This window comes from Canis lupus, chromosome 3 (genome assembly GCF_011100685.1).
Source record: "Canis lupus familiaris isolate Mischka breed German Shepherd chromosome 3, alternate assembly UU_Cfam_GSD_1.0, whole genome shotgun sequence".
NCBI classification, from domain to species: Eukaryota; Metazoa; Chordata; class Mammalia; order Carnivora; family Canidae; genus Canis; species Canis lupus.
In genome coordinates, this window is record NC_049224.1 from 59,227,333 (window position 1) to 59,368,708 (window position 141,376).

Below are 141,376 nucleotides of genomic sequence, written 5' to 3' on the forward strand. Positions count from 1 at the left end.
GGCCCCACACCCCATGGGGGCGGGGGAGCTACTCTTGTCAGAGGTGTGGAGGTGTGGGGGCAGTTTCCTGCCAGCTACAGCTGAAAGCCTTTCCAGCAGCTGGTCTGCGGCCCAAGACCAGAGCTGCAAGCCTCCACCAACGAGGCAGCATTTCTGGGGCCGCTCTGCAGCATCTGTCAGTAGGGAGAACCTGCAGCCCCACGGGAAGAATTTGATCTTCTGGGAAAGACAAAGTCCTCTGGAGCTGAGCTGGTGGAGAAAGTTGGGAGCAGACAGGGATCCTTCCTTTTTGGTTGGAAATAGGGTCTGAATTGCCGCCACCCCCCCCCCCCACCGGCAGTTTCAAAGCCCTTTGGAAGACGATGAGTGCCTCCTTCAGGCCTCACATACCTGGGAGGCTGGGGTGAAGTGGGGGGCTGGGGGAAGAGCCACACCCCAGTGGAGAAGCCATTGCAGACCTGAGAGTGACTTTCACATGGGCAAGGATGGTGTCTCTGTGAAGGCATGGCCCTCTGTCCCCTACCTGCCCCAGACAGACACTTGACCAGACAGAGCAAGCTCTGCACAAACCTGCTGCTGTTTCCATGGGTTGGACATTTGCTAAGGAAGAAATGTGCCCTTTTCTGTGCTAAGATTCTGCAGGGTTCTTCTGTCCACGTTAAGTGGAGCTGCAAGACTCAGCAAGTTAGGTACCATTCAGGACGATAGGCAAACCCACCTCATCAGACAAAAGGAGGAAGCTGACCTCTGCAAATCTCTTCTAGAACAAGTGTTTCACTAAACGCCACCTCCTTGGGCTTAGTCGAGCCTCAAGTTCAACAATCCTTGGGAATATCGCATATCTGTCCCCACACAAAGGAAGCTGTCTGTCTTAGTCGACAGACCTGCAGAGGGAAACCTGACTTTATGTAAGACACAGAGTAGAGTGCGGGTCTGCCTTCCACCGTGAGGTGCTGGCTGCATAACCACCGCCTAAGCTTCCCTGCAGTGGTTTAGCTCAGCATCACAGCACCTCTGGACTTTGCCTAGCCTTCGCTGGCACCCTGAGCCACACTCCCTCTAGGATCTGGGTTCACAGTGGTGTCTTTTCGACCCAGGGATGAAGTACAGGTGACAGGAATGATGCTTTTGTGTTTCCCAGGCACAGACATCATCCTTCCTTTGTTCACTGTTGGCCCTATCCTTTCATGCACATGGATAATATATCACATATGTAACAGTATATAACACACAGATCTCCCTCTCTGTCTATACAAAACCTACATGCACATAAAAGTAATGTAATTAATTTCTGTGCATTCACCCCACCCCCAGGTTGAGATAGAATATTCTAGGACACTTGAAGCCCCCTATGGCCCTCCCCTTGAAGCAGGAGTTCACTGGGATCTCATCCACTTCACCTTCTAAGGTAACCACCATATGGAACATTCCATCAACAAGTCCATAGCTTTCTTTATTGTCAGTGTTTCTAAAGGATGCATCATTCAGCTTTGCCTGGTTTTGCAATCTAAATGAAAGAGCAGGTCTTGCTTTTGGCCACCGGACAGTTTTTGAACACTTTGTGTTTTGAAAACTCTGTGATGCTATGTACCCCTAAAGGTCACTCATTTTCCCTGGCCCATGGCATTTCATCTCATAAAAAACCACACTTCCCTTATCTAGTTTACTGTTGATGCATATCTGGGAAGCTCCCCATTTTTGGTGTTACCGGGTTTGGCCCTATCTCCTGGTGCACATGCCAAGAATTTCATATGCTCAGGAGCAGATCCACTGACCCATAGAGCATGAGTGAATTCAGTTTTTCCAGGTAGCTGCAAACTGTTTTTGCAAAGTGACCACCAGCTCTGGAAAGCAAGAAACTGCAGCCATTCAATCCAGGTGCCACACAGGGGGATGGGGCAGAGAGGAGCTGTCTGCAGTCCTTCCATGGGGATTGGGACAAGTGGCCATGGAGCTGGTCTCTGCCTCCCCCAGGAGAACAGTAGACCCTGGTAGTCAGGACTGAGAGTTGTCCTCCTGCTGCAGGACCTTGAGATGATCTGAGTCCCTGTGGCCACTTGTCAACTTGCAAGTTGTGGAGGTGAGGTGGGAACAAGCACAGCATGCTGAGTGCAGTGCCTGACCCATTGGATGCTCAAAAAAACCCAGCTCTAATTATTTCATTTCCCTGTGTATGCCTCATTTCTCAGCTCCTCTCCCTTTCTCCTTCTCTCTCAGTACCTCTATCTCCATGTGTGTGTTGGGGCACCTTCCCACACATACAAGTGGGGTCCCCGCTTGTCACTGAGGAGCATAGTTCTTCACAGCCCTCCACTAAAGCATCCCACACACAGACCATCATTTAGGAAGCCCACTTCCTACTGTTGGACATCCAGGCTATTTTCACTTTTCTTAATTATAAATATGTGCAACCATTTCACCTTTGAAATGTATTGAGACACAAACAACATGGTTAGAGAATCTTAAAAATCTCCTAGGTGGCTCAGCAGTTGAGCGTTTGCCTTCGGCTCAGCGTGTGATCCCAGGGTCCTGGGATTGAGTCCCACATCGGGCTCCCTGCAGGGAGCCTGTTCTCTCTCTGCCTGTGTCTCTGCCTCTCTCTGTGTGTCTCTCATGAATAAATAAATAAAATATTTTTTATAAAATCTTCCATCCTGCATTTGGATACCATCATCAATCATGGACCGTAGGCCTCAGGGCCATTCAGCCTTAGGTACCATTAACATTACAGTTAACTCCCCATCCCCATTACCCTAGTCCCCAGGACCGCTCTGGACAGGGCCCCAGGGCAGCTAGTGGAGGCGCCATGAGCACCAGGCCCCAGCACCTCAGGAGGCCATGACTTTGTGAGGATGACAGCCAAGCTGACTCCCTTCCCACATTTTCTGTGTCACTCTATTGGCTTTTTCATAGGAGGTTGGCAGGCTCCACAATCTAGGACCACGTTCAAAGATTATATACCCCAAGCTGAGCAGATTTGGCAGTGGCCAACACCACTGTTTATTCTTTATCTGATCATGCTCTTCTAGGCCATGGGAGTGTGTTCATATGACTTCTCCATTTATACCCAAGGATGCTTCTGAATTCTAGAGCATCACATGCCTTTCAAGCACAAGTGAGGTCATTCCAAAATTTACTTTTGCAAGCCTGGATGAATTCTGTGTCATCAACCCTTGATCAGGAGATGTCTTCTCATTCTCCTGCTGGAGGTGGGCTAGTCCGCCTTGTGGGCTGGGCTGAGGGTCTGAGGAGTGTAGCTGCTCCACATGTTATGTAAAGTGTAAAGCATGATATGGGGGGAGACAGCATGGAGGGCAGGGGGAAGCCAGTGGATAGGACAGCCAGTCAGGATGGGGTGCCACCCAGGGGGCCTTTGTACCTGACCCAGGTAAGGCCCCCACATCCATTTCTTTGCTGGTTCCACTGGGAATCCCAGCTGCCTCTGTCTGCTCCCTTCATCTCACACCAGGTTGGTGGGTACCCTCATGTGCCCCAGAGTGGCATCCGATATGTGAGCCTCAGTACCCACATGCTGGCCTCCTGCACAGCAGACAGGCAGTGGTGGATTCAGGCAGCCACATCATTTGCTCTCCACTCCCCCCTGGACACCACCCAGCTGGCGTCTGGGCCATGCTCCGGGCTTGTGCATCAGCTTCCAGCTAATGGCCTTTAGCAGCATTGGCTCATTTCCTAATCTGGAAAATGGGAATCATTCCTGCCTCCCAGGATTGCTTCAAGGATTCTATGAGGCCAGGGAATAACAAGCACCATCTGGTATCAGCATTTAACAAAGTCTCCTTGCAGCTTCATGGTGCCAGCCCTGCCTCTTCTGAGGCATCATGCTTCTTTGCCTCCTACAAGCACAGAAGATAGTTGTTACTTTTTTTAGGTTCCCAGCAGCTAAACCCTCTTAGTCTGGAAATCCTCTGCCTTATGAATCTGAGCTCACCTCCCACTAGAGGAATGGAGTAGAAGATGCCCCCCTTGCAGCTAGGGCACATGTATGTGACTTGGGCCCTACCCACCCAATGCACCTGCCTAGGACTTTGGCTGGGAAGCCAGTGAGGTGACAAAACAGGGACAGGGCTGGAGGCACCATATGGGGGCCAGGGGAGGGTCCCCAGTAGCGGAGGCAGCCATGGAAAACACTGTGGACTTAGTGGTCCCTTCCCTTTGCAGCCTCAGAGATGTAAAAGTCTTGGAGCACAGTTCTGGAGGGTAAATGTATTTTCAAAGAACCAGCAAATGTGGCAGCAGCCCCTCAGGGACCCATAACGTGGTTCGCCTGCGGGTCAGAATTTCAGGACCAGGGACAGCGGCCGCCTTAGGCCCATGGCGCCCTCTCGTGGCCGTCATGAGAAAGAGCGGGGCAAGACAGGAGCTTTCCCAGCTCCTCAGCCCCATCCCTGAAAAGTTGCAGAAACCAGGAGGGAAGGGGGAAGAAATGGGAGGACAGGAATGGCAAAGGTCCTAAACATGGAAGGGCACGGTCACTCCCAATGTGTCCAATGGATCACTTCACCTGAAAACCTTGGCGGGGGAGGAGAGGGCTCAGATTTAGGTTTATGGAAACTATTACTCACACTCAACATTGGAATCACTCAGATTCAACAATTACCACAATTCTGCTGCCCTGGCTTCATTCCTCCCTCTTCCCTCAGGCTCATTTTCTTTTTCTGGAGAATTTAAATTACAACCACCCCCTTCTCTTCAGCAGGCTTATTTCTTACACAATCACAGAGCCATCATCGTGCCAGGAACACAATCATTCCTTGGATCATCCAATAGAGCCCCTGATCTAATCTTTCTGGCACTCTGCAGCCCCTCCCCATTTTACCTCAGCCATGCCTGCGCCCCTGATGCAACCTTGTATGTGTACCCATCCTTTCCTGCAAGGTTCTCAGTGGTCTTGGAATGAATAAATATTTGCAGCTCCTCCTGGTGGCAGTGGCAAGGCTCAGCTGGGCACCGCAGTAGCCTCCAAAGTCCTCTCCTGCTTTCCACCTTGACCCCCAAAGGCACGCTCCGCAGAGCATGAAGGGAGATCTTGTATCACCGCTGACCCCTCTCCAGCTAAATCCCTGCCCTCACCCCTCGCTCTCTGCTCCAGCCACACTGACCTCCTCACTGCTCCAGAATACGCCAAGCTCATTTCACTCCCAGGCTTATACCTGTTGTGACCTCTGCCTGGGACTCCCTTCCTTGCATCCTTCTTATTATTGAGATCCTAGCTAAAAGGTCACCTCCTCCAAGAGGCCTTGGATGACCACCCTCCATCTGGAGCTGCCTGTCTCTGGATCCTCCTCCTCATTTTATACTGTTCTTATATTTGACACCATTGGAAACCATCTGATTTATATAAAGAACTTATCAAACTCAACACCCAAACAACAAACAATCCAGTCAAGAAATGGGCAGAAAACATGAACATACATTTCTCTAGTGAAGACCTACACATAGCCAATAAGCACATGAAAAAATGTTCCATATCACTGGGCATCAGGGAAAAGAAAATCAAAACCACCATGAGATACCACCTCACACCAATGAGAATGGCTAAAATGAGCAAGACAGGAAACAACAAATGTTGGCAACAATGTGGAAAAGGGGAAACCTTCTTACATTGTTGGTGGGAACACAAGCTGGTGCGACCACTCTGAAAAACAGTGTGGAAGTTCCTCAAGAAGTGAATGATAGAGCTATCCTATGACCCAGCAATTGCACTACTGGGTATTTACCCCAAAGATACAAAAGTAGTGAAACAATGGGACACCTGCACCCCAATGTTCACAGCAGCAATCTCGCCTCTGCTTGCTGGACAGTCTCTTATGACAGCAAACATGGGCCAAGGAGACCCGACCCTAAGAAAAGCAGGGACTTGGGAGCTCTGCCCCTGCGGGCCAGGTGGCCTTGGGCAAGCTGCTTCCCCTCCCTGGGCCTCTGTTCCTGCTCCGTGCAATGGGAGCCAGAGCGCAGGGGCAGCAGGCCGTGGTGAGGACTCAGTGGGATGGTGTTTGAAAGCCCTTGGACACGCAGGGCGCCATGGCGCGGCTGTCACATCAGGTGATATAGGCCACCCCTCTGCACAGGCTGTGTCCATTGTGTCCTCCGTACTTCGGGTCGCCTGCCTTGGAGGCCACCCAGGAGAAAGGAAGATAGGAGAGTGCAGAAGCTCCCATCATGGCCACTCCCCACCTGCAGCAACGCTGCCCTGCTGTGCAGAGGAAAGGTGAGGTCCTGAGGCGGTGAGTGATTCGCCTCAGGACACAGGCTAGGCAGGGGAGGGGTCTGGGTGGGCCAGTCCAGCCCACTTGCCACCCCTGCTCCTCCCATACAGAGCCCCATCGGAGGCTCAACAGCAGAGAGGCCGAGGCCCCCTAGTCAGCAGCTCAGGAGCCAGCCCTCCTCGAGAGGCCTGTTAGGGGAGGGGGACATGGCCCCCTCAACCAGGCCCTCAGGTGCAGCGCTGTTCATGGGGCTGTCACCGGCGGGGACCTGACTCAGAGGGATGGGCAGAGGCCGGGATGGAGCCACCTGCGTGGATCGCCACCAGCTCTGGCCCCACAGAGAGGTGGGCTCTCCATGTCTGTCCCCTGAGGCTCAGAGAGGTCGGCACAGACCACAGCACAGCACATCCCCACTCAGCGTGAGGGCTCCCTTGTGACCCCCCCCCCCCAAGACCATGGGCTTCAGAACAACCGTTTCTAAGCCCAGCAGAGGCCACACTGCGGGGTGATGGCACCAACACCTGGCTGGGCTCTCTCCATCCTACTTCTAGCCCGCAAAGTAGGTCTAGGTGGACAACCAGCCAACTCCTCAGCACCCGGGCCTCTTGGCCACCCCACCCAGCTCCCTGGATCACTCTGTTTTTCTGCCCCGTAGCCCGTGACCCTTCCATCTTCCTTCCTGTACTTGGAGGCACAGTTCCTTCACCCCCTTGTCTAGGTAAGCCTCTGCAATTTCCAGGAGCCCTCAAATAACTGGAGCAGTCCCCCGTGGGCAGCACCCACCAAGGCCAAGGCCTGACTTCCACCGCAAGGGCATCCTGAAGCAGCACATCTCCTGTTCAATGGCCTCCCAACCCAGAGCCTGGCACAGAAGCAGGAAAAGGGTTTATTAAGGGATAAAAATCTAAAAATACGTCCAAGGAGCAGCCAGCCCTAGAGCCCAGAGAGGGAAGACCTGCTGTTTGTTACTGAGTACACGTGTTGACTCAGACACAGACGGTCACTTTACTTTCCAGATGACTTAACAAAACCTCCAATAGACCAAAACATCTCCATTTCACAGGTCAGAACCCTGAGGCTGTTAGGCAGCAGGGGTTGTGCCCATGCCCTGATCAAGGTGGAGTGAATTGATTCTATGAGGTGACAGGTGGGGTTGGGAGGTGTACTGGACTGAACTTCATACCTTGCACACTGGAGACCACCCAGGTCCTCCAGGGAACAGGGGTCACGACCATGTCATACAATCACCTTCAGGGAGAAAGGCAGAGCTCCTCCTCATTCAGGTTTGAATCCTGCAGCAGCCCTACAAAGCCTCATGGCGGGCCAAGCTGTGGGTGAGGACGATGTGAACCACACACACATAATAGGGTCTAACAGAGTGAATGCTATGACGCAAGGGTGGGAGGCCATGAAGGGGTCTCTGAGAGCCTTTCAGCAAGACAGAGAGGGAAAGAGGTGCTTCCCAGGCAGGGAACAGCATGGACAAAGGGCCTGGGGCGGGAAAGGCTGGAGGTGCTTGGAGAATGTGGCCAGGCAGCGCTGGTGGAGGGAGGAAGCTGGCTCACTGCAGCTGGATGAGCCACAGCAGCCAGAACATGGCAGAGGGAACGAACGGGTCATGAGGATGGGGAGCAGTGGGGCCCAACAGCAGCTGCCGGAAGGAATGGAGTCCAGGGGGTGGGGGCTGAGGCCTCAGATTTGTCCAGGATACTGGGCTGGTGACTTGATATTTTCACCCAGGCCGCCTCCAGCTCCTTTGTGGGAAGAGGCAGGAAACCCAGTAGAGAACAAACAGTCTCTGGGATTAGGGATTCGGTAACTTTCTGAGGTCGTTGCTAAGTGGGCAGCTGGACTCATCAGGAGAGAGAGGCAGCAGCAGGATGTGACTCTGGGCAGTGGGGAAGTCTGGTCCTGGACTCACTGGGCAGCCTCTGGGGGACACTTGTCTGCCTGTGGAGATGGCTTAAGGGGGGAACGAGCTTGCACCCCTCAGTTACAGAGGAGGAAACTGAGGCCCAGAGAGGGTTGGTGACTTGCCTGAGGGCACCAGGAATGACCCCCACCGCCCACTCCTGAAGCCCCTCAGCCCAGGCTCATTCACTCCTTTCAAGGAGCAGGTCTGGGCACTGCCGTGTGCCAGCCTGGAGACAGCTATGAGAAACAGGTGCGGCTGCATCCTGGGAGCCCCCAGCCAGGGGCGGGAGGTGGGCAGGCAGGTGCCCAGGACCAGCCAGGGGGCCGGGGGCAGCTCCTTTCGGCTTCTGGTCTCAACATCAGCTCCCCTCATCTCAGCCCAGGCAGGCCCCGAGGGCGCACCGTGGATCCCCTCCCCTGTCACCCCATGGCTGCACTGAGCTGCCTCCCTCAACACCCTGAGGGCCTGCACCGTGCCCCCTCGGGAAGCCGTCCCTGATCCCTGGTTCAGGCTGGCACGTCCTCCCACCCACGTCGTGTGTCATGGTCTGGAACGTCATTTCTGTCCCGAGAACAGCAGGATCTCAGCAGAGGTGGGAGGGTCATGAGGCCCTCTCAGGCCCAGCCAGCACTGGGTGTCCAGCACCTACAGGGCACCCGGGGTCCTCCATGTGAGCAGCAGAGGGAGAAGCAGAGGAAGAGCCCTGGGCGCATGCCTGCAGGGGGTGGTGGGGCCCAGGGACACGATGTCACTCTGCAGTTTGCTCCTGGAGCCTTGGGGCCAAGAGTCCGGGAGCCTCCCCAAGGGCTGGTGTGACGGCGGCCCCCTCCCCAGGAGAGCCTGCGGGCCTATGCTGCCAACGTCTATACCACGGTGGTGGAGCAGCTGATGCTCCAGAAGCAGCGCAGGTTCATCGCGGTGGAGCAGGAGTACTTCCGGCTGTGGTGGGATGGCATCGCCTCCTACAGGCAGAAACGCCAGGTACCCCCACCTACAGGGGCCTCCAGGGGGAGGGTGGGGTGCCAGGGGCTGTGTGGCTTGAAGCTCAGGCCCAGACACACTGGGCGGTTCTCAGGCTTGTTACCTCAGGTTTGGGCTCAGACCCTGCCCCCAGGACAGGTTGGGGGTTTTTTTGTTTGTTTTCTTTTGTTTTGTTTTTTATAAATGTATTTTTTATTGGTGTTCAATTTGCCAACATATAGAATAACACCCAGTGCTCATCCCATCAAGTGCCCCCCTCAGTGCCCGTCACCCAGTCACCCCACCCCCCGCCCACCTCCCCTTCTCCCACCCCTAGTTCGTTTCCCAGAGTTAGGAGTCTTTATGTTCTGTCTCCCTTTCTGATATTTCCCACACATTTTTTCTCCATTCCCCTTTATTCCCTGTCACTATTTTTTATATTCCCCAAGTGAATGAGACCATATAATGTTTGTCCTTCTCTGATTGACTTATTTCACTCAGCATAATACCCTCCAGCTCCATCCACGTCGAAGCAAATGGGGGGTATTTGTCGTTTCTAATGGCTGAGGAAGATTCCATTGTATACATAGACCACATCTTCTTTACCCGTTCATCTTTCGATGGACACCGAGGCTCCTTCCACAGTCTGGCTATTGTGGACACCTGCACCCCGATGTTTATAGCAGCAATGTCCACAATAGACAGGTTGGGTTTTAATCAGCCTCGTGGCGATTGGTGTAAAGTGTCAGCCTGGCAAGCCAACTGAGCACTCAGCTGGTGCTGAATGGGGTCACTTCTGACCTCAGCACTCCGGAGGGGCCCTAACCCCACCTCCTGCGTCACCGACCCCACCGACCCCTGGCCCCACGGGCACGCAGCTGGCTGCCCTCCCAGGTGCCACAGTCCCTGAGTTAGTGGGCTGCAGGAGGCATCACAGGCTGCAGGAGGCATCACAGGCTGCAGGGTCACAGAGGCCTCACCCCATAGGGAGGCAGCCTGGGACCCGGCTCCGCCTGAGGCAGGGGTGCACGCTGTGAGCTGGGGGGCCCGCCTGCGCAAATGGGAGTGACCTCCCCCTCCTCGGAGTGGACAGGCCAGATGATGCAGGACGGGAACACCTGGGAGGACGCTGTGGACCTGGTCCCCTCCCTGCCATTCACCTTCCTTCAGAGCAGTCACCGATCGTGAACGTCAGGGAGGCTAGAGACGTGCCCAGGGTAGTAAAGCTGAGAAGGCAAAGCAGAGAGTCAGTCCCCACAATCAAACTGGGGGCTCTTCACCCTGCAGCCTGTGGAATCCCGAGGAGGAGCCTCGCAATCATGGGCGCCGGCTCTGCTTCTCACACTGGATTAGCTACACTGTTGCATCCGTGTCAAATGTCCTATGTGGAGCCTTACACTATGTTACACTATGGTTATAAGCACCCTCTCCTGACAAGCACAGTGAAGGACCTGGGCGCAAGGCTGCTATGTCTAACTGGTAATTTCAAATGGTGTAGAGAAAACCCTCCCAGGTTACAAGGAGATGGGGGAGCGCTACGGCAAACAGGTGAAGAAGGTTCACAGTGAACGAATCCGCGGAAGGGCTCAGATTCCCCGGGAGCCACTTGCATACTCCTTGCAAGTCTTTCAGAAATTTCAAATTATTTCCACAGCGAAAAGGTAACAGATGTGGATACAGACATGAAGACACAGAAAAAGATAGACAAGGAGGTAGAAACAGAGGTAGAGAAAAAGGTAGACATGGATGTAGAGACAGAAGTAGAGACAGAGGTGGACACAACAGAGATCAAGTACAGCCAAGGGCCAGGTGCTGGCGCGGGGGGTGGGAGGCAGTGCTGACCTGCTGCTCTTGCAGAATGAAGGCACGGCAGGACTTTGATGGAGGACACCATGAGACGCCGGAGGCATGTCCCCACAGATCCAGCCCTACTGTGGGGTTCTATCCTGGCTTCGTTCTCTCTGCTTGTCACCAAGGTCCGCCATCTCCTGGCCACGAGACGCCTGGAGTTTGTCATCGGGGGCCAGGTCATGCATGATGAGACCGTGGCCCACTTTGATGACCAGATCCTACAGCTCACAGGTGAGGTCCCCCTTCCCCATCCCCCGGGTCTCCTGGGGCCTCCAATCAGACTGGGACTGGGTTTCTGAGCCCAGGTCTGAGCCCCGTCTTCCCCTCTGAGCAGGACCCTGAGGCCAGTAGAAACAGGCATTGGCGAGTGGCGTCCTCCTGCCAGTGCCGCTGAGTGCAGGGCTGTGGACGTGGACTGGAGACCACATGGCCTGGCGCTGTCCTGCCTCTGCCCATTCCCAACCCTGTGACCCAGGCAAGGGACGTCACCTCCCTGGGCCTCTGTTTCCTCATGACTTAAATGAGTGTGAGTGTGATGGCACTGCCTACCTCCCAGGGTAGTTGTGAGGATCAAATTCGGACAATTCATTAGAGCACTGGGAGTGGAGCCTGTGGTTCCCAGAAAATGAGTAGTGAGGTTAGATGCCATTGCTGCCTTCCCCACCCGTACGTACAGGGCCACAGCTCCAGCACGGCCACCTTCAAGCCTTCTCTACAAGCACTGCCACCACACCCTGAGTACCTCCATCACATCACCAGCTCCACTGCCACTACCTGCATCACCACGCCAGCACCGTTCACACCGACAGCGACAACCCCCTGATCCCACGTGTTCCCCTGACGATATCACCATCATCACTTCACCACCAGCTCTGTGACCGCACAGCCCCATCCACACTCCGGGAAACCACGCCACCGCCCCTGCTATGACCATCCCCCCTCTGGGACTTTGACGGCTACAATCATTGCCCCTGCCCCTTGCTTTGAGGCACCTCTTGGCCACCACAGGCCCCCTCTCGTGCCCGTGCCCGCAGGGCCTGAGCGTCACCCGCCCGCCCTCCCGACCTCCTGCCTCCGGCTGCCTCCCACACCACCTTACTCTGGACCTGACATCTCTCTGCGGGGAGTGGCACCTGCCCGCAGCACCCGGGCGACCAGGAAATGCTGAGTGTGGCCGCAGCCCCGGGGATGGCAGCCGTCACCCGCCTCGCTGAGCCGCCAGCTCCGCAGCGGGATCCTCACCGGGCGGGTCCCCCAGGCAGTCCCTGGTGCGAGAGAGCCCGGCCAGGGCCTCCGGGCTGCGATGCCACCTGCAGCAGCACAAGGAGGCGAAGGCCCGACCGGAGCGAAAGACACATCTGAAACAACCCGGGTTTTCCCGCCTCAGCAGCCCCTCCTCGACCCCTACCGCGGCGGTCACCTCTCTGCTGCAGTGCATGCTGGGGGATGTAGTCCAAAGCTCCTGCTCCTCTCTCATTGGCCAGGATGTGATCATGTGACCAAGGCGGCCCTCCAGGGGTGCGGAGGAATTCAGTCCCTTGCTGGGGTCACAGCGCGCGGTCAGCGGGGAGGCAGGGGCCGTGGGCGGCGGGGCCGTGGGCGGCGGGGCCGAGCCGAGCGGCTCTACACCTGCCGAAGCTCGGGGGCGGCTGCACCTGATACCCCTAGAAACGGAAGACCGTTCCATGAACAGTTAGCACTTTTGTTCCCTAATCTGCTCTTCATTTGGAGTCAGGATGCTTGTGCCGGAGGGCCCGGGACCCTGAGCAGCAGCGACTTGACAGGTCTCCACCTAAGCACGTCCCATTTACTACACTGGCTGGGATCGGTTTGGAGTCTGGGCAGCTGCTTCATGTTTCCCTGAGTCTCCTGAGCCTCCCCTCCAGGTCCCAAAGGGGGGCCACAGCTCCAGGCATCACATTGCCATATATCCCCACTCAAGGCAAGAAAAGAGACGAAGGGTCTTCGTCCTGACTCCCTCTTTTTAATGCAGGTGGGAAATCTTTCCCAAAAGCAGACCAGGCTTAACACGCCCATCTTTTTGGCTCCACCCATGGTCCATGCCCCCCTCGAGATTCCAGACAGGCTGAGAATGCAAGTATCTGGCAGAAGGGAATAAGCTTGTATTGAGCAGCTGAGTCCATGACAATCCATCCCTTGGGGTGCAGTAGGCACCCCCTGAACAAAATAAGGATTCTGTGAGTGGACGGGAAGGGGCCACTGAACAGGCATCGTCAGGCGTGGCCTGCTCTGGCTCCCTGTCTGTGGAGAGGGCTGTTCCTCAAGCTGCCTGCCCTCAATGTGGTGATGCTATTGACCGTTCCCTCATAATCCCAGGCCCCACAATCCCCAGGTCTTCCCTCCCACTGCTGCTCCTTCCTGGTCTCCTCTGCTTCCTACACACCCACCCTCTGCCTCCTTCCCTGCTGACCCAGGCCACCAGTAGCTCCACACCAGGTCTATGCCCCCTGGCTAGTCCTCATACCCTCCTGCGTGAATCAACCCGGACTTCCTAGCCACCCACACCTGCCAGCAGGCACCCCTCCTGACTTGGCCTGGCCTCTGGTCTGATCATGACTCTTTCCCACAACCTGGGGTCCTGTGGGCCAGAGCCAGCATCCCCAAGCCTGGGAGTGAGTAGTGAGAGGCAGCGTGACATTCTCTTACTCCAGGAGACCTGGTTTCTCTCCTTCAAATGCAGACTGGAGCCCAGGCCCTGGGTTTGCTGACATAGCCCCATAGGTGGGAGGCCTGGGGAACAAAAATAAATGGCACTAGTCTGGAATTTCTTTCCCCTGCAGCACTCAACCTGACATCAGACTCATGGGGTGGCTCTACAGTCGTGAATGAGTACATGGAACATCGGGTGATCCTGCTGTGGCACCCTCTGTGTTAGGCCCTCTTGCAGCACACCCCAGGATGGCACTCCAGCCCCCTGGAAAGGCAGGGGCCCTGAGTGAGCAGGTGGGGAGGGACCACCCTCCTGTCACCAGCAAGGCAGGGCTCTCTTTGCAGAAGGACACGGCTTCCTGTACGAAACCTTTGGGATCCGGCCAAGGTTCTTCCCTCTGTGTGCAGGGCCCGTTACTAAGCCCCTGCTGTAGCGAGTATCGTGTCTTGGGTAATAACGCTCTGGGACAAATGCTGGCTGCGGCTCGCAGCGGTAGACAAGGGTACAGGTGGGCTCTAGCTGGGCAAGAGGAGAACATGGTCCTGAGCCCCACCTCATGCCACGCTGTGCGCAGAGTTCACTTCCCATGTCAGCTCATTTCTGCCGCTGCTGACTCTGTGAGCTGCGTGGGGCCCTCCCCATTCCTCCCATGCAGAAACCGAGTCCCGGGGGACTCAGGGAACATGTGCATCGTCCCAGAGCCAGTGCTTAATAGAACCAGGATTTCCCCCTGCTTTGTAACCCTGAGCAGGTCCCAGTCATGAGAGCAATGAAGAAACAGACCAGAGGATTAGTGAGAGGTGAGCAGCTCCTGTGCCAGGAGGTCGTCAAGCAGAGCCAGAATGAGCTTCGCTGGCAGGCCTTGGTAGAGAGGGTCCTTCCCCGGGGCAGGCGGCGGGGGTGGCGGGCAGTGAGCAAGCGGGCTGGCTCCCACTAGAGGGCAATTTCCACAAACATGGGTGGCCTTGGGGGGTCAGAGGGAATCTAGAGGAGGCAGCGGAGGGGATGGCCCCTGGAACCACTGAGGGAGACCCAAGTGGGGCTGGAGGAGGCAGAACCAGGGCCACCGTGTTGCCCCTGGGCCGTCACTCTGTTCCCTCTGGGTTTGCAGAGGCTGCAGTTTGTGTAGCGAGGGTCCCCATCCCTGTCAGCTCAGCAGGAAATATTCACGCTTGTCTTGGACCAGTACAACTACTGCTCGTGAGCACCTTCCTGGGGAGCCCTGTTCTTTAAAAAAAAAAAAAAAAGATTTTATGTATTTATTCATGAAAGACAGAGAGAGAGGCAGAGACAGGACAGAGGCAGGCTCCATGCAGGAAGCCAGATGTGGGCCTTGATCCCGGGACCGCAGGATCATGTCCTGAGCCAAAGGCAGATGCTCAACCGCTGAGCCACCCAGGTGTCCCCTGTTCTATGTACTCTCCCTGTATTACCTGAGAAATGACTCACCCTCCCATCTACCCTCTTGGGAGTTGATCTGGCTTACACAAAGAGAAACTGAGGCAGGGTCACTCAGCCAGGGTCCAAGGGTCAGGTTGGTTTGGACAGCCTGTTCCGAGGCCTCTACATCATGGATGCAGCCAGGCTGTGGGCTCTTGGGGGTGAGTGGCCCTGGGTCCAACCCACTCTGGCCCTTTACCTGGGAGGCTATGGGTAAGCCGACTCCCTGTCCTTGAACAGGGGAGATAGCGGGCAAGGTGAATGACTTCAGGACCTGGCATTTGCTTTTGTCAGGCCCACTCTGTGCCAGGCAAGGTCTCCAGGGTTTTCCACTGATGTTTGTTCTTCATTGATTCTTCATGACAACCATCAGGACATTTATGGATGAGGAGACAGAGGCTCTGAGGATCCAAGTGGCCACTCCTGGAGGCTGGCATGGGTTATCCCTATGTCACCCCATACTGCCCTGAGTGAGGCAGTGAGGACCTCCACAGTTGATCTTAGGGTCTGTGTCATGAGACCGAATTAGAGCCTGAGACAAAAGGGAAAATCCGAATACCGCCCTTGCGCTTGGGGGAATGTTGGTGTTCTATTCATCACCATTTGTTTTGGATTAATTCTGAGTTTTGAAATATGACACTGACTTATCTCTATGTCAGCTCCTGAGACTGGGTTCCCCCTTACAGTTCGTCCCCCCAGGGCACTGTGCCTCACTGCCTCACCTGCTCCAGCCCTGCTCCAGGCTTTGGACTCGGGTCTGAGGGCACCGCAGTGGCCCCAAGGTCCAGAGATCAAAGGACTCTTCGAGATTGCCAGTGGGAATGCAGTGGGAATGTAGACTGTGGGCTCCATGGGGCGGGGGAGGCAGTGTGGGCCCAGGAAGGGGCCGTGTTCCAGGCCCCACAGCTGGCAAACTGTGACATGTGGATTTGAGCCCCATCTGTCAGAGGAGCTCTTGTCCTGACCCTCCTGACCCTCCCATCACACAGGTGTGAGAAGGAGGCCTGAGCGCCGGTCTGTACACCCTGAGCTGCCCTGCGGCCTGGCTGCACCTGCCTGTCCTCCTGGACCCCGAGCTGCCTCCCCTCTCAGGGCGGGGCTCCGCTAACCCTTCTCTCCCCTGCAGGGAAGGCTTTAACTGGGACGGCACTGCTGTCTTCCCAGAGCCACCCCCAAATAGGATATACCCAAACATGATGGAGCCTGTCACTCAGAACGTCAGAGACTATATCGTGGCCCTAGTGAAAAATGTGAAGGAGCGAGCCACCTGGTTCCGGACACTGCACCTCCTCTGGCCCTGGGTAAGGTGGGATCCCAGGCCTCAGTGTCCTGACCACAGCCCTGGATTCCTGTCCAGTCTCACCCAACCACATTCTTTCCAAAAAAAGTGGGAGGGCCGTTGATGGGGGTTGAGAAGGGGCCACTCTGCCTGGGCTGGGCTCAGCCTATTTGGGGAGCCAGGAATTTCAGGAAAGCCATCAGAGCTGGCAGGGTGGTGCTATTGTGCGGGCCATAATTCGAGGCGCCCAGGTGACCCATGTGAACAGCTTCACCAGGCTCAGGCTTCGACTACTGTCAACAACTGCCGGCCTCACCTCCTCCCAGCCAGACCCCCATCACTCACATGTGTTCTACAAAACTTCATTTCCTATCTTACTCTCCATGGCAAACTTTCAACAAGGACAATTTAGAGTTACCGTGACTGTTTGTGGTGGGGGGGTGTCTTGTTTTAATGCTACAACTCTCTCTCTTTTTTATTGAGATAAAGTTCACATATCACTGTATATGAGTTTTAGGCATGCAACATAAGGATTCCATTTTTGTCTATGTTGCAAAATGATCCCCACGGTAAGTCTACTTAACATCCATCAACATACACAGTTACAAGGTATTTTTCTTGGAATGGGTGCTTTTAAGATCTATTCTTTTAGCAACTTTCAAGTACATGATACAGTATAATTAACTAGTCACCATGCTGTATGTTACATCCCCAGAACTTACTTATCTTCAAACTGGTAGTTTGTACCTTTGACTCCTTCACCCATTTCACCCACTCCCCATCCCTAATTCCACCTGTAAGTGAGATCACATGGCATTTGTCTGTCCTTGTCTGATTTATATCACAGAGCATACTGCTGTCAAGTTCCATCCGCCTTGTCCCAAAACTGAGATTTCCTCCTTTCTTTGCTGAGCATGATTGCCTTGCACATATGCACCACATCTTCCTTATCCACTCATCCACAGATGGACAATCAGGTTGTGTCCAGATCTTGGCTATTGTGAATAATGGGGTAAAAGAATAAAGAGGAGAGGCGCCAGGGTGGCTCAGTGGTTTAGGGTTTGCCTTTGGCTCTGGTCGTGATCTCAGAGTCCTGGGATCAAGTCCTGCATCAGGTCCCCACAGGGAGCCTGCTTCTCCCTCTGCTTGTGTCTCTGCCTCTGTGTGTGTGTCTCTCTCATGAATAAATAAATAAATAATATTTTTTAAGGGAACATAGAGGAGCATGGAAATGAGCATGGGGGTGCATACATCTTTTCAAATTAGAGTTCTCAGTTCCCTTGGGTAAATACTAAGACTTGGATTGCTGGGTCATAAAGTCATTCTATTTTTCAGTTTTTTTTTTTTAAAGATTTTATTTATTCATGAGAGAAACAGAGAGAGAGGCAGAGACATAGGCAGAGGGAGAGGGAGAAGCAGGCTCCACACAGGGAGCCTGATGTGGGATTTGATCCTGGGACTCCAGGATCATGCCCTGGGCTGAAGGTGGTGCTAAACCACTGAGCCACCCAGGCTGCCCTATTTTTCAGTTTTTGAGGGACCTCTGTACTGTTGTCTGTAGTGGCTACACCGATGCACAGTCCCACCCACACCTTTGCCAACACTTGTTCTTTTTAGTTGTTCTGACAGAAGCCATTCTGATGGCTGTCAGGTGATATCTCATTATGGATTTACTTTGCATTTCCCTGAATGGTGAGTGATGTGGATGGAGCATCTTGTCATGCAACTGTTGTCCATTTGTAGGTTTTCTTTGGAACAATGTCTATTCAGGTGTTCTGTTTTTAAATGGTTTTTTGGTTTTGGGTATTGAGTTGTATGCATTCTTAGATGTTATGGATATTAATTCTTTATCAGGTATTTGATTTTCAAATATTTTCTCTCATTCATTAGGTTGTCATTTCATCTCATCAGTGGTGTCCTTGCTACACAGAAGCTTTTTTTATTTTTATTTTTATTTTTTAAAAATATTTTATTTATTTATTCATGAGAGAAACACACACACAGAGCCTGACGTGGGACTCCATCCCGCGTCTCCAGGATCACACCCTGGGCTGGCGCTAAACCGCTCAGCCACTCGGGCTGCCCAGAAGCTTTTTTTTTAATGTTTAGTTTTGCTTTTGTTGGTTTTACTGTTGGTGTAAAATTGAAAAAAAAAATTATCACAAGACAGATGTCAAGGAATTTTCCCCTTCTGTTTTCCTCTAACAGTTTTATGGTTTTAGGTGTTATATTCAAACCTTCAATCCGGGGCAGCCTGGATGGCTCAGCAGTTTAGCCCTGCCTTCAGCCCAGGGCATGATCCTGGAGACCTAGGATCAAGTCCTGGGTCAGGCTTCCTGCATGGAGCCTGCTTCTCCCTCTACCTGTGTCTCTGCCTCTCTCTCTGTGCTTCTCATGAATAAATAAATAAATAATTTTTTAAAAAATCTTCAGTCCATTTTGAGTTAGTGTGTGTGGTGTATGATACATTTCATAATTTTGCATGTGGCTGTCCAGCTTTCCCAACACAATTTATTGGAGAGACTGTCCTTTCCCCTGTGTATACTCTTGGCTCCTCCATTTCAAATTAACTGACCATATATGTGTGGGTTTATTTCTGGGCTTTCTATTCTGTTTTGTTGATCTCTATGTATGGCTTTATGCAGATACCATTTGGTACTGATTACCATGATTTTACAATGTAGTTTGCGATCAGAGAGTGTGATGCCTCCAGCTTTGTTCTTCATTCTCAAAATTGCTTTGGCTCTTCAGGATCTTTTGTGGTTCCATGCAAATTTGAAGATTGTTCTATTTCTGTGAAATATGCCATTTAAATTTTAACAGGGATTTAACTGAATATGTAGATTGCTTTGGGTGGTATGGACATTTTAACAATATTAATGCTTCCCATCCATGAGCACAAGATATCTTTCTATCATCTGTGGGGCTTCTTCAGGTTCTTTCATCAATGTCTTACAGTTTTCAGCATACAGGTCTTTCACCTCCTTGTTAAACTTCTCCCTAGGTATTTTATTCTTGGTATGCAATTATACATGGAATTGTTTTCTTAATTTCTCTATCCAATAGTTGATTATTAGCATACAGAAATGCAACTGATTTTTGCATGTTGATTTTTTATCCTGCCACTTGTCTGAATTTGTTCATTAGTTCTAAGCATGTCTCGGTGGAGTCTTTCAGGTTTTTTATATACCATGCCATCTTCAAATAGTGACATTTATTTCTTCCTTTCCCATATGGATGCCCTTTGCTTCTTTTCCTTGCCTACTTGCTCTGGCAAGGCCTTCCAATGCAATGCTGAGTAAATGTGGACAACATGGGTATCCTTGTCTAGTTCCTAATCTCAGAGGAAAACCTTGCAGCTCCCCACCATGGAGTATGGTGCCAGATTTGGGGTTGTCATAAGCAGCCTTTCTTATATTGAGGCATGTTCCCTCTATACTCACTTTTTGAGAGTTTTTATCATAAATGGCTGTTGAATATTGTCAGTTGCTCTTTCTGCGTCTGGAAGAGCGTCATAAAAGTTTTATCCTTCATTTTATTAATGTGATGCATCCTGTTGGTCCATTTGTGGATGTCAAACCATCCTTGATTCCCTGAAATAAGTCCTACTCTATCATGGCATATGATCTTTCTGACAGGTTGTTGACTTCAGTTTGCTAATAACTGTTGAGGATTGTTGCATCTGTGTCCATCAGGGACATCAGCCTCTAATTTTCCTTTATGTGGTTTTAGTAACAGTATAATGTTATTTCTGGGATATGAGTTTGGAAATGTTCCCTATTTTTCTGTAACTTTGGAAGAGTGTGAGAAGGATAGGTATTAATTTTTCTATAAATGGTAGAATTCACATAATAATTGGTCTGTTGAGATTTCTATTTTTTCTTGATTCAGTCTTGGTAGATAGATTATTAGGAATTTATCCATGGTGTTTGACTTTATCTCTTTTTTTTTTAAGATTCTACTTATTTATTCATAAGAGACACAGAGAGAGGCAGAGAAATAGGCAGAGAGAGAAGCAGGCTCCCTGTGGAGAGCCCAATGCAGGACTCAATCCCAGGACCCCGGGATCACAACCTGAGCCAAAGGCAGATGCTCAAGCACTGAGCCACCCAGGTGCCCTGACTTTATCTTTTTGAAAGTGAGTTCAAGGTCAGTAAATGTGAGTTGTGGCTGTCATCACTGTCATTCATAATTATCATATCATTAAAATTAATGATGTCGAAAATTAGTAATATAGGTATGTGTTAAGAAAAGTCCAGGAGTGAAATAAGTTAGACAGCAAATGCCCATCCATTGTAGTCTCACACATATGTGGGATCTAAGAAAACCAGACTGATGAAAATAGGGATTAGATTTATAGTTGCCAGACGTGTGCGGGTGGGGAGGTGGGGGAATTGGGTGATGGTGTTCAAACGGTACAAACATCCAGTTATAAGATAGACAAGTACTTGAGATGTAAAATGTGATGAAAGAAGGAAGGAAGGAAGGAAGGAAGGAAGGAAGGAAGGAAGGAAGGAAGGGAGGGAGGGAGGGAGGGAGGGAGGGAGGGAGGGAGGGAGGAAGGAGGGAGGGAGAGAGATGGACACAAGGATGTACTCGGGAGCTGGTGGGGCCTCTCCCAGGCAGAGTGGAGGGCCCTGGATGGCAGAGGGAGGCCACTCCGCCTGGACTGGGCTCAGCCCCGCAATCACGGGGGTCACGCTGTGGCCCAGCCTGCAGGGCTGTGACAAGCAGTTCTTCAACGCGTCGCTGCAGTTCTCCAACACGGACCCGCTGCTGGACTTCATCAACAGTAACTCGTCCAAGCTCGGCATCTCCGTGGAGTACGCCACGCTGGCCGACTACTTCGAGGCGGTGCAGGCTCACAACGTCACATGGTGTGTCCACACCCACGGGGACTTCCTGCCCTATTCCTGAGGTAGGAGCCTGGGCAGGTTGAGATGCAGATCTGGTGCCGAGGAGGGTGCCCACCTCCGTGTCTGCTCTGCCCTGCTGATGGAGCTGGTGAGGGTCCCTGGGGCTGAGATGATCCCTGCCCCGACCCCCGACTGTCCCACCTAGACATCCTAGCTGCCTCCACACTTGTGCCCATCAGGTTGAACCTCTTGCTATTGGCTGCACACAATAGTTTCCAGCTGAGAGTGCTCCACTCCCACTACCCCTATCCTTCCACCTAAATCCTACTTATCTTGCAATGTCACCTTCTCCTTTCCTGACATCAGACCTAGATCAGGTGGGTTCTTGGTGTCCCTATGGTTATCTTTCATAGTATTTTCAAAATTGTTGGGGAGCCCCACCTGCTTCATGCCTGTGTTATTGAGGCAGGGACTGTGCTGGCTCTAGACAGTACAGCCCAAGGGTGAAAGGGACCAGTCTTGGAGTGAGCCTACTCCCTGGCTGCATGCAAGTCCTGGAACCAAACTGTGTCAATAAAATGGAGAGGTTCATGGTGCTCAATCCATTGAGTTATAAAAATGAAATGAGGCAAGAAAAGCTCTTAGCCTAGGGTCTGCCACAGAAGAAGGGCAAGGAGATATAGCCATTCACAGTTGTGTCATCCCTAGTCCTGTTGGGACAGGTCCTGCCATGCAAATGATCGGTCCATCCCTGTGAGGAGGCTAACTGAGGGCCTGCAGGGTGCTGTGAAGGCAGCCTAGCAGCACTACTCCCAGGCCTGCCCCAACCCATCCCCCATGCTAAGCTCCCTGCACACCCCAGCTCTCTGTCCACAGTCCAAGCTAGAATTAGAATCTAGATCTAGAATTAGATCAAGAACAGAATGACACAGAGCTGAGGGAGCAGAGAACACCATCCTCACCCCACCCCTGTCCTGGCACATCACTGGGGAACAGTGTTGACCAAACCATTGACCTTCTAACATCTTTATTGCATAAAATGGGAGAGCCCTTGAAGGGTTTCTGTGGTCCTGCTCTGCTCCTGACAGAAGGAGAAGCCAAGGGGATGTGGGGATGCAGTGAGGTAGAGTGGTAAGGGGCCAGGACAGCTTAGGGAGCTGATGTAGCCTCTACTCCCAGCCAGCTACCCCCAGTAGGCCATGGGCTAGTTGGAAAGGTTGCTTAGGACAGGAGGGTTGAGATGTGGCCATACCAATCATACAGGTGGAAAACCAAGGCTTGGAGGGGCTCTTGCACGCTGAATGTTCACCAGAAAAATGTCTGGGGGGGGTCTGGTCTGCACCACTGACCAGCAGCCAGAGTGCCTGAGGAGGGCCAGCCAGGCAGTGGCTCAGACCCATACCTGGGTTCGGATCACAGTCCCTTTCCTCACAAACTGTGTGGTTTGAGGCAAGTGATGTTACCTTTATGAGCCCAGTTTTGTCATCAATGAAGCGGGTTCTCGAAGGTTTGGGGGGACAGCCATAGAAAGTAGCAGTGTCCACTGCCTCAACCTTGGTGTCCCACCCACACCCTAGGGTGTGGGCGGGACACTTGTAGAAGGGCTCCTCAGCTTCCATTTGCTTATCTTCCCAATTTCCTTCCCCTTCCAAAGAGATGCCATGGTGGGCCCTGATACAGGTGGATCTGGACAGGCACTGCCCTGGTTTGCCCATAAGTTGATTTGTTGTCTGTGTGGTGAGAATGTGGGGCTTCATTATTCTGAGAACAGGACAATTTAGATCTTGTGGACGGAGAGCTGGCCAGTGCTGGAGGTAAGAGGATATCCTTCAATGTGACTATGGTTACAGAGAAGATGGGAGGAGCTACTTTGATGGGTCACATGGAGAGCCCCTGCCTGGCCAGGACACTCAGCCTGCTGGAGGGGCTGTGGACAGCACGTCCACCTGACCCCATGGCCTGTGGCCTTTCTCCGGGCCCGTGGGGCTACCCTTCCTGGTGTCCTCAGGCCGTGTGGGGAAGGTCAGGGAATGGGGACACAGGCCAACCTGGGAGGAGGCAGGGGGCAAGAACAGTGGGAAGAGTCAAGCAACTTGTGAGACCCAGCCAGGGCCTGGGGAGGCACCCCGCACCCCCTCCTCTCACCAGAGCCCAGAACAGGCGTCATCCTCTGGGTGCAGGTCAGCACAGCAGCTAGGGAATCCCTCAGCAATCCCCCATCCCAGCTCCCTGGGCTGCCAGTGGAACCCCACTGATTGCAGGCTTCCCCTGAGTCACAGGCAAAGGCCTCTGCCAGCACTCAGAGCACGTGCCAGCTGGTGCTGCCTGCTGGGCTCCCACCTCCCCCTGCACTCCTCAGAGGTCTCCCAGGCCCTTGGCTCACAGGCTCTTCAAATTCCCAGGTCCTCCCTGGACTGTCTGGTCCCCCATCCCAGGCCTGGCCCAGCCCAGCCTGATCCTCCCACCTGCCCCAGCCCCCACAACAGGGATCCGCGGGCCATTCCTGGCCTGGCTGGACAGGAGTCTCTGGCTGCCTCTATAGGTGACCCAGGCAGAGCCAGACACCAGGCTCCAGTTTCCCCAGCTTTACTGGGCTTGGGGTCTGGAAGCCCCCACGCCAGGGAGACTCATGCCAACTGCCAGCTCTTCTCTCCAGATCCATTTCAGGCCTGGACGGGCTTCTACGCCTCCCGCAGTGGGCTCAAGGCGCTGGCGAGGCGAGCCAGTGCTCTGTTGTATGCCGGGGAGTCCATGTTCACACGCTACATGTGGCCTGCCCCCCACCAGCACCTGGACCTGGCCTGGGCCCTGAAGCAGCTCCAGAGGCTCCGCTGGGCAGTCTCCGAGGTAATGTCACACCTCTCAGCATGATGTCAGGTTGAAACCTCCTGTGTAGTGCACTTCCCCAGCCCCTGGTCGCTAGAGGTCACTTTCCAGAGGAGAACACTGAGGTGGTGGGTGTGTGTGGACACTGGACCAAGGCTAGAATCACGTCCTGACAACGCTCAGCTGGTGGGTTCAGTAGGCTTTAGAGCCAAAGGGCAGAGGGTAAAGGGCAGACAGGAGAGGCGTTAGTGTCCTGTGTGGATTCAGTCCTCCTCTGCCGGTGGCTTCAGGCTCAGGACTGCCCTCTCTGAGCATAATTCCCTCCCTGGACAATGAGAAATTCATGCCCACCCCAGGGTGGCGAGGCTACTGAATGTGATAATGTACATAAGGTGCTGGGCACGGTGGCTGCCCCATAACAAGTGGTTCCGATCTTCCGTCTCCACTTGTCCCCACTGTACAGATAGGAAAAGTGAGATCTGAGAAATCCTGTGACTTGTCATACCCAGCCAGAAAGGGTCACGCTGGACGTGACATTGGCATGCTCACCTGAGGGAGTCACTGGCAGATGTGTCACTGGGGTGAAATGGGTAGACCTTAGAGTCCTTCAGAGGGGGCTGGACAAGAGGCTTCACTGGTAGGTAGAGCCTCAGCTAATCCCAGTCCCACTCTGGTGCAGAGAACGGAGGGTGCCTGGAGCATCCCAGCAGCACTTCCCAGGACAGTGGATGTGAAGCAGGGGCGGGTCCCTGACAGAAGTATCCTCTGAGGAAAAAGAGAAAAATAATTAAAAGACCATGAGGAAAGGTTAAGGGAAATAAATGACAGCCTCAGAAGGAAAAATCTACATTTAATTGGGGTTCCAGAGGGCGCTGAGACAGAGGACCAGAAAGCATATTTGAACAAATCATAGCTGAGAACTTCCCTAATTTGGGGAGGGAAACAGGCATTCAGATCCAGGAGATAGAGAGGTCCCCCCCTAAAATCAATTAAAACTGTTCAACACCTCGACATTTAATAGTGAAACTTGCAAATTCCAAAGATAAGGAGAAAATCCTTAAGGCAGCAAGAGATAAGAGATCCCTAACTTATATGGGGAGAAATATGAGATTAACAGCAGATGTCTTCACAGAGACCTGGCAGGCCAGAAAGAGCTGGCAGGATATATTCAAGGTCCTAAATGAGAAGAATATCCAGCCAAGAATACTCTATCCAGCAAGGCTCTCATTCAGAATAGGAGAGATAAAGAGCTTCCAAGGTAGGTAGAAACTGAAAGAATATGTGATCACCAAACCGGCTCTGCAAGAAATATTAAGGGGGACTCTAAAAGAAAGAGGAAGTCCAAAGATATAATCCAGAAAAACAGGGACTGAAGAAGCATTATGATGACACTAAATTAATATCTTTCAATAGTAACTCTGAACGTGAATGGGCTTAATGATCCCATCAAAAGACGCAGGATATCTAGCCACCAACCACTAAACCATTCATCCATCCATCTCCTTACTTACCCATCTACCGATCCCTCACCCTCGATCTATCCATCCATCCAACCACCATCCATCCACTAATTTTGTTCATCCATCTATCCAACCACCCACAACCCATCCATCACTCACTAACCCATCCATCTGTCCATCCATCCAAGCATCCTCTATCTTTCTTGTTCATCCATTTATCCAGTGACCCAACCACCAATGCTGGCCACCTGATAAGCAGGCACCATTCCGTGGGACGATTCCTCTGGGGCAGCATGACTGCTTCTCGTTGACTCTCAGGGGCATGTTGTGAGGCCCCTGTCCCCCTCCTGTTTTGGGATCCCCACTGGCCCATGGAAAGATCTAAGGCAGCTTTGGCTCAGGGGAGGGGCGAGTCCCAGGGGCTTTATCTGAGGCAAGTGCACCAGTGTGACCGAATGGCCTCCTGACTGTCACTGAGGCTCTGCAGAGATCACTTTGCTTCTGGTGGAGGTTGGTGCATAGAGTGCTTGTTACGGGCTTCCAGATGAGAGGACGATGCTTGGGACATGTGTGCATGAAGATAATGCTGTGTCCCGTTTCTTGTCTTTGTAGAGGGAGTAACTGCACAGTGCGGGTGACCCAGGAGTTCATGGAATACCATGTCAACAATCATAGTTTGAAGGACAGCATTTCTAATAACTACATATTTACACCCACCCAGTCAGCACAGCGCCCATGGAACAGTGTGGGAAGGCAGATTGTGGCGGGAAAGCTCATGACTGAGATCCGGCAATATTTCTACAGGTGGGCTCGGGCTCCTTGGTGGTCGCCAGCAGGTGTGGGAGGAAATGAGGGTCCATGTTTATGCCGGATCCCTGCTCCTGGGCCCATGCTTGGCACATGGTCCTTCTGGTTGGGAGCTTGAGGAAGACGTGATTGCTCTGGCCTAGGGCATCCTGGCTCCATCGCACATGCTGGACCTCATATGGGGTGTCCAGGTTCAGAGCTGGGACAGGAACCCACAGGGACAATGAGGGGACTCTTGTGTTTTCATGAGAGCACACACCTAAGCCATCCGGGTGAGGCACCCCAGCTCCACGTTATCCCAGCTCCACATTATCGGGGGGCCAGGTTCTTCCTATTATGTTGATGAGTAATGCTCCCTACCCCCCTGCCCCCCTGCCCTGGATGAGGGAAGAAAGGAGGGAGGGAGGGAAGGAGTGAAGGAGGAGGGAGAGAGAGTGAGGGGAGGGAGGGGCATTCAAAAGGAACCCAGAAAACAAAACAAAAAAAAAAGGAACCCAGAGCCTGAGCCACCCATTCCCTATTTTGCACCAGCAAGGTGGGGGACAGGAATCACACATATGCCATCTACTCCCGGCTCGCCCACGTGCCCCTGGCCCAGGGAGCGGAGCTGCTGTGCCGGCGCATCGAGCAGGAGTACCGGGTGGGCCCCTTGGAGCTGAACCGTGAGGCCATCCTGAGGACCAGCACCAGTCTCCACAACCAGCAGGTCCTCCACTCAGACAACAACGGCTACCAGATGCAGCGGAGAGTCTTCCAGAAATACTCGAGCAATGGCATCGCCCTGGTATGCTCTAGGCTGCCTGTTTGCTCTGCGGTCCCGGAGCACGGAGGGGAGTGGGGGGTGATCCCCGATGGTGCTTTTCCAGAAGACAGGAGGAGGAGGCCCATTGCAGCTTCACCATGGAGCGGCAGAGGCCTCTGGACAAAACTCCAGCAGAGCCCCCTTGCCCACCTGTGCCGTTAGGAGCGAGGCCCAGGCTGGGCCACCTGCAGTGTCTGAAATCCGGGGCCACCACATGCACTAGACTGTCCCTGTCCCTGTCTGTGCCTCGGTTTCCTCTTGTGGAGAATGAACGCCCCGTGTGGGGTGTTCTGAGATTCAGGTTGAGTGTGCCTGACCCATCCCAGGTGCTGTGGCAGAGACTTTCCCTGGCAGCTTCTTCCAAGCACTGAGCATTGCCAGAAGCCAGATGGGCTCCCACGTCCTAGGCCTCTGGCCCTGTGATCCTGGGCGAGCTGGGCCGGCCTCCCTATGACTCCCTGCAGACCCGAGAAAGGGAACAAACCCAGGGCTGTGAGGGTCAGGGGGGACAATCCAGGTGAAGCCCCCACTGGGGGCCTCCTGTGCCCTCAGTAATCAGTTCTTTTTCCTCCTGAGGGGACCCAGAGGCATGTGTCCCCACCCTCCTCTGCTTCTGAGCTCAGGTCCCTTCGTCCCTACCTGCTAGCCCTCACCTGCTGTGCAGAGGCTGCTGACAGTTCCCATGGGTCCACCCGGGACATCTGGCTCCAGCAGAGCACTGACCTGGGGACAGGGGCCGCTCTCCCAGAACACACATGGCCCTTTCTCTCTGGAGCAACTCTCCACCCAGCTCCCCTATCAGGCTGGACCACACACACCCCCTCCTCACTCCTGCAGGACTGTGCACAGTGTGTCTTTGGGCCCTTTGTACTGGTGGGGAAACCGAGCTTGAGTGGGCTTAGTCCCCAGCTCATATGGTCAGAAGCAGTGGAGCTGGATTGGAGTGACAGTCTGTTGGTGTCCAACGTCAGAGCCTCTAACCTCTGTCTCCCTTCTCCACCCTGAGCTGGTGCTCTGTGCGTGGGGTGGAGGGTGTGGGGTGGCCGGAGGGGGACCCGGACCGAGAGGCCTTCCTGTCCTCTGCCCCAACCGCCAGCCTGGCAATGTTTGTGTCCACAGAATTACTACCCCATGGCTCAGTCCGCCTTCATTGAGGACGGCAGAAGCAGGCTGGTGCTGCTGTCCAAGCAGGCACACGGCGTGTCCAGCCAAGAGAACGGGCAGGTGGAGGTAGGAAGTGGGCCCTGCTGATCACCCAGGGGTGGGAGCAGGTGATCGGGGGGGGCTGGTCAGATAGCTCTTCCCTGCAGGTCATGCTCCATCGCCGGCTTTGGAACAATTTTGATTGGGCTCTGGATTATGATCTCACCCTGAATGACACCTCCACTGTCTACCCTGTGCTCTGGCTCCTGCTGGGACCCCAGTCTCTCACCACCCGCCTGCGTCAGAGGTGTGGGCTAGCGCTGCAGCGTGCACCCGTAGTGCTATTAAGAGAGCTGAATGGTAAGGGAGTGTTCACCCCAGAATGAGCCCCCCTGGCTGGGATGGACCTGGGGACCGTGTGGGCCACCATGATCTGGAAACTTTGATCAGAAACGAGCTCAGGGGTCTCTGATCCAAGCCCTCGTTTAATGTGTGGGCAAAGTGTGTGCAAATACTTTCAGGCTTCACCCAAGCTTATACATGGAGTAGCGAGCACTTCTGAGAATCACACAGATTCCGCTTTGTATCCTCTCCCTGAGTATCCCTCACTTTCTGCTCTGATGACTCTTTATCTTCCATAATATGACATGTATGGCTCGATGGCTTCACCCCTAGTAGATCAACATTAAAAGACTTGTTTTATTTGATTCTGGGTGTGCTGTCACCAGGCAAGGTTAGTTCAAGTTCATGGTCTGATGTGCAAAATTCATGCATTGCCTCCACTCAAAATTCGTTGGTTTTTTTTTTAAGACTTTATTTATTTATTCATGATAAACACATAGAGAGAGGCAGAGACAGGCAGAGGGAGAAGCAGGCTCCCTGCGGGGACCCTAATGTGGAACTTATACCCAGGACACTGGGATTCACGCCCTGATCCAAAGGCAGATGTTCAACCATTGAGCCACCCAGAGGTCCCTCGGTCAGACTTCTTCAGATTTAAAACCGCCTATGTCTTTACAGAAATAATTGAAGATGAGAAACAATAAGTAATGATCATGTGTAAATATGGTACTCTGCAGCAGCTTTTAAAGAATGAATCATTTAGATACAGTTCGTATCCTTCCCTTAATCCTTGAACTGTTCCTCTCTACTCACTTGAGAGGTTTGGAAGAGAATGTGGTTATGATTTATCCTTGTTTCAGTTTTAGAGCAGGACCCTCCCAGGGCTGTAGAAGCGGGCAGGCTGCTGCTCACACGTGCACAAAACACGGGCTGAGTGCCTGCTGTGTGCTGCACACTGAGGATGGGCAAGGGCCAGGCCTCTCCTGCAGGATTTCTCCTGAGCTATGGGCTGGGGGGCCATGCTCATACAGATCCAGGCTTCAGGGAGCAGAGGCAATGGGACTGAGCAGAGTGGGGGCTTGGTGCTTCGGGGACCAAAAGCCTGGAGAAGATTGGGGTCCACTTCGAGGGCAACAGTTGAGTTTCTCTTGTTTGTAAGTGACAGAAACTGAAGGGGCTGCTGGTTGGGCGGAGCTGGGCAAATCCTGGAATCAGAGCAGCAGCACAGGAGGCCTGGGATATGGGATGGGGGCAAGGCAGCTGGGGGTCTGTGGGGAGCAGGTGTTCACCGTCATCCCTCCAGGACTGCCTTTAGCTGCCTGCCTGGCCACCTCTGGGTCTCGGGCTCCTGAGAGGGGGATCTGATGCACCAGCAAGTCGGGCTGCTCCAGGCTCTGTCCGTGGTCCCTTCCAGGAGGCTGGGAGCCCCTTTCTCTGATGGGGATGTCATCCTGTCTGAGTGGGCCCCGAGACTAGGTCGGCATCTCACACTGCCCCCCTCCCCGGTCTCTCTTGATTGAAGGGGAGAGAAACTGAGCGTTCACTGGCTGAGCCACCAGGAGGCTCTGTTGCGAGGTGTGGGCACAGGCTGTGGGGAAGGGCAGGGGTGCCATGGTGCTCAGAGGCTGGAACCTTCATGATGCCACCCTCCCCCCCACACTCTCAGCTGTCCTGCTCCCTGCCTGCAGACCTTCTACTCCTCCTACAGGGATGAGGCTGTGAACCGCTGTGCCTTGCGTGTCCCCTCACCAAAAGGGACCCAGCCTCACCTTTCCAGGCTCAGGTGCTGGAGTCCCAGGGAAAGCTTCTGATTGGTGCTGAGAGGAGCACCTGGCCTGACCCCAGACCAATCACTGTGGCCGGAGGGCGGGGCGGGACCGTGTCCCAGCTGAGCCCAGGGCTGAAAGGGCATCTCCTGGAAGGAAGGCCTTGGGTGCTTCTGAGCAGGGGACCAGGAATGACAAAACAAGGGAGGAGCTGACATCCCAGAGGTTGAATTGAAACCGAGGCTCTGTGTGAACCTGCCCTGTGATCTAGAACAAACCACATCACCTCTCTGGGCGGTCGTCTCCCCATCTGTACTTGGAAACAGCTGGACTAGAGATTCAGGATCCTTCCAACTCTTAGACTCTGTGGTGTGGGCCCCTGGCCGTTTGGGAGGGAAGGCATTCAGGTGGAAGGATGTCCGTGAGCAAAGGCTAGACGGGGGTGCCCGAGGCGCTTGGACCAGCAGGGGCTTCAGGCTGTCCTCTCTCAGGGGCACGAGTTGGCAGGAGCCGGATTGCCCGGAATGGGGGCCAGAGTGTGCACAGCTCCCAGTGCCAGGAGGAGGCGCGGGGCCCAATCCTTGTCCTGGCTCTGTGTGTCTGCCCTGCAGAGTCTGCCCAGATTTTTCCAGGCCCCCAGCAGCAGCAAGAAGCCGTGACCCTGCCCCCAAGTCTTCACCTGCAGATCCTGAGCATCCCGGGCTGGAACTACAGCTCCAACCACACGGAGCACCTGCAGGATCTCCAGAAACGTGAGCCGGGTGTCCAGGGAACCAGAGTCACTCCTCCCTCCCCATGTCAACCTGGCCCCACGCCCATCACCGGACAAAGTGGGCTCCTCTCAGAGCTGTCCTGGCTCTGCATGGTCCCCTGTTCCCCTTATCTGCCCAATGGGGAGACCCAGGCCCACAGAGAGGCAGTGGGGGGACCGGTGTCCCTCAGTAGGCAGGACACCCAGTCGGCAGGGCCCCAGAGGAGGACCTGTCCACACCCAGTCTCTGAGGATCCCTTCTATCCCCACCACCAAACCCCAACCATCGTCCACCTTTGCCGGATGCTCAGCCTGCCGTGGAGTCTGCTTCCTCAGGGACTCCTCCTGGAGCTGGGAACAACTGAGTCCCACTCATCCTCTGAACTCAGGAAGCCTGACTATCCGGGGCTTCCATTCATTCACTGAACAACTGTCTCCTGTGCCAGGCAGTGGGTAATCAGCAGAGACGATGGTAGGCAAGGACCCTGGACTCACAGAGTTCTCAGACTAGACAGGGAAGCTGCCAAGTCACCAGCCAGTGACATTAATGTTCACAATAAGCCCCCAGCCCGGCCTGATGGAGATGACACCTGCCATGAACTGACTCATCCTGTTGCCAAAGCTCCAGCTGCACCTTATCTTCCCCTTGGCACTGTGAGCAGCTCACAGGCAGGGCTGGCTGCCCCGCAGGCACCCTCTTGTCCCCAGAGCCCCACCAGGGCCTGGCAGGCACCAAAGATGGCTCAGTAGGAATCCTCAAATTAAGAAGGAGGGAAGGAAGGAAGAGGCAACAGGCCAGATAACACCATCTGATCTAGTGGATCTCTGGGACCCTGGCACATGTCTGTAGCCAAGGAGCTTTCTAACACTGAACCCCATCATCAGGATCCCCCCTTGTCATAGAGGACCCTGGACCAGCAGCCTCTCCTACAAGGAGGAGCATTCCCTTCCCCCTTCTGTGTGTGGCCACACACAAGACAACTGGTCTCCTCTAGACAGCTGGCTCCCAATAGGAGGAGAGGGGTCTGGCCTGGGGGTGTCCCCAGACTCACTGAATGAAAGTCCCTCCTCCCTGGGTAACAGTGAGTAAGAGACAGAGGGATAGGAGCCTCAGGGATGCAGTGAGACACCCTCACTGCTGTCCCCGAGCTCAGGGCCACCTTATCAAGTAGGTATGTGGTCATGGACATCAACCCCACCCCCACCCCCACCCCCAACCCGACACAGACAACGTTCCTGACCCTGGGGCTTGAATCCACAACCACCGCCCTGGAACACATCCAAGAGATTTTACAAACCCCTTGTTCTACAGGACCCAGGAGCCCACATTCCCCCGACCCAACACAGCCTCGTTCCTCTCTCCTCTGTGCCACAGGTCCAGTCGGCTCAGCAAATGGCCCTTGTCACTGTGGCCACCAGGGTCCCCAGCTGATGGAGGCCATATTCAGCACCTGCTTCCTCCTTCCCGGGGATAAAGAAGTTTGTGCAAGGGCTACATCCCTCCTGCTCCCTGTGCCTTGACCTGGGAGGGTTGGGGCCACACTACAGCACTCAGGGTGCAGGGAAGAGCAGTCCAGCAGGCACTGGGAGGCTTAAGGATGAGCCTAGTGAGGAGCACAGCAGCAGACGAGGGCAGAGACTTGCAGGCACCCCTCAGCATTAGTCCCTGGGTGTGGGGGGAGGCCTTGGAGGCTGCCAGATCTGGGCTGTAATCCTCCGTCTGGTGCCCACCAGCTGTGTCTTTGGGCAAGTGACCAGACCTCTCTGAGCCTGGTTTCCTTGTCATCAAGGAGGGACCGGGTCAGCTGCCTCCCAGGGAGGTGGAGGGTAGGAAGTGCTGGGCCCGGACTAGAGGATTTGGGGCCAATGTGGGTCCTTCTGTCCCTGAAGGCCATCGAGGGAAGGCCAAGGCTGACCTTCGCCGTGTCCTGCTGCGGCTCCACCACCTGTATGAGGAAGGCAAGGACCCAGTCCTGTCTCAGCCAGTGAGGGTCAATCTGCAGATAAGTGCCCTCAGATCCCTGGGACAGGCCTCCTGGCTGTGGCCTGAAGGCCCAGCAGGGAGACAAGCCCAAGGTGAAAATCCCCTCTGGCAAAGATGTGGGCAAAGAGATGGCTGTGGGAGCTCTGGCTCAACCTGGAGTGGGTGCTGTTGGGGGCGCAGGGGCACCTCACCCCCTCTTCCTTCATTCTTGTTGTTTCTCCTTCCTCTGCTCCCTTGCTGAGTCACATTGTCCTGCTGCCGGCCTTCGTCAGCGTGCTGACTCTTTGCTTCTGCTTGTCCCTGTGGTCACCCACCTCATGGACCTCCCAAGCAGATATATTGGCAGAAGCTGGAAAGGTAGAGGCAAAAAGGGCCTTGCCCCTCTGTGCTTTCTTCTCCCGGAAGCTTCTCCAGAACCTTCCCACCTCCTGGACAACAGAGGCTCCCTTCTTTCAGGCCAGAATGGGCCACCTGCCTCCCTCCCTGCACAGGAGGAGGGATAAGGATGCTTACTTGGCACAGGGGAGGGATAAGGATGCCTGGCCTCATCCCTGGGACTGCCCGCTGAGCCATACCAGGTAGAAGGGGTCTGGATGCTGGAGGCAGCTCCTGTGTCCACCACCCCCAAGTGTGCTCCTCCATTGCAGTGACTGGGGAAGCATGCTGGTCCTGGCATCCAAGGAAGATGACCTAAGACATAGAAAAGCAGCATGGAGGGATGGGGGATGAACAACTGCCCACCTGATAGGCTAATATAGAAAATGGTCAGGTTGGGGGGTTTGTTGTGCTTTAAATAAAAAATGCATGTGTGTCCTCATCTCTAAAATGGGGACACAGTTCCTGTCTGGGGATCTGCAGTAAGAATTAAGGAGGAAGTGTGTTGTGCCCAGGGTGAGACTGCCCCCCCCCACTCCTGCTTTACCTGCTCTGATCTGGGGCTCGGGGTAGCTCACCCTCTCTGTGCTCCTATCTCTGCAGGGGCTGGGGTCCGTGGGGCAGTGGAGGAGCGTTCACTGACAGGACCTGGGATGTGAACACACTCCACTGCTGGAGCTGGAAGAGACAAGAGCCTCCCCACCACAGAGGTTTGGAAGCTCCTGGTTCAGGCCTTGCCTGGGAATCCCGGCAGCCCCCAGCCTGGCTCAGAGGTTGGGCCAACCTGTTAGATCCAGCCCTGCCCCTTATGGCCTATGGGACCTTGAGCAGGCTCCTTAGCTTCTCTGAATCTGTCCCCTCCTGAATCTACACAGGTCAGTGTGTGTGGGCATGCCTGCATGTGTGTCCGTAGACCACACCCCCTGCCTCTGTCCTGGCTGAGTCATGACCTGGCAAGCATATCCCAGGGGGTTCTGACATCTGCCATGCTGTGCCTCACACTGCACACACCATCAGCTTCTGGGGGACTACAGGCATTTTGTGCCTCTCGGTCTTTCCCATGCTGTTCCCTCTGCCTGCAAGGCCCTGTGCCTTTCCCTCTGGCCTGCTCCTACTCAAGCTTCTATGGAGTCCAAAGCTGGATCAGTTTCCTCCTCTGCTGTCCTCTCCCCCTCTTTCCTGTTTGTTGTGGATCTTCTCTGTGCACTGCACATAGCATAGTGCCAACTACATAGCTGGACATTTAGTCATGTGGATGGATGGATGGATGGATGGATGGATGGATGGATGGATGATGGATGGATGGAAGAATACATAGATGGATGGGTAGATGGATTGCTAGATGGTTGATGGATGATGGATAAGATGATGAATGGGTGGATTAATGGATGGATGGATGGATGGATGGATGGATGGATGGATGGACGGGTAGATGTGTAGATGGATGAGGATGATAGATGGATGAATAGATAATGGATGGATGGATGGATGGATGGATGGATGGATGGATGGATGGGTAGCTGGATGGTTGAGTGAATAGGTAGATGTGTAGATGGATGAGGATGATGGATGGATGAATAGATGATGGATGGATAGATGGATGAATGGATGGATGGTTGATGGATGGATAGGTCTATGAAAGTGTCAGTGTTTGAATGAGTGAAAAGGATGGATTCTTGGACAGACTGATGGATCTTGGATGGGTGGATGGTTGGACAGGTGGGTGGACGAATGGATGAAGAAGTTTCCCTCCCATGGTTGAATTTAGTGGAACCCGGTAATACAAAGAGCAGGCACCACCAGATGACCTGAGGGAGAAAGCTTTAGGCATTGAATGTTATACCCTATGGGGAATGAGGCCATGTATGGCCAGGACCACCTACCTATTACCCTCATGGGAAGGCAAGAATGCAAGGGAGCCCATGGCAGTGGGAGTCCCAGCAGGAGGAGGGCACCCAAGGGCCTTCATGAAGAAGCCACAACAGAGTGGAGGCAGGTGCGGTATATGAGGGGGCTGCTGGGTGGAAACGTCCTGGGGAAGCAGGTACCTCTAAGGACAGACCGCTTCTGCTCCCCCAGGCAGCCCCAGCTCTCACTCAACACCCCTGCAAGGCACCAAGGTCACCATCTACCCGAAGGAAATCCGGACATTCTTCGTTCACTTTCATAGCAGTAAGCCCAGGGCAGGCTCTGAGGCCCCAGGGACCCCAAGAAAAGGAAGATGACCTAAGACATAGAAAAGCAGCATGGAGGGATGGGGGATGAACAGCTGCCCACCTGATAGGCTAATATAGAAAATGGTCAGGTTGGGAGGTTTGTTGTGCTTTAAATAAAAATTGCATTATACAAACCCACACTGTCTCCTCAGGCGCTAGAGCTGGCCTCACCCAACCTGGGTGATATCTGTGCATACATCCACACTCCCCATGCATGTGCAGGAGTCTTCAGAAAGCTCCCATAAGGCAGTGAAATACCCAGCAAGAAAGCAAAGGCACCTGCCACACAGGCCCCATCCCCTCTCACCCAGGCCACCAGTGTTACTTGTGGGCCTAATTTGTGCCTCCTGATGGGGTGTAGGGAAGGGTACTTCAAGGTCAGGGGGCCTTCAGAGCCCCTGGGTGTTATGGGAGCCTGGTGTACATTCAGAATGGCTATGGAAAGGTTACCCCCAGGCCAGGGCAGGAGTCATAGAAAGAGCAGGCTGACCTGAGTCCTGAGCCCCAACAGGCTGGATGCTGAGAGCAGGTGGCAGGATCTGCTGAATATTTCTTTCTTTTCTCACTTCATGGCTGCTGGGCGGCCCTCCATGGACTGTGTCAGAAATGATGCAGGTATCTGATCTCATGTGACATTCTCCTAGGACAGGGACCTGGGGTGGGAGTTGGAGCCTGAAGGGGATTCCCAGCACCTTCAGCTGCATGAGCTCCTAGCCTCATGGGACCAACAGTCCAGGAGAGTGTCCCTTGCCATCAGAGGCAGCCTTAGGGGCCCTTCCTGTGTAACCTCATTGCCATTCCTGTGTGTGCCAGCCTCTGTCCTGGGTACCTGACATGACCTGGAAACCTCTAGCACATTATGTGGTCTGGGTTCCTGACTCTACTTAACTGATGAGAACCATGACTTGGATTGCTCAAGTCCCTCTCCCAGTGTCACTGGGGACTAACACCCTGGCCCTGGCTCCTTGTCCAGGTGGCTGCACTGATATATCAGGCTGGAGGGACCTAAGATGGGACCCAGTGGAGGCCATAGCCACACACAGGATGGTGTATCCACTATAGCCTTCTAAGGAGCTGCAGATCTTGAAGAACCTGAAGGAAAGCTGAAAAGAGACTCCTGGATGCTGTCCTCTGGAAGGTGAGGCATCTATGTGGCTGCTGACACCAATTCCAGGCCCATGAAGGGTGGAGGAGGTGATAGCAATGACCACTTATGGGCCTGAGTCCAAGGGGCCCCTCTGACCCTCAGCTGCCCTAGCCAGGAGCACGGGAGAGAATTAGGTATGGCCAGAGGATTCTGGACTCATTCCAAATAGAAAGCCACAAAGTCCTGCCCGGGCTGTGGGTGGAGGAGGACTCCAGGCATGGGAAATTTCAGGAGTGTCAGTGGCTCACAGAACATCCCTGACTAGGTCACTTTTCACAGGTTACCTCATCTGGACCCTAGAAGGAGCAGTCAGAGATGACCCACTTTATACCTTAGATGCTCTCAGGATCTGCGTGTAATAGAGATCCTTCTACAGAGTGAGTCTAGGGCCAGACAGGTGCCCTAGACCTCAGACTTCTTTAGATCTTAGAGATAAAGTGCACATGTCCTGTGTCAAGGAATACCCTGCATTGGATCTGGGGCAGTACCTGTGATTAAATACTGCCATGGGCTGAATTGTGTCTCCCAAAATTTGTGTGTTCAAGTCCTAACCACCTAACCGCTCAGAATATGGCTGTATTTGGAGATAGGGTATTTTAAAAGGTCATTAAGGTAAAATGAGGTCATATGAATGGCCTCTAATCCAATCCCTATTTTATGCTATTTTATTTTTAAAGATTTTATTTACTCACTTGAGAGAGAGAGAGCGCAATCGAGAGCAATAGAGAGCATGAACAGGGTGCAAAAGCAGAGGGAGTGAGAAACAAACTCTCCAGTAAGCAGGGAACCTGACACGGGCTGGATCCCAGGACCCTGGGATCATAATCTGAGCTAAAGACAGGCGCATAACCCACTGAGGCACCCAGGCGCCCCTCAATCCTTATTTTAAAGGGAAATTAGGGGGTGCCTGGGTGGCTCAGTAGGTGAAGCATCTGCCTTTGGCTCAGGTCATGCATGATCCCAGAGTTCCAGGATGGAGCCCCGAGTCAGGCTCCCTGCTCCCTAAGCAGGGAGCCTGCTTCTCCCTCTCCCTCTGCCCCTCCCCCTACTTGTTCTCTCTCTCTCTCTCTCTCTCTCTCTCTCTCTCTCTCTCTCTTTCTCAGTCTCAAATAAATAAATCTTAATGGGCGTCTGGGTGGCTCAGTGGTTGAGTGTCTGCCTTTGGTTCAGGTCGTGATCCCAGGGTCCTCGGATTGAGTACCACATCAGGCTCCCTGCAGGGAGCCTGCTTCTCCCTCTGCCTATGTCTCTGTCTCCCGTGTGTGTGCGTGTATCTCATGAAAAAATAAATAAATCTTTTTAAAAAAGAAAGAAAGAAATCTTAAAAAAAAAAAAAAGATTAGGATGCAAACAGAAGAATGACCATGTGAGGACACAGGGAGAAGACAGTCGTCCACACTGCCAGGAGAGAAGCTTCAGAAAGACACCAAACCTGCCCACATGCTGAGGACGTCAGCCTCCAGAACCCTGAGAAACAAACTTTTGTTGTTTAAGTCTTCAGCCTATGTGACTTTATTCTTGGGACCCTGGCCAACTGACACAAACACTGATATTTATGCAGTGAAAACATGATTTTCACAGTAAATGGAATAATGTAAGTGCTACAAATGTCCTCACATCATCTCAGCCAAGGTTTGCCATCAAAGGAAGTAAGAAGAGATGTTTCCTTTTCAGAGCTTTTTGAGTTTCAGAATTGCAACTGTGTAAGTGTGTAGCTGTAAGTAAACGCATCATTGACTTATAGGAAATGCTAAAACACGAAGTGTATTTAGTAGCCCCGCATCACTGTCCATCTTCCACTTGTATTGCTTTTAGAGTCTTGAGTAAACAAATCTCTCCAGGTACCACCAAGGAAGGGCAGATACCAGAGGGACCCAGGAGGCTGGTAACAAGGCCAGTGACAAGGTGAGACGGTATGGTGAGCATCAGGCCCTGATGGGCCCTGTGCAAAGGAACCCACTGATTGGCTTAGGAAAATGTACTTGACACATCTTTGAGGGAAAAACAAGTTTCAGACCACCCTCATATTTGTTTCCCAGGGATAACATTTCAAAGTACCACAAGCCGGTGCGCTTAAAACAACAGAAGTGACTTCTCTCATAGTTCTGGAAGCCAGAAGTCTAAAATCCAGGTGTCAGCAGGGCCAGGCTGGGCCCTGGAAGTTCACAGGAAGGATCCTTCCTTGCTCTTTAGCTTGTGGTAGGTCCAGCAATTCTTGACATTCCTTGACTTGTAGATGCATCCCTCCAGTTTCTCCAACACTGCCATGCTCACAGGACCATCTTGCCTATGTGTCTCTTCCTCTCTTCTTACAAGGACACTAATCATATTGGATGAACGTGATTAATCCACCCTACTCCAGCTTGACCTCAGTTGATTACTTCTGCAAAAATCCAATTTCCAGATAAGGCACTGTGGATCAGGACTTCAGTGTATCTTTGTAAGGAACACAATTCAACCCAGTACAACCCTGGATAGTACAGTTTGTGTCTCTGTGTGATGGATATGTATAGAGAGATCTCCAGGTACCAAAAGGTTTTGGGAGATCCCAGCAAAAATTTCTCAAAAATACCTAAGATCTTTGTTCTCAGGAACAGATGGGACTAACAGATTATAACCATTGCCCTTGAGCATTATTCATTGTTCATGATAGCCATAAATTGTAGGTAACCTGAAGATCCATCCCCAGCAGCATGGATAAATAGAGAGTGCAGTGGGTCTCAAAGTGTGATCCCAGGACCAGGAATATCATCATTACTTGGGAAGCTGTTAGAAATACAAATTATAAAAAAAAAAAAATTATCAAGGTGCCTGGGTGGCTCAGTCAGTTAGGCATCTGATTCTTGATCTCTGCTCAGGTCTTAATCTCAGGGTCATGAGTTCAAGCTCCGCATTGGGCTCCACATTGAGTGTGGAGCCTACTTTAAAAAAAAATTTTAATGAAGAAAAAGAAATATGAATTATCAGGGGCTCCTGACTGCCTCAGTCAGAAGAGCATGTGACTCTTGATCTCTGGGTCATGAATTGGAGCCCCACATTGAGTGCAGAGATTACTTAAATAAATAAAACTTTTAAAAAAAGAAAAGAGGGACGTCTGGGTGGCTCAGTGGTTGAGCGCCTCCCTTTGGCCCAGGATGTGATCCTAGAGTCCCGGGATGGAGTCCCACATCAGGCTCCATGAAGAGGAGCCTGCTTCTCCCTCTGCCTGTGTCTCTGCCTCTCTCTGTGTGTCTCTCATAAATAAATAAATAAAATATTTTTAAAAAGAAATACATATTTTAAAGATTTTATTTATGTATGAAGGACACAGAGAGGGAAAGGCAGAGACACAGGCAAAGGGAGAAGCAGGCTCCATGCAGGAAGCCTGATGTGGGACTCGATCTCAAGATCCCGGGATCACGCCCTGAGCCAAAGGCAGATGCTCAACCACTGAGCCACCCAGGCATCCCAAGAAATACACATTATCAGGTCCTCCTCTAGACCAAATAAATCAGAAACTCTATGGTGGGCCCAACAATGTGTTTTGACAAGTTTTCCAGGTTATTCTGATGCAGGCTCAAATTGAGAATTACTGACATAGAGCAATCAAAATGAATGAACTATATTTGCAGATGACGTGATACTATATACAGAAAACTCTAAAAACTCTCCCAAAAATCTACTAGAAATGATAAAGGAACTCAGTATGGTTTCAGGATACAAAATCAATGTACAGAAATCTGTTGTGTTTCTAATAAACACTAATAATGAAACAGCAGAAAGAGAAATGAAGAAAACAATCCCATTTACAATTGCACCAAGAATAATAAAATACTGGGTGCCTGCGTGCGTGGCTCAGTGGTTGAGCATCTGCCTTTGGCTCAGGTCATGACTCCAGGGTCCTGGGATCAAGTCCCACATTGGGCTTCCCGCAGGAAGCCTGTTTCTCCCTCTGCCTATGTCTCTGCCTCTCTCTGCGTCTCTCATGAATAAATAATCTTAAAAAATAAATAAAAATAAAATACCTAGGAATCAGCTTAACCAAAGAAGTGAAACACTTGTATTCTGAAAACTATAAAACACTAATAAAAGAAATTGAAGATAACACAAAGAAATGGAAAAACATTCCATGCTCATGGATTGGAAGAACAAATATTGTTAAAATATCTATGTTACCCAAAGCAGTCTACACATTCAATGCTATCCCTATCAAAATACCAACAGCATTTTTCACAGAGCTGGAAAAAACTACCTAAAATGTGTATTATGCCACAAAATACTCCAAATAGCCAAAGCAATCATGAAAAAGAAAAACAAAGCTGGAGGCATCACAATTCCAGACTTCAGGTTATATTACAAAGCTGTAATGATCAAAACCGTATGGTACTGACACAAAAATAAACACATACATCAATGGAACAGAAAAGAGAAATAAGCCCACAGTTATATGGCTAATTAATCTTCAACAAAGGAGGAAAGAATATGCAATGGGAAAAAGTCTGCTCAATAAGTGGTGTTGGGAAAACAGCACAGTAACATGCCAAAGAATGAAACTGGACTATATTCTTTTACCACTCACTAAAATAAATTCAAAATGGATTAAGGACCTAAATGTAACACCTGACACCATAAAATTCCTAGAGGAGAACACAGTAACTTCTCTGACATCTCCATAGCAACATTTTTCTAGGTATATCTCCTAAGGCAAAGGAAACAAAAACAAAAATAAGCTATTGGGACTTCATCAAGATAAAAAGTTTCTGCAAGTGAACTAAACAATCAACAAAACTAAAAGACAACCTACTGAATAGAATATATTTGCAAATGACATCTGATGATAAAGGTTTAGTATTCAAAATGTATAAGAAAAACTGATACAACTCAAGACCCAAAAAACCCCCAAATAATCCAATTTGAAAATGGGCAGAAAAATAATAATAAAATAAAAATAAAAATGGACAGAAGATGTGAACATACATTTCTCCAAGACAAACAGGCACATGAAAAGATACTCAATATCACTGACCATCAGGGAAATGCAAGTCAAAACTACAATATCACCTCACTCCAGTCAGAGTGGCTAAAAACAACAACACAAGAAACAACAGGATGTGGAGGAAAAGGAACACTCATGCACTATTGATGGGAATGCAAACTGGTACAACCACTCTGGAAGACAGTATAGAGGTTCCTCAAAAAGTTAAAAATATCCTACAGTCCATTAATTGCACTACTGGATATTTACCTTAAAAATACAAAAATACAAAAAAATTTTAAAAAATTAAAAATACTAATTCAAAGGTATATATGCATATATATAACATACATATATATAAATAAACACATCCTATGTTTATTGCTGCATTATTTACAATAGCCAAGACATGAAAGCAACCTGTCTATTGATTGATGAGTGGATAAAGAAGTAAGAAGAAGTGACATATAGATATATAGTTTATTCAGCCACAAAAAAGAATCAAAGTTTGCCATTTGCAACAATGTGGATAGAGCTAGATAGTATTATGCTAAGCCAAATAAGTCAGAGAAAGAAGAATATGATTTTACTCATATGTGGAATTTAAGAAACAAAACAAATGAACACAGGGGGGAAAAAGGAGGGAGAGATAAACCAAGAAACAGACTCAACTATGGAGAGCACACTGGTGTTAACAGAGGGAACATGAAGGGGGATGAAACAGGCGATGAGGATTAGGGAGTGGACTTGTGATGAGCACTAAGTATTGTATGGAAGTGTGGACTCACTATTTTGTATACCTGAAACTAATATTACACTGTATGCTAACTATGCTGAAATAAAAATTAAAAACTTAATTTAAAAAATGAGTGAGCTATACCTACCTGCATCAACATAGGTGAGTCTCCCATACATAAAATATTGAGTAAATGAAGCAAGAGACAAAGGAGAAACTATGATTCCATTTATACAAAGTTAAAAAATAGGGGGAACCACTTTATTATTTACTATTGCATTCAGAGCCAATGAAACAATAAAGAAGAGCAAAGATATAACTAACCAAAAGTCACAGGAAAGGTTACCTCTGGGAAGGTGGGTAGCAGGAGGACTGAATTCAGAAGAAACACACCAGAAGCTCTGGAAGTGTTGGCATGGTTTTATTGCCTGACCTGGTTGATGTTTATATGTGCATTTCCTTTAAAAGCATATATTAGGGCCCCCTGGGTGGCTCAGCGGTTTAGCGCCACCTTCAGTCCGGGGCCTGATCCTGGAGACCCCGGATCAAGTCCCATGTCGTGTCTCCCTGCATGGAGCCTGCTTCTCCCTCTGCCTGTGTCTCTGCCTCTTTCTTTCTCTCTGTTTCTCATTAATAAATAAATAAAATCTTTTAAAAATAAATAAAATAAAATAAAATAAAATAAAATAAAATAAAATAAAATAAAAGCATATATTATGGGTTTCCCTGGGTGGTTTGGTGCCTGCCTTCAGCCCAGGGCGTGATCCTGGAGACCCAGGATCAAGTCCGTGTCGGGCTCCCTGATTGAGCCTGCTTCTCTCTCTCTGCCTCTCTCTCTCTGCCTGTGTCTCTGTCTCTCTCTCTGTATCTTCCATTAATAAATAAATAAAATATTTTTAAGTATATATTATGATAATTATATATACTATACACAATACTGCATATATAAAATGTTACATATATTCTATATATATAGTGCATATATACATATATTGTTATGTTCACAGAAACTATTGAAAATGTTGAAAAGGGGCACATTGTTGGCTCAAGTGGAGGAGCATGTGACTCCATCTCAGAGTCATGAGTGTGAGCCCTACATTAAATGTAGAGATTACTTAAATAAAAATAAAACTTGGGGCACGTGGGTGGCTCAGTCTGTTAAGTGTCTACCTTTGGCTCAGGTCATGATCTTGGAGTCTTGGGATTGATCCTGCCGTCTAGCTCTGGGCTCAACACAGGGTCTCCTTGGGATTCTCTGTCTCTCCTCCTGCTGCCCCTCTCTCTCTCACCCTCTTAAGTAAATAAATAAATCTTCAAAACAAAACAGTGAGTGTTTTGTTTTGAAGTGCCACCTCTCAATGGCAGGTACACTTGTGCTAAGCCCACATCACCAAATGAAGACTTAACACCTAATTTAATTACAGTTTCAGCCTCTTCCAGCAGTTCTGTCTCAAGCCAGTCAATCTGGAATCACCTGGTCAGCAGTGACCAGTGAGGTCATCTGCTGGATGGGTCCATGCTGTCCCCTAAAGGAAGATGACCTTACCTCAGACAATCCACTCTGCTGGTAACTTCCTTGTCTGGCCCCTTTCTGCCTACACAAATCTTTCATTTTGCACAGCTCTTGAGAGTTCCTTTCTGTCTGCTAGATGGAATGCCGCGTGATTCATGAATCATCATAAAGCTTGTAAGAGCTTCAAAATGTACTCAGCTGAATTTTGGTTTTTAATGGATTGCTTGCTGATTGGACTTTATTTCTTCTCTCTTTCATTTACTGTATTGTTTTCTTTCTCATTTTTTCTTTTCTTCTTTTCTTTTTTTAAAGATTTTATTTATTTAATCATGAGAGACACAGAGAGAGAGGCAGAGACATAGGCAGAGGGAGAAGCAGGCTCCCTGCAGGGAGCCCAATGCAGAACTTGATCCCAGGATCCCGGGATCATGACTTGAGCCAAAGGCAGATGCTCAATCACTGAGCCACCTAGGTGCCCCATTTTTTTTCCTTTTCAATTGGTCAAGCTTTCGTTTTATTCTCTCTAGTCGTTTCAATTTAATCTCAGTTATTTCCTGAGATTTTTGCCCTGATAATCATGAATAAATCTGTATTTCTTTATTGGATATCAAAATAAAATAATCATTATACTTCGCTACCGCACAGAGGACTTTGTCACCTATGCTCCTTCCTCTTCCTCCCAGATAAGATAAAGCCTGTGGGCCATGTTAACATCCCCACTCTCTCTACCATTTCTGAAAACCTCAGGCTTCAGTTCAGGTCTCAGAGAAACAAGCAAAAGAGAGACCAGAAGAAGTACGGCAGTCTGTGCTCTTGTGGGCCAGCAAGTGCAAATAGCAAAAAGAGAGGAGTCCTATCCCTCTTGACATCCTTAGAGGCATACACCAGACTTCTGCCAACCCTGGGAATGGGGAGTGACTTAACCTCTGAGCATCAGTCTCTCCCAGGACCACAAGTGTTTGAGCAGCTGTAATGCCCACCATCCCACATCCCACCCTCCCCCGCTCACCCCAGTGGACTTCCGGGCATCCAGAGAGGACTCTAGGACTCATTAAAGATGGTCTGTGCTGCAGGCTCTCCCTCTGGGCCCACAGCATCACCTCTCCGACAAGAACATCAAGAAGGATAAAAGATCCCTCTTCCTGCCTTTCCTCAAGGTTCAGACCCAAGTCATATGACTGGGAGTTCCAACGTTTCCCCCCATGGCTTTGCCATGTGTCAATGGATCCACAGCAAATGGTTATTCAGTTTCCGACTTGGGGAAAGTCAAGACCCCACATCATCTATCTAGCTGAAACTGCCTGGCATTATGCTGCCAAGGCCCCTGGAGCTGCCACATGGGACATGAACCTATTTGCAGACCTGCATCTTTGAATTTGCTAATCTGAACAGATGGAAAAGAAAAATGTTATAGATTCTCTTGGGAGCACAAGGGGTGTGTGTGTGTAGAGTAGTAGAAGACCAAGGATGAGGCATTAGGAGGCAGGCAAAAAGAATGCAATGTCTATAGGGGATTTAAAAACAATAATAAGGACAGCCTGGGTGGCTCAGCGGTTTAGCGCCGCCTTCAGCCCAGGGCGTGATCCTGGAGTCCTGGGATCAGGATCGAGTCCCACGCTGGGCTCCCTGCATGGAGCCTGCTTCTCCCTCTGCCTGTCTCTCTCTCTCTCATGAATAAATAAATAAACAAAATATTTAAATAAATTAAAAAATAATAAAACCGACTAAATCTGTCTGCTTTCTGTTATCACTATGTATAGGCAATTCTAAACAATGTCAGTGATAAAATACCCCTCCCTCAAAACACAACCACTGCAGTTAGTGTTGAGAATATATATGAGGTGGGCTGAATAATGCCCCCAATGATGCCCAAATCATAATCCTGTAAACCTAAATACCATCTTAAGTGCCCAAAGAGATTTGCAGATAGGATTACACGACCGATCTAGAGATGGCCAGTTTATTCCAGATTATCTGGATGGACCCCATGAAACCATAAGGTCCTTATAAGAAGAAGGAGGATCAGAGTCCAAGAAGAAATCGAGGTGACCACAGAAGCTAGAGGCTGGGGACAGAGGAGGCGCTCCAAGCCAAAGAACTTGGGTGTCTCTAGAAGCTAAAATCTGGCCAGGAACCAGATTCTCCTCTGAAGAGGGAGAGGTTTGAGGCCATGATGACATCTTGATTTACACTTCTGATCCCAGGTTTGTAATATAACAAATGTGTATTGTTTCAAATCACTAAAGTTGTGATAATGTGTTACAGCAGCCACAGGAGATGAATACAATATGTGAGCCTCCAATTAGATCATCCTAATGATTTTTCCTTTTATAAACATTTATTCTACATAGAAGCTGATTCAGAGGCATCCCCACTTCCATGGGAACAGAAGCTCCCTGGATAGTGGGATATTGGAATTGTCTCTATTGGCTGTTCATTAATATCCTCTATTATGTCCCTTATCATAAACCAGTAAATATGAGTGTTTCCCTGAGCTCTCTCTGCTATTGTAGCAAACGTAAGGAGGGGGTCATGGGAACCCTGATTTATAGTTAATTTGTCAGAAGTACAAGTAACAACCTGGAATTTTTTATTGGTGTCTAAAGTGGGCACACTCTTACAGGATTGAGCCCCTAACTCGTGGGATCTGACGCTAAATCTAGGTAGATGGTATCAGAATTGAGCCAAATTATACGACACCCTGCTAGTGCTGCAGGAGAATTGCTTGCTGGAAACCCCGCATATAATGGTGTCAGAAGTGAAGCAAGGTATTGTAAGTGTGGATAGTAGTGTGAGAGTAATGGGGAAACACATTTTTCATTACAGATTAGTCTAGTAGGAAAATAATTTTTTTAAGATTTTTTTTATTTATTCATGAGAGACACAGAAAGAGAGAGGCAGAGACACAGGCAGAGGGAGAAGCAGGCTCCATGTAGGGAGCCCGACGTGGGACTCCATCCCCGGTCTCCAGGATCACGCCCTGGGCTAAAGGTGGCGCAAAACCGCTGAGCCACCTGGGCTGCCTTAGGAAATAATTTTATGTAACTAAGTGCCTAATGTTAGCAAGTAGATTTTAATAAAATATAAATAAAACCAAAAGGCACAATTTAGGAAACCAGTAAATTATACCACTGATGCAACATTTTATTTTCTTAATACTTTAATTTTGAAACAACAATTTTAAAAGGCAGAATATATATATGTATATGTCTTTTTTAAAAGATTTTAAGTAATCTCTACACCCAGTGTGGGGCTTGTACTCAAGAGTTTGAGATCAAGAGTCTATGCTCTACTGACTAAGCCAGCCAGATGCCCCTTACCCATATTTACTGGTTTATGATAAAGGATATAATAAAGAATATGAGTGAACAGCCAGATAGAAACAAGAGTTCCAAGTACAGGAGCTTCTGTCCTCATGGAGTGGGGATGTATCATCTTCCACATGTAGATGTGTTCACCAATCCAGAAGCTCTCTGAACCCATAAGATTGAGATTCTTATGGAGGCTTCATTGACTATCCAGAGTCACATCATTAGAAGGAAAGACATACCTATCACCCAGAAAATTCCAAGAGATGTAGGAGCTCTGTCAGGAACCAGAGTCAAAGACCAAATATTAGAACAGTAGTTTTTCCTAGGGCTCTTATCACTTAGGATTTTAGGAGCTCTGTGTCAGGAATCTGGGACAGTGACTAATATATAGATTTCCCATTATTTCACAAATCACAAGAGCAAAGATCAAACCACTAGGTAGCCATCAAAGCTATTGAGTAAAAAGTTCTGCTTGTTTTTCTTTTGGGAATTTGGAGGAACTTGAAACCTTTTGTGTTGTGAAACCAACAATTGGCCCATAATTATTCTTAATTTCATTAGGAAATGAGAAGCGGGCACCTTGAAAGGCACTGACCCCCATGGAGTTCAATGAAGAAAAATTTTAAGCAAAAGAGGAGACAATTGAAGCAATATCTGGATGTATTTTGGAATAAGAAATGCCCACAATATCCCAAATAGTTTAATTTCACATTTATTACTGCAAATAATTTGCCATAGAAAGTAGAGGATATTAAAAATTATCCCTCCTGAAGACTATCCACTGGAAAAAAGACAGTTTCTTCAATAAATGGTGCTGGGAAAATTGGACATCCACATGCAGAAGAATGAAACTAGACCATTCTCTTACCCCATACATAAAGATAAACTCAAAATGGATGAAAGATCTTAATGTGAGACAAGAGTCCATCAAAATCCTAGAGGAGAACACAGGCAACACTCTTTTTGAATTTGGCCACAGTAACTTCTTGCAAGCTACATCCATGAAGGCAAGAGAAACAAAAGCAAAAATGAACTATTGGGACTTCATCAAGATAAGAAGCTTTTGCACAGCAAAAGAAACAGTCAACAAAACTAAAAGACAACCTACAGAATGGGAGAAGATATTTGCAAATGACCTATCAGATAAAGGGCTAGTATCCAAGATCTATAAAGAACTTATTAAACTCAACAGCAAAGACACAAACAATCCAATCATGAAATGGGCAAAAGACATGAACAGAGATCTCACAGAGGAAGACATAGACATGGCCAACAAGCACATGAGAAAATGCTCCGCATCACTTGCCATCAGGGAAATACAAATCAAAACCACAATGAGATACCACCTCACACCAGTGAGAATGGGGAAAATTAACAAGGCAGGAAACCACTCATGTTGGAGAGGATGCGGAGAAAAGGGAACCCTCCTGCACTGTTGGTGGGAATGTGAACTGGTGCAGCCACTCTGGAAAACTGTGTGGAGGTTCCTCAAAGAGTTAAAAAAAATAGATCTGCCCTACGACCCAGCAATTGCACTGCTGGGGATTTACCCCAAAGATACAGATGCAGTGAAACACCGGGACACCTGCACCCCGATGTTTATAACAGCAATGTCCACAATAGCCAAATTGTGGAAGGAGCCTCGGTGGTGTCCATCAAAAGATGAATGGATAAAGAAGATGTGGTCTATGTATACAATGGAATATTCCTCAGCCATTAGAAACGACAAATACCCACCATTTGCTTCGACATGGTTGGAATTGGAGGGTATTATGCTGAGTGAAGTAAGTCAATCGGAGAAGGACAAACATTATATGGTCTCATTCATTTGGGGAATATAAAAAATAGTGACAGGGAATAAAGGGGAAAGGAGAAAAAAATGAGTGGGAAATATCAGAAAGGGAGACAGAACATGAAAGACTCCTAACTCTGGGAAACGAACAAGGGGTGGTAGAAAGGGAGGTGGGCGGGGGGTGGGGGTGACTACGTGACGGGCACTGAGGGGGGCACTTGATGGGATGAGCACTGGGTGTTATTCTATATGTTGGCAAATTGAACACCAATAAAAAATAAATTAAAAAAATATCCCTCCTGAAAAGGATAACAAGGGAAAGGAGGGGAACTGAGTGGGAAAAATTAGAGAGGAAGACAAACCATGAGAGTTTCCTCACTCTGGGAAACAAACAAATGGTTGCAGAAGGGGAGGTAGGTGGGGGGATGGGATAACTGGGTGATGGGCACTAAGGAGGGCACTTGATGGGATGAGCACTGGGTGTTACACTATATGTTGGCAAATTGAATTTAAATAAAAAATGTAAATTAAAAAAATTTATCTCTTCTGAGTGTCAAATATGCTAGGTACTCCACCAGGAGGGAGAAGAGAGGGGCCATAAGCCTCCATCCCATTAGTTTCATTACCCAATCCTGCCAGCTTCCACTTGGAAAGGGGATAAGGTGGGGCTGGCTGGTCTCCAGGTCCTCGAAGTGCAAACAGCTTAGGGTTCCTGGAATACCTTCTCCCTTAATGCCCTCAGGTGAGAACATCCTGTTCTAAAGCAAGGTACATACAGGATCAGATACTATAGAAAACAGATAACTGAGCAAGCAGCAAAATGATATTAAGATTTTGAAATGAGGGTAGGGGTGACTGGGTGATGGGCACTGAGGTGGGGCGCTTGATGGGATGAGCACTGGGTGTTATTCTATATGTTGGCATATTGAACACCAATAAAAATAAATTTATAAAAAAAGATTTTGAAATGATAAGGAATGATGTCAAATCTAAGAAGCCATCAATTTTTAAGATTTATCCTTCTTTTAGGTAATGCTAAAAATGTGAATACAATTAAAATGTGAATCAATTTTTTTAAAATCATAGCAAATGGGGGCACCCGGGTGCCTCAGTGGCTGAGCATCTGCCTTTGGCTCAAGTAATGGTCCTGGGGTCCTGGGATTAAGTCCCACATTAGGCTCCCTGCAGGGAGCCTGCTTCTCCCTCTGCCTCTGTCTCTGCCTCTCTCTCTGTGTGTTTCTCATGAATAAATAAATAAAATCTTTTTTAAAAATCGAAGCAAATGAAAGATGCAGCACAATTTCAGAAAATTTAAATGTGAAAACAAGTTGCAATGAGAATCTGTGAAAAATAGTACTTTAATAAAACAAAAGAGAAAGAAAAAAATAGCCAAGCAGACTTGGGGGCCGGGGGGGGGGGAACCTTCCTGAAACTTCTATTGATAAGAATTATATGAGGATTCTAACCTCTGTGCAAGTGAATAAAATATCTGCATGTGTATATGTGTGTGCAAAAAAGTGATAGAATTACAAGAAGTTAAATCCATCAACATAAAGACATCATTGGTAGGTCAAACGGACAACACATTAACAAGGTTATAGAAAATATGAAAAACACTATTAACTTCTCATTTCATTCATTTAGCAAATGGTCAAAGATCCTAAGGAAGTGAGAGCAGACACTCACGCTGATATCTGAAAAAAGAGCCTTGTTAACCTTGAAAATAACACTACCAGTTATTTTACCAGCAGAAAATGGGTTCACTCGGGACCAGCAGAGAATTACAACCCAGGACAAGAAACCTGTGGCAAAACCATAGGTGAGCACCCACAGTAAAAAAAAGAACACTTTTTTATAGAGGAAAGGGGGAGTTAGGAGGGCTGTTGTAAACAGGAAATCCACTGGAGTAAACGGGGAGTTTGAAGTGTAGTGGCTTCTTATTGGCTGGACTGTTGCTAGGGGAAGAAGTAAGCCCTTCTTCCTCCTGCCAAGGACAGTAGTAGTAGGTTAAGTAGATCCACCTGCAAGGTTTCTTGTGCCTCTTCCTGTTGGATTTGCTATTGACAAGGAGACAATGAGAGCTCACCCTGCAGAACCTCCTGATTCAGGTTTTAATGAGGTTTTCCCTTATTCAATTTTCACAAGGCCAAATAATGCTTTGCTGTCTGGATTACCACAGTTTATTTTTCCATTCACCTCTTAAAGGACACTTTAAGGGGCACTGGATGGCTTAGTCTGTTAAGTGGCTGCCTTTGGCTTGGGTCATGATCCTGGGGTCCTGAGATCTGGCCCCACCTGGGGCTCCCTGCTCAGCAGGGTGTCGGCTTCTTCCTCTCTCCTCTACTTGTACTCTCTCTCATGCTCTGTCACTGAAATAAATAAATAAAATCATTTTAAAAAACTAATAAAGGACACCTTAAATCCTCCTAGGTTTGGGCAAGTATGAATAGAGCTGCCATAAACATCTGTGTGCAAGTTTTTGTGCAGGTGTCAGGTTTCAAGTCGTTTGGAGAAATACTAAGGAGCACAATTGCTGGACCATATAGAAAGAGTATGCTTAGTTTTATAAGAAACTTCCAAACTGTCTTTCATGGTGACTGTGTACCATTTTGCATTTGTACTAGCAAGGAATGAGAGTTCCTGTTGCTTCACATCACATCCCCACTAGCATTTGGTGCTGTCAGTTTTCTGGATTGGGTTTTTTTTTTTTTTTAACAAGGGTGCAGTGGTATCCCTTGTTGTTGTTGGAGCTATATATTTTTATGCATACAAAAACACTTATGAGGGATGCTTGGGTGGCTCAGCGGTTGAGCATCTGCCTTCAGCTCAGGTGGTGATCCTGCGGTCCAGGGACGGAGTTCTACATCAGGCTCCCTGCATGGAGCCTGCTTCTCCCTCATGTCTTTGCCTATGCCTCTCTCTCTCTCTCTCTCTCTCTCTCTCTCGAATAAATAAATAAAATCTTTAAAAAAAAAAAACTGATGAGCTAGCTGCCTCTGATATACTGAGGAAGCCCAAAAGTTGGATTTCTAGTAAAGCAACAAAAGATAAGGAATCTGACAAATATCTAAAATATAAGGACCTTACATGTGTATATATTTGGTATTTACAAAGCATTTTCATGACTATTGTTTCTTTTCCCCCTTAACTCTTACCATAGTCACAACTAAGATTTGTGCAAAACAAAAGCCAAAGGCTCCGCACTTGTGCAAGCTGGATTCCTCAAGTTTTAACTCCTGTTTTATGACCCCATCCACAGGCTAGAAAATTATCATTTCTCAAAATTGTTTAGTATGGTTTTTAAAAAAAGATTTTGTTTATTTATTCATGAGAGACACGGAGAAAGAGGCAGAGACATAAGCAGAGGGAGAAGCAGGCTCCCTTGGACGAGCTCAATGCTGGACTTGACCCCATGACCCCCCCGACCACCACCCAGATGAGGGCAGATGCTCAACCACTGAGCCACCCAGGCGCCCCTTAAAGCGAGTTTACTAGCACGTGCCAAGCTGCGCCCAGGGCTTCAGGGACACAGACCCCCAGAGGACCCTGGACCGGTGGTGACACCTGCAAAGGCTAGCCAAGAAAACCCTCCTCACATCCCCCTGAGCTTTGGGTCTGGCGGAGCCTCGGGATGAAGGTACCAGTAGGGGCCTGGTACCCTGGAGCGAGGGGGGTCCCGCCTGGTGAAAACACACGCAGGCATTTCCGACTGTAAGCCGAAGATGACGGAAAAATGCACTTTCCTGACAGCTAAGAGGGGTTTGGCCGCCCTACTAAAACACAAGGGGCTATGGGAGTTAGTCTGGGGATGCCACAGCCTTTCTATCTTTGTTTATTGCAGGAAGGGCGCGGTTAAGCCTTAAAAAATATATAACTGAGTGCTCCAGAAGCCCTCCAAGAGGAGGGCGCGCCCAGAAGGGCTCACCCCAAAAGGAGGGCGGCGCAGGGGCGCGACCTAGGGGAAAGCGGCAAGCGCAAGTCAAGCACAGTGCGCGCCAGTACGTGCGCGCTCCCGGCCGCGGGGCGGGGTTGCCCCGCCCATCCTCCGTCGGCGTGCGCGCGCCCGCGCCTCGTTCCACGAGCGGCGTGACCGTAAAGAGGCACGGCCGTGTCGCGAAAGGGGCCGCAACGCGCAGGGCGCTGGTTGACGGCTGGGACTCCATTTTGTTCGCGGCTCCTCTCCTCGTAAGTCGTTCGTTTCCGCGGCTCCTGTGAAGCGAAAAAAGTTTAAAAAGGGTAAAAGTTTTAAAGGATTTTCTGGAACTCTGTCGGTAAGCCTAGCGAGTCTCCATTTTCTCTCCGCAGCAGACGTCGGTAAGCGCGGTTCCGGAGAGGCAGAGAGGATGCGGCCCTTGGACATCGTCGAGCTGGCGGAGCCGGAGGAGGTGGAAGTGCTGGAGCCCGAGGAGGATTTCGAGCAGTTCCTGCTGCCGGTCATCAACGAGATGCGGGAGGACATCGCCGCCCTCACCCGGGAGCACGGCCGAGCCTACATGCGCAACAGGAGCAAGCTGTGGGAGATGGACAATATGCTCATCCAGATAAAAACGCAGGTGGAGGCCTCGGAGGAGAGCGCCCTGAATCACCTGCAGAATCCCGGCGACGCGGTGGACGGCAGAGCGGCCAAGAGGGGCGAGAAGGCGGACGAGAAGGCCAAGGAGATCGCGAAGATGGCAGAGATGCTGGTGGAGCTGGTGCGGCGGATAGAGAGAAGCGAGTCGTCCTGAAGGAGGAGGGCGGTAAGGCGGAAGGGAGGCCGGCGCGGGGGGAGCAGAGGCCGCGGCGCGCTCCGGTTGTACCCTGCGTGTGAGCAGGGCGGCCGGAGTGTGTCCGCTTGCACCCGGGAGCCGCGGTGCCCTGCAGAGCCACCTGTGCAGGCCTTGAGGGAGGCAGAGTCACGCCGGGGCCGCCGAGCCACGGCGAGGAGAGAGAGGACCAGCCGAGGGGAGCGGTTATTGGGCCGTTTTGGGGTTTGCCGGAAGATCGGAGCGGGTCGGGGGGCGTCCTGCGTGTTTGAATTGGTGAGGGGTTTTGATTCGTTTGGTTTTCTTTTTCGGAATTAACCTCTTGAATGACGGCTTTCTCCCCTCTACTCCCGAACTGTACTTTAGGTTTACAGCCAACGGATTCTGGTCAACTGATGGGAGATTGGCTGACATCCTTGAGAAGCTGAAACCAGAGAGCCTTTTGTTTTCTCTCTCTCTTCCCCCACCCCCCCCCCCACCCCACCCCACACTCTGTCCTCACTTACACTACGTTTTTTGCTATGGTCTGTGGTTGGTGACCTCAAAATAAGTTTTGACTGTTAAATGTTTTTGTTTGGAAAAGTAACTTTTATTTGGAAGATGATCTCACATGAGAATTAGGGCCGAGATTGTAAGCTCTTGCAGCAGTGATGTTTGTTCTTGGGCTTTGGTGATTTCTAGGTTTTGAGGTGCTTTGTGCTTTCTTGTGTGACTTGATATAGCTCCCTGGATCTTTGAGTCTGTGTCACATGAGACTCAAGAGTTGGAGTCTTCCAGCTCTGGAGGTGCTGAAGGAGCTGCTTACTTCTGGAAGATTGCTTCGTGCAGCAACTGCTCAAGAAGCTGAAGAAGAAGGGACCAGACTTCAACTGGGAATGTGAATGGGGTTGACCTGGCTAGGACTGAGGAGTCGAAAGGAGGTGTGGAGGATGATAGTAGTGTCTGTATTTTCCGGACTTTAATTTCTGTGTGAGACCAAAGGAGAAAAGATGTATTTTGTTCAAAATTTAAATTTTATGTGGCGTACTATCTGATGTAACCTGTCTGGTCAGTTTATTTGGACAACCCAACTCAGTTTTATTTGATATGGAACCTAGAATAGACAAGATCTTGGTTTTTGTACAAGTTGATGTGATATTCTGATCATTTCAGGGGATTCACAATGGAAGAGATATTTGCAAAGGCTCTTGAGGGGCTGGCTGGGAAAAGAAAGGAGGACTGTCTGCATTGGACCCTAAACTGGACAGGGACTAGGTATTTTTGAGGTTGATAGGTCGTCCTGCTATAAGTTCATTTGAGTAGCAGACCTGACAAAGCATTTGAGGTCAAAACCCTACCATGTGTAATTAAAAAAAAAAAAAAGAAAAAAAAAAAGACCATGTTAATAAAAGTATTCATTTGCTTGAAAAGACAAAGGACCTAAAAAGTTATTGACTAAAATTTTATTTCTCTCAAAATCTTTCTCATTGATTGTCATCATTACCAAATGGAGGATGAATTTCTTCTAGTTTTTGACGCTCTCAGCCTCTGGTCACGGGGAAGATTTATTTCTGCATGCTAGTATCTACATGTTGATCGAAAAAGGGCAGACTCAGTTTTTAGTGTAGGAAGGAACCTCTTGAAATCCTGTGGTCTGGGCCATTGCCTTCAGACAGGCCATAGTACTTCCAGTCACCTAACCTAAAAAACTGGAACATTAGCCCTCACATTAGGGAATGCTATGGTAAGGGGGGGTGTGGACCACACCACTCCCAGCACCTTCAGATATGATGCGCTTACTCCCCAGCTGCTAGAAGTGTTGCTGACAGATGGTGTGTAGCTGGTCAGCCCTCCAGAAGCGCCTCTGCTTAAGAGTAGCCTTAGCTGAGGTCATGCCCCCTTTCCTGGGTGGCCCATATCCAAGGACTAATAGACTAGGGGTCTAAGGGCTCTTTGCCTCTTGCTACAAGCTGGGAAGACTTTGAAGGGCATCTCTGTGTGAGCTGCCTGTGGGGTCTGCTGAGGCTGTTTCTAGGGCTGCTTCTCTGCCTAGTCTAACAGGCCTCCCATGGCGCCTAAGCCCTAATAAACAACCTGCACTGACTGTTAAATGTTTTTAATGTAATTTTCATCTTGAAGTCTGCTTCCTAGGAAGCCCAATCAGTAAGTGTAAAACAGTAGGAAACCATGTGTCCCAAGCTACATGTCCTGTCTCTGGAAGAGTTAAGAAGCACTTCAGAGCAGATAACTGGGGAACTTGGCTTTGAAAGATGTACTGCTGAGAAACTGAAGAGAAGAACAGACATCCAGGCTCAAGGAACTGAGAAAATGCCAGAAGTTCCAAATTGTATGGGTCTTCATCATAAGTGGGTAGGATGAAATTAGGAACCAGGAAACAACAGCCACCAAAATTTAAACTTGTAATTTGCTAAGACTAGGAAAATAACATTGGTGCAATACTAGGTAAACTACAGACTTCTGATTTCACCAGTTTTCCAGTAATGCCTGTTTTTCTATTTTAGGATACCACATTGCGTTTGGCTAGTTAATTTTTAAAATGAGTAATATGGGGATACCTGGGTGGTTCAGCAGTCAAGCATGTGCCTTCGGCCCAGGGTGTAATCCTGGAGTCACAGGATCAAGTCCCACATCGGGTTCCCTGCATGGAGCCTGCTTCTCTCTATGTTTCTGCCTCTCTCTGTGTGTGTTTCTCGTGAATAAATAAATAAAATCTTAAAAAAATAAAAACTAAAATGAGTAATACGAATGGCACAAAATTCAAAAGCTAAAAAAGTGACCTGTTGCTGTCCCCATCTTCCCAGTTGTCTTCTAGGAAAACAACCATTTACCAGTACATTGTATACCCTTGCAAATATGCATGTTTGAGCATATACATATGTAACTCTCCAACCTTGGGTTGGAAATTTGAGTTCTTTTTTGTTTTTACATAGATGGTAGCAGACTGTATAACCTGTGAATGTCCTTTGTGTGTTTTCATCTATATGGTTTGACAGTCTTACCCTATATAAACTTCTAGGTCTGTGTTTTTTCTAGTAGCTGCATGGTGTTCACTGTTTATTGTCCTATAAATTGTGAAGTAGATAATCCTTAGAGGTTTGAGAACTTTCGTCCTAAATTAGTTCCTTATCCTTGTAAGCAACCAACTCCAAGGTTCCCAGCTCCTGGTCTATCCTGGATAGACTTCAATTGGAACAATCAAATCTGAGTTTTCTAAGCAGAGGATGTTTCTGAGAGGCAGTCTTACAGGATTGTACAGTCACATCATTGAGTATGACCAGGGTTGTCAGAGTTTTTTCTTCTATATCTGTATCTTTTATGAGCTCCAGGCTCTCTGTCCCTTTCTTGGCTGTCCTTCAGAGTTCTGGTCGCAGCTATACAGAAAGGCTTGCTGGGGTCCTTGGCCAGGTTCTCTCCCTTGCATAGCCTCCTTAAGCTGGATCCTATCTTTGTTCAGATGTTTCCAGTGTGCTATTAAAGAAACATGGGGCTTGTGGGAGCATAGAGGCCTGGAAAGGCCTCTGAGAGGAGATAGGCAAGATACTATGTAACAGAAGTTCTGATAAGAAATGGAGGCAAAGTATGCAGAATGTTCACAATCTGCTGGTCTCACGCCTTACCCTGGGTAAGAATCAGGCTGGGAAAACAGAGTAGTCAGTCCTACAGAGGCTTGTGCATCTAGATGTTTCATCAGCCAACATGACCCCGGGGAAGAAAGCAAGTTTAATTCCAGTAGATATGCCAGGACTGACAATAACCAAGGATACAATCAGCACTTGGGGACAAGCACTAACAAAGATGACTCCGGGGGCGCCTGGCTGGCTCAGTCGGTAGAGCGTGCTACTCTGGATCTCAGGATCATGAGTTTAAGCCCTACATTGGGTGTAGAGCTTATTTAAAAAATAAAGTGGAAAGTTACTTTAAAAAAAAAAATTACTTCAATGAAGGGAGGACACTCCAAGGAGTTCTTAACCTTACTGAAGATAAAACCTTAGAGTCCTGGCTGCCATGGAAGAGGGGAACTGGGAAACAGGAGATTTGGCTCCCAGCCATCCTGCTACTGCTTTCTGTGTGATCTTGGGCAGAGACTGGCCTGAGTTTATTTCCTGCATGGGTGTTCTGCGTGACTTCCAGAACTAAAGCTCATCTGGAGCAGAATGCTTAGGGGCCATTAGTAGGATTGAACTTCTAGACCCCTTGTGGTGAGTGGAGGGCAGGGGCAGGGGGCTGCAGAGAGGGAGAATGAGACTATTTCTAGCCAGTATCTTGTGAGGGAAAGTAGCACATGTTGTATCCAAGCCAGAATCTCCCAACAAGAGACCCTCCAGAGTTGTCTCCTCTGTGGCACAAGGACCAGCAGCATTCAAAATGGTGGTTGGGGGATCCCTGGGTGGCTCAGCAGTTTGGTGCCTGCCTTCAGCTCAGGGCATGATCCTGGAGTCCCGGGGTCGAGTCCCACATTGGGCTCCTTGCATGGAGCCTGCTTCTCCTTCTGCCTGGATATCTCTCTCTCTCTCTCTCTCTCTCTCTCTCTCTCTCTCTCTCTCATCTCTCTCTCTCTCTCTCTCTCATAAATGAATAAAATCTTTAAAAAAGTAGTGGTTAGTCATCAGCCTATGTTCCTTTGATACGTGTAGTTGCCCTGCCAACTTATGATGAACATATAGCATGAACAAGGAAGAACTTAGTTGTTTTAAGCCCCCGAGATTTGGGGATTGTAATGGTCATATGAGCCACACTAAGGTGACTGATGCTCGTACTTTGACCCTTTCTTCCTCTCCCTCGGTTTGATGCAAGGGTTGTCCTTCCTTCTCTCTAGTCCTAGAGGCTCACTTGTTTTCACATCCCTCCCACTTGCTCGGGGCTTTCATCTGCAAACAATTATCTTTCTCACTCATTCATTTGTAGCTGTTCACTTTCTTCTGCCCTCAAACAACTCCAAGGTGAAAGAGCCCAAATTCAAGTCCCTGGTCCTGAAATCTTCCCTCTTCCAGGCAAGAGATAAACATGGTTACCTGGTTAGCACTGTGACCAGATAAATAAATCCATCCAGGGCTTCCTTCAGTGCTGCCCAAGATAGGTGAGAGCTTCACCTAGTCAATTCTATTTTGATGCCCATAATGCTCTGCAGTTCCTTTGTCCAACCCTTTTCTGATGCCCATAATGCTCTGCAGTTCCTTTGTCATGTTTACATGCCCATTCCTCCTTCTTTCAAACTCCATGATTCACAAAAATCCTCCAATCTCTTATTCCCAAAACTCACCCATATTCTTTGCATCTTCAAAGAACATTTCTTTACCACCTGTAGCAGCTGCAACTAGACTCCCCCAAGCCCTGGGCTTTCCTGCACCCTTGTTGGTGGCGGTCCCTAGCAGCACGCAACTGATTAAGAGCTGTGTTTTTGACAGAGGGGTAAAGTGAGGGGAAAAGGAAAGAAGGCGGAAACAAGAGTTTTGAGGAGGATATCGTCACAGATATCCACAGATATCGGAAGGGATAGGTGGGGAAATGAAAAGGAGGAGAGCTACAAGAGAAACTAGCTGTTAAAGCACATTGAGGGGTCAGTGAGGTTAAAAAGCAAAGGTGCTGGTGACTATAGTGCAAATGTCACCTAGAAGGTTGGGGCATGGTCAGGAAGGAGGAGGGCTGAGCAAGTACTGAGCAATACAATACAATTATTGTATTGGGGCAATAACAAGCCCTAAGTCACCCTTGGGAACAAGCGGCCAAGGGACATCGAGGAGCTCATCAGCTGTGGGGAGGCCAGGGACCTGGGGCCCCCAGTACGGGATGGCCATGGAACTCATCCAAGATGATGGCAGGACATGGGGTGGAAAGGAAAGCCAGGAGCTGAGTGCCAAAGTGTACAAGGAATGAGGGTGATCCGATGTGGAAGGAGGGTTGGAAGATGACAATCTTCCAAGGGTGGTGGGAGGGGAACAGAGGGTGATGAGCAGCACGTACGCTAAAGGAATGCCGCTTTAGACAAGAATGAGGACGACAAGTGGTATAGCAATGGCCAGGGGAAAGGCCGGCCCCCACTCCTGACCGAGGCACGAGGAACATGAAGAAACCAGCAGCTTACCCTTCATGGACCTGAGGACCATTTGGCACAATTCTCTGGGGATAGCCCAGCAAGGAGCAAGGTTGGGCTGGAGGGCAGGGAGCAGGCAATGGCCCACCAGTTCCTACAGGACCAAAAGAGGATTTGGGGGTGGAGAACATTATGGGAAACTTGTCCTTAGAATCATGCCCTAGGCTGATTTCTACTTGGTTCATCAGTGGGACAGATGGGGTGATGAGCACGGTAAATTTAGTTCTGAATGTAGCCTGAGGGCAGATGGCCATGGCCTTGGCATGACCATTACAGCAGAGCCAAAGAAGTAGCAGCTGGAGGTTGTCAACTATGCTTTCTACAATAGCTTCTTTGAAGGAGATGTGAGAGGCCATCACTACTGGTCATTTGGGGTTGAAAATGGCAAGAGTTTCTGCAACCCAAACTGAAACTGTTGTGAGAAATGGCTATAGATGGCCATGGCTGGCTCAGTGGGTGGAGCATGTGACTCTTGATCTGAGAGTCCTGAGATAGATGTGTGTATATTAGGGAAAGAATTTATATATACAAATTAAATTTTAATTTTTTTAATTTTAAATTTTAAAAAAGAGAGATGGCTCGAGAAGAAGCCATCTTAGAGATGAGACAAGCCTGAGACCCCAAGGTCTCTCTCAAGCATGTTATTTTTTTAAGACTTTATTTATTAATGAGAGATACACAGAGAGAGGCAGAGACATAGACAGAGGGAGAAGCAGGCTCCCTGTGGGGAGCCTGATGCAGGACTCGATCCCAGGACCCAAGGACTATGACCTGAGCCAAAGGCAGACGCTCAACCGCTGAGCCACCCAGGTGTCCCTCAAGTATGCTCTTTAAAGGTTCTTCCCCAGATAGCAGGTGCCATTCAAGCAGCAAAGACCAGATTACTACTGTCACCCTCTTATCAAAGCCACTTGTTCCACATGGGCATCAGTGAGATAGTAGGGGAAGGACAGAGCATGGGGATCAGTTAACAAAAAACTAGTCTTGACAAGATTTCTGTAATGTGCTGTAATTACATGTACATTGGAACTGGCTGAAAATAAACAAAACATCTAGGGATTTTGAGGAAATTTTATTGGCAAAGAAATTCCAAGCAGGGTGTGCTAAATCCAGTGGTTGTTCAGCCTCCAGAGGACCTGATGAGCCCCACATCTGCAGCAGCAGGAAACAGGCTTCCAAAGTGGCCCTGCCCCTGGAAGGGTGCCCTTCCTAAAGCATATGTCATGTGTGGCCTGGGAAGATAATAGACAAGTAGGAGCCTCTCTGAGTAGCTCCTCCTGGAGACCAAGACCAGGAGGGACTAAATGGGCTCAGCTGGGCACTGTGTCCTCACTCTTGTCTGTGGCCTCCGATGGCACCTAGAGGCCAGATGTACTGTGTGCTCTAAGACAGAGAAGCAGAGATGAAAGCTGTGGTCCTTTTACAGCTCAAAGATGTTCACTGTTCAAGGTGCTACACCATCACTTCTACAGTATTCTGCTGGTTAGCAGCAAGTCTGTCCACACTCTGGGGAGGGTAATCAAGTTCTGTCACCAGCCTGCCCCCCAAACTCAGGAAACTTCTAGTAGAAGCTTCTGCCTAGCTGTCAATCTTACCCTTTAGAAACAAGCTAACAGACTGCTGGGACAGAAGAAGACACATTTGAGGAAGACAGCTGCTCAGATGAATCAGAAAGTTCCAGAAGTGCCCTACAGTTACCTCGACTTCGTTATAATATTAAAATCCCATCTGAATACTCATCCCAAGCAGTAATAGGGAGTCAGTGCTCTGGAGATTATTTCTCCTCATCTTCTTATTTGTACAAAGAAAGATGACCTTGTGAGGCAACTCCCCCAGTGTGGTCTCTGCCTATAACTCAGCGGGGAGCAGAACTATGACAAGAGAAGGAGCAAATGAATTGTGGACATGTTTCTTTTTTTTTAAGATTTTATTTATTTATTCATGAGAGACAGAGAGAGAGGCTGAGACACAGGCAGAGGGAGAAGCAGGCTCCCTGCAAGAAGCCCGATGTGGGACTCAATTCCAGGACCCCTGAGCCGAAGGCATGTGCATGATCAACGCTCAACCGCTGAGCCACCCAGGCTGGACATGTTTCTTAAATGATCACAACTATTACTGTTCTATTCCAGTGATATTTTTTTTAAGATTGTATTTATTTATTCATGAGAGACACAGAGAGAGAGAGAGAGAGAGAGAGGGACACAGACAGAGGGAGAAGTAGGCTCCACGCAGGGATCCTGACACAGGACTTGATCCGGGGTTCCCAGGATCAGGCCCAGGGCTAAAGGCAGCGCTAAATAGCTGAGCCACCCAGGCTGCCCCCAGTGATAGTTTTTTAAAACATCGTAGATTTGAAAGAATCTAAAGGTAAATCATCACTGTTAGTAGTAGAGTTTAGTACGGTTTCTAAAAACAAAATCAATACATGAAAGTCAGCAGCGTAGGGCACCTGGGTAGCTCAGTGGTTGAGCGTTTCCTTCTGGATCAAGTGATCCCCGGATCCTGGGATCAAATTCCGCATTGGGCTCCCCTCAGGGAGCCTGCTTCTCCCTCTGGCTATGTCTCTGCCTCTCTCTCTGTGTCTCTCATGAATAAATAAATAAAATTAAAAAAAAAAAAAAGGAAAGAAAGAAAGTCAGTGGTGTTTCTACTCAGCAAGAAGAGAAAATATATTTTCTAAAAGGTGTCATTGGGCAGCCCAGGTGGCTCAGAGGTTTAGTGCCGCCTTCAGCCCGGGGTGTGATCCTGGAGACACCGGATGGAGTCCCACATCGGGCTCCCTGCATGGAGCCTGCTTCTCCCTCTGCCTGTGTCTCTGACTCCCTCTCTGTGTGTCTCTCATGAATAAAATTTTTAAAAAGATAAACTATTTTTAAAATAAATACATACATACATAAATAATAAATAAATAAATAAATAAATAAATAAATAAATAAATAAATAAATAAAAGGTGTTATTGAGTCCATCCATAGGTGAATGGATAAAGAAGATGTGGTATATATATTCAATGGAATAGGACAGGGACATTAAAAAAAAAAAAAGAATGAAATCTTGTCATTTGCAACAAGATGGGTGAACCTAGAAGGTTTAATGTTAAATGAAATGTCAGTCAGAATAAGACAAATACCATAAGATTTCTCTCCTATGTGGAATTTAAGAAACAAAACAAATGAACAAAGGAAAAAGGAGATAAACAAACAAACAAAAATCCCTCAGCCTCTTAACTATAGACAACAAACTAATAGGTGCCAGAGGGGCCGTGGGTGGCAGGATGGGTGAATTACATGAAGGGGACTGAGAGTACACTAACTGTGATGAGTACAGCGAAATGTACAGAATTGTTGAATTGCTATATTGTACATCTGAAACTAATATAACACTGTATATTACTTACACTGGAATTTTATTTTATTTTATTTTATTTTTTACACTAGAATTTTAAAAATAAAAACTCAACCTAACTACCTCTCAAAAATAGTAATAATAAAATAAGGAGTGTCATTTATAATAGGACCAAAACAATTTTTAACGGTGTATTATTTTCTTAGGGAGACTGTAATTGCCACAAATTGAGTGGCTCAAAGCAATAGAAATTCATTCTCTATTTAAAAGGCTGGAAATCAGAAATCAAGGTATTAGAAGCCTCCCCGCCCCCCTTTTAACATATCAAAGACAGTCTCTTTCCTTGCCTCTTCCAGTTTCAGGCGACTTTTGGCAATCCTTGACAGTCCTTGAATCAGTTCAATCCCTGCCCCCGTGTTGTCACATGACCATGTTCCCTGCGTGTTTCTCTGTGTCTTCACATGGTCTTCAGGTAAGGATACCTGTCATTGGATTTAGGGCCCATCCTAATCCAGTATGGCCTCATATTAACTAATTATATCTACAAAGACCCTTTTTTTTTTAAGATTTTATTTATTTATTTGAGAGAGTGCAAGAACAGGGAGGAGGGGCAGAGGGAAAAGCACACTTCTCCCCCACCAGCAGGGAGCCCACTGAGGGCTCTATCCTAGGACCCTGAGATTACTACCTGAGCCAAAGGCAGACCCTTCACCAACTGAGCCACCCAGGGGCCCCATAAAGACCCTATTTTCAATAAGATCACATTCTAAGAGGCAGAATACAGATGAGTTTGAAGGGAGAGACATAATTCAACCCAATACAAATGGTGCCTGGGACAATTTTAACAAGACATATGGAAAATCTTTCTGCACAAAATTATAAAATTATAGTGAAATACATTACAGAACAACTAAATAGGCTGACAAAATTGGCATTCTAATTCTTTCCCAAATTGGCCCAATGAGATGAGTCAATCCAATCCCAAAGAAATCTCATCACGTGGGTTTGATTGTTTTGGTCAAACTTAAAAAAAATAATTGAAAGTCAGAACAAGGGATCCCTGGGTGGCGCAGCGGTTTGGCGCCTGCCTTTGGCCCAGGGCGTGATCCTGGAGACCCAGGATCGAATCCCACGTCGGGCTCCCGGTGCATGGAGCCAGCTTCTCCCTCTGCCTGTGTCTCTGCCTCTCTCTCTCTCTGTGTGACTATCATAAATAAATAAAAATTAAAAAAAAAAGAAAGTCAGAACAAGCAGAAAAGCCAGGACATTCCTGAAGAAGGAGAAGCAGGGGGGGGAGGGGGGAGGGGGGAGGCGGGGGGCCTTGTAATACTTAGCTAGATATCAATACTTACTATAAATCTAATTTAGTAATCAAGTCAATGCAGTGAAAGCCCAGAGATGGAGATCAATGGAACAGAAACAGACACAAGCAAGTATAGAGACTTGAGACCTGACAGGTGTTACACTGCAGACCAGAGGGGATGGATAAAATATTCAGTAAGCTGGGCTGGGATAACTAAGCACACATACAGGAAAAACTGCAATCAGGTCCCTGCCTCAAACTTCATTTCTAGCTGGATTACTCACACGTATAAAAGAACAAACACTAATCTTTTAGAAGATAATGTAAAAGAATAAATTTTTATGACCTCAGGGTAGCCAAGGATTTCTTAAAATAAAACCAGGGGGAAAAGGGCATTAAAGGAAAACTTGATATTTTGTCTTCATCAAAACTAAAATATTAACTTGTACAAGAACGTTTGGAACAGCATTATTCATAATAGCCAAAAGGTAGAGACAACCCAAATGGCCATCAGTGGATGAATGGATAAACAAATTGTGGTATACTCATGAGTTAATATTGAGCCATGACAAGGAATGAGTACTGATACATGCTACAACTTAGATAAAAACTCAAAAATATTATGCAAAATGAAAAAAGCCATATACAAAGGCCATATATTGTATGATTCCCTTCTTAAAAACCTTTTTTAAGTTTATTTATTTTTGGGCCACTCTTTCGGGACCCCTTTCACTTCTGAGAGCTTTCTCTGTATCTTCACTTAATAAACTTCTATCACTTTACTCACACACACACACACACACACGTTTATTTTTGTTAGCAATCTCTATACCCACCGTGGGGTTTGAGCTCACAACCCTTAGATCAAGCGTTGCATGCTCTATGGGGGCGCCTGGATGGCTCAGTGTGCTGTCAGACCCTTGATTTTGGCTCAGATTGTAATCTCATAGTTATGAGATGGAGCCCCACATCAGGTTCTGCACTCAGTACAGAGTCTGCTAGGGGTTCTCTCTTCCTCTCCTTTTGCCCCTCCCCCCACTCATGTGTGCATGTGCAGGCACATGCAAATAGTCATGCTCTCTCTCAAATAAATAAAATCTTTTTTTAAAAATGGGGGGGATACGCCTGGGTGGCTCAGCGGTGGAGCACCTGCTTTCGGCCCAGGACGTGATCCTGGAGTCCCGGGATTGAGTCCCATATCGGGCTCCCTGCATGGAGCCTGCTTCTTTCTCTCCCTATGTCTCTGCCTCTCTCTCTCCTTGTCTCATGAATAAATAGAATCTTAAAAAAAAAAAAAAAAAAGTTGCATGCTCTACTGACTGAGCCAGCCAGGTGCCTCTGTATGATTCCTTTCATACGATGTCATGGACTGAATTGTGTTCCCCAAATTCATATGTGGAAATCCTCACTCCCAACATGATTGTATTTGGAGACAGGACCTTTGTCTCAGTCCACTGTAGCTGTTGCAACAAAATACCACAAACTGGGTAGCTTACAAGCAACAGAAACTTATTTCTCACAGTTCATGGATTTGAAATAATCTAAAGATAAACCGTCAGGGCAGCCCAGGTGGCTCAGCGGTTTAGCACTGCCTTCAGTCCAGGGCGTGATCCTGGAGACCCGAGATCGAGTCCCATGTTGGGCTCCCTGCATGGAGCCTGCTTCTCCCTCTGCCTGTCTCTGCCTCTCTCCCTTCCTCCCTCCCTCTCTCCCTTCCTCTCTCTCCCTTCCTCCCTCCCTCTCTCTCTCTGTCTCATGAATAAATAAAATCTTAAAAAAAACAAAAAGATAAACCATTAGCATTACTAGTAGAGTTTAGTGAGGTTTCTAGAAACAAAATTGGCTGGAAGTCCAAGATCAAGGCACCAGCATGGCTGAATTCCAGTGAGGCTCTCTTCCTGGTTCATAGCTGGTGACTTCTTGATGAGCTCTCATGGAGTGCAAGGCAAAAGTGAAGGGGAACGCATTGGGAAGCTCTTTATAAGAGCATTAATCCCATTCAGCAAAATCCCATTATGTCACCCTCATGACATAAGCCCTTCCAACGGCCCATCTCCTAACACCATCACATTGGGAACCAGGATTTCAACATAGGGATTTGGTGGGGGGTGGGGGAGGACACGACATTCAGATCATAGTAGACTTTAAAGAAGTAATAAAGGTTAAATGAGGTCATAAGGGTGGAATTCTAATCCAATATGACCTGTGTCCTTATAAGAAGAGGAAGAGACACCAAGGATGCTGGTGAGCAAAGGCTATGTGAGGACATAATGGCAAGGTAACCACCTGCATGTGAGCCAGGGAGGGAGGCCCAGAAGAAACCAAATCTGCCAACACCTTGGTCTTGGGACTTCTAGCCTCTAGAACTGTGAGAAAAATACATCTCCGTTGTTTAAACCACCCATTCTGTGATACGTCGTTGTGACAACCCTAGTAGAGTGGTATATATGATAGATCCAGAATAGACAAATCCATGGACACAGGAAGGGGATTGGTATTACCAGGGGATGAGCAGAGGGGGAATGTGGAGTAATCACTGAACAGTAACGCGTGTTTTGGGGGAGTGATGGAAAAGTTTAAAAGTTTTAAAACTAGAGAGAGCTGGCAATGAATACACAAAATATCACTGAATTTTACACTTTAAAGTGATTGTTACATGCATTTTGCCTCATTTTTTAAAAACTAGAGCATTTAGGACACCTTGATGGCTCAGCAGTTGAGCATCTGCCTTTGGCTCAGGGCCTGATCCCGGATTCCCAGGATCGAGTCCCGCATCCGACTCCTTGCAGCTCTGGAGCCAGCTTCTCCTCCCTCTGCCTGTCTCTGCCTCTCTGTGTCTCTCATGAATAAATAAAATCTTTAGAAAACAAAACTAGAGCATTCAAATCCACAAAGACAGAAGTTAGAACGGTGGTTGCCAGGGGCTGAATAGAGAAGAGGGAGTTAGTGTCTAACAGTACAGAGTTTCAGTTTGGTAAGAGGAAAAGTTCTGGAGCCAGAACTGGTAGCGATGGTTGCACAAAAGCGTGAATGTGCTCAAAGGCACCAATCTGTCTACTTTTAAGTGGCAAAAATGGTAACTTTCACATTATGCATACTTCACCATAATTTAAAATATTTGTTAAGATTTTTATTTATTGGGATCCCTGGGTGGCGCAGCGGTTTAGCGCCTGCCTTTGGCCCAGGGCGCAATCCTGGAGACCCGGAATCGAATCCCACGTCGGGCTCCCGGTGCATGGAGCCTGCTTCTCCCTCTGCCTGGTCTCTGCCCCGCCCCCCTCTCTCTCTCTGTGTGACTATCATAAATGAAAATAAAAATTAAAAAAAAAAGATTTTTATTTATTTATTTGAGAGTGCACAAGGAAGAGCAGAGTGGGGAGGGAGGACAAGCTGATTCTGCACTGAGCTCAGAGCCTGACATGGGGATCGAAACCAGAACCTGGAGATCATAACCTGAGCCACCCAGGTGCCCCTAAATTATTTTCTTAAGATTTTATTTATTTATTCATGAGAATACACAGAGAGGAGAGAGAGGGAGAGGCAGAGACACAGGCAGAGGGAGAAGCAGGCTCCATGCAGGGAGCCCGACGTGGGATTCCGGGTCTCCAGGACCACGCCCTGGGCTGAAGGTGGCGCTAAACCACTGAGCCACCCGGGATGCCCTCTAAATTATTTTTTAAACTAAAATTTTACATTTAACAAGGGACCTTAATCAAGGTGGGAGGTTAAGCCTACACTTCTCAATTTTTCTGTAAACCTAAAACTTTAAATCATAAAGACTACTTTGAAAAAATTGTCAAGCATCAATTGAGAGAAGATATTTGCAGCACCTATCTTGGCCAGGGGTGGAGGAAGGGTGGAGGAGAAAGACTCCAAAATGTATGAAAAGAGAGCTCAGAGAATAAGGTTGTAGCAAGTCCATGAGTGTTTTTATCCACTTTCCCCCATGCTTAGGCTCAGGACAGACTTTTTTTTTTTAAGATTTTATTTATTTATTCATGAGAGACACACAATGAGAGGCAGAGACACAGGAGGAGGGATAAGCAGGCTCCATGCAGAGAACCCAATGTGGGACTTGATTCCAGGACCCCAGGACCATGACCTGGGCCAAAGGCAGGCGCCAAGCCGCTGAGCCACCCAGGGATCGCAGGACAGACTTTTTCCTAACTTCATCTAACCGTTCTGCAGACCAAGTTTCAAGCCCTACTTCCAAGCAGACCCTCCCTCTCCCTCAGCACTAGTTTTCTAAGGATGCTATAAGAAATTATCACAAATTTAGCAGCTCAAATCAACACAATATATTATTACAGTTCTGAATGTCAGAAGTCCAGGCTGGGTTAGCAGGTTTCTGTACTCTGGGTCTGACAAGAACAAAATCAAGCTTTTGGTAGCTGTCTGACGAGGAGGCTCTTTGAAGAAACCACTTCCAGGCTCATTCTGAGGTGTTGGCGGAATCCAGTTCTGTGTTGTAGAACTGAGGTCCCTGTTTCCTTGCTGGCTGCCAGCTGGGGGCCCCCCTTAGCTCCTAGATGCCTCCCCCTTGTCCTTGTAACATAGCCACTTGCATCCCAGAACCAGCAGTGGTACAGCAAATCATCTTCAGGCTTTAGATTTGCCCCAAATCTCCCAGCCAGCAAGTTGTGAAGCCAGGGTCCGAATCCCCTAACATCTTAGAGCCAGCGTCAGCCTGTCCGATCATCCCATTCTTGCAATTCTTACTCCTCCTTTCTTTTTCTACCACAGCTCTCTGAATCCAGCCCAAAACATTCTCTGCTTTTACCGGTAGCCATAGGGCCCACTTGATGATCCAGGCTCATCTCCTTATTTTAGGACCCTTTTTAAACTACATCAGCAAAGTCCTTTTTACCGTGTAATATATTTATAATTACAAAATAAGTTATATAACTCCGCACATAATCACAGGTTCCAGAGATTAGGATACGGACATTTTGGATGCCTGGGTGGCTCAGTGGTTAGCATCTGCCTTAGGCTCAGGTCATGATCCTAGGGTCCTGGGATCAAGTCCGGAGTCGGGCTCCCTGCAGGGGGAAGCCTGCTTCTCCCTCTGCCTATGTCTCTGCCTCTCTCTCTCTGTCTCCAATGAATGAATGAATGAATGATTAAAAGGATATGGGCATCTTTGGGGGCCCTGTGCCTATTATCTTACGCCTCCCTAGACGTCTTGGTGTCCGACCCCACTAAGTACAGGTGGGCACACCGACGCCCAGAGGGCCATCTCCGTCCGGGCTGCTCCCTGACTTGCCCCAGGTCTCCCAGCCAGCACGTTAGGAAGCCACAGGGCCCAAATCCCAGATCTAACTGCAGCACTTTCCCTCAACCACCAGGTAGATACACAGTCTAGTAACAATACCACTTGCAACTGTACTGCCTGGCGCTTCTTTCAATCCTCCAAGGGACCTTCACGCCCATTTTCCCAGTTAGTCGTTTCAATCACCCTGACAGGTATTCAGAAGTGGGACCGCCGGCTTCACCTGATCCACTGGAAAGCTCAGCCCAAACCTGTGGCACCTGTGCCGGCCGGACCACCCCACCCCCACCCCACCCCCGCCGCCAATCTTTCCTTTTAGTCTGTCTGGGGACCACAGGCCTAGAACAGAAGGTGATCCACTTATGCCCCCCCGCCCCCAAATAGCACGGTAAGGCAAAAAACAAAAAAACCCAAGTACTGAAGCCCCGCTGGGCGGCAGGCCCTGGGAGAAAGGCGGGGACACAGCGAGGGGAGGGGCGGATCGCAGCCCTGGGGGGCCCAGGGTCGAAAGACGGCTTCTGCAACGCTGGGCTCACACCTCCGCCTGACCACCTGACCCCCAGGTCTCGGCAGCGCAGAGCCACGGCCCGAGCGCAGGGCTCGCACCTGCGGGGACCCGCCCGCGACCGCAGGACACCCGGCCCCGGCGCCAGCGCATCCCTCGGGCTTCCCGCCGCGGGCGCGGCCGTAAAGGGGGCCCCTTCCGTCGCGAAAGGGGTCGCAAAGAAACAGGGCGCTGCGCTGCCGCACGGCGGGGAGGCCGTGCCGCACGTGACTTCCGCTCTTTGAAGGCGACAAGTGTGGGGCAGTTCGGTTAAAAAGTCCACCCGCGCCCGTTGTTGCTCAGCACGGCTGCGTTCCGGCGGAGCTCGGCCCTGCGCCGGGGCTCGCTGTCGGCCCAACGTGCACGCGCGGCTGGGGCCAGACCCTCCCGCCAGCCCCGCGCGCCCCCACCCCGTGGGGCGTCCCCGCCCTCGAGCGCGAGCACCTGCGGGCCCGCGGGCAGCTCCGGCGCGGGGTGGGCGCCCCGCCCGGCTGTGACGAGAGGCGGGCCGAGATGCAGGGTCGCGCGCTCTTAGGGAAAATGATTTGATTTTCTTAAAAGATGAGACTTGGGACAGCCCCGGTGGCGCAGCGGTTTAGCGCCGCCTGCAGCCCGGGGCGTGATCCTGGAGTCCCGTGTCGGGCTCCCTGCAGGGAGCCTGCTTCTCCCTCTGCCTGTGTCTCTGCCTCTCTCTGTGTGTGTCTCAATAAATAAATAAATAATCTTAAAAAAAAAAAAAAAGGTTGAGACCTAAAGGTCAGCAGTAGAACGGTAAGAGGTGCAGAGCTGCCAACTGGCTGGGGGATTGAACCAAAGAAAACCCTAGGCTATAATAAAGCAGAATTCGAGGGAGGAGAGCAAAATTGGAAAGTGTGAAACAGAAGTCCACCATTGAATGTCCCTACGTTTTGCCAGCAGTTTTGAGCGTTTCGCTTGACCAGAGGTGGCGTTCTGCACCATTGCTCCTCTATCCCCGCACAGTGGAGTCTCACGGGGGTCAAAGGTTAAAGCAGTCCAGCGTGATCTGAACGCAACTTCCCTGAAACAAAGGGCAGCAGACTTTAAAGGCTTGGGTGTGCTGGGGAGAGGCACTGAAGGGTTAAAGGCAGAGTTTGGTCCATGTGACTAGGCCATCTGGATTGGCTCGCTGGAGCACATCCAGAGAATCAAACGTCTGTCTTCATGGCAGGGGCCCTGGTGCCAGCTGGACTGGGCACCCACCCAAGTGAAGCCCTGACCTGCGCCAAGAGTGAGGCCAAAGAGATGGCTTTCAGGTGCTCAAGGAGACTGTTTCGGGTGGTAGTAGAAGATTGACACTTCAGAGAGGGGAAAGAGGATTTATAAGTGCAAGCTCTCTAAAGTAGCTGCTGTAACAGGGATCTCGGGTGCTTCTCTATCCGTAGGTTTTGGTTGGAACAAACAGCAGACGTTCCCAGCAACTTTGAGCTTTGCCCCTGTAGGCACTTTAGGGTGGGGTTGGGGCTGGGGTCTTGTTCATCCTGGGGACGCAGCCTTAAGATGCTGGAAGCCATGCTAGAGTTTGGCCAGGTGTCTGAATGCCAGGGTTTGGACAGAGTGGGTATGGGCCAAGAGTTCTACAATCCTCACAGGTAACATCTTGATAATAAATTTCTCCCAATTGCCCAGGAGGTTCAGCATCAGACTCTGGTTGACTGGTTGGCTGACATCCTGGAAAAGTTGAAACCTGAGAGCCTCTTGTTCCCTTCTACATATACCACTAAATCTGCATCTAATCTATGTGGTAACCACTGTAGGAATACAGATGGTCAAACATATTCTGTTCTGGAAAGAACTTTTACTTGGGAAGGGCTTGCAAGGCAGCTTGAGTTTAGACTATAAATCGATGAGATGGTTATGGTTTTTTCCTTGGAATTTCTCAATGTTTGTAAATTTGGCTGTTTCGGTACATGTTACTGCCTCGCATGTGACCTAATCGCTGCTGGAAAACTGGGCCAAGCCAGACCCTGTCAGTTGTCCAAGAGTGGAGTTGCTGATGGAGTCCTACCTGCTTCGTTGGAAGAAGGCTGGCAGACGTTCTGTATGCAGTTTAGAACTTGTCATTTCTCTGGGAGAGAAACAATTCCCTCTGAAGTTAAATCATATTATTGGCCATATAATGTCCAAACTCTTGGGAGAGTTTGGACAACCTGGTGAGGTCTGATTTGACCTGAAACCCAGAACATGGTTCTGTTCTTTTTTTTTTTCTTAAGATTTTATTTATTTATTCATGAGAGACACACAGAGAGAGGCAGAGACACAGGCAGAGGGAGAAGCAGGCTCCCTGTAGGGAGCCCGATGTGGGACTCGATCCCAGGGACCCGGGATCACACCCTGAGCCGAAGGCAGACGCTCAACCGCTCAACCGCTGAGCCACCCAGGCATCCCTGGTTCTGTTCTTCTATTTCCTTTGTAGTTTGGTTTAAGGGTCACCATCACTAACAGCTCCCCCTAGTGCATTTTTGGCACTCTGAGGCTTGAAAGGATAGGAATTTGCGCTGAGGGTCTGGAAAGAGTACCATGGACCTACACTGAACCAGCACCACTTCATCGGCTGTCACTTGTCTAGTTATATTCATTTGAATTACACACCCCACAGGGATTCAAGGTTAAAACACCACATGTAGGGGTGCCTGGGTGGCTCAGTGAGTTAAGCATCTGCCTTCAGCTCAGCTCACCATCCTGGGGTCCTGGGATCCAGCCCCACTTCAGACTCCCTGCTCAGTGGGGAGTCAGCTTCTTCCTCTCTCTCTCTGCTCTTCCCTGCTCATGCTCTCTCTCTCTCTCTCTAAAATAAATAAAATATTTTAAAAAGTGAGGGGGGAAAATAAATAAAAAATAAATAAAAAGTGAGCAAACTTTCTTTCTTTCTTCTTTCTTTCTTTCTCCCCGTGGGTAGCCTGATTCAGGACTCGATTCCAGGACCCGAGGATCATGCCCTGAGCCGAAGGCAGATGCTCAACTGCTGAGCCACCCAGGCATCCCGTAAACTTTCTGTAAAAGGCCAGATGGTAAATGTCTTAGGGGTTTAAGCCCTATGGTCTCTGTCTTAACTTCTCAGTTCTGCCATTGTAGCTCAAAAACAACCATAGATAATTCCTAAACTAATGGGCCTGGCTGTGTTTTCAGTAAAACTATTTAGAATGATAGGAGATGGGCTGGACTGGGCCATGGGGTGGGTGTCAGTCTGAGTTATGAAAAGACCACAGATTCCATCTTGGATGTCATCTCTTTCTCTTAGGATTGCTTATCCTGGGGGAAGCTAGCACCATGTCATGAGGCCCATGTAGTGAGGGAGTGATGCCAGGCGACAGCCATGAGTCTTCTTAGAAGCAGATCACACCCCCTTCCTTGGGTCAGGTGAGATTGAAGTAGCCCAGCCAACAGCTTGACTACAAACTACAAGCTCAGTTGAGAGCTCTCAGCCACAGAAGCTATAACATGACAAATGTTTGCTCTTTTAAGCTTCTAAGTGTTGTTACGTAGCAAAAGAAAGCTTTGACAGTTCTCTAGGGTTCTCAGGCAGTCGGGGTAGAGGACTAAGCTTTGTACCTCTTCACAGATCACTCACTGACACAGGCGCCCCAGGAGGAGCATCGTGAAGTTGAGTGAGGCAGCATCTTCCGTTTGGGCAGCGTCCGAAGATGAGTGCCAGTGTTGACTGTCTCCATGAAACTCTCATAGTAGGGGTGCCTGGCTGGCTCAGTGGTTAAGCGTCTGCCTGCCGGCCCAGGGGGTGATCCTGGGGTCCCGGGATCGAGTCCCATATTGGCCTCCCTGCGTGGAGCCTGCTTCTCCTTCTGTCTGTATCTCTGCCTCAATCTCTCTCTCTCTTTTCTCTCTCTGTGTGTCTCATAATGAATAAATAGGGTCAGAAAGAAAGAAAGAAAGAAAGAAAGAAAGAAAGAAAGAAAGAAAGAAAGAAAGAAAGAAAGAAAGAAAGAAAAAAAGAAAAGAAAAGAAAAGAAAGAAAGAAAGAAAGAAAAGAAAAGAAAAGAAAGAAAGAAAGAAAGAAACTCTCACAGCAGCTAGGATTACAAGATCTTCATTTCTGAAGGGGGATCTGAGCCACATTTCTAACGTCGGAGCTCCAGACTATCCTGGGCAAGTGCACCAAGATTTGCAGATGCCTCCAGCACAGAGTCTGGCTTTAATGTTCACATTCACTGAGTTAACTGCTGTTTCTGTTCCATTTGGGGCCTCTGAGGAGTCCACACTTTTTTCCAGCTCAACATTGCATTTAAACAGATCTTTATTTTAAACATTTATTTGGGCGGGGGGTGCCTGGGTAGCTCAGTTGGTTGGGCATCTGACTCTTGATTTTGGCTCAGGTCATGATCTCGGGTAGTAGGATCATTCTCTGTATCGAGCCTGCTTGAGATTCTCCCTCTCCCTCTGCACCTCCTCCTCCCTAAAGAAAAATTAGGGGTGCCCGGGTGGTTCAGTCAGTTAAGCATCAACTCTTGGTTTTGGCTCAGGTCATGAGATCAAGCCTCACATCGGGCTCCACACTCAGTGTGGAGTCCACTTGAGATTCCCCCTCTGCTCTCCCCTTCCTGCTAGTGCTCTCTCTCTAAAATACATAAATAAAAAAATAATAAAATAAAATACATAAATATTTTTTAAAATAATAAACGTATTTAGTATTATGGTTTTGTTTCAGGGGTGAAGGTTTTAGGAAACCTAGCAGTGAGTCCTACCAAAATGTAAACTTTGTGGGCATGGGAACTTTGGTTTGTTTTGTTCACTGTTTTAGGTCCAGAGCTTAGAATATTTGTTGAGTTAATAACCTGTTTTACTGCCCAGGGAGGAAATGAGCAAGCTTTTTGAAACAGGCTCTAAAAGATATGAGGTCTTGTGATTTATTATAAGCCCACATCCCATTCCTAGAAAAAGGACACTCTTGGCTCTTTCTCCCTTTCCATCTCCTGAGCCCCAGGAATCCGTCAAAACTAGCTAGGGAAACAGTGGTAAATAGACCAGAAAAGTGGGGTAGGTCTTGCCCTTACCCTCCTTCCAGTGGGTGAGATGGACCACAAACAAGTAAATCTATGCCATATTTTGTGCTGGCTACTCTGATGAAAGGTTGAACAGGGTCAGAAGTTTGAGTTGGTTTAGGTCAGGGAAGACAGGCTTCTCAGGGAGTCGGCCGGAGCTCAGGAGGGTTTTGCAGGGAGAGAACCCACCCCAACCCTGAGTACCCCGACTCCAGCCCCCAGCGGATTTGAGGGTCAGGGGAAGTGGAGCCAGGAGAGGGTGCTGTTGGGCTGCCTGCGGGCGGCAGCGAAAGCAATTAGTCAGCTGATTCTTCTAGCTGGGTGGCCGTGGTGCGGGTTCCTGAGAAGGGGAAATGCACAGAGGAGAGTCACTTCCTGCTCTTGACCTATCAAAGCCTTCCAGGGCCGCCCCTGCGCTGGCTGACCACCTCCCACCTCTGCTGGAGTTTGCACCGGCGCACTGGCCTTGTGCTGCCTGTTGAGGGCTTTTGTCCCTGTTCAAGCGGCTCCACTGCACCTGAGAAGTGCCATCAAGTCCAACCTGAAGGGGGTAAGAAGTGGAAACAGTGCATACCTACAACTCCTGAAAAACGCGAGTGGATAGGCACAGGTTCAAGGGAGGGCCTTCCCTTTCTAAGCTGGGGGACATGATGGCGTGCCCTGTGCTGGGGACCCCATGCAGGGGGGTGGTCAGGCCGTGGGAAGCATGGCCAGCCCCGAGTCTCTCCCTGGGCTGGCTGCTCCAGTGCCTGCCTCCATCCTTCACGGAACTGAGGGTCTTTGTGGCTTCTGGTAACCGCTCAGCCGCATGAGATGCCCCAAGAATTCTTACCTCCTAAGGCTTCTCAAGCCAATGAGCGGGAAGGTACAGCACGGCCATCGGCACTGCTGTAACCTTTCCCTGGGGAGCACATGCCATCGGCAGGCAGTCCAAATCCATCCCCAGCGCCTCTCCTACCTTCCCTCCCCAGCCAGAGTCCTGAGCTGGTTGTGCCAGGCCACCTCCAGACCAACTGAGGGGCTCCTGCTGTGGCCTTCGGATGCATACCCCCCCACCCCCCACCCTGCCTATGTCTTCTTGTCAGCTCTTCATGGGTGTCTCCTCTTCCCTTCTCCTGGATCAACCCAACTTCTCTGTGAGATGCAGGATGGAATGATACAGGTTTACGCACCACTCTTCTTACAAAGCCCTTCCCCAGTACTTCTTGGGATAATGACGTGAAACATAGGTGAGAAACAGACTCCCAACTTTTTGGATACATTAGCCATTTGCCATTCTCCTGCTTTCTGCTCCAGCGGCAGCTCCAGTGAGCCTGGTGCAGGGCCTGCTCCCCATCACGGTGCTTTACTCCCAGTTCGGAATTCCCAGTGCACTTGGGTTTCGCTTCCGGGGGGTTTCCCACCCCCAACCCTGAGCTTCACTGCTTGGTTACTCCTGTGGGTTAAGCCATGTGGGTAAGTGCAGTACATCTCCAGAGGGGCCACTCTGCTATCTGTTGACCATTCAGAGGTCCTGGGTTGGTGGCACATCTTGTCTTCACCAAGTCCGTTCCAGGTGGACGTATGGATCCTGTTCTCCATTGGTAGTCCTTGCTTGCTGCTGTGCCTTGTTGTCCCTTCTGCCCTCAGTTCTTCCTTCAGCGCCAGCCCTGCTCTCCTTGAACCCTAAAACTGAGCTCCTTCACAATGTCAACAAAGCTGCCCTCCTCCATCCAAAGTAGGGAGCGATGGGAAGCCAAGGGGTGAGAAAATCTCTTCTGTAACAACTTTTTACTATCGTGAATGAACATGAAGAGGAAAAGACAGTAAGACCTGTAGAATGGAGGCACTGTCACTCCAGATTGCTTTAAAAAAAAAAAAAAAAAGATCTTAGGTATTTATTTATTTACACAGGGGAAGGGGGGGTAGAAGGAGAAGAAGAGAAAAATCCCTAGCAAGCTGCATGCTGAGTACAGAGCCTGACACAGGACTTGATCTCACAACCCTGAGATCCTGTCCTGAGCCAAAATCAAGAGTCATGGACACCTAACCAAACTATGACAGTCAGGTGCCCCCCCCCAACCTTTTTATTTAATAATCTATATTTACTTTAAAAGAAGTCATGGGTGTTTAAAAGACCCCCTGTGAGAGGGCAGGTGGTACACAGGGGCTTACGTCCCAACGCTATGGAAAGAACTGGCTTTCTCAGTTATACCGTGCTCATGTTGCTCCTTCCTCTGTTCTAGGTCACACACCATGAGGTATGACTTTGGAGTGACATTGGTGGCAGGTCACCAAGTTAGGTGGAGAGAAACCAAGGCCTAATTGCCTGGGGTTCCTCAGGTTCAGCTTTCATCATCAGAGATTTTGTCAGAATTTTGGTTCCCATGATCGCCACACCTGGTGGTGTTATTTCCACAAACATGTGACATGACAAGGCAAAAGAGACTTTGCAGCTCTAATTATCCAGGTGGGCCCACTGTAATCTAATGGGCCTTCAATGCAGAGAGCTGGAGCTTGAGAGGAAAGCCAAGATATTCAAAGCACAGAAAGGATTCCATGCATGTTGCTGGCCTACAAACAGGGACCCAGTCCTACGAACCCAAGCAACTGTGGAGTCTGCCGACAACCCGAATGAGCTTGGGAATGGTGTCTTCCCCAGGGTCTCCAGAAAGTAAGGTAGCCCAGGTGACATGAGCAGAGACTTTAGCCACACTGGACTTCTGAATTTAAGAGTGTGAGATAATAAGTGGGTGTTTTTTCAAGCTGTCAAGTAAGTAATTTCAGCTTTGTGGCAGAAGGTACATCAAGCCCTCACCAAACTGCAGCTTCTGGCATGGCACTCTGTTCTGGTGGTCTCTTGCTACATAACAGATCACTCTAAAACTGAATGGGTCGGGGGATCCCTGGGTGGCTCAGCAGTTGAGCGCTTGCCTTTAGCCCGGGGAGTGATCCTAGAGTCCTGGGATCAAATCCCACATCAGGCTTCCCGCAGGGAGCCTGCCCATCCCTCTGTGTCCCTCATAAATAAATAAAATATTTTTTTAAATTTAAAAAATAAAACTTAATAGGTCCAGAATTTGGAGGACTCAGTCCAGCATTTTGGGCTCAGGGTTTTGTGGAATTGCTGTCAGGGTTGGCTGGGGCTAGCGTCATCTCGAATGCTCCGTCACTTCATGTGCCTAGTGCCTGGGCTTGGAAAACTGGAAAGCTGGGGCCTCTGGGGCATCTCCTTGGTTCTCTCCCAATCATTTGTCCAGTGTGGTGGCTCTGGGTAGTTGGAAAAAAAGCTGCAGTCACCTGGGCCATACTCTCTTAGGTGGCCACAAAGACCCATCCAGATTCCAGGAGAGGGAACATAAGATTCCTTCCTTTTTTTTTTTTTTTAAGAATAAGTTAAAAAATATATATACATATATATATATATTCATGGGAGGCACAGAGATAGAGAGGCAGAGACATAGGCAGAGGGGAAGCAGGTGCCCTGCCGGAAGCCCAATGGGGAACTTGATCCCAGGACCCCAGGATCCTGCAGTTTGCAAGAGATCTATCTTGAGATCCTCAGCAGGCCTTTTGTGTGTTTGAAAGGCCCTACGATGGGGATCTGTGGGTGGCTCAGTGGTTTAGCGCCTGCCTTCGGCCCAGGGCATGATCCTGGAGTGCCAGGATCGAGTCCCACATCAGGTTCCCTGTGTGGAACCTGCTTCTCCCTCTGCCTGCGTCTCTGCCTCTTTGTCTGTGTCTCTCATGAACAAATAAGTAAAATCTTAAAAAGAAAAAAAAAAAAAGCAAAAGGCTCTATGAAGCAACACCATAAATCTACCTGAGGTTTTAACACAGCATTTTTAGTCATGCCTTTAGGTTTCACCTTTAACCTTGTTTTCCCGACAGCAAGGATTTGATCTCTGTCCAGAGCCCCTCCTTAATGTTAGCACTGTCTGCTATGCAGAGAGGCTGGGAATGAGAAACCCAGCAAACCCGGCAAGTCCTGGCTTTTTTATATTCAACAGATGTTTCTCCCTCTTACATTCTACTATAAACAACTAGAAGAATCCAGGCAACTTTCAACACTGCCTTCACATCTCCTTAGCTTGATTATACAGTTCTTTAGGTACATGTTATCTTTTCCACTTTTCTTCAGGTTGCCAAGTTCTCTGCTGCTGTAACCAAGAAAGATCCCCTTTCTTCCAGAATCCTCAATGTGGTGTGATGTGGTCTGCAGCTGGCCATAGCAATGTGATCTTGATTGTAAAATGTAAAGTTTGGGGAACATCATTTGTGCATATGGCAGTGATATTTAAAAGTGGCTATAGTGACAAATGACTTATATATTTTTTAAGATTTTATTTATTTATTTATTCATGAGAGACACACAGAGAGAGAGGCAGAGACACAGGCAGAAGGAGAAGCAGGCTCCATGCAGGGAGCCCGACGTGGGACTCGATCCCGGGTCTCCAGGATCACGTCCTGGGCCAAAGGCAGGCGCTAAACCGCTGAGCCACCCAGGGATCCCTTGACTTATATTTTCTAAAATTTGTGTCTTCTAAAATGTGTGTCTGGTCGTGCTCGCTTCGGCAGCACATATAATAAAATTTGTGTCTGGTGCTGTGACATCCAGAAAAGCAGCACTACAGTGTCAGTGTGAAAAAGGGACATGGAAAAAGCTTTGGATGTGCCAAGGGAATGAATACCACCTCCTGAGGAAGACACTCCAGCCCCAAGTTTCTAAAGTTTGTTTTGTTTTTATTTTTTAAGTTGGCTCTATGCCTAGTGTGGGGCATGAACTCATGACCCCAAGATTGAGAGTTGATGCTCTACCAACTGAGCCAGCCAGGCACCTCCAGGCCCAAGTTTCTAAAGGAAAAAACCCAGGGGTGCCTGGGTGGCTCAGTCAGTTAAGCATCTGCCGTTGGCTCAGGTCATGATCTCAGGGTCCTGTGATGGAGCTCCATGTCAGGCTCCCTGCTCAGTAGGAAGTGTGCTTCTCCCTCACCTCCCCCTGCTCCTGCTCTCTTTCTCTCACAAATAAAATCTTTATAAAAAAATAAAGAAAAAAACCCAGAACATCTGAGCATTTGAGTGAGATCCTTCCAACTAAGCTTGGCGTTTTAATTCATCTGGGTTCACAATCTCATCTAAACAGGGTTCATACCAACTGGATCAATTAGCTTTTGTTGCATAGGCCACCCTAAGTGCCAGTAACCACAACAAACATTGCCCAAGGGTCTGTAATTTGGTTGGGATTTGGATGATCCAAACCAGCTCCCTAATGTGTCTGTGGGCCAGCTTATCTAAATTGGGCCTGTCTACGGCAGCTTGGTCCAGTGTTTCCCTCCTCTTCCTCCTGAGACCACTAAGACAACCCAGCACATTCTTCTCATTGCAAGGCGGGGGCCCCACTGTGTCAGCACGCTCCAACAATGTTCTTGAATCATGTTTGCTAACATTTCATTGGCCAAAGACACACGGCAAAAGATGTGGATGCAGGAAGGGGTGGAGAACTGGGATCATTTATATAATCTACCACAGTTTGTCCCCATTGTCCCCAATTACGTAAAATTTCCTCAACCTCTTCTAAGGATCCCCCCAAATTTCCTCTAGGCATGGCATTTGGCTAGAAGTCTGATACCTTGTGATCCACACCAGGTTTAAATATGGCTTTTCATGGCCCAGAGGCCTATGAACTTTTTTAAAAGACGAGTTCTTGCCCTGTATTTTAGTTCAGACTACTATAACAAATATCATAGACTGGGTGGCTTAAGACGACAAACTATTTCTCACAGTTCTGGAGGCTGGAAATCCAAGATTGAGGTATTGGCAGATCTGGCATTTAGGGAGAGCCCTCCTCCTGGCTTGTGGACAGTTGCCCTCCCACTGTATCCGAGAGAGAATGAGCTAGCCAGTTCCCTGGCGTCTCTTCTTCTAAGGGCACTAATCTTATCATGGGGGCTCCACCCTCATGACCGAACTACCTCCCAAAGGACACACATCCAAATACCATTTGGATTAGTGTTTCAACATATGAATCTGGGGTCGGTGGGGGGGACAGCAAACATGCAGTCTCTAACAGCCGCACAGAGCCAATACACTGAGGTGATGGGGCAGGACAGTGCCCATTTGTAAGGGAGGCTGAATGGTGGCAGTAACTGACTTGCAGCAATGTTGACATGCTGTGGGGCAAATATCGTCTGGTCTTTCTACTTTAAGGATAAGGAATATTCCTTGATTAGGTCTTGGCCCTGCAACCTACAAAAGCTTCACTAATGCAGGTGTTGGCACATTTTTTCTGTAAAGGGCCAGAGAACCAACTTTTTTTTTTTTTTTTAAGATTTTATTTATTTATTTACTCATGAGAGACACAGAGAGGCAGAGACACAGGCAGAGGGAGAAGCAGGCTCCATGCAAAAGCCTGACGTGGGACTCGATTCTGGGATCATGCCCTGGGCCTATGTGCTAAACCGCTGAGCCACCCAAGGTATGTGCTAAACCGCTGAGCCACCCAAGGATTGCCAAGAATCAACCTTTTTAGGCTTTGTACATCACATACCTTCTGTGTCACTTTATTTTTATTTATTTATTTATTTATTTTATTTTAATTTATTTATTGGAGACAGAGAGAGAGAGGCAAAGACACAGGCAGAGGGAGAAGCAGGCTCCATGCAGGGAGCCCAATGTGAGACTTGATCCCCGAACCCCGGGGCCAAAGGCAGATGCTTAACCGCTGAGCCACTCAGGTGTCCCTCCTTTTTCTTTTTTAAACTGCTCCTTAAATATGTGAAAAACATTTAGTTCAGGGCTGTAGTTTGCTGACCCTGCCTTTATCCGTTGTCTTCCACAACACGTGTCTGTACTCTCCAACATGTTCTCTCTTTTCCATCACACATCTTGGCCACTTCTGAAGACGGCATTGAAAAAGATGTCAGTTTTGGCTACTGAGCCTACTTTCTGCTGATAGAAAATTGGGAGTCTAGAAGCCTTTATACATTTTGAACAGTCTTGAACTTTCTTCAACTAGGGTGGCAGCACTTTAGCTAATACGACTGCCTCAAAAACTCAGTAGATTTCCTATGTATTTTATTGTTCTGCTCTTGTACCAAAAGCCGGGCAATTCTTGTTATGTTTAGCTCTCTAGATTTCCTTACTGCTACTTTTGTCATATATGGCTGCTGGGAAATCAAGCTCTTAGGATTCCTAGGAGCCTATGCTAGGCGTAATTTTAATACAGCTTCCCGTGAGCCATATTATTGCTCTCTGGTATCACTGTGAGCTCAAGTATTACTCCTGTGACTATGTTACATTATACTGCAAAAGGATGATTACTCAGGCACACCTGATCTAATCACATGAACTCCTTAAGTAGAGTCTTCTCTGGCTAGGAGCAGACAGTGATGTCCGGGTTAAAACGATGAGGACTGGACATGATGCTGCTGCCTCTGAAGAGGGGCCACGTGCACGGTAGAGTAGCCTAGAAGAGACGTGACCTCTGGCCAACCCACAAGGAGGGTCTCCCCAATATCACCTGCTAGAGGTGCACAGAGTGAAAACGCCTAGAAATTTACCTCGTCTGTCCCACAATGACAATAGGTGCATTAAAAAATATCTTTGATGGTAGCTACACCTGTAGTGAGAATAGCCTAATGTACAGAGTTGCCAAATCACTAGTTATACACCTGAAGCTAACGTGACATTGTGTGTCAACTATAATTAAAAAGAAAAAAACAAAGCATAAGAAAAAAGAAATGCCGGGGGGAAAAAACGATACATCAGCACTTACTGAGCTCTTTCTGTATGCCGAGGCAGGGGAGGGTCATGCGGAAACCACCCAGAACCTGCCTGCCTGCAGAGCCTGCAGTGATAGGGACGGGCTCACACAGCCTGACGGAGAATGGATCATTCCTCCCGAACGACTGCGCGAGGACGCCCCTGGCGCCAGCCGGGCGAGGCGATGCCGGCCGGGATAAAGCGAGGCTCAGTGAATCCCACGCTCCAGCAGAAGTCGGGCGGGCGGCGGGGCGGCGGGGCGAACCCGGCCGTGAGCGTCCGTCCGCAGCGCACAGCGCGGCTGCGGGCGGGGCCGAGAGCCACCGTGCCCGGGAGCCCAGCGCGGGGAGCCGCCGGCGCGCGCACCGAAGCCCCGACGCCCAGCTCGCCTCCTCGCTCCTCGCCGCACCGAAGCTGCGCATCCCAGCAGCGCGGACCCCGGCCGGTTCCCGGGGGCTTGGAACGCTAGGGAGCTGGACCCGGGGCGACCGCGCACCGTCGCGGCGCACGCAGGGCGACGTCCGCACTCCGCGAGCGCCGGCACGCACGCACGCACGGCCGGCCGCAAAGCAGCCCCGGCGTGCCGTAAACGGGACGCACGTGAGCGCAGCGCTGGCAGACGGCAGGGGCCCCATTTTGGACGCCGTCTCTGCTGCGAAAACTCGGCGCAACCTGTTGCTCCACACGGCGAGCTCGGCCCCCTACCCGACGCTCGCCGCCAGCCGCTCGGCCTCTCGGGGCCCGTGAGCCGGCCGCCGGGGCGGGGACGGGGGCGGCGCGATGCGGCCCGCGGACGCGGACGAGCGGCGGGGGCCGGAGCAGCCCTGCGGCCGGCCCCCGAGCCCCCCGAGCCCCCCGAGCCCCCCGAGCCCCGAGCGCGCCGCCGCCCGCCGGGACGTCGCCGCCCTCCAGCGCGAGCACGTGCGCGCGCACCTGCGGGCCCGCCGGAAGTTGCTGGAGGTCGCGAGCCTGCTGGACGAGCTCCAGAGCGAGGTGGACGCCTCGGCCGAGGGCGTGCTGGGGCCCGGCCGCCGCGCGGGCGGCGAGGCGGAGGAGCGGGTGCTGAGGCTGTGCGAGAAGGCGGAGCGGAAGGCCGCCGAGGCCGCGCTGATGGGGCGGAGGATCGTGGAGCTGCACCGGCAGATCGACAGCTGCGGCTGCGGCTGCGCCTGACGGACGCGGGGGCGGGTACGTGCGGGGCGCCGGGGGCGGCTGGCTGGACCCGGGCTCGTGCAGCCCCGCCGCGGAGCGCCCCGCCGGGCGGATAGACGCGGGGTCTCGCTTTTACGTTGGGAATTAGCCGCAAGGCGTTTGGTGTGTTGTGAACCGTAGAGACCGCCGCGGGGAACGTCTGCAGAAGGTGGGCCAGCCCCCTCCGCCGGGTGGAAGCAACCCCGGGAGGCGAGCTGGAGGAGCGCGAATGCAAGTGCAGGACAGGACTTTTCTTGGTGTGATGAGGTCGGAGCGTTTCCCACGACCCGAGAGCAGGCGGTAGCATTCTGCACAGTTGGTTGGGTTTGTTTGACCCCAGGATACGAGTTCTAGAATTTAGGTTGTGATGATGATGATGAATTGCCCCACTTGTACTCCAGATTATCCGCTGATGGACTCCGTTCAGCTGGTAAAGAGGACTGACCGGAGAGGCTTCATGAAACCAAGAGTCTTTCACTTTCTCTACGATGTTTTCACACGTTGAATACTAAGTCTCTAGTATTATTCTGGGAAGAGGATTTCAGTGTTGTGTATGCGGATATGATTATGATTATCAGGTGTATTGAGTTTCGAGAAGACAGCTTCTAGGTAAATACTGTTACCTAAGGGAATAGGCCTAGATTGTAGGCTGCTCTGACTTTGTCTTTTTAAAGTTCCGACGTATACTCTTGTGCTCTGCTTTTTTTTTTTTTTTTTTTTTTTTTTTTTTTTTAATGCTTCCTGGAATTTGGGGACCCATGAAAGAGACTTGAGGTCAGACTTCTGCAAGAGAGAAGACCCTGCTTGGCTGCAGCTGCTGAAGCAAGAGCCCAGACCGGTCAAGGATGCAGATGCTGCTGCTTTGGATCAGATTGAGAAGCCCCGGGGGCTGTTGGGCATGGAGATGGATGGCATCCGCATTTTGGGATTCTGCAGTCTCTCGTATCAGAGGAGGAGAGCTGTGGTTTTTTTCTTTTCTTTTCTTTTTTTCTGTTTGCTTGTTTTTTGGTTTTTTGGTTTTTGCTTTTTTGTTTTTTCAGAAATGTAATTTTCTGTGGCATGTTAACTGGTGCACATCATGTAACCTGTCTGGTGAGTAACCTAGAATAGGGGATGAATTCTAGGTACTGTGTGTATTGGCTGACTTCAGGGTAAACCATTTTGATATAATCATGCATTTTAGGAGCTTCTCTGCCACAACTGCATGTGACATCTACGTGACCTGGAGGGCTTGGGTAGAAGAGCATGGAGCTACCAATGGTGGGCCCCAAATTGATAGCAGGTAGCATCTTCCAGGCTTAGGTGGTACCCAGCTTGGGTCCTCAGAGCACACCCCAAAGGGGTTGAGAGCAGAGCTCTAGCTTCTTACTATAAAGTTCATTTGCCTAGAAAAGAAGCGCTGAAAGCCAGTTTTTAGAACCTTTGTGCAAATAACCAAAGCCATTGACTTGGCCAGGAAAAGGTGAGATAAATAAATCGTTTTCAGAATGAAAGTTTCCCTTTGGTTGTCATTATTGCCAAATGGGTGTCCGGTGCTTCCTATTTTGGAATGTGCTCAAAAGCCTGTAGGCCAGGGGAAGGTTCTATCTGTGGGGACTGTAACAGGACAGAAAAGGCAGAGCAGGAAGGGGCCTCTGGAAAGCATTTGGTCTGACCTCTGCCTCCAGGAGGCTGAAGTTCATTCAGTCCCTTAATGTTCACTGTGACCGGGTGCCACTCCAGACTCTGCTGGATGCTAGGAGTTTCTAGGAGGGGTGGTCCCATGGGTTAAGACAGCTCTGTAAACAGAATCAATACAGTGCCCCCATTGGTTGTATTTATATATCCCACATAAATTGAGTACCAACAGGTGCTGGGGGTGCATCAGTGAACAAAGTGCTTATACGCTTGGATTTGACGTTTGTAAGCTTAGGACAGTGCCTCATTGTGCTAAGGCAGGAAAAAAGTCATATATATCCAATAGTGGTAAGTTCTTAAAAAGAGAGAGAGAAGCGGGTATTGGGGAGGGAGGTGTTGCTGTTTGATATAGGGTGGTCAAGTGACATACCTGATACGGTGATGTTTGAGCAAGGATGGGTGTGTGTAATATACACAAGGATATCTAAGGAAAAAATGTTCTGTGCTCTCTGTGGGTGGGACAAACAGGGTAGAGAGCTGAGGAATAGCAGGAGACACAAGTGGTTTGGGAGAAAGTGGCAAATGGTGAGGTCAGAAGGGACAATCGTTCTGACTGCAGGTGACACGGAAATGAAGCTTTAAGCAGAGGAGTGGTGGGACCTGACCAGGAATGAGGAGGTTCACTGGCTGCTGGATTAAGAATTGAAGTTGAGGGCGGAGTGAGGAGCAGACAGCTGGGAGTCCTGGGGCAGGGTGGTCCCTGCAGGCACCGGTGGGTGCATGGTGTTCTGAAGGCATTGCTGAGAGATGATGTGGATGTGTAAGGATCCAGCTGTGTCCCGAGGTTCACGGCCTGAGCACCTGTTGAGGGTAGCCATGTCATCTGTTGAACTGGGGCAGTTTTTTTTTTTTTTTTTTTCTAAATTTTTATTTATTTATGATAGTCACACACACAGAGAGAGAGAGAGAGAGAGAGGCAGAGACACAGGCAGAGGGAGAAAAGCAGGCTCCATGCACCGGGAGCCCGACGTGGGATTCGATCCCGGGTCTCCAGGATCGCGCCCTGGGCCAAAGGCAGGCGCCAAACCGCTGCGCCACCCAGGGATCCCCTGGGGCAGTTTTGAAAGTGAAAGGTGGCCCTAGTAATGATATGGTTTGTGGTCCCAGGCCTGCTGCAGGTGGCCCAGGAGATGTTGTACCCTGTGTTTTTACTGTGGTGGGAGCGCTGAAGAGGGAGTCCACTGAGCATTGGGGGTGTGAGAAAGCTCTTCAGACCCAGTGCCTCCTGGTCTGGACCCAGAACTGTGAGCTCAGCCCTGAACAGCACCCCAGGCACAGGGAACAAGTGTTCTGGAACCCACCCTGGGAGCCTGTCAGTAGGTAGAAATGTGACATGATAGAGGAGAGTTGTGGGGTTTTGCAGGGAGCGGGAGGTAGGAGGCATGCTTGTAGCCATCTGCGTGTGACTTGGAAGAGTTTAAACTTGATCCTGTGTTTCCCTGCTTCTCCACCTGGGGTCTTCGTGCTCTGGGCTGCACCTGGATGTGCTCTCAGTTCTTCATACCAGGAGATATACTGGTATATTCTGAATAGTCAAATGTTTTTGAATGTGTGACAAGAAAAAATATATTTTTAAGTTTTTGAAATGACCTACCACTCGCTAAAAAAAGTCTCAACAGTTGGGGCTGCTTCTGGCTCTGTACCGAGCCCCTAAAGCAGCACTGTTCAAATGTAAAGTGCCTCTGAAACTCCGGGGTCATTTCAAAATGCAGCTTCTAGTCCTGTAAAGGACCTAATGTCATGTATTTCTTACAAGCGCCCACATGATGCCTGTGCTGGTCAAGGTACCACGATTCAAGTAGGACAGGCCTCTGAGGTAGTGGTGGTTAGCTGGAAAGGCTTGAGCAGGTCAACAACACTGTGGTTTAGGAAACTCGCGTGTGGTTGTGGAAGGTGGACGAGGCAAGGCCTGTGAGGCGAGGGTAGAGATCCCACCTCCATGATTGTGCAGGGGAGAACAGAGGACCTGGCCTACCTCCCTGCCTCTGCTTCATTTGGTTGCTCATGATGTTTGTCACCGTTGGAATTGCAACAGCCAATGGCCTGTGGGACCAGCCCCCCAAGTCTGGAGTCCTTTATTAGAAGGACAACTGTATGTTGTGCTCTGGCTTAACCAATTAATGATGCCAGGAGCACCGTGGGTGCAGCTGCACAGAGCTGGGATTGCTGGGGCTGAGGACTGCACACCCCTTCCATAGGAGCCGCAGTTTCTGAGGCCCCTGTCCTGGCTGTCCCCGCAGGCTGGACCATGGGTGACAGCAGCAGTGTCAAATGGAGAGGGGTAGTGGTGAAAATGGGGGGTGGATTCTTGGGAGTCCCCAGTTTTTGAATGTGAGGTCTTTGTTAAGGCAAACATCCTTTTATTTACATCTTAAAATCCATTTCCCTTTCTAACTGGCAGTGGTTAGTATTATCTTTGCTTGCATCAAACTCCTGAGGAATAAAGTCAGTCTCTGGGATGCAAATGGGGTGGAACAGATCCAATTCTAAAATCACTCAAGGACCCGAAAGTGTCCCATCTGTGCTGTCGGCCCACAGCCATGTTCCTACAGCTCCTGTCCAGGGGCAGGCAGCACATTGGACGTCTGGAATGAGAAAACAAAAGTCTATTAGAAGCTACTTGGGGTTTGGTACTGAACATACACATTATCTAATTTTCAGAAATTTGAGAGGTCATTTTATTGTCCTCCTTGTTCAGGTGAGGATGCAGGGGCTGCAAAACCCCCAGGAACTCGCTCTGGAGGAGGAGCTGGCTCTGTGACTCTGGGCCACCAGAAGATGATGGTTTTGCACTCTCTTCTCTGAGCTTCCTTGGGGCTTGACGTTCCAGTTGTCTCCAGTTCATGTCAAGTAAACCACTCAGCCAGTGGACAATTTCAGTGCTGGCCCTCGAGGCAGAGCTTTGAAGACAGGTGTGTCCGGCCTCTTCCTAGGCTTTGGGAATTTAAGGAGAGGCCCAGCTACCCTGGGACTTTCACGTGAGTCCTGCATTAGGACTAAGTCTGTTTAGACAGCAGACAGTGGCTGGGTTCCAGACAGGCCCTGAGACACATTCCCCAGCTGCAAAAGGTACTGAGCAGATGAAATCCACCTTTGGTACTCCCGCATGGTCATCTGGTGACACCCATGATGCAGTTCCTGGGCAGTCAGAGGCATCCTGAGGGGTCGGGGTATATGGTCTGATCACTCAGTGTCCCATGAGTCCCACACTCTAACCCACATGGATTGAACTGCATGGTACGCCCTGTGACTCCGAGAAGGTCAGAGAAGTTCCTTAATGTGCTCCCGTAGAATATGCCTGCCTGACGAAGCAGTCCTCTGTCATGCTCGAGCCGTCAGCTGGAGCAGGCTTGTTGGACTCTCCAATGACCGGCTGTCCATTTTCCCCTTGGTATTCTCCCTTAGTAACTTTCTGGCATCTGTCTGAGAATTCAGTTATCCCTTAAACCAAATCCCAAGTCAGGACCACAGACTGCAAAGGACAAGATGGGCAGACTTCTGTAGTTTCCCACCTCTGACCTTCAGTTTCTGCAGTTTCCCACCTCTAGCTCCTGGTTGTTAGGCTGCTTCACTGCTCCAGCCAGGTAGGCTGTTCTGCTGTTCCCTAGCCATGACAAGCACGTGCTGGCCCCAGGGCCTTTGCCCATGTTGATGCTTCTGACTGGGGCACTCCGTTACCTAAAAGGAGTAAAGATGGTGAGGGAGAATGGGGAGCACTTTGAAGGAGTTCTGCTGTGGAGGAAAACAGAGGAACGAGGTGAGTGGGGAGTAGTTCGAGCGAGGGTTTCTTCTTTGATGTGTGACACGGGGAAGGCACCTGCTGATGGGACCACCCTGGTGCATAGTGGTCCCTAACCCCCTGGCTCTCCATGCCTCTCTCCTGCCCTCCAGCCTCTGATTTAGTTAGCATAAACTTCCCTGCAGTTCTCTCTTAAGCCACCAGAGGTGCATCAGCACTGATCTTCTATTTCTAGAACATTGCCTTGGGGAGCACTCAACTGCAGCCCACATGCCCCTTCCCCAGCAGCCTCCCCGCTTCCCCCTGAGAATCCTGACCTCCACGGTGCTGGAGACCTCCTGCCCTATCTGATAGGGCATCTGACTTCTGATACACCCTGCCCTATCTCACCGACCCCTCCTGAAGCAATCTACTTGATTCTGAAGTTGTGCTGGGTGAGAATGGGTTTATGAGCCGTGATCCAGAGGCCTTCCCCCCCCCCCCCCCCACCGCCCCCCAGGTTTCCTGGGAAGGTGACCTGAAGAGTCCACACAAGATGGCAAGGGTGTGGCTTTCTGGTGGAACAGCCACTCACCTGGTGATGCCGGCGAGCTCACCACCGCTCTGCTACCCCCAGCCCCTGGGCAGCCCTCTCCTGACAGTCCAGAGGCCTCATCTTTCAGGAGGCTCAGGCTTGACCTGCCCTGCCCCAAATGCTACCCAGCAGGTGCCTTGGGCTGGTGAGATGTGCAGGCCGGTCAGCCCTGTAACCAACAGAGGTCGCTGCAGAGCATATCTGTGTAGAGGGTGTCAACAGATCCCTTCTGTTCCTTCTGCCCACAGAAGCTTAGGGTAGCGTTCGGTTTCAGCTGTGCTTGGCAGACCATGAGGTCTCACAGCTGCTCAGCCTCAGTCCACTCACACATTCACCCAGTGGCAGGTTAACAGAGGAAAGACGGATGATTAGAAAAAGCGTTGAATGTGAAAGGCCAAGGCATTTGTGGCTGGAGCACCAGGGTGGAGGATGGCAAGTGTGGGAAGAAGGAAACGGTTGGTCTGTTTAGATCCGGACAGCCGTGTGCCTGGGGAAACGTTGCTGGCTTTCCTCACCCAGGCATGGGGAGTTTCACAAACATGTCGTGGCTTGCAGAATCTGACCGGATGCTGGCCCTCACCATGACCATGACCCCTTCAGTCTTGGCTTCGGATACCTCCATCCCTGTCCTGGCACCACCAGGACCTTTCCCTTGGTTGGGCTCCCTACCCCAGTCATATTGACCTTCCAAGCCACTGCTGGGGCAGTGCTGTGGATCCAGTGTCATTGGAAAGGAGGCCCTGGGGGAGGCTGGAAGGATGGGTGGAGACCCGGGAGGCCAAGAGGATCAAGCCACTGAGCACTTGCTGGGAGGGGCTAGGTGGAAATACAAGGTGCAGATCAAGGCCAACGATGGAGGGTGGTGCTTATGAGCCTAAAAATGGTGTCACTGAATGCCTCGTGCGATGCTGGTTCCTAGAAGCTGGGGGTACATGGACATTTTTCTGGAAGGAATCACAAGCAACTGTTAGTGCTTCCCTTGGAATGGGAAACGGGGGGCCTGGGGAAGGCAAGCTTCTCAGTCTTGATGTGTGCCTTCTAGTCTTGCTGGGTTTTCTAAGCCTGCTCAGGAGCACTGTATTTACCTGTTAATGTCAACAAAAGTTAGCTGAGTAGGGTCCACTATCTTTTTTGGTTGCATTTTACACTTCCCTATATTTAAAACACAGTCCTAAAATTATAAAATAAAAATTTTAAAGACTAAAGGTCAAATGTTAACAGTCTTAAAAACATCCAGCCCTGTGGCCTGTGGTCTTACCTGTGAGTCTCGGAAGGAAGCCTGGGGAGCCCTGGCTCCTGGTGGCAGCAGTTTCAAGTCCACAGTTGCCATGTGCTGGCTGGGGACCTCTGTGAGCCCAGTTCTCTCTGGACTCAAAATGAAATCTAACAAAATAGAAACAAAATGAATCTAAAATGTGCCCATCGCAATCGTGGCCACTGAGGGGAATGGGTTGTGGACTCACTTTCATTGTGTCTCCACAACACCCTGCAAGGCTGGTGCCAGCATGACCATGCATGCGGGTGAGGACTGGGTGCAGGGGTGGAGGTGCTGCAGCCTCCAGACCAGCCTCTCCCTCCCTGTGCTACCCTGCCCACCATCCTCCCTTGAGGAGGAGCCCCTACTTCAGGCAGGGCAGGGGCTGCTGACGAATCTGAGATTGGGGAGTCAGCGGCCCGGCCTCTCCTCAGGCTGGCAGGGCTACCCCCACAGGGTCAGATTGTCTAGTTTCCAAGTTAGGAATAGAAAGCAGAGACTTAAGGAATTGGCTCACACAACTGTGGGGATGTGGCAAGTCCAAAATCACAGAGTAGGCCAGTGACGAGATTGGAATAAGCACTAATGTCACAGTCTCGAGTCCGCATTCTGCAGGCTACCCAGAAACAAGCAGGGTGTCTGTCATAGTCTTGAGTAGACTTCCTCTCTCTCCTGGAAACCTTGGTCTTTTCTCTGGAGGATGTCAATTGTTGGGGTGAAGCCCACCTGCAGAATGGTGGGTCCTCTGCCTCACTGAGTCCAGTAAGCAATGTCTTCACGGCAACATCTAGACATGTAGAACCACGCAGCTGGGCCCTGTAGACTAGCCAAACAGACAACATTAACCATTGTGGCTGTTGGCGGGCAGCCTGTGGGTGGGATGCTGTCCCTCTCCACTACAACCCTTGGGGTGATGCTTCATCTTCTCTCGAGGAGAGAACTGGGCTCACAGAGGTCCCCAGCCAGCACATGGCAGGGGCAGACTCAGACCCAGCCCTGTCTTTTGGGGGCCTCAGAGAACTCGGCATGGACCTCGACGCGGCCCTGGTGGATCTAGGAAGTACAGTGTGGGGACAGGCGGCAGGGAAGACCCCCTATGCTTCTGCTTAAGACAGAGACCTGGGGCAGGGTGGGGGGGGATTCATGCTAATGTCAGGAGGATCTCATGAGAGAGCCATCTGAAGGGCATTAACACATTATAGGGTCATAGGGTCAGCCAGGCCTGGGTTTGAACACACAGAAACGTGTCCTGAGCGCCCTTTGTCTTGGCCAGCCTGGACTTTTATTCTTATCATCCCAAACTGTCCTGGGTTTTCTGATACCCATCACTTGCAAGTCTTGACTCGCAGAAGAAAACAGCAGTTTCCTGAGGTGTGGCTCTGGAGGAGGCCAGAGGTGAGCCCTATGTGCTCTGGGCTGGAGGCTGTGGGGCTCCAGCCCTCCTGAGATGGCAAAGAGGGTGGGCTTTTTCTCTCCATCAAAGCCCTTTGGCAGCATTTAACTGAGGCAGGAGCTGGAGTTAAGGGGCTGTGTGGTGGGAAACCCCAAGGATTTCAGGCTGTCTCCAGAAGGTAGGAGAGCAGCAGGAAGTCTCCCTCTGAGGCCCCACAAAGGAGCCACCCTGCTGACACTGTGATTTTGGACTCGCAGGCCTGTGAGAGAAGCAATTTCTGCTGTTCTCAGCACCTAGTTTGTGGGCATCAGCCCTGGGAACGGAGCCTGTTGGGAGTGCTCTCAATCACAAACCCCAAGAATCCACATGGTGGCATCACAGCTGCTACTGCTCCGGGTGTCACGTCCAGACCTCAGAAGGCTCCAAAGGGGGGTGGGGGGGTGGCAGGTGGAGTCCTTTTGCTTTCTAGACTGAAGAAGGATTTGCAGGCGGCTGCGCCGGGGCCCAGGGCTCATTGCCCCCTTCCCCGGGAGCCATGTGCCTAGGCTTGAGACCAGGCCCCTGCCCCCGCGGCTCTGTGGTTTGACACCCCTGACACTCAGCTTGTCCTCGAGAAACTCATTTTCTCAGCTCCCCCCACCTCCTCCCTCAGCAAATATTTGTCTGATACATTACCGTGGATAAAAACGGTTTGATACCAGGGCTGTTTGTGCAGTGAAACTGGAGAGGAGCCTAGGCTGGCTCACCCACATCATTGCCCTGAGCCACGGTTTCCCCATCTGCAAAGGATGGATCAGAGGGTGAGGCCCCTCCACTTCCTTCTCTCTTCACCCTGTTGAGGCCTCTCCCAGTTCCCCGATGTGCTTTGGGCAGGGGCTGTGGGACTCCCCAACTGGCATCCCTGGAGGGCTCCTTACTCTACAGCTTCCTTGCTGGCCTCCCTGCCTCCAGCCTCATCCTCCTCATCCAAATCTCATACCAGCTGCTGAGTTAGCCTAAAAGGTAAATCCTACCAGATCTCTTTCAGCTGAAAACCCTCCAAGACCCTGAGTCTCTAGCTGTGTGGCCAGCTGGCAAGCTTTGAACCAGCACAGCCCCCTGAAACTGCAGCTCTAGGGCAGCGGGGCCCTGAAGCCAGCATTTAAAGTCACTGAGGAGCTCTGCTGTGCTGCAAGGGCTAGGAGCCCCAGGCCTCTGGGACAGGGCCCCAGCGAGGCCTGCCTGCAGGGCCTTTCCTGCTCCATGTCCTATTCCCTCCACAGCTCCTCCCCAGCTCTCCAAAGCGGCAGTTCTTCGTGTCTCTGCTCTCTGCTGCATTCGCCATCAGTCCCATCCCATCCCCACGGGGCTGGCTCTTGCACACCAGCGTCCCGCTGTGGGCTTCCCATCATTGTCTAGGTGCTGCCTGGGCTAGGGCCTCCTTGCCTATGCGCTCCCACCTCCCTGTTGTGGGCCTCTGCCACCCAGGCACTCCAGAGGCCAGGGTGTGCACCCCCCGCAGCCGGGAGTAGTGGCGGTGGGGAGGGAGGGCTGGGGGACTCAGAACTTGCACCAACATGGTTTGGGGCCTGTGCTGACCTGGGGCCACACACGAGGGGCCTTCGGTCATGTTTGCTGAGCACAAACATCCTTCTCAGGGGGGCCTGGACTCCAGAGTCAAGTTCACGGTTCTGGGGTTTCCCGGGGCAGGTCCTCCCCACACATGCCTTTCCCCAGAGCTCCTGGACCCACAGAGCCATTTCCTCAGAAGTAGGGCAACATCCTGGGCTTCTGGAGAGTGGGCAGCCTTCTGTCTCAGGGTAGGGCCTCCCTGGTGACAATCCCCTGGGCCCCTCTGTCTTTCTCGGTGGTTCCTCTTTGCCCCGCGTAAAAGCTCGTAATTCCACTTCTTCATCTGGCCTCTGGTGCTGGATATGGGAGGGCCAGCAAGCAGAGGTCTGGCCCTATGGTTATGGGGAGCATAAAGTGGGCTGGGCCGGGGGGGGGGGCGGTCTGTGCCAATGCAGGAGCACTTTTCTCTCCCAGCTCACCCTGCTCAGAAGAGCCATGCTGGTCCCTTCCCAGTAAGCTGGGGGCTGGGCCTGTGGAGACACAGTCTCCCAGATCTGTGACCCCAGTCTGCTTCCTTGCTGACCCTGGAGGCCCCCCAGAATCGCCATCTATAAAAGAGGGCCTGGCACCAGTGATCTTGGGGCACCCAGGCCCAGGGTGGGAAGAAAAATCACCCCGCAATGGTCAGGGACAGAAAGGTGTTTCTGCATGATGCAATTCACAGTTGCTAGGGAAGAAACGAGCTTTCCAGGGTGCCTGGGTGGCTCAGTTGTCTGCCTTTGGCTCAGGTCATGATGGGGGGGGGGGTGTCCTGGGATCTAGCCCCCCCCCCTCAGGCTCCCAGCTCAGCAGGGAGTCTGCTTCTCCCTCTGCCTCTGCCCTTCCCCCTGCTCACACACTCTTTCAAATGAATAAACAAACTAGCTTTCCAGATGAATGCAGTGTAAAAAAACAAAATTCAACTCTGTACATTTGAAGACTTAATTAGCTTTGTTAAGCGATTCAGGAACCAGATGGCCCCCCAAGTAGCAAGTAGATGGGAGCTCCCAGGGGTAGTACAAAATGGAAGGTTTGTATAGAAGAGGGAGAAGGTCATTTATTACAATCCAGTAAAACCCTTGTCCTGAGACCCTTCAGATGCATGTCGGTGGGTCATACGCTTGGGCGATGATTGCCAACATGGATCTTGGGGGGTAGAGATGAAGGAAGTTTCTAAAAGAATTTTGTATGTCCCAGTAGACTGACAGGATCCTGGGCCTGGGCTAGGCTTGCCTTTTGCCCTCAGTATCAACATCGAGGCACCTGAGCTCCTGGAGGAATGTCACTCGACCTGTTTCAACTTCTCAGTGGGCTGTAGGTAGTTTTTCTTTGTAACAGCAGTTTCTGTTAAATGTTTAAGAGTGAAGAGCTGGTCTGGGAAGTTAGCCGTGTCCCGTCGTGTCACCACCATGCATCTCCTATTGAGGGGAGCGAGCTGCTTAGTGACCTTCATCCCTGCATTTCTTCCACCTGTGTTCACTCTACCAGTGATAATCTAACCACTTTTTTTTTTTTAATGCCTACAAAGATCTCCACCAAGAGAGGTCTTTGAGTGACCTTGCCTTGACTTTTGCAATGATTTTGAATACAAAATGTTGGAAAAAAACCACACACTCATCACTAAAATGTTCTAGGGTGGGGGAGAAGCATCCTGTTTCAGCAGGGAAGGTGACTGTTCTTTGAGAAGGCCAGGGAGGACCAGCGCTCCGCAGGTGCTGCACTGGCACCCCGCGCCCCGGCTCCAGGGAAGCCCTGTCCTAGAGAGCACAGGCCGGCACCTCCTGGGCCCCTCCTGGCCCCACGCCGGGCCCCTTTCTGTGCCAGGTCTTCAGCCAAGAGGGTCTGGCAGCCTCTCCCGTTCGTCAGGCTGCTTGGTGCCCGCTCTGTGATCCTGCCTTGTCCTTGGGCCCAATCTGTCTCCCACTTGCCTCACCGCGGCTGTAGCAAGAGTCAGGAAGTCCCCTCCCCATCCTGACGCCTGACCCAAGTTCCTCATCCCTGCTCAGACGGGTAAGCCCTGGCCTGCCTGCGGCCAGAATCCCCCCAACCTGTCTGCCTCCTCAGTAATCTCCCACTCTGTGACCCCCCACTGACTCTGCTCCTGGGCATCCCTGCCAGCTCTGCTGTGGGTGGGCGCTGAGCCAGTGTCCCCACTGTTGGGATAGTCATGAGCCCTGTTGCAACAGCCCTGAACACTTACTTCCCTTTCACCAACTGTCACCACAAGGCCTCTGACACCCTTTTGTGGTGCTGCCGAGGCTCCAGGCCTCAGGATTCCCTCTGGAGGCTCCCCCTAGCTCCCTCCATCTGCTGGGGACCCGGAGTCTCATCCTAAGAGGGACTTGCCCAGCACAGCAGAGTGGGCTGACCATATCTGCTCCCAAATGACCACCTACGGGGCCACGCTGAGCCTCCCCTGCAGGAGACCTGGGAAAGGCAACGTGTCCAAACGAGAAAGGACTGGTGGAAGACGGGCTGCTCCCCACCAGTGCCAGGCTGGGGCTGAGCCCGCTGCATGGAAATGGCTTCATCTCCCTTCCACCGACCTCCAAGCTCTGTCCAGGGGCTCCCTCTGCCAGGCCCTGCAGGCATCTCCAGCAACAGCCCCGTGACCTATGCCACCTCTGGGGAGCGAGGGAGGGGCAACTCTGTGCTCCCAGAGTCCTGGCTTGGTCACAACCTGGCACCGTCCATCAGGAAACAGAGACAGCCTTCAGGTCTGGAAATCACACGGCCCCCCAAGCCCCCCGCCCCCAGCATGGCACAGGGAGATAGTAAGAACAGGCAGGGGTTTCTGAGGAGCCTGGCAGGGCAGGCCAGGGTGGCCCTTCACCTGCTTGGGGGGCTAGCAGTGTCTGCTGTGGGTTTGGGGAGCGGGACTGAGGCACCTGTCCTCTGCGTGCTCCGTGGGGTGTTCTGCACAGCACCACAGGAGCAAAATCCTGCTCTTTCTGCCATTTCCTCAGGCGGCCTTCCTCATGCTGGGCCCCTGAGTGCCAGACCCGCCTCCGCCACTGCATGGGGCCAGATGTAACCGGATAGGACTGCTCCATCCATTCCTTGCTCATTTAACAAATGCTCGCCAGGCACACCCCTCCTCCACAGACCCCCTTGTCCCCTGACCCTTGCTCAGTAAATCAGTGATGAATGACCCCAGGACACACGGAAGCACAGGGAAATATGGGTGCCCTGAGGTGCAGGCTGGGGGGAGGCTTCGGACAGGAAGTCTCTGTGATGCATTTCTTCAGAAGTGAGCAATGCAGAACGGGGAGGGGCAGGGCAGGGTTTGCTGCTTGGTCCAGCCCGCTGGTCGCACCCTCTGTCAATAGAGGCTGGCCTTTATAAAGCTCCAGAAAGCCTCTGGGGAACGTTTCCTCCGTCACGCCAGCTCCCAGGGGGAAGGTGGGTCCACATCCAGCACCATGACCGAACTGGAGACCGCCATGGGCATGATCATTAGCGTCTTCGCCCGGTACGCAGGGGTGGAGGGCAGCAAGCAGAGCCTGACCAAGGGGGAGCTGAAGGTGCTCATGGAGAAGGAGCTCCCAGGCTTCTTGCAGGTGAGGGCCCACGGAGAGGGTCAGGGAGGACAGTGGGAGCACTGACCTGGTGGGGGCACGTGGGGAGGGCAGGGAGGACAGTGGGCCGGAGGGCAGGGAAGGCCCAAAGGGCTGCATGGCTGAACTGCCCTCCACCAGGGCTAGAGCCTCTGGAAGGAGGAGCCCCCCCACCCCAGGAATGGATCGGCTGCCCTGGGGGAGAGCCAGGAGCAGGTGTGGCTCCTGGGTCAGTCCTTGAAACCTGGAGTTGGAGCAGCAGTTCACTTGCTGCCAGAGTGGGGGGGAGCCCAGGGGGAGAGGGTGCCAGCCTGAACTGGGCTGCAGGACTGGGGGGGATCCAGGACCCACGGTGAGGTTGGGTGTGCTGGCCCCTCACAGCTGCACCCCTCTGAGGCTGCTGGCCACAACCACTCCTGCTGTCCCGTCTGCTCTGGCCGTCCTCCCAGCATTCCCGGGCCTGGTGTTAGTGGGGCTGACGGGGGTACAGACGCGAGGAGGTCCCACCCTGGCACTTTTCTGCCCAAGGGAGGCCTCCTCCGGGGACCTCAAAAAAGAGGCCCCGCCCTCCTCTGCCTCCTCCCTTCCTGCTCCCGCTCCTCCTTTCCCCACTATGCTCCTCTCAGTTCTTCACCCTCCAGCTGCTCTCCTGTCCCCTCCTCCCTCACTTCCTCCCCTTCCATCCTCCCCTCCTCTCCCTTTCCCCTTGCTCACCATCCATCTCTTCCTCTCTGACCGGGAGCTCTCAGCTCCAGCTTCCCTTCTTTCCCACTTCTCCCCTCGCCCTCCTGGCTCCCCTGGAACCCACCAAACCCCACTTAACTGCCCTCTAATGGGTCTACCCTGAGCTGATTCTTAAAAATGGAAGCCTAAAAGTTTCAGTCTTCAATTCAAACACAGTCTTTCAATATGTAAGGGCAGTGAGGATACAGTTCTTTAAATGAAGTTTGTTTTTGTCTACTATAAATACGTGTTTCTGGTAGAAAATGTAAAAATACAGAAATGTGGAGGCAAGAAATCCCCACCCAACACACTCTCCCTCTCTCAGCCTTTTCCCTTTGCAGGAGCTGAAAGCTGATGTGTGTCAAACTCTAGAGATGCAGTTTAATTTCTTTTTGAACTTAGAGCAGAGTCTCAAACTCCAGTGCTCACAGAAGGCCCCTGCCCGGGGTGGGGGTGGGGGACTGGGCGTGGGGACAGATGCTCTGATAAACTGCCAAGTTTGAGTCTAACCCGTGGGGATTTTAAACCAAAAGTTTGGGGATTGCAGGAGGGGCAGAGGCAAGTGGCTTGGGAACACAATTTGAGAACCAGTGGTTAAGGGGGGGATCCTAACGAAGGAACTTGGCAAGAGCAGGGGCTCAGGGCTGCCGTCTCCGGGGTCCAGCTGACACGGAAGCCCAGCCTGGGGTGCAGTCAGAGCTGCCATACTGGGGGGGGGGGAGCTGTTGGCTACAAACCTCAGGAGCCCCAGTGGGTGGCTGTGGGGCACTGGGCCAGGGACACCCCTGCACAGGGTGGTCCTTGGTGAGGCCGCACACTGGGGCAGACTCCCGTAGACTGCCTAGAGCCTTGGCATGCACACGCACACACACACACCCTGCCCACCACTGCCCCCCTACCGGGGTACCCGGGGAGGGGGAACTCTGTAGCCCCAACTTTCCCTGCCACCCCCCCACACACCACAGTGCCCAGGGGCTCTGCAGCCCCAGATTTCCCTGTGTCCGGGCTGGCCCTGAGGATCAGAGGCTCACTGCCTAGGAGGGTGTAGAGCACAGGCCCCCATGTGATCTGGTGAGGTGACGCGGCAAAGCTGGTGGGTACCCCCTCTACAGCATATCAAAACAGGCCAAAGGACACCCTCTCCCCAACTGGCCAGTGAGACACACGCTGCCTCCTGAGCTGCATGACGCAGTTCTGACCGGCCCTAGATCCAAGGGTGGGTCCCAGCAGCTCGCAACTGCCCAGAGCCCCGGGACTCGGGCCTCAGTGCCCCCAACGCCCTCACCCCCATCCCACCCTGCCAGCAGTGGCGCTGACCCCGGCCTCTGTCTCTAGACTAAAAGGGACAGGGACTCCGTGGACAAACTGCTCAAGGACCTGGATGCCAACGGGGATGCCGAAGTGGACTTCAGCGAGTTCATCGTGTTTGTGGCCACGCTCACGGCCGCCTGCCACCAGTACTTCGAGCGGGCGGGGCTCCCCTGATGCCCTGCAGGCTGGCTTCCAGAACCCTCTGGGCCAGCATCAGTAAAATACTTGTGAAAAGCTCCCCGTCTGGTGGAAATGGATTATTTCCTGACCCCTTCAGCGCCCCCACCCCCAACACAATGAGTCCGTGGATTTGTCACTTCGTGCTCCTGCCCAGGGGGGAGATGAAGAGGGTAGGATGCGGGTCAGTGGGTAGGGGGCTACCTCCGGACTGCTCCCCGTGCTCCAGCAGACCGAGGCCCCGCTCCTGCTTCTGCGGGTGGGTCAGCACCCTGAGGGTGCCACCCTGTGCTGGACCCTCAGAAGCCCAGGGGACAGCGGGACAGCCACTCCTCAAACCTCGGAAGCCCGGGGGACAGCAGGCCAGCCACTCCTCAAACCCCCACCCCGTTTCTCCAAACGCATTTTCAAGTCGCAGCTTTTTAACGCACTGATACTAGGTTTGGAGGTTTCGGTTTTTGCCACAAAGGCTGTAAAACACAGTAACAGAGAAGAACTGAATGACAGGAGGGGTGCCTGGTGGCTAAGTCGGTTGAGTCTGACCTCTGCTGGGGTTATGATCCCAGGGTGGTGAGATCAGTCATGGGAGGGGCTCCCCACTGCACAGGGAGTCTGCTTGTCCCTCCCCCTGTCCCCTCTCCCCTATTCGTGCTCCCGCCAATGCACTCGCTGTCTAATAAAATCTTGAAAGAAAAAAGAAATGTATGACCCGTGAGGACTACAGTCCCTGCTGAACTCTGGCCCTCACGTGTTTTTCTAGCTGCCTGCCACCACGTTTGCAGCATGGGACACTGCCTTTAGAAAGAAAGGACGCCGGGTGGCGCAGCGGTTTAGCACCTGCCTTCGGCCCAGGGTATGATCCTGGAGACCTGGGATGGTGGAGCCTGCTTCTCCCTCTGCCTGTGTCTCTGCCTCTCTCTCTCTCTCTCTCATGAATAAATAAGTAAAATCTTAAAAAAAAAAAAAAAAATAGAAAGGACGTTTAGAAACACGCCCCAGGTGAGGTCGAGGTCGTGGGTGTAAGGCTGGTAACCGGACCTGGTTTTGAGGCGCCCATCACCTTTGCAATACCAGCAGCAGAGGTCTCCCCTCGGCTTTGAAGTCGTTCCCACCAGAGCAGAACCCCCGGCCGCACCCCCGGCCGTGCTGGGGCAGCCCTGGGAGGCGGCACGGGCCCTGGGTAAGCAGCCAGCAGGCGCCCTGACCCCAGCCCAGAGGTCCTGATGCCCCAGGGCTGCGACCCCCCCAGATTCCGGGACATACGAGACCACAGCGCTTAAGCCACATTTAGCCAGTATCAGCCCCAGAACCACCCTGTGGTGCATACTTGTCCTTCGTTCTGTCTGTTCCACATCTGCACCCCTCATTGCTTACGCACCTTGGGCCACAAGTCTGTCTAACCGGTCTGGTTGAAAATACCAGATTCCTGCAACAAGTGTTGTCACATGACCTGGAACCCACCAATCGGAGTCACCCGTGCCTAGTCTGACAAGAGCTAGTGATGCTAAGGGAGGGTTCAAGGAGCCAGGTCTACTCAGGCAGGGTAGAGGCAAGGTGTTGGGGCAGAAGCGGGCATGATGAACTGAACCGTCCTGAGCTCAGAGGCAAGGCAAAGTTCCTCTCCGTCCAGTTCTGCAGTGTGGGCTGTTCCTGGAAGCGGCACCCTGAACCTCTTCCTGAGCCCTGGAAACTGCCTTACCTGTCCCGGGTCAGCTTCTGTGCCCCTAGGAACCCTGACCGATTTCGTCCATAAAGCTCTCAAATTCGTTATTTGAAGGCAAAGAATGTGCAACAGCAATAGTTACTGTAATAGTTAATAATTTTAATAACTATTCCATATATAATAACACATTACCATATATAATAACAGTAGTGACTTTATTAGTAATTCTTAACCAAAAGGAAAAAAGGCAGACTTTTAAAAGGATGAATCTGGGGCAGCCCAGGTGGCTCAGCGGTTTAGCACCGCCTTCAGCCCAGGGCCTGGTCCTGGAGACCTGGGATTGAGTCCCGTGTCCGGCTCCCTGCATGGGGCCTGCTTTTTCCTCTGCCTCTGGGTCTCTGCCTCTGTGTGTCTCTCATGAATAAATAAATAAAATCTTAAAAAAAAAGAAAGAAAATGTGGAAAATTAAAAAAAAAGGATGAATCTAGAAAGAACTTCCTGACAAATTCAGAAACATTGCTGGCTTACAGACCTGGTTGCCTTCTGCTGTTCACGATAAATACTGAGTAAAAGATAGAGACTGGTGGCTACATTTCAGAGACAACATTGAGCTTTTATTTATTTATTTATTTAAATTTATGATAGAGAGAGAGAGGCAGAGAGACAGGCAGAGAAGCAGGCTCCATGCACCGGGAGCCCGACGTGGGATTCGATCCCGGGTCTCCAGGATCGCGCCCTGAGCCAAAGGCAGGCGCCAAACCGCTGTGCCACCCAGGGATCCCAACATTGAGCTTTTAAAAAGGTCTTGGGGCACCTGGGTGGCTCAGTCAGTTGAGCATCTTACTCTTGGTTTCAGCTCAGGTTGTGATCTCAGGGTCATGAGATCAAGCCCCATGTCAGGCTCAGCACAGAATCTGCTTAAGATTCTCTCTCCCTCTGACCCTCCACCCTATGCTCACTCACACTGTCTCTCAAATGAATAAATATTTTTGGTTTATTTTATTTTATTTTATTCATTCATGAGAGATACAGAGAGAGAGAGAGAGAAACAGAGAACACAGGCAGAGGGAGAAGCAGGCTCCATGCAGGGAGCCGGATGTGGGACTCGATCCCGGGACTGACTCCAGGATCAGGCCCTGGGCCGAAGGTGGTGCTAAACTGCTGAGCCACCCAGGGATCCCCCTGAATAAGTATTTTTAAAAAATAAAAAGGTCTTTAGCGTTCTTTTATTAATCACTTTAGAAATGTTCTAAATTTGGAAACTTATGGAAATCACAAGCTTACAGAAGTTAGAGTACAAAGAATTTAATTTTTCAGAAGGATCTGAGAATAAGCTGCTGACATGATCCATCAGCCCGAGTACTTGAGTACGACTGTCCCCCACAAGGCACTCTCCTACAGAATCACAGTGCAGCCACTGAGATCAGGAAATGCACATGGACACACGACCACCAGCCCATCTCAAGACCCCATTCAAGTTTTGCCAATTGTTCTAACAGCATCTTTTATAAAGCAAAGGATCACGTTTATAGCAAACACGCCTCACTGCTGCATTTAGTTCTCGTGTCTGTTTGGTCTTCTTCAATCAGGAACAGTTCCCCAGTTTCACAGACCTTCGTGACCTTGACACTTTCGATGATTACAGGCTGTTATTTTGTAGAGTTTCCTTCCATTTGAGTTTATCTGATGTTTCCTCATGACTCAGGTCTGAGTTGGCAAGAAGTGATTCTTAAGCACTATCACTGTTACCACCACTGTCTGTTCTGATGACCACACTGCATCCCGTTTGGCAGCGGGGCCCATTCAAGCTGCGCTCTGTGTTCTGACCTATCCCAACCTTGTCTGAACACCCCTTGCTTTCTGTCACAGCAAGGTATCTGGATACATCTTATGCTCTCCCTGCCCTGGCTCTAGAACTGACCATTTCTCCAAGCACTTCTAGTTCCTTTTAGTGGAAAAGTAGTATTTAGAAGGGAAGATGATGGGGCGCCTGGGTGGTGCATTCTGTTAAGCATCTTGGCTTACAGATGCTTGGTGCACTCATGGTCTTGGCTCATGTGGTGAGGTCAGGGTCCATCAGGCTCCGCACTCAGCAGGGATTCTGTCTGGGATTCATTCCCTCTGTGTCCCCTGTCCCTCCCTTCTGTGTACATGTGAGTGCTCTCTCTCTCTCTAAAATAAAATAGGGCACCTGCGTGGCTCAGATGGTTGTGTGTCTGACTTCAGCTCAGGTCATGATCCCATGGTCCTGGGACTGAGCTCTGCATCAGACTCCCTGCTTAGCGAGGAGTCCAATTCTCCCTCTGCCCCTCTGCTGCTTGTGCTCTCCCAAATAAATAAAATCTTTAAAAAATAATAAATAAAAATTAAATTAAATTAAAAAGCCAAGATCAGAGAGCCAGGAATGCTCATTACTACTGGGGTGTCACTGCTTCCTGCTGCTTCCAATAGGCAGAATGTGAGAATATTTGTGTGTACATTAATTCGTATACACACATTATGGTTCTACATCGTTGTATAATATATACACAGAACCAAAAGTTCACTCAGATACCTCTAACTTCAATCCAATATCACGGAGTTCATTCTGGCATTCTTTTCTCATATTTCTCTCCCACTGCTGGCACCCCTTTTCCTGCATGGAAAACTTTTCCCTGATAAGCCTCTGATCCTTGTGCCAGTCTGACCCTGAATGCACACCGTCTCACCCCTTGGGCTGAGTCACATCACAGGTCTGGCCTCCTCTCTGGATGCCCTCCTTACCCCCTTCAGGCTCTGACAAGCTGCACGGAGTTGTCCCCATGTGTGGCTGCTCCCCTCACCCCACTTGGGCTCTGACCCCTGATCACCTTGGGGACTCCTAACCCTGCCTGGGTTTTCATTTCCCAGGTTGGGTTTCCCTCCCTCCAGCCACACTCCATAGATGTCTTCACCCTGCTTGGAGGGCTCTGACCCCTATGCCAGGCTGCCCCTCTGTAGGGATGTCCTCTCCACCCTGCCCAGGCTGAGCCCTGACCTGGGCCACTGTGGCTCCCTATTCCTCACCAAGACATCTACATCGGGCTGTTTGAGTGTGTAGTCTGCCCTCATTTGGTGATTTTATATTTACAAACTTGCCCACTCAGTAAAATATATTTGTAGCCCCAAAATCAATACTCGTGGAGCTTTCCTGGTCACTCACTGACATGTACAGCTGAGGGAGAATGACGTGGAACCCTGCCTTCTTGTTTCTGCTCACCTCGTACAAGTGTCTTTCTCACAGTCTGCATTTGGGAAGTGGAGGGGTTGTTGGTGACTTCAGTTTGAAATGGGCTCCAAGCCTAAGTGCTGAAGTTCTTCCCAGCATTTCTAACCACAAAAATAGTGAAGTGCCTTACAGAGAAAACACGTGTGTTAGATAAGATTCCATGAAGCGTGGGTTACAGTGCTGTTGGCTGGGAGTTCAACATTAATGAATCAAAAATATGCTAAATAAGGTATCTTCAAACACAAACACACATAAAACTAGGTTATTTTTTTTTAAAGATTCAATTTATTTATTCATGAGAGACAGAGAGACAGAGAGAGAGAGAGGCAGAGACACAGGCAGAGGGAGAAGCAGGCTCCATGCAGGGAGCCCGATACGGGACTCAATCCCAGGACTCCAGGATCACACCCTGGGGATGAAGGCAGATGCTCAACCGCTGAGCCACCCTGACATCCCAAAACTAGATTATGTATTGTTCGGTTGATGACAATGTGGCCAGACCTTGACAGAAACCTAAGCCTGTTCATCCCTTAGAGGCAGTGATCCATATTTGCTAACTCAGTGCTCATGGTGTCTTTATCACAAATGACAAGCACCGACTGTCTTCACAGACATGCACACAACTCTAAGAATTGCATCCAACTGGCAAAACTGCAGCCCTGCACATACCGAGTACCTACATTCTCTGTGCCCTCACGCAGGGAGTGGAGTGTGAAGACCCCACACCCTGAAGCTGCAGAGGCTGTGTCCAGACAGCAGACATTGACAGAAGGAGGAGTTAGAGTCTGTAAGAGGTAAGAGGAAGGCTAGTCACAAGGAAGATGAACATCTTAAATGTGAACATTTGAGGACGAGGGAGAGGGCTCACTTCTGGGTAGTGACAGAGGAAAACCAGAGTGAGCCCACGCTGAGGGATGGAGAAATCCTTGTACATATGAGAAATATATATGGGGCGCCTGGGTGGACTCTTGGTTTCTGCTCAGGTCATGATCTCAGGGTCGTGAGATCACGCCCCACGTTGAGCCCCGAGTCAGGCTCCACACTCAGTGCAGAATCCTAGAATTTCTCTCTCCCTCTGACCCTCCCACCAGCCCCTTCCTGCAGCATATTCCTTCTCGCAAATAAATAAATAGGAAAAAACAAAAACAAAAACAGAAAGAAAGAACTAACTACATATTTCGAATGAATGAATGTCTTTAGCACTCATCTCTAGGTAACATGCTACCAATTTCTCCTGCTTACCATTATCTCCAGCATTAGAATGAAGTTCCAGGGGCAGAACTTTTGGAATGTCCGTTCACAGCCCCCAATGCCTAGAACAGTGTCTGATACATAGTAGGAGGTAAATAATACCGATAAGTAAAGACTTGTGCGGCAAAATGAATTTTGGAAATGGTTATAAGCAGGGACTCAACGTAGCCCAATCTGCTGCTAACTGTGAAGGAGAGGGACTGGCAATAAAACAAGCAGGGAGGCCAGTTAGGAGAGCACTGTGCTAGTGGTCTAGGGCAACTGGAGGGAGGTGGGGGAACCTAAGGTACAATCTGGCAAAGAATCGATGTGTGTCAGTGATAGTGAGGAAGCGGGAAGAGATTGCTGAGGAGGAAGGAGGAATCAAGGACACTGGTTTCTGGCTGAGAAACTTTGGTTTGAATTATTTGCCCTGGTAAGCAGACACAATATTTTTTAAAGATTTATTTTTTAAAAATTATTTATTTATTCACACACAGAGAGGCAGAGACACAGGCAGAGAGAAAAGCAGGATCCATGCAGGGAGCCTGATGCAGGACTTGATCCCAGGACCCCAGGATCATGAGCTGAGCCAAAGGCAGACACTCAACCACTGAGCCACCCAGGTGCCCTTTTTAAAAGACTTATATATTTATTTTTGAGAGAGAGAGAGAGAAAGAGCGAGCAAGGGAGCACACAAGAGCATACAAGTGAGAGGGAGAGGGAGACAAGCAGACTCCGTGCTCAGCATGAAGTCCAACTCAGGGCTGGATCCCATGACTGAGAGATCATGATCTGAGCTGAAACCAAGAGTCAAGTCAAGAGTCAGATGCTCAATCAACCAAGCCATCCAAGTGCCCCACAATTAAATTTACATACCAAATTGGTACACATTCATTCAATGAGCATTGAGTACAACCATATGGCCAATCAAGCATTGGTCTTTGTGCTAGGAATTTAGCAGTAAACAAAATTCCTGTCTTCAAGGGACTGACATTCTATAGGGAGAGGTCAGGCAATACACAAATTAATCATCATGTGGCAGGTAGTGAGAAGAAAAATAAAGGAGCATAGAGAGTAACAGGGATGGCTGTGTTGTTTTTAAAGAGGGAACATGGGGGCCTCTCCGGTAAGACAACCTGTAAGCAAGAAACTTGAAAGGTGGCCTAGTGAGCTACGTGGATAGTGGATAATCACCTGTTCTCAGAAGAAACAGAACTCTGAGAAGTACCGCAACAAAACATGAGTGAAGATTCAGGCATCACAAGCCAGCTGCTGCAAGTGGTGGCTGGAGAATTTCCCAAGCTTTCTGGAAGAGAACACAGAATTTCAGACTCCAGAGCAAAGAGTTTGGGCACGACAGGCTCGTCCATGACAAATGATTTCAGAGCTGCTGACAGAAGGCAATTCAAATTTTCTAGCTGACTTAGAAGTTGTTTGAATTCCACGGACATGCAATCCAATTAGGGGAAAATTTATGAGTTAAAATAGGAAATCCACACAAAGCCCTGTATGCCTCTATGTTACTCTGCATCACAAGCATGAATGAAGACCACCAGCCTGTCACTATAGTGCTCTGCATTAGAGCCAAGGGTTTAAAATGATTCGGAAGACTTAGGGCTCTGACCATGAAGGAGGCTTAGCATCAAGACCTAGGATAATGAAGAGATGAAATGTACTCCAATGAAGAAATATAATCTGTGGTCAGTTAATCAAGAGGAAACATGCATACACTGTGTACATCTATATACCACACACACACAAGTGCAGCAAGTTTTTCACCCTCAACGCATCTATTTCTAAGGGGCGCCTAGAGGGGCACTGGGGGGCTCAGCAATTGAGTCTGCCTTCAGCTCAGGGCATGATCCTGGGGTCCTGGGATTGAGTCCTGCATTGGGCTCCACATAGGGAGCCTGCTTCTCCCTCTGCCAGTGTCTCTGCCTCTCTCTCTCTCTCTTTCTCTCTCGAATAAATAAATAAAATCTTTGAATGAATGAATGAATGAATGAATGAATGAATGAATGAATGAATGAATGAGACGCCTAGGTGGCTCAGTGCGTAGTGTCTGGTCTTTGGTTCAGGTCATGATCCCAGGGTCCTGCGATCGAGTCTCGCATCAGGCTCCCTGGCCACAGGAGTCTGCTCCTCCCTCTACCCCTGACCCCACTCATTCTCTCTCCCCCCCTTTCTCTCTCACACAGATAAATAAAATCTTAAAAAAAAAAAAAATCAGTGACACAACTTATAACTAAATTTCCTGAGTCAAGGTCCATAATATCCCAAAGAGGTGCTTCTTCAGCCAACTCCTGGAATTAAGAGATCATGGAGCAACTAACCTGCAATGCACATCAACAGGCCCCTATGAACCCCCCCAGGGCTGCAGGTCAATTGTTCTTGAGCTTCTAATGCCCCCACTGGCTTCTACTCTCAGAAGTTGTACTGCGCATTCTAGGGCAAGTTCCAGTCCCTTCCACATAGTGCTGAGTCCCTCCTCCTGCTCCCACATCCCTGGCCTCGGCTGGAAAGAAAGCACGTTATGCCCCCTGAGAGACTAAACACACTTTCTAGCATGATGAGGGGCAGGGGCTGGGACCAGGCATCTCTGCTGAGAGCCGAGTGTTTTGTCATATTATCCCCACGGCAGCTGCCATGAGCAATTCTCTCACAGTTCCAGGCTCACAGAGAACCCAAACTTCAAGCAACTTGGTCCCACATGTGGATGGGCAGCAGCACTGAAAGGAGCGTGTCCATTTCAAAGGAAATTTATTAACCCACACAGGGGCCTTGGTCATCTGAACGTCACCTTTTAAAAAAAGGTTTTTGGGACATCTGCGTGGCTCAGTGGTTGAGCGTCTGCCTTTGGCTCAGGGTGTGGTCCCAGGGTCCTGGGATGGAGTCCCACATTGGGCTCCCTGCATGGAGTCTGCTTCTCCCTCTGCCTGTGTCTCTGCCTCTGTGTCTCTCTCACGAATAAATAAAAAAAATGAATAAATAAAATCATTTTTTTAAACGTGTTTTATAGATCTTTGTTTTGCAAGGCGAATGAGCACTTAATTTATCACATGTCTGACTTCAATCTCAAATCTTGGTCAGGTCTATCCTGATAAACTAGAAGGGACTTTATGGGTCCTGGCGATGCCTCTTCCTCTCTCCAGTGTCCCCAGGCTACTTGTAGATGGTCTGTTTGATTTGATACTCAAAACCCTTGTTAACTGAGGGCATTCCGACAGTGAAGCGTATCCCATCATTCTCTATTCCAACTTTTTTTTTAAAGATTATATTTATTCATTCATTAGAGACACACAGAGAGAGAGAGAGAGAGAGGCAGAGACACAGGCAGAGGGAGAAGCAGGCTCCATGCAGGGAGCCCGATGTGGGACTCGACCCCGGGGACTCCAGGATCACGCCCTGGGCTGAAGGCAGGCGCTAAACCATTGAGCCACCCAGGGATCCCTCTATTCCAACTTTTATTTGGGGCCAGCGATGTTGTCTAGATAAACTCACCTGACGGGTGATACCACATACACCAGACGATATGCCACAAGACATAGCTCTATTCCTGTGTCTCACAGGAATCAAAGTTCCAAAATACACACCCAACCATCTTCCAACTGCCTCCCAGTTTTTCCCAGTGCTCCCCAAAGCAGTCTCACCCCAACACTGGGCACCAGCCACACCCAAGCAGTGCCTTCCAGGCACCTCCACAGGTAGAAGATTCTGGCCCCACATCTACAGATGTCCCAAAGTTCCAGACGACAATCAGGTCACATAGCACCAGCAAAACACAATGTTGGCCACGCCCAACATTTTGAACACAGCAAAGTAACAAGAACGAACGTGGCCACTGAAACAACTCTGCATTAAGCCCCATTTCCATTATGAGAGTATTTCCCATACAGTTATTCTTCAGGAATCAAATACACTGGACGATCTAAACCCACATCAGGGTCACCAGCTGATGCCAGCACCCATCTTGTTAGGTCAGATCAAAGGACAAACATTAGAGGTCTTATCGTCCCCAGGCACAGCTGGACGGGCCAGGAAACACACAGACCCAGGTCCAAGAGCTGGAATGCTTGCTGATCATTCAAAGGAACGTGAAGGATGCAACCCCACTAGTTTATGCACATACAAGCAGTTGATCAACACTATCCTAACTACAGAATTACCAGATGTACTTAATCCAAAATCTCCAACATAAGAAATAAAGACATTTCTTAGATTCCAAGTCTCTCGAGAGCAAACAGACTGACCTCCATGGGACCAGAATAACTAAGTAACATCTGTGAACACGACTTGATTTTACCTCCAATCCATCAACTGTGTCCACCTTGTCAGCAGACCCCCGCCCCAAATTTTGCCCTTAAAAACCCTCACTTGTAAGCCATTGGCAGTTTGGGACTTGGAACATGAGCCCCCTGTTCTCCTGGGTGGTACCACACCAAGGAACAGTCTATCTGGCTTCACTGCAAAAGCTCCAAGTCAGTCTTTTACTGACTTACTATGCTTCCAAGGGACGAATTCTCCTGCCCTAAGGGAGACTGTTACATGTGGATTAAAAACCACAGAAACAGGGGTGCCTGGGTGGCTCAGTCGGTGAAGTGTCCACCTTTGGCTCAGGTCATGATCTCACGGTCTTGGGATAGAGCCCTCAGTGGGCTCCCTGCTCAGTGGGCAGCCTGCTTCTTCCTCTCCTCCCCAGTTGTGCTATCTCTGTCTCTCCTCTCTCAAATAAATAAGTAATGAAATCTTAAAAAGAAAAAAAAAACTAACAGAATAAGACAGAATTAAAAAACAGAGTAAACAACAAGCTGTTTCAGCATCCATGAGGGGGCAGCCCATCCCTACCAGATGACCAGAATCCATCAGCTGTGAAGGTAAAGCACAACTGGAAGAAATCTGCCATCAAGACCCTGAGTTTCAGATTTCTGGAGTGGTGTTTAAAAAAAAAAAAAAAAAAAAAACCTAAAAAAAACTTACCCACAAGAATGTCACTTCTTTCAGACTAGGTCCTCCGACGCATCTGTCTTCTAGAAGAACCTGGGCATTTCCGGCAAAGGCCTACAGCTTCACACTTCTCCGTTTCTTTCCCTGTGTTCTCACCCTCCCCTATTCTGCTCCATGGGCCAGATTTTCTTTGGTCTCCCCAGCACCACCCTCCTTAGCGCCTAGGCGGCTCTACCTCCAGCAGCTGTCCCTTTGGAAGGGGCTTTTCAGTTTTCCAAAGACGAACCTGAAGTTATTCTAATTTTTCTCTAATGACCAGCGGAGGTTGGGGGAAGCCTCAAAAATCATGAACACCTAGCCAAGGTAGCACGCACTCATTTTCCTCTTGACCTCAACTTTGCTCCCACTGCCCAATTTATGACACAGTAGGACTGAGGCTTCGCCTTCACCCCTACAATAAGACCACCACCCCGGAAGCGGAAGCTGTTTACTCGGGCCACTGCGGGGGTACTTGCAGCCATCACCGGGGTGGGCGTGTTTGCGGCACTTTCACGACAAGGCCCGGCCTCTTTACGGCCACACCTGGGCCCACTCCTGTGTGCGGGTGCGCGCACGCAGAGGGACCCTGCCTCGGGCGCGCGCACGTCCTCCACCACCTGCTTCCCGCGCCCTGCCCTGCCTCCCTTCTCCAGTCAGCCTTTGGGAGCCTGGTAGTGCTTTGATTACCTCCTCCGCTAGGGCATCCCTAGGCTTTTTCTTTTTCTTTATTTTATTTAAAAAGATTTTATTTATTTATTTATTATTTAAATGCCTTGGACAAGATTTATTTATTTATTTGGTTAACTAGGGATCGTGATGTCCGGGTCCTGGGATGGAGTCCTGCATCGGGCTCCCACGGGGAGCCTGCTTCTCTTTTTTTAAAAAAAGATTTTATTTATTTATTCAACAGAGAGAGACAGAGCACAAGCAGACGGAGAGGCAGGCAGAGAGAGAGAGAGAAACACGCTCCCTGCGGAGCTGGGTGCCCGATGGGGCTCCATCCCGGGACCCTGGGATCATGACCTGAGCTGAAGGCAGACGCTCTACCAATTGAGCCACCCAGGCGCCCCTTTATTTATTTATTTTTTTTAAGTGAAAGCAATTCTCCCTCCCTTGAATTTGAATAAGATGGGCTGATGTTTACTGCTCTAAGTGCTTAGATTAGGAACACGTGGGTGGCTCAGTGGTTGAGTATAGGCCTTTGGCTCAAGTCGTGATCCCAGGGTGCTGGGATGGAGTCCTGCTTGGGGCTCCCTGCAGGTGCCTGCTTCTCCCTCTGCCTGTGTCTCTGCCCCCCACCCCCCCGTCTCTTATGAATGAATAAACTTTTAAAATCTTTTTTAAAAATGTTGAGATTAATTCATTTCACCTCACAATGAACCTGTTAGATGAAAAACTGGCTAAAATCATGCTTAGGTCAGAATTTGAACCTGAGCTATTTTGGGTCTCCAGTCGCTGCCCTTACCTACAGCACATGCTCCCTCTTCTGAGACAGGCCCTTAGTCAAAAACCAGGGATCCTACCTGGCCTTTTCTCTATAATCCCCACCCCTTCCTCCCAGATTTTTGTTCTGGGGGGATGTTTCTCCAGATGCCTTGGGTGGTTCTAGTCAGTAGTTTTTTTTATCTCCCTTTGAGGTAGGGGAGCTGAAGGGAGTCCATTTTAGAAAGGCTCTATTTCTGCAATTTCTCTGCTACGTCACAGTTACTCTTGGTCTATATTTTGCATCTGAATTAACCAAAGAAGCTATGTTCCCACTTCAAAGGGGAAACAAGAAAGTTAATCTTTCTCTGAACTTTTGTCCTAAGCCCCCAAACACCTGATAACATCTACAAGGAGGCAGATCGCAAACATGTTCCAGGGCGTTAGTTTTGAAGAAATCTTAGCTGATGCTGGCATCGATAACCCCTACCTTCAATGATTTATAGAATTACACCTATTATTCACCTGCCACTTGCTTTTGATCGGGCCCTACCCTGGATTCCTGAAGGAACATGTATACTAGACTTCTTTCCAATATAGGCTCATCATTCTCCTTTCCTTTCTGAGTCTCCTAGACATGCTGTCTGCTATTATGTCACTCACACTATTCAATAAACTCTGTTTTTACTTTCTCCGGTTCACATCTCATTTCTGTCCTGTGCAAAGTTGGTCTTGCAGGGCACCCTCTGTGGATCCTTGGATCCAGCCTGCCTGCATCAACTTCATCAGACTGTGAGCAACCTACGATAAAGGACCACTTCCGATTCAGCTCTGTCCTTAACCCCTCCTGGCAGCCTGGACACAAGTAGGGCCTTAGGGAATGTTTTAGAGAGAAGGCCTCCTTTCTGAAAATGTAGGAGCCTCTGCCTACTGGAGGTTCCTTGAGGACAGGTTCTGGTCTCAGTCCCCACCACCTACAGGACCTGCAAAACAGCATGGGCCCAGTAAATGTTGTTTCAATATTCACTTAAAAAGTTATTGAGCACCGAGAGTATGCCATTGTGGAGTAGATGGAGTCTGTTTCCAGGCTTGTTCAACTGGTGCCATAATAGCAGTACTTTGGAGGGATGCTGTTTGCACAGTGCCACACATCAGAGCTTTGATTTTCCAGTCTCATAAAGACCAGTGATCCCAGCCTGAATCTCTGTCAGTGGGAAGATGCATAAGTGAGATGATGTGCAGGAAAGTGTTTTGCAAATGCCAAAGCACCAGTAGATGTAAGTGGTGATGGTATTATAACTATTATGACAGTGAATAGAGGTTATTTGATGCCAAAGGTATTGGAGTCAGACACATCCTGCATTAGGTCCTAGCCCCTCCAATTACTTGCCTTGGACAAGTTGGTTAACTCAAATACATATCTCTGGGTGTCAATTACCACCTGTTGCACTAGGGTAAGCATTGGACATATGATCCTTCATGATCATCTTATAATCTTTATAGTCCATAATAATTACATGATATAGTTTGCCCAAGATTTTATATCTTGTATCCTGAGTGTCCTCTTTCACTCTTCAGATGTTCCTGGTTTGATGAATTGGAATTTCTTAAAATTCTCACATGTTCATCGGAAGACATCATTTAAGAGAATGAAAATGCAAGCCACAGAGTGGGAGAAGATATATGACAAAGGACTCATATTCAAACTGTATTGAGAACTTCTGTAGGTCAATAAGGAAAAGATAAATAGCTCAATTTAAAAATGGACAAGACTTGAGCCAGCACTTCACGGAAGAGAATATCCACAGGGCCCGTAAGTATATAAAAAGGCACTAAAGTTCACGATTCAACAGGGAAATGCAAATCAAAACCACAATGAGATAGTACTCACTATACATCCTAAAAGTGAAAATATTGACAATACCAAGTGTTGGGGAAAATATGGAAAGAAGCTGAGAACTCTTTTTTTTTTTTTAAGATTTTATTTATTTATTCATGAGAGAGAGAGAGAGAGAAGCAGAGACACAGGCAGAGGGAGAAGCAGGCTCCACGCAGGGAGCCCGACGTGGGACTCGATTCTGGGACTCCAGGATCATACCCTGTGCTAAAGGCAGGTCCTAAACCGCTGAGCCACCCAGGCGTCCCAGAAGCTGAGAACTCTTAAAGTCACCAAGAATAGCAAGGTTTCAGGGACCATACTTTTATTTTTCTCCTCTTTCATTTCGATATAAGCAGCAAGAATAAACTAGGGATAATAGGATGCTCTTCATGGGTCTTGGACATGTTCTGTATCTTGATCCGGGTGGAGGTTACAGGATTGTGTGAACATATGCAAAAGATGCACTGAGGGGGCACCTGGGTGGCTCAGGGGTTGAGCTCAGGTCGTCATCCCAGAGTCCTGCTTCCAGTCCCACATCAGGCTTCCCACAGGAGCCTGCTTCTCCCACTGCCTAGGTCTCTGCGTCTCCCTCCGTGTCTCTCATGGATAAATAAAAATAAAATCTTAAAAGAAAAAAAAGATGCGCTGAGGATGTGCGCCTCTCACCACAGTCCTGTCACCTCTTCACATTCTACAGTCCTGCCTGCGAGCGCTGCGCGTGCACGAGCGCCCAGGGGCGGGGAGAGAGACGGGCGCGCGCGCGTCCGCGAGCGGAAGCCCAGGCGGGGGGCGGCGCGCGCATGCGTGCGGAGGGGCCGGAAGGAGAACGGCCGGGCCCGGAAGCGGGGCGGGCGGCCCGGCCGAAGCCGGCCATGGAGGGTGGTCCCGCCGGTCGGGCGTCGCCGCGCGAGGGGCCGGGCGAGGAGGAGGCCGAGCTCCAGGGAGCTGCCTGGAGCGGGGACAGCGGCAACGTGTCCCAGAGCCACAGCAGCGCTTCGGGGCCGTGGGAGGACGAGGGCCCCGAGCCGGGCGCGCCCGGCCGCGACCTGCCGCTGCTGCGCCGCGCCGCCGCGGGCTACGCCGCCTGCCTGCTTCCCGGAGCCGGGGCGCGGCCCGAGGTCGAGGCCCTGGACGCCAGCCTGGAGGACCTGCTCACCAGGGTGGACGAGTTCGTGGGCATGCTGGACATGCTGCGCGGGGACTCGTCCCACGTGGTCAGCGAGGGCGTGCCTCGCATCTACGCCAAGGCCACGGAGATGCGGCAGGTGTACAGCAAGATCGACCGGCTGGAGGCCTTCGTGGCGATGATCGGCGCCAGCGTGGCCAGGATGGAGGAGCAGGTGGCCCGGGCGGAGGCCGAGCTGGGCGCTTTCCCCAGCGCCTTCCGGAAGCTGCTGCACACGATCGCCGTGCCCTCCTTCTTCCACAAGGCGTCCTCCGGCAGGCCCCAACCGGGCGCCTACGAACCGCCCGTCCTGTTCCGGACCGAAGACCACTTCCCCTGCTGCAGCGAGAGACCTCAGGTCTGAGTCCGCGGGACGGCGCCGGTCGGGGGCGCTGCCCGAGAGCGCCCTCGGGCGTTAAGTCCCGGGGACGTGCTGGTGGCAGGCCGGCGGGGGGCTGCCTGTTGCATACCCGCGTGCCTCGCCGCCTGCGTGATTGCATGTGGTTTTCCGTGTCTCCCGAGCCGAAACGAGGCCTGCCTGGTCGGGGGGTCGTCGGGGAAGCTGAACGAACCAGCTCATCGGGGCGCTGCGGCACAACCGTTCTTTTTATGGGTTTTACAGCTCAACCAACAGTGTTCACCTTTCCAGAGTTTCTATATTTTATACGCTTAAGAAGAACTGCCGAGGGCTTCAGAGCCTTGTTATTTCCATCCTAATGGCGATTCCATTTTCTGTAGCTTAGTTTCAGGGTAGATGGTAAGTTATTTCACGTTCTATGAAGCTTTTCACATCATGGGTCGTAAACGGAAGGATCATACACTTTCTGAGAAGATGTATTGATTTATTGCAGCTAATTCTGAAGTTGAATTTGACACTGGGGCCTCAGAATCTTAATTTGTCCACGGCAAACGTCTGTGGTTGCTAACATTTTGGCTTATAACTTAAATATTAATAAAAATTCTAGCTTTTATCGGAAAAAGCTTTTCTTCTGAAAAGGACTTATTCCCTTTTTTGTTTGTTTGTTTGTTTGAAAATCCACCTGTTGTTCATGATTTTAGGGATAAGGAAAAGTGGCTTGGGAGTACCTCCTTGAGGATGTGAAAAATGTGAAAAGGCTCAGCTACTATTTCACAGAATTTTATGTTTCTTTCCTCTCAAAGTGAATAGTTAAATCACACGTGTGAATGACCAGTGTTAGGATTTTTGTCTTTTTCACCCGACAGCATAGAATCTTGCAGTTACAACAGGTCTTGGTCTTGATTTGAATCTTAATCTGTATTCTCCATTGGTCCTCCCAGACAGTAGACCTCAACTATGCACCCAGCTTAGGGTGTTTTTGTGTCATTTATCGAAGATCTCAGAGGTTGACAGGGCAGGTATAGCCTCCCTTAGCTGTGTACATCATGATAAATCCGATAATGCAATCTGCTTAGCTTTCATGGACCTTCCATATCGCACATTTACAGTGTTTATTCAGGAAGCTCATTGATGACAAAGAATCTCTGAATTTAGAAGCTGAAAGCACATGTAAGTTACATTTAATACTGGCCATCACTGGGAAGTCATTAGCATATCCCTATGACGTCACTGAATATGAAAATAGCTTTCCTTTTTTTTAAAATATTTTATTTATTCATTCATGAGAGAGACAGAGAGAGGCAGAGGGAGAAGCAGGCTCCATGCAGGGAGCCCGATGTGGGACTCCATCCCAGGTCTCCAGGATCACGCCCTGGGCTGAAGGGCTGAAGGTAGCGGTAAACCACTGAGCCACCCAGGCTGCCCCTGAAAATAGCTTTCTTATCTAATATCCATGTTGCTAAAATGCCTTTTTTATAAAGGACAATCTCTCTTTTTTTAAGATTTGTATTTATTCATGAGAGACAGAGAGGAAGGCAGAGACATAGGCAGAGGGAGAAGCAGGCTCCCTGCAGGGAGCCTGAAGCAGGACTCCATCCCAGGCCCCAAGATCATGACCTGAGCCAAAGGCAGACGCTCAGCCACTGAGCCAACCAGGTGCCCCAGCTAAAATGCTCTTTAAAAGGGGCACCCTGGGTGGCTCAACTGGTTAAGCACCTGCCTTGGGCTCAGGTCCTGGCCCCAGGGTCCTAGGATTGAGTTCCATATTAGGCTCCGTGCTCAGCGGGGACTCTGCTTCTCTGTCTCCCTCTGCCTGCCACTGCCCCTGCTCATGCTCTCTGTCAAATAAGCAAAATCTTTAAAAATAAAATAAAATTGTGGTTAATATTAAAAAGCAGGTAGTAATTAGGGCAGATTATGAAAAAATTAGAATTTTAAAGCTGAGATTTAATCTCTGCATAATAAAAACTCTAAATTCCAGAAAGCATTAAGTTCACAAGTAACACTTTAAAGAGTAACACTTTATTTTAGGAACATATAGTACTTATTTACTTTTATTACCTATAAAGTAAATTGGGTTGAGAAAATTAAAGTATAATAACCAGTAAAAGAATGAAATTCAGCTTGACATTTTTTAAAGTTAATCACATATAATTTTCTTTTTTTAATTTTTATTAATTTATGATAGTCGCACAGAGAGAGAGAGAGGCAGAGACATAGGCAGAGGGAGAAGCAGGCTCCATGCACCAGGAGCCCGACATGGGATTCGATCCCAGGTCTCCAGGATCGCGCCCTGGGCCAAAGGCAGGCACCAAACCGCTGCGCCACCCAGGGATCCCCACATATCATTTTCTGACAATACTTTAAAAAACAAGCCCTGGAAGCACCTCGCTGGCTTGGTGGGAAGAGTGTGCAGTTCTTAATCTTGGGGTTGTGAGTTTGATCCCCACGTTGGATATAGAGATTACTAAAAAATAAACTTATGGGGCAACCCAGGTGGCTCAGCAGTTTAGCGCCGCCTTCAGCCCAGGGCCTGATCCTGGAGACTGGGATCCAGTCCCACGTCGGGCTCCCTGCATGAAGCCTGCTTGTCCCTCTGCCTGTGTCTCTGCCTCTCTTTCTCTCTGTGTCTCTCATGAACAAATAATAAAATCTTTAAAATTAATAAATATTTTATTTAAGATTTTATTTTTAAGTAATCTCTACACCCAACATGGCATGAACCCACAACCCCGAGATCAGGAGCTGCATGCTGTACCAACTGGGCCAGCCAGGCACTCCAAATACAAACTTAAAAAAAAAAAAAAAGCCCTGGTTTAGATGACAACTTACATGATTACATGTGCAGCTTATCTCTAAGCAGCCTTGGGTTCTGAAAACTCTTGTGGTCACTTGTTCTTGAGGGTTCTAAATAGAGAGTGCAGGGCCTTGTTTGGAATGGGGCACTCGAAGCTGGTTTGCATAGTGTGGGACAAATGAAGCTCCTTTGTCTCAAGAACCAGGGTTGGGGGAGCCAGGCACACCTCTGCTCTGGCACTGCTACCCTCAGACCTCCTGACTCCTTCCTCCACTACCCCTGACCAACTGGAGATTTAAGGAAGGTCATTCTCACTCTAATAAGTCAATAAAATTTGGGGGGGACACTAGTTTTCATCATGGGTGACCCCAGCAGACCCATCTCTACTGCTGGGTCTGGAGCTCCCCCACTTAATAGAAGAATAAACAAGGATGGGGTTTAATAAACCTCGAGAGGAGGTATCCCATCAGTCTCACTGGAGTCCATCTGTTCTTCACTCTCACACCTGCTTATAGAGCACAGCTCTGCTTAGAGTGTCTGGGAGTCCATAGGACCTCCACCTAGTCCAAGGGCAGCCTCGGGCATCCGGGAGCCAGTTTATGAACATTCATGAAACGGTACTAATGAGCTAGTCAGTACCTTGTGGCTTCTTTTCCTCCTAGCCAGAACTTTGAGAAACGAGTCTTGGACCATGTGTAAGGAGGTGGATCCATTCACTGTAAATGGAAAAGTGCAGATAGAAAAGTGGATGGCTCAGTCCTTTTTTTTTTTTTTTTGCAAGATTTATTTATTTATGATAGACATATAGAGAGGCAGAGACACAGGAGGAGGGAGAAGCAGGCCGTATGCCAGGAGCCTGACGTGGGACTCGATCCCAGGACTCCAGGATCGCACCCTGGGCCAAAGGCAGGCACTAAACCGCTGAGCCACCCAGGGATTCCCTGGATGGCTCAGTCCATTAAATGTCTGCCTTCAGCTTAGGTCATGGTCCCAGGGTCCTGAGATCGAGCCCTGCTTTGAGCTCCCTACCTGGGTTCACTCACTGTCTCCCAAAACAAAACAAAAAGTGCAGCTCGTAGAATCAGTCTGGTGTGAACTTGCTAACTGTATGAACTAGGACAGGCTAGTCACATCCCTAAATGGCCAGATGGAAAGAACCACAAGGCTCCACAGTCTCCCAACTACACCCTCGTGGTACACAAGCAGCCACAGACCACATGTAGACAAATGTGCAGGGTGTGTGCAAATAAAACTTATAAACAGGTATTTCTTGAAACAAAAGACCTAACGAGAGCAAACTAATAATGGTCTGAATTTAAGATTTTAAACTACTTTGGCTGCCTCAAAAGGAGCAGCACATGGGAAAGCATTAGTTGGTTAGGTTTTTTTCCCCACTGCTGGTGAAAGCAAATGAGAGAGCTGGGCTCAGGACAGCAGAGAGAGAGCCAGGTCACCAGCTGTCTTCAGACCTCAGACAGTCACAAACAGCTGGAGGCCACCTTAGGTCTTACCTGCTTCGAGACCCGCCTTCTTTATCAGAAACAAAACTTCATGGACTCTCACACAGCAGTATCTTCTAAGGACTTCAGCTTAAAATGATTTGTTAATAGAGCTAACGGGGCTCAGTTGGTTGAGTGTCTGCCTTCAACTCAGGTCATGATCCCAGCATCCTGGGATAGAGCCCGTGTCACACTCCCTGCTCAGCGGGGAGTTTGCTTCTCCGGCTCCCTCTACCCCTCCCCCTGCTTGTGCGCTCGCGCATGTGCGCTCTCTCTCTCTCAAAAAAAAATAGAACTGACATCCAACTCATCAGTATGACTACAAGGACCACCCAGAACACATCCCAAATGCACCAAATGCCCATACCACAGTTAACCCATCTCACCTGGGCTGCTCAGCAGCTTCTTAAGTGGTTTTCTGCTTCCCTCAACCCCTCTCCAAGCCACTCTGCACACAGTAAGCAGCAGCCAGAGGTGTCTTTATTTATTTTTTTTAATTTGTATTTATTTATGATAGTCACAGAGAGAGAGAGAGAGAGAGAGGGGCAGAGACACAGGCAGAGGGAGAAGCAGGCTCCATGCACCGGGAGCCCGATGTGGGATTCGATCCCGGGTCTCCAGGATCGCGCCCTGGGCCAAAGGCAGGCGCCAAACCACTGTGCCACCCAGGGATCCCTAGAGGTGTCTTTAAAAACCACAGGCCAGGGATGCCTGGGTGGCTCTGGCTGAGCGTCTGTCTTTTGCTCAGGGCGTGATCCTGGGGTCCTGGGATGGGGTCCTGCATCAGGCTCTGCAGAGAACATGCTTCTCCCTCTATGTTTTTGCCTCTCTCTCTCTCTTTGTTTTTCATGAATGAATAAATAAAATCTAAAAAACAAAAAACCACAGGCCAGATAGATTGCCTAATACCATCATTAGCTTCTCTCTTTTTTTAAAAGATTTTATTTATTCATGAGAGAAACAGAGAGAGGCAGAGGGAGAAGCAGGCTGCATGCTGGGAGCCTGATACAGGACAAAGGCAGGCGCTAAACCGCTGAACCACCCAGGGATGCCCCCTACTATTGGCTTCTGGAGACATTAGAATGAGATCTGAATTCTGTTCTATGGCCTGCCACACCCTACAGGATCTGGCTCCCACCCCTGCAGTGACCTTGACTTGGGCCTCCTCTCTCCCCTTGCTCACACCCCTCCAGAATCTCAATCCTGAGAGAGAGCATGGTCTGCACCCCCTCCCTCTGGCAGGTGTGGGCTCCATCAGGCCTGCTGCCGGAGGCTGTACTGACAGCAGTAACATCCCTCAGGCCTCCAGAGTGAACCAATGGCCAGGCAAAAACCGGGTGCCCCACAAGGATCAGGAGGCAGAAAGGTGAATACAGTAATTCAGTCAAGTGTCTTCTGGGAACTGGAGCACCCAAGGAGGACTGAAGACACCAAGGAAAATAAGACCTGATTTTTCTTCTTCAAGAGCCTGATGGGCCAGCAGGTGAGCGGGTCAGATGGCCACTCGGTCCAATCCCAGGTTCAGGTAGGCTCAGGATTGAATTTGTTAATTTGGTGCAAGCTTTCCTGGGCGCTCTAAGAGGGCCACTTGTCCATTGTGCCCCAGGGATGTTGATAGAGAACTTCCAGAACTACCTTTTCTTTTTTTCTCTCTCTCTTTTATTCATTTATTTGAGAGAGAAATGAGCAGAGAAAGCGGGAGAGGGAGAAGCTGACGCCACTGAGCTGGTAGGCTGATGCAGGACTGGATCCCAGGACCCCAGGGTCATGACCCCAGCCGAAGGCAGACTCTTCAACTGAGCCCCCTAGGGCCCCCCAGAACTATCTTTCTGAAGAGACTGCTTCATGTGCCAAAAGGTTAAAAATCCCTTTCCAAAGCGGACCTCCACGGTTAGCTCCAGCCATAGGGAAGGGAATGCATCTTAGAATGAGAGATTCCCCTTTGTGTCTTCATCCCCGAGGGAGGCGAGCCCGTGGGGCGTCGGGTGGGCCCGGCCGAGGCTGGAGGCGGAGGCTGGAGGCCGGAGCTCCCGGGCGCGTCCCAGGCCCGGCCCAGGCCCCTCCTGCGGGACCGGCACCGGCACCGGCACCGGGACCGGGACCGCGCAGGAGGCTGGCTGGGGAGCTGCAGGAGCCGCGCCTTCCCGGCAGGGGGCGCCGCCGCAGCGAGAAAGGCCGCCCTGCAAGCGGCCGGTCCCGCCCCGCCTTCCGCAGCTGCGACCCCGGGTCGGGCCGTGGGCCCTGGAAGCTGCAGGATCAGAGCCCTCAGGCCCGGTCCCTCCCGGGGGGCCCGCAGTGGGGGGGCCGCGGCAACACCTCAAGGCTGCTCTTCTGGCCCGGGGTGCGTGGCGGGAGGTGGGCTAGGAGCCGCCAGTGGGCAGGGGGCACATACAGTGTGGGGCAGGGGCAGGGGGGCATACAGTGGCCCTGCCCCGTCCCTCACCCTGTTTGCCGTCCTCTGCGTCTGTTCTGCGCCCAGAATGAGCAGGCTCCTTTGTTGATGCGCCTGTCCGTCTGTCTGCCTGTTTCCCCATTACGGCGGGCCGGGAGCTTGGCCTTTGTCGGCTTGGGGCGCCCCTGAGTCCGGGGTGCCCGGCCCAAGGGCTGGCCCAGAGCAGGCCCTCCCAGTGTGAGGGATGCACGGAAGACGCACACTGGAGGATGGGCAGGCGGTGGGCAAGGAGGAGCCTGCAGCTCATATGTCCCCCGGAATCCAGTTCCCGGTCCTGCCAAAACCAGGAGACCTATTGCAGTTTTCTCGGAGGGGAGAAAAAGGCAGACTGCTGTCCCAACACACACAAAGTCCCTGTCACTGCTCCCAGGTGGGCTTTCGTGACAGTATATTGTTGCCTGGGACTCTGCTCACTGAGGGAAGAGTCTGCTGGGTGGGAGATCCAGGGCTGGGAGGTCCCAGGCTGGGAGGCAGAAATTAAGAGTAGCTGGCACAAGCGGAGTCCCCCGTGCCAGCAGCACTACTGCTTTGCAAGATGGTTAAGTTGGAAACCTAAGTGTTCTTGTCTTCTTTCTTGCTTTATTTATTTTTTTAAGATTTTATTTTTTTTTTAAAGATTGTATTTATTTATTCATGAGAGACACACACACACACACACAGAGGCAGAGACACGGGCAGAGGGAGGAGCAGGCTCCATGCAGGGAGCCAGATGTGGGACTTGATCCCTGGATCCAGAATCACGCCCCGAGCCGAAGGCAGACGCTCAAATGCTGAGCCATCCAGGCGTCCCCAAGATTTTATTTATTTATTTGATTGAGAGAGAGAGACAGAGGGAGAGAGAGCATGAGCAGGGGGAGGAGCAGAGGGAGAGGGAGAAGCAGCCGAGCAGGGAGCCTGACTCTTGGGCTTGATCTCAAGACCCCAGGATCATGACCTGAGCCCAAAGGTAGTTGTCTCACCGACTGAACCACCCAGGGTCCCCTTAATTGATTGTTTTAGTTCAATCATTGTTTTTATTCTTTTGAAAAGAATTGCTGATAAAATAACATGTAACATATATTTACCATCTTAACCATTTTTTGTGTGTCCAGTTGCGTGCTGTTTAGCACATTCATGCTGTTGTGCAGCCGCCACCACTGTCCATCCCTAAAATTCTGTCCTTGCAAGATTCACACTCTGTCCCCATGAAATACTAATCCGCACCCCCACCCCCCACCCAGCCCAGGCACCTACCACCTGCTTTCTGCCTCTGTGAACCTGACTGCTTTCAGCACCTTATGTGACTGCAGTGCTACAGTGTTTGTCTTTTTGTGACAGGGTTCTTTTGCAGGGAACAGTGTCTTCCAGGTTCATCCATGTGGTAGCAGGTGTCAGAATGTGCTTCCTGTTCAACATCGGATAATATCCCATTGTGTGTCTGGACTACATTGTGTTCATCCATCCATCTGCTGATGGGCACTTGGGTTGCTTCCACCTTTTGGCTGCTGTGAATAACACTGCTTTGAACGTGGGGGTATAAATATCTCTCTGAAACCCTGCTTCCAACTTTTTTCAGTAAATACCCAGGAGTGAGATTGCTGGATCATTATGGCAGTTCTATTTTTTTTTTAAGATTTTATTTATTTATTCATGAGAGACACACACACACACAGAGGGGCAGAGACACAAGCAGAGGGAGAAGCAGGCTCCCTGTGGGGAACCTGAGCTGGACTCGATCCCAGGTCTCCAGGATCACGCCCTGAGCTGAAGCCAGTGCTAAACCACTGAGCAATCCAGGCTGCCCAATAGTTCTAATTTTAACTTTTTGAGGAGCCTCCACACTGTTTTCCACAGCGCTTGCACCATCTTTTACACTCCCATCAACAATGCACAGGGTTTCGATTTCCCCACATCTTCACCAACCCTTCTAATTATTAGTTTATAATGGCCATCTTAGCAAATGCAAGGTGGCGAGGGGGTGGAGAACATTCCAGCAGTGAGAATTGCAGTCAGCACCCCATCCCCCTGTGTTCTTGGTTCACCATCAAGCCTCCTGCCCACCCTTCCTTCCCCCCAGTAGGGGTGCTGGGTGTGAGCCTCAGGCACCATTTCTTAGTGGCAGAGTTACTGAATTATAGCCACCACCCCTGGGCGGATTCAGCCCGGTGTGCCATGGCAATGGTCGCAACAGCTGGCTGCTCTGGCTGCCTTCCTGACGGTAGGCGGGAGGGCATGTGGAGAAGCTCTTGCCCACATGGACAACCCCATATCCACTGCAGCCACATGGGGAACATGCCCCTGGAAATTCTTAATACATTGTGCAAGACCAGTGAGATTGGAGGAGGGCCTTCTCAGGGTAGATGGGTTTCCTTTTGTCGATTTTGGATTGAATTTGCTCTTCTTGGGGATCCCTGGGTGGCTCAGCGGTTTGGCACCTGCCTTTGGCCCAGGGCATGATCCTGGAGTCCCCGGATTGAGTCCCACATCAGGCTCCTTGCATGGAGCCTGCTTCTCCCTCTGCCTGCGTCTCTGCCTCTCTCTCTGTGTCTCTCATGAATAAATAAATAAAATCTTTTTTAAAAAATTTGCTATTCTTCTTTTTTCTTTTTTCTTTTTAAGATCTTTTTTTTTTTAAGATTTATTTACTTATTTATTTATGATAGAGAGAGAGAGAGAGGCAGAAACACAGGAGTAGGGAGAAGCAGGCTCCATGCCAGGAGCCTGACGTGGGACTCGATCCCAAGACTCCAGGACCGCGCCCCGGGCCAAAGGCAGGCGCTAAACCGCTGAGCCACCCAGGGATCCCCTTTTTTCTTTTTAAGATCTTATTTATTTATTTGACAGGGAGAGCAGGAGCGGGATGGGTGGCCAGAGGAAGAGGGAGAAGCAGACTCCCCGCTGACCAAGGAACCCGACAACGATGTGGGGCTCAATCCCAGTGCCTTGGGATCATGACCTGGGCCAAAATCAAGAGTCAGATGCTTAACCGACTGAGCTACCCGCACCCCATTTTTCTGCTTTTCTAATTTATGAGTTGAATGGTACCAGCCTCCCTCTAAGAACTGCTTTTGCTACAATTTATATAAGTTGTGTTTTTAGTTTTACCCAGTTCAAATATTTTCAAGTTCCTCTTGATTTCTTATTTTACTCCTGTGTTGAGAAGACTATTGTTTGGGACACCTGGGTGGCTCAGTGGTTGGGCGCCAGCCTTTGGCTCAGGTCGTGATCCTGGGATGCAGGATCGAATCCCACGTCGGGCTCCCTGCGAGGAGCCTGCTTCTCCCTTTGCCTGTGTCTCTGCCTCTTTCTCTCAGTCTGTATCTCATGAATAAATAAATAAATCTTAAAAAAAAAAAAGAGAAGACTGTTGTTTGATCTCCAAGAATCTGGGGTTTTTCAACTATCTCTCCATTAAGATTTTCTAGCTTACTTCCACTGTGGTCTGAGAGTACACACTGCATCGATGCCATTCTTTTTCTTTCTTTTTTTTTTTTTTTTAATTTATGATAGTCACACACACAGAGAGAGAGAGAGAGAGAGGCAGAGACATAGGCAGAGGGAGAAGCAGGCTCCATGCACCAGGAGCCCGACGTGGGATTCGATCCCGGGTCTCCAGGATAGCGCTCTGGGCCAAAGGCAGGCGCTAAATCGCTGCGCCACCCAGGGATCCCAGATGCCATTCTTTTAAACATAACGTGGCTCCGGCAAATGTTCCACAGGAGCCTGAGAAGAATGTGCACTCTGCTGTTATTAGATGAGGTCGTCTCAGTGTTTTTCATTTTTAAAGCTGTCTTTAGGGGTGCTTGGGGGACTTAGTCGGTTGAGCCTTCAGCTCAGGTCATGATCCCAGGGTCTGGGGATGGAGCCCCACGTCAGGCTCCCTGCTCAGCGGGGATCCTGTTTCTCCCTCCCCCTGTGCCTGCCGCTCCCCCTGCTTGTGTTCTCTCTCTCTCTCTGTCCCTGTCAAATAAATAAATCTTTTTAAAAAAACACTTTTTTATTTTGAAATAGTTTTAGGCTTGCATGGAGATTGCAAAAATAGTTCAGGGAGCTCACGTGTGCCCTTCAGCCAGCTCCCCTCGGTGACACGTCTTACATAACCGCTGTGCAATGATCGACCCAGGAAATTGACGTTGGCACCATCCACTAACTGAACTGCAGCCCTTATTCGGATTCCTCCTGCCCTTGGGGGCACTCGCTTTTCCCCTTTGTACCTAGTTCTCTGTAACCACCGCCCCAGGTACAGATCTGTTCCATCTTCCCAGAGAACTCCCTTGTGCTCTCTGCCTGCTGGTCACCCCTTCCCCACTCCAACCCCTGGCCACCACTGACCCACTCACTCTCGGTATGACTAGATATATTTTTAAAATTTCAAGAGCGGTATATAAATGGAATCATCCAGCATGTAATCTGAGACTGGCTTTGTTCACACAGCCTAATGTCCTTGAGATGAGCCTAGGTGGTCTCATTGCAGGGCTGTTCCTTTTGTTCTTGACACTGTCTGTCTTCCCATCTAGGGAAGAGGCCTCGACCCATTTCCTGAACCCCCTGGCTTCCTGGCTCCCACAGCCTGAGTGCTGTGCTCCAGGCAGCAGGACCCTGGGCCGTGAGCCCCAGGCAACCTGTCTCTGCAGCCCCAGTCAGTGCAGACTCGGCCTTGTGCTGTGCCCCCTGCTCACATTCTCTTGCTCAGCCCTGCTGGGTGAGTACCCAGCTTTCAGTTGGGAAGCAGAAGCACAGAGATGTCATTCGCTTCTAATCTGGCTGTGAGCAGAGATGCCCTGTGTGCCCCAGAAAGCCACTCCAGCACACACCCACCTGCGACTGTGCCATCCCGTTCCCCATGTGGGACACTCCCCATTCCCACTCCCAGGATGGCCTGGGATGGAGAGGATCTTTGGTAGCAGGTGTCATCCATGCTGAGACCTGAACCAGGAGAGGGAGGCGGCCAGACTGTGATGAGGGGAAGAACAGCTAATGCACAAGGGAACAACAATTGCAAAGGCCCTGAGGCAGCAACAGGCATGGCACCTGGTGTCTCTCCGTGAGGTTTAGGAGTGAAGACAGGGAAGGAAGTCTCTGGTATCAGGTGTTAAGGATTTTATTTGTGGGGATTCCACTTCCTAGTCACTTGTCTTGACTTTGGCTGGATAAATCTGGGGCAGTGACTGGAGAACATGACCCTCACATGAAGAGAGAGTACAGAAAACCACACTCAGGTGGAGATATGTGTACATGCATGCCTGTGTGTGCATGTGTGTGAGACACACTTCACTCAATCCCAAGACAGGAGTGTGGGGGCTATAGGAGGTGTCAGCGGGGTGGAGGGGTGGCTGGATCTCCTGAGAAGGCAGAGAGCGAAGAAGGAGGTAGCGGGGGTGAAGCCACTAGTGCCTGGTCAGGGGCCAGCCTATGTGGCTTCAAATTTCAGCTCACCTCCATCTTGTTACATATGAGAAAACCAAGGCCAGGCAGAGGGAGGAAACCCACTCAAGGCCATGCCCCTCGCCCCTCACCGTGGCACATGCTCCCCCTCCACCCCTCATGCTGGCTCTTCGTCCCAGGTTACCCATTGTATGTCGTGCTTTCTTCTATTTCTCCCAGTCTCGGTATCTGGTGAGAACAGCCACAAAGAAAAAGTCACTGCTAGATGGAGACACATGGACAACTGCTGGCAGACACACATAGCTTTCAGACTCTCCCAGACTTTGAGATGAGAGGCCCAAAGAAGTCAAGAAAACTATCCAAGATCACATAGACTGAAAGTGGTAGAGATGGAAATTGGACCAGACTAGATGGCTTCATTTAAAACGCATCCTTTACTGATTCATTCAACAAACACTGTTTGGGGTGTGTAATGTGCACTGGGCACACTGGCCAGTAAGACCCAGGCCCTGACTTCAAGGGACGCTGAGGAAGAGTGTGCTGAAGAGTCATCTTAGTCATCACAAGAAGAAATCTTGGCATTCTATGTGAGGTCTGGAGTAGGGGTAGGTAGTCTGGGATGGCTCCCTGGAGGGAGTGATAGCTGAACTAAACATTACAGGGTGAGTCAAAGCTTTCCAGAGAGAAATGGGAGAGGAAGCACCCTCCAGGCAGAGGGAACAGCATGTGCAAACACACAGAGCAGAGATGGATTTGGAGAGCACACAGTACAGTGAAGTCATCATTGTAAAATGAACTAGTGAAAAATCAGTTAAGCATATGAAAATTTACCTTTTTTTTTTTTAAAGGCCAATATGAGACAGGAGCAAGAACCTGCAGGTGGGCCGTTGGTCTGACTCTTGCAAGCCTGCAGAGCATGGGCATCTTGCTCTGTTGATGGTTGACTAGGTAGCAGGAGCCTCTGGGGCCTTGACTCTTTGAGGCTAGTGTAAGACAGGGAGCAGGAGGGGCCTCTGAAGCCACTTTAAAGACTGTGGCCTTCATCCCAGGGACCATGGGAGTCACTGCATAGCCACCTTGGAAAACTCAGAGGAAGTTACATCCAGGTACCCTGTAGCACTCAGCAAGTAAGTCCAGTCAGTGCCAAGCTGCCACCAGTGACCCCAGAGATCTTTAAGGGTGTCACCAACAGGGGGTCACCTGAATGACAGGGCAAGTCCACACCAATGTGCACTGATCCCACTCTGCCGGACCTGCCAAGGTTCAAGAATCTGCCCACATGCCCTAGGAGGGGCAGGACCCATCACTCCATTTCCCAGATGCCAGTGCGTGTTCTCAGGCCATGTGTCCCCAGACATCCAGCCTCTGGTCACTTCTCCAGAGCTGGCGGCTGGTCTTGCACTGGGCTCAGGGCTGCTGGACTGGGTGGCACCTGAATCGCCTGAAATAAACCCTGGTCCTACCCTCACTCCTTACATGGTGCCCCAGACACATTTCCCACCAAGCAGTCTCTCCGTTTGGGTCCACCCTCTACTTGCCTCCATCTCCGTGGATGCTCACTCTGAGGGAAGCTGGCTGCCATGCTGTGAGGAAGCCCAAATTAGCTGACACAGAAGGACCACATGGGGAGGCGCCCATGGGGACAGCCAGTATCAACTGCCCCACATGAATGAACCCTCAGATGATTCTTGATGAGGCCCCAGATGACGTGGGGCAGAGATGAGCCCAAATCCCCCACCCCTGGAATCTGTTAACAAATCTTTGTTTCAGGAAGTCTTTGGGTAATTTGCCCCATAGCCAGAATAATGGGACCCGCCACCCTACCCTTGAATGGGGAATGGCTGGTAGTGGGATGGATGAGTTATCAACCCCCCTGTGACAAGCGCTGGGCAGGGGAAGCACAGGGGCTGGAGGCCCAGAGCCTTGGCAGAGGGTAGAACACCTGCCAGAGGGCAGCCTGGGTGGCTCAGTGGTTTAGCGCCACCTTCAGCCCATGGGCCTGACCCTGGAGACCTGGGATCAAGTCCCAGGTCGGGCTCCCCACATGGAGCCTGCTGCTGTCTCTGCCTGTGTCTCTGCCTCTCTCTGTCTCTGAATCTCTATCTCTCATGAATAAATAAATAAAATTGAAAGAAAGAAAGAGAAAGAAAGAAAGAAAGAAAGAAGGAAAGAAAGAAGGAAAGAAAGAAAAGAAAGAAGAAAGAAAGAAAGAAGAAAGAAAGAAAGAAAGAAAGAAAGAAAGAAAGAAAGAAAGAAAGAAAGAGAAAGAAAACTTGCCAGAAAAAAAAAAAAAAAAAAAAAGAAAACTTGCCAGAGGAGCAGTCAGGGGAAGGATTCCAGCAGAGTAACCGCAGGGGCAAGGGCCCAGAGGTGTGAACCCAGTGTGCTGGCAGAGCTCTGTTAGCGGGCCAAGTCCAAAGACGGGTGAGGCAGGGGGTGAGGGCAGAGACAGGGCAGGTCCTGCAGCCTTGGAATCTGTCCCCGGAGAAGCCTAAAGGAGGGGAGAGGTGGAGCAGATTTGATTGAGATCCTCTGGGGACCACACTGGGGAGGAAGAGTTGGGAGGGTTCTGGTTGGAGGTGGGTGAGCGGTGAGGAGGTTATAGCCCCATAAACCTTGGGCCCCCCTTCCCCAGGCAGGTGGGTCTTGCTGTGGGGCAGAGAGGTTCAGCAGGCCCCTGAACTTCCCTGCCTGTATCCCCCCACTGCTCCTTCCTTGTCTCTGGGCCTCTGCTACTTTTCCTGCCCACCAGCCGTCCAGGGACTGACCCAGCTCCCTGAGGCCCTGATCCCATGAAAGAAATGCCACAGCCTGAAGAGCACTCCTGCATTGGCAGAGGGCACCTTGGGGCTTATTTCCCCAAAAGTTGCTCTAAGTAAGCCTGGCTGTTCCCAAAGCCAGCTCGCCCTGAGTGTCCCGATCAGGTCAAGCTTCTGGATTGGCCCTGGAATGGTCAGACAACACACACACACACACACACACACACACACACACACACACACACCGATGGTGAAATGCACAGGCCTGGGGCTGGGCAGACTCAGTTCCATCCCTATTCCATTATTTACTCCTCGGACCCTGGCCAAGTCACTGGTATGCTCTGGCCCCAGTTGATTCCTAGGGGCACCTATTCCTAGGGATCGTGGAGAGCAATTGAGCTGAGATGTCGAGGCGCACGGAGGCTCACATGGCATCATTCTCGGACCACCGTCCTTCACGTGGGAATTCAAAACACGTTTTCGGTCCCAGGGGAGGGAAGTGCAGGAAAGGAAGATGTGCGTCCATGTGTGAATCCCTCCCCGGGAGGCGAGCTGCCTGCAGACCATAAAGGTAGACTTGCTGGTTCTCTGGGGCTCGTGGCTCCGCGTCCGGCCCCGCCGCCCTCCCAGCCCAGCCTCACAGAGGTTGCAGATGGATGGGCTTGGCATGCCCCCCGTTTCAGGCCGTGCCGGGCCTTCCCTTAATAAAGACCTGTTTCTTCCTGGCTGCGCTCTTGGCCGGGCGATTGCGGGCTCAATGAGCTTCTGAGCGCCCAGCCTGCCCGCCCTTCTGTTTGCCCACGGCGTCCTGTGGAAAGCTCACAATGTGGCCCTGTTCTCCTGCCACACAGCCGCCAGCTCCGCAGGCCTACCCGGGAGGAGGCTGTGCCAGCCGGGGAGGCTGCTTTTGCCGGTTTGCAGGAAGACGAAGGCACCGTGTGTGGCCGGAGGCGGGGCACGTCTTCATTGGCAGCCCCTTCAAATTAAGGGGTGATTTGTTGTGGACAAGACACATGTTCAGCAGGCAGACGGCCCTGGAGAGCGGGCTTCCCGAACATGCCAAGCTCACTCTGGTGCTGGGCCTTTCCACGGGCTGATCCTCTGATCCTTGTGGGGGTTGCCTCCTGCCTCTCCTTCACACCTGCGCCTGCGTGAGTGGGTCCTCCCTGGACCAGGATCGGCCCCAACTGAATGCTCGGCTCTATCTCAGGGCCCGGTTTGATTTTTACCCCCATGTCGGTAGCATTTGTCTTGTCCCTCTAGAGGGTATCCTTCAAGAGTCAAGTTGCTGTATCTCTTGATCATGGCCATTCCCCAGAGCCCAGCACAGAGCCTGGTTCACAGAAGGCCACAATCAAGATTTGTTAGATGAATGAATGAACAAACCATCCACTGTATTAAGAAATCAGCCTGTGAGTCCGTGAAACCATGATTCAATGGATCAATCACCGAATTCATGAGGTCAGGGCACACAGGCAGGAAGCCTTTCCTGATGTGTATATCTTTAATCACCTGATCATCCCCACTGGCCTCTAAGCCCTTTGGGGGCAGTGCTGGGGCCAGTTTCCTGACCCGGGGTACCTGGACCCACAGCCACCGCTGGGCCAGCGCACACCATCTCTCCGTGAGTAGTGATTGAATGAAGAAGCTAGGGCCCTTCACATGACCTCTGATAAATTTGGGGGGGGGTCACCCTGGTTTTGCTCCATCTCAAGATCTTTGTAGCCACTATTCCTGGAGTTCTGCTGCCTGCCCCCTTCACATGAGGATCGTCCTCCTTGGGGTCTCAGCTGGAGCGGCCCCTTCTCAGGGCAGGTTGTGCTCACTCAACCTGAGTGAGTCCTGGTTGTGCAGGACGTGTATAGCTGATTCCGCGTCCACTACACAGCTCAGGGCAGTGGGCCCAGATCCGGCACACGGTGTGCCCGCAGTGACAGAGTTTGTCCGAGATACAGGTGCTCTATGGATTCCTGTCCTCCATTCATTTATATGACAGCTTTTTATCCAACACCCAGTGGGAACAGAAATGGAGCTGAAGCTGCTGAGTGAAGAAATATGTGCTTCCTGGAGCAGGGACGGGAGCAGGAGGACAGAAGAGCCAGACCACCTGCTCCTCAGGAAGGAGTGGTATGGGAAGGCTCCCTGGGGGAGGTGAGGTAACTCCACTTGGGTGGAGTCCCAAGAAAGGAACTGCCCACTCAGGTGGGGGGTGGTGTGGGAGCTGCAAGGTCAGCCCTCCAAGGGGATGTGGAGCTGGCTGCAAGCTCAGCAGGGCTTATGCAAAGAAGACTCCTCACTTGATTTTTTTTTAAATATTTTATTTATTCATTCATGAGACACAGAGAGAGAGAGAGAGAGGCAGAGACACAGGCAGAGGGAGAAGCAGGCTCCATGCAGGGAGCCTGATGTGGGACTCGATCCCGGGTCTCCAGGATCACGCCCTCGGCTGAAGGCGGCGCTAAACCGCTGAGCCACCAGGGCTGCCTTCTTCACTTGATTTGCTCCGCATTTTCGAGAGCCAGTGGTGGAAGCCCAAGAAGACCAATTTCATTTCAAAATTGGGCAGAGCCACACAGAGATGGAAGGAGCTGCCTGAGGAGGGAATGAGAGGATTCTGTTCCTTGGGGTATATAAGCTGTCTAGGGAGAAGGATGAGGGATTCACCTAGATGGGAAAGCTATAAAACGCCAGAGAATCCAGAGAATCTATAGGGTCTAACACAGGCAGAGGAGGTGTTTATTAGATGATACCAACATGCTACTCATACAAATATACATGAAGAAGATTGTCACAGTTTGCTTATAATGAGAGAAACTCTGTGTCATAAGTTCCACTTTTATTTTTTATTTATTTATTTTTAAGATTTTTATTTATTTACTCATAAGAGACACAGAGAAAGAGAGGCAGAGACACAGGCAGAAAGAGAAGCAGGCTCCTTGCGGGGAGCCCACTGTGGGACTCAATCCCGGGACCCTGGGATCACACCCTGAGCCGAAGGCAGACGTTCAACCACTGAGCAACCCAGCCTCCCCATAAATTCCACTTTTAAAAAGTCATTTAGAGGGACACCTGGGTGGCTCAGTGGTTAAGCACCTCCCTTCAGCTTGGCGTGATCCCAGTGTTCCGGGATCGAGTCCCACATCAGGCTCCCCACGGGGAGCCTGCTTCTCCCTCTGCCTGTGTCTCTGCCTCTCTCTCTCTCTCTCTGTGTATGTCTCTCATGAATAAATAAATAAAATCTTAAAAAAAAAAAAGAAAGAAAGTCATTTAGAAAGTCATCCTATGCAATCAACATGTGTACATTCAGGGTTTCCACGGGCCCAGTGCTCGCTACAGTCCTGTATCTAACACTAACATTGGAAATGGCCTGAAAATTCATCTATGTGTTTTTTCTGTCTCCCCTCTGGACTGTGAGGTCCAAGGGGACAGGCCCTTGGCTGTCTTATTCACCACTCTACACACCTCTGGTGGGTGCAAGAGATACAGTGTAATCTGTTTCTGTCTTTCTTTTTTTAAAATGATTTTATTTATTTATTCATGAGACACACAGAGAGAGAGAGAGAGAGAGGCAGAGACACAGGCAGAGGGAGAAGCAGACTCCCTGCGGGGAGCCCGATGTGGGACTCCATCTCCAGACCCTGGGATCATGTTCTGAGCCAAAGGCAGACGCTCAACTGCTGAGCCACACAGGCTTCCCTGTAACCTGTTTCTAAAGAGTATAATCCCAGGGGCACCTGAGTGGCTCAGTTGGTTAAGTGTCTGCCTTCAGCTCAGGTCATTAGGATCATGACTGGGATCCAGCCCTACATCAGGCTCCCTGCTTAGTGGGGAGTCTGCTTCCCCCTCTCCCTTGGCCCCCCCGTGACTTGTGCTCGCTCTCTTTCCCTCAAATCAATAAAATCTAAAAATAAATAAATAAATAAAAATAAAAGGTATAATCCCATTGATGAGAGAGAGGTACATCAAAATATTAACAGAGGTTTTAGGTGATGGGATTAAAGGTAATATTTTTCCTCTCCCTCACATGGTACATTTTCCATATTACTTATAATAAATGTGTATTATGTTGGGAATGTGAAAATCTTTCAGAAAAAAAATAGAATAGCAGAGTGAAATTGGGGTACAAAAATAGTAATTGCTTCCTTTGCTGAGAATGGATATTTAAAGTCAAACTGGAAAATAAAATAAATAAAGTCAAACTGGGGCAGCCCGGGTGGCTCAGTGGTTTAGGGCCACCTTCGGCCCAGGGTATGATGCTGGAGTCTTGGGATCGGGTCCCGCATTGGGCTCCCTGCATGGAGCCTGCTTCTCCCTCTGCCTGTGTCTCTGCCTCTCTCTCTCTCTGTGTCTCTCATGAATAAATAAATAAAATCTAAAAAAAAAATAAATAAATAAAGTCAAACTGAATTGAGTAAGACTTGATCTGAACGTCCCTAGTGGCTCCTCTCACCATCTGGATGGGATCCCACAAGAACTATCCAGCTCATTTGGGTGGGAAGAAAATAATTTTCAGTTTCACATTGGCCACCCTGAAAGCCACCCCCTCTCCTTCAGGTGGCCTATTTATAGCTTCCTTTGGGTGCGCAGACGTGACATTTATCTGGGCAAACCAGGCGTCCACACTCTGGGGTTCCAAAGCCACTTCTGTTCAAGGCAGATAACAAAACACAGATAAGTCTACCAGCAGGAATCTGCCTTTGAATTTGCCTTCCAAAACAAGCAAGCTCTCTTGCTGTTTAGGGCGAAACAACCTGTTTTGAATTGCTCAAGACTCTGAAATAGCCTTCTCTGTGTACAGAGTGCTAAAGGAATTCAGCCTCCATGTGAGGCTTCTCGGAAGGATAGCAGCCACTGCTGAAAATCACTGTCCACCACTTATCCCCTCAGGGGGTAGAAAGCTCCCCGTCACTGGAGGTGTGCAAGCCAAAGCTGGGCAACTCTCGTCAGAGGCAGTGTAGCAGGAATTTGAGTGCAGATTAAAGGCAGTGCTATGAGCTGAACTGTGTGTCTCCGGAATCCACTCACCCCCACACTGCAGAATGTGACTGTATTTGGAGATAGGGTCTTTCCACAGGTAATCAAGTTCAAAAATGAGATCATATGGGTGGGTCCTCATTTAATCTGACTGGTGTCTGAGGTAGCCTTGGAATGTAGGTGAGGTCTGGAGCTGACGACCAAGAAAATTCTTGACACGTCTTTTGTACAAAACGGTGGTTTTATGAAAGCTCTGGGAACGGGACCTGGGGGCAGGAAGAGCTGCTGCCCCAGGGTGTGAGGGGTGGCTGATTATATACTGGGGAGTTGGGAGTAAAGAAAAAAAGGAGATTTCTTAAAAAAAAAACAAACAAACTTTCATATGTTAAAGAGGAAACCTAGGAGATGTTAGAGGCCTTGTCATTGTCTGGTTAGGGTTGTTTTTTCTTCTAGCAAGGCATTAACATGAAGACAGTAGGGAGCTTCCTGGAGGAACCCTACACTCTGCCTGTCTCAAGGGCTTGTCACCAGGCTGCAGTTTAAAAGACATTTAATTATATCTCCATTTCCTTCTGGAAGTTAGGTTATTGATAAGAAAGCTTTCTCTCATAAATCACTAAGACATTTGTAAACTGAGGGAGACTTCTAGCCTGCCGGATGGTAATCTTTATAAATTAACCATTTGTTTTTCCTTCCCTTAGCTTTAGGGCAGCCAGGAGCACCTGAGAAAGGTCACACACATCCCACCTGGGACTTGGGGGCAGGGTAGGGTTGGAGGTGTCAGCACGTGCTCTGCCCTCAGCTTGCCTTCTGTTCCTTCATCAGTGTCCTTATAAGAGCTTAGGACACAAGCACCCACAGAGGGACAGCAATGTGAGGACCCAGGGAGAAATGGCCATCTGCAAGCCAAGGAGATGGGCCTCAGGAGAAAGCACACCTGCCCACACCTTGACCTTGACTTCTGGTCTCCAGAATGTGAGATGATGTATGTCTGTTGTTTAAGCCACCTGGTCTGTGGTGTCACATATAGCAGCCCAGGCAGGGTGGGTACTAGTGCATCCACTGTCCAGATGAGAGAAGGTGCTCCCAAGGGAGAGAAGTGATACGTCCAGGGTCTCACACTCTGTGATGGCTAATTGGGATTCACATCTGGGAAAGCCTGACATCCTCCCCCAAAGTGTTTCCATTGTTCTTAGGATTCTCTACAATTGGACACTTTAGTAGGACTTTGTACAGAGCCTAGGATAGTCTAGAGAAAGAGGGAGACTAGCTGGCTTGGGGCAGGTCAGGGAAGGCTTCCTAGAGGAGATGCCCCATAAACCAGGACCTAAAGGAGTAAACCTCCAGCAGGAGAGAAAGGGGACCCTCACCCTCTATGACAATGACAGTGATGCCATAGAACTTGCCAACCCAACAGCCTGCTCCCAGGAGCTAATGCATAGGGATGCCCCATTGTGCCACCCAGAGAGAAACACAAGCCAACACCACCTACCCTACACAATAGGTTTCAAGATTCGTGGACCAAAGAGACCCAACTTCTAGTTCAAATCACGGCCCTGCTTCTTTCTGGCTGTTCACTCTTGGAGAAGTAACACTACCTCTCTGAAAAATTGTTACAAGTAAACATACTTCGCATGATGCCTTTGCTCCTCAGATACATGTTTTGAGCATCATTTATGTGCCCGGCCTGCTCTCCACAGAGGAAAGAGCAGATGTCAGAGTAGAGTGCTGCTTGTGTGGATATATGGGTCTAGTGGATGAGGGAGCAGTAGGGCAGCTGAGGACAAAGCACAAGCTGACACCTCACAACCTCAACCCCCACCCCCCCATGCACACACTCCTGGGTGGGATCTGTGTGACATTCTTACAAGGAACTCCCAACTATCTTAATGTTAATACTTTGCCAGAGTGAAAAACAAGCTTAGCTTGATAATAGCCATGCCTCCAGGATCCCGAGAGTTTTCTTTAGCAGATGAAAGTCCTTTTGGACACCTCCCTTTTTCCTCACCTCCGCCAACTCCCCAGTATATAATCACTACCCCTTACAGCCCTGGGGCAGCAGCTTTTCCTGCCCCCAGGGTTCTTGTCCCCATGCTTTAATAAAATCACATTTTCCCACCAAAGATGTCTCAAGTAAGTAATTTTTGAGATTAGGGGGCACCTGGGTGGCTCAGTGGTTGAGCATCTGCCTTTGGCTCAAGTCTTAATCCAGGGGTCCTGGAATCAAGCCCCGCATCAGGCTCCCTGCCAGGAGTCTGCTTCTCTTTCTGCCTATGTCTCTGCTTCTCTCTGTGTGTCTCTCATGAATACATAAATAAAATCTTAAAAAAAAAAAAAAAAAGAAAAGAAAAGAAAAGAAAGAGAAATTAGGAAGAGTGAAACCTCCAACTTTGTTCCATTCAGGATTCCTTGAGATTCTACATGAATTTCAGGATAGATTTTCCTATTTCTACAGAAAAGTGTCATTGGGATTTTCATAGGGATTGCATTGAGTCTGTACATTGCTTTGGGCAATACTGACAGCTTAGCAATATTAAAGATAAAAGGTGTTTTGGGTTTTTTTTCCATAACATTTAGTCATGGAGCTGCTGTGAAAACCAGACTGGCAGATCCTCAAAAAGTTAAACAAAGGTGATCCAGCAATTCCACTCCTACGTATATGCCCCAAAAGAATTGGAAGCAGGACTCAAACAGATACTCCTACACAGTGTTAAACACTATTCACAATGGCTAAAAGATGGAAACACCCAAGTGTATATTGACAGATGAATGGACAAACAAGATATGGTCTATCCGTAAGGTGGAATGCTGGATAGCATTCTTGCTATCCAGGAATATCTATCTATCTATCTATCTATCTATCTATCTATCTATCTATCTATCTATCTATCTATCTTTTGGTTCCTGCACCAAGAGTAGAAAGGGTTGGGAGAAGTTCATAATGATAAACTTACGAACACCTGCTACAACATGGATGCACCTCAAAAACATTATGCTGAGTGGAAATAAGCCAGACAAAAGAAGAAATACTGTATGATTCCACTTGTATGAGGTCCCTAGAATAGGCAAATTAATGGAGACAGAAGTAGAGGGAGGAGTGGGGTCTAACCTTTTAATGGTAGAGTTTCTGTTCAAAATAATAAAAAAAAAATCTGGAAATAAGTAATGGTGAAGGTTATATAGGATCATAAGTGTACTTAATGCCTCTTCTGCTGTCCCTGCACCAACATTTCTCTGCTCCAGGAGGGTTTGGTGGGGATGCCTGGGATTCTAAGACTGTACCTCACAGAAGTGAAGCCCTAGGGTTCGTGTGCTGTCATTGTTCTACTGAGTCATTTATTTTCATATGTCCCAATAGAGTTGGACTTGACATTCCAGCTTTACGTCAAAAGGATGTTGATGTCTGGTTATTTTCACACCTACACAATTATGTGGGAAAATTTCTGCAATGTTATGCTGAAATAGAACCTTAACACTAGTTATGCTCTTTTACCCAGTAAGCCCATTTGTAGGAAACATTTGACTTACAAAAGGGCATTTCTTGGAGTATCATTTGCGATAGCACAGAGCCGCCTATCAGGAGGGGACCTGGTAAGTGAAGAATGATTACCCACCACTTGCTGTATTTGCATAGGTCAATCAGCAGTGAGGGCTGTGAACAGCTGCCTGATGGCTTCAAGGGTGTGAAAGAGATCGTAAATGAAAAAAATCAAGATTTGTTATGATTCCTATGTTATGTGTAACCCCTATTAAGACATGTAGCATTAAAACATTTTCATATTTTTTAACACCTTGAAAAAATTCAGTCCATGATTTTAGGTGAAAAAGACCACAAAACTGGAAAAGCTGGTGTGAAGTCATGTAGGATACAATTGTGAGAAATAGAGTAGTTTAGAAGAAGCCTGGAAGGAAGAACAGCAACTTGTTCGTTGCGTCTTTAAGTTGTGGCATAATGAGTCATTTCACTTTCTTTCCTCCTTTTTTTCTCTTTTGGTTTACATCTTAGCTACAGGGAAGCTGTACAACCAGTGTAATCAGAAAAAAAGTGCTTTTTAATCTTTTTTGTTTTTAATGGTTAGGCAGATTGAAAGTTCATCAAAATGCAAATAAGTGCTTGTATTGGGGTGAAATAACAGGCGATTTTTTTCTTTCTTCTCCTATTTTTAAGAATCTGATTTGCAGGCAGCCTGGGTGGCTCAGCGGTTTAATGCCTGCCTCCAGCCCAGGGCCTGATCCTGGAGTCCTGGATCGAGTCCCACATGGGGCTCCCTGCATGAAGCCTGCTTCTCCCTCTGCCTCTGCCTTTCTCTCTCTCTCTGTCTCTCATGAAAAAATAAATAAAATATAAAAAAAAGAACCTGATTTGCTTTATTGTATTACTGTTATAATAAACTCTATGTGCTTGTAACATTTATTTATTTATTTATTTACTTGTAACTTTTAGTGCATTGAATGGAGTCTCTTCAGCAATGACCTTCTCACCACCCCGCCCGGTCCATTTCCAGGTGACTGGCGCCTTATCTCACCTGTAACAGCAGCGTGCAGTTGACAGCAGGAAACAGGACACGTAAGTGAGACCAGGGAGCCTGAGGCCCTACCCCACACGTGGGCTCAGTGGAGGCCTGGTCCTCCTCCCAGCCCCTGCCCTGCTCAGAACCAACCCCAGGGCAGGGAGGATGTGCACAAAGGCCATCCACTTCCCCACAGGCCAGGCCAGGATGCCTTCTTCTCCACCTAGATGCAAACTCCTGAAAACACTGGTGCAAGAAAAACCCTAATGATGAGTGAAGACTCCTGCCTTCAGTAAATGTCACAGCTGAACCAGCGCTGTGGTTCATCAGCCCTGTGGTTCCTGCACCAAAAGACTAGAAAGGGTTGGGACTCAATTTAGAGTTGCCAACTCCGTTCCCCTTGCTCCACCGAGGACATTTTGTTAAAACTTTTGTCTGGAGTCACTACGGTTTTCTTAAAATTAAAAAAAAAAAAAAACATTTAGGGGAGCCTGAGGACCTCAGTTGGTTAAGCCTCTGCCTTTGGCTCAGGTCATGATCCCAGGGTCCTGGGATCGAGCCCCATGTGGGGCTCCCTCCTCAGCAGGGAGTCTCTTTCTCCCCGCTGTGCTCTCTCTCAAATAAATAAAAATAAAAAACCTTAAAAAAATTAAACATAGGAAGAACTTAAGTCTCAGAATAGGGAAAACAAGAAAGGACAGTTGTCCA

The 141,376-nt window shown here is 50.0% G+C and overlaps 5 protein-coding genes and 3 long non-coding RNA genes across 13 annotated transcripts; 6 read left to right on the forward strand and 2 right to left on the reverse strand.

The window, feature by feature from the left end:
- The first annotated feature begins 6,042 nt into the window (after window positions 1-6,042).
- On the forward strand, window positions 6,043-36,784 carry LOC119871306 (epididymis-specific alpha-mannosidase-like). The gene is given in 19 exon segments (XM_038533694.1): window positions 6,043-6,063; window positions 6,202-6,229; window positions 8,345-8,431; window positions 8,957-9,123; window positions 11,079-11,184; window positions 13,969-14,011; window positions 16,191-16,370; window positions 21,023-21,261; window positions 23,856-24,046; window positions 25,228-25,283; window positions 26,098-26,289; window positions 26,824-27,076; window positions 28,214-28,324; window positions 28,405-28,597; window positions 30,957-31,097; window positions 32,987-33,437; window positions 34,059-34,165; window positions 35,535-36,286; window positions 36,645-36,784. Coding segments are annotated over 16 exon segments (2,343 nt in total). The 3' UTR covers window positions 33,322-33,437; window positions 34,059-34,165; window positions 35,535-36,286; window positions 36,645-36,784.
- A 16,398-nt stretch (window positions 36,785-53,182) lies between these two features.
- On the forward strand, window positions 53,183-55,289 carry MRFAP1 (Morf4 family associated protein 1). Of its 2 annotated transcripts, none has more exons than XM_038533073.1 (3): window positions 53,183-53,309; window positions 53,433-53,863; window positions 54,236-55,289. In XM_038533073.1, the coding sequence occupies exon 2, from the start codon at window positions 53,468-53,470 to the stop codon at window positions 53,849-53,851; it is 384 nt and encodes a 127-aa protein (XP_038389001.1). In that variant the 5' UTR covers window positions 53,183-53,309; window positions 53,433-53,467; the 3' UTR covers window positions 53,852-53,863; window positions 54,236-55,289. The 2 variants fall into 2 exon arrangements, with proteins under 2 accessions (XP_038389001.1, XP_038389000.1); XM_038533072.1 differs by having other exon boundaries at window positions 53,186-53,309; window positions 53,430-53,863.
- Window positions 55,290-73,393: 18,104 nt separating this feature from the next.
- On the forward strand, window positions 73,394-74,244 carry LOC111095375. Its single transcript, XR_005357157.1, has 3 exons — window positions 73,394-73,448; window positions 73,679-73,797; window positions 74,000-74,244. It is a non-coding gene; the product is annotated as an uncharacterized LOC111095375 (long non-coding RNA).
- Window positions 74,245-75,285: 1,041 nt separating this feature from the next.
- LOC119871224 lies at window positions 75,286-83,478 on the reverse strand. The gene is made up of 2 exons (XR_005357156.1): window positions 83,188-83,478; window positions 75,286-77,278 (listed from the first exon to the last, which is right to left on the reverse strand). It is a non-coding gene; the product is annotated as an uncharacterized LOC119871224 (long non-coding RNA).
- Window positions 83,479-83,954: 476 nt separating this feature from the next.
- LOC102151796 (putative MORF4 family-associated protein 1-like protein UPP) lies at window positions 83,955-85,858 on the forward strand. The gene is made up of 3 exons (XM_038533695.1): window positions 83,955-83,969; window positions 84,051-84,362; window positions 85,131-85,858. The coding sequence occupies exons 1-2, from the start codon at window positions 83,955-83,957 to the stop codon at window positions 84,345-84,347; spliced, it is 312 nt and encodes a 103-aa protein (XP_038389623.1). The 3' UTR covers window positions 84,348-84,362; window positions 85,131-85,858.
- A 1,197-nt stretch (window positions 85,859-87,055) lies between these two features.
- Window positions 87,056-112,030, reverse strand: LOC106558629. 5 transcript variants are annotated; one of them, XR_005357155.1, is made up of 5 exons: window positions 111,483-112,030; window positions 92,128-92,433; window positions 91,614-91,738; window positions 90,356-91,440; window positions 87,056-89,720 (listed from the first exon to the last, which is right to left on the reverse strand). It is a non-coding gene; the product is annotated as an uncharacterized LOC106558629 (long non-coding RNA). The 5 variants fall into 5 exon arrangements; XR_005357154.1 differs by having other exon boundaries at window positions 87,056-89,771; XR_005357153.1 differs by having other exon boundaries at window positions 87,056-89,774.
- On the forward strand, window positions 97,899-100,422 carry S100P (S100 calcium binding protein P). The gene is made up of 2 exons (XM_038533074.1): window positions 97,899-98,153; window positions 100,209-100,422. The coding sequence occupies exons 1-2, from the start codon at window positions 98,016-98,018 to the stop codon at window positions 100,356-100,358; spliced, it is 288 nt and encodes a 95-aa protein (XP_038389002.1). The 5' UTR covers window positions 97,899-98,015; the 3' UTR covers window positions 100,359-100,422.
- Window positions 112,031-115,613: 3,583 nt separating the features above from the next.
- On the forward strand, window positions 115,614-116,950 carry BLOC1S4 (biogenesis of lysosomal organelles complex 1 subunit 4). The gene has a single exon (XM_038532096.1). It carries the CDS (start codon window positions 115,662-115,664, stop codon window positions 116,316-116,318), a length of 657 nt encoding a protein of 218 aa, XP_038388024.1. The 5' UTR covers window positions 115,614-115,661; the 3' UTR covers window positions 116,319-116,950.
- Window positions 116,951-141,376: the final 24,426 nt, after the last annotated feature.

Coding starts and splice junctions, on each gene's coding strand:
- S100P (XM_038533074.1), top strand. CDS start 98,016: ATGACCGAACTGGAGACCGCCATGGGCATGATCATTAGCGTCTTCGCC. Junction 98,154..100,208: donor AGCTCCCAGGCTTCTTGCAG/GTGAGGGCCCAC, acceptor CTCTGTCTCTAG/ACTAAAAGGGACAGGGACTC.
- BLOC1S4 (XM_038532096.1), top strand. CDS start 115,662: ATGGAGGGTGGTCCCGCCGGTCGGGCGTCGCCGCGCGAGGGGCCGGGC.
- MRFAP1 (XM_038533073.1), top strand. CDS start 53,468: ATGCGGCCCTTGGACATCGTCGAGCTGGCGGAGCCGGAGGAGGTGGAA.